At 42.7% G+C, this 144,179-nt stretch overlaps 2 protein-coding genes across 2 annotated transcripts in view; both read left to right on the plus strand.

The window, feature by feature from the left end:
* The window catches only part of CAV2 (caveolin 2), a 6,124-nt gene extending 1,061 nt beyond the window's left edge, over positions 1-5,063 (plus strand). Inside the window, exon 3 of the mRNA XM_069956046.1 lies at positions 3,877-5,063. Within this exon, the coding sequence (XP_069812147.1) occupies positions 3,877-4,027 (151 nt within the window). The 3' untranslated portion in view covers positions 4,028-5,063. The remainder of the gene's footprint in view (positions 1-3,876) is intronic.
* An 8,738-nt stretch (positions 5,064-13,801) lies between these two features.
* On the plus strand, positions 13,802-71,556 carry CAV1 (caveolin 1). The gene is made up of 3 exons (XM_069976378.1): positions 13,802-13,908; positions 26,526-26,687; positions 67,948-71,556. Exons 1-3 carry the CDS (start codon positions 13,879-13,881, stop codon positions 68,287-68,289), a joined length of 534 nt encoding a protein of 177 aa, XP_069832479.1. The 5' UTR covers positions 13,802-13,878; the 3' UTR covers positions 68,290-71,556.
* Positions 71,557-144,179: the final 72,623 nt, after the last annotated feature.

The raw sequence follows: 144,179 nt of genomic DNA on the forward strand, positions 1-144,179 counted from the left end.
ATGGTGATCAGCAGGGATAGGCAGATCCCTACTGTTAGAAGCAGAGGTATCAGGGATGGGCAGATCCCTACTGTTAAAGCAGAGGTGTCAGGGATGGGCAGATCCTTACTGTTAGAAGCAGAGGTATCAGGGATGGGCAGATCCCTACTGTTTGAAGCAGAGATGTCAGGGATGGGCAGATCCCTACTGTTACAAGCAGGGAGTGAGGGATGGGAAGACCCCTACAGTTATAAGCGGGGTGTTTGGAATGGCCGGGTACCAAGGGCTGTATTTGCCATTAGGCACTTGTAGTCCTGTGCTGAGTAGGGCAGCACTTCAGAAATTATATATATATCAGTGACGTAGCTACCATATAGGCAGGATAGGCAGCTGTTATGGAGCCCGTGCAGCAGGGGGGCCCATGGGAGAAAGGGGGAGAAGGTAAGAGCTGTCCTGTGTCCTATTGCTTAACCTCTTATGTACTGCAGTATGTAACTGACCCAATGTTTACTTACATGCTGTAACACAAAAAAGGGTTAAAAAGCTGAACACAAAGAGATCTCCTCTGATAACCTCTGTTCTCCAGTTGCAGAGGTCAGGGGTTATCAGTGCACCTGCAGTAAAGCAGATATCTCCTTGTCTTCTGAACCTTGGGTCACTTACACACTGCAGTACATAAGGGGTTAAGCAGAAGGTAGTCTACTCCTGCACCTATGGCTTCTAATGGGCCCTTATGGGTAAAAACAGTGGACTGTCATGGCAAGCAACCATTGGCTCTCTGCTCTGCCAGTCACTCTTGTGAGAGATTTTATTTCTTGGCCACATCACAGAGCGTATACTGTATATACACTCACCGGCCACTTTATTAGGTACACCATGCTAGTAACGGGTGGTCTTCTGCTGCTGTAGCCCATCTGCCTCAAAGTTGGCCGTACTGTGCGTTCAGAGATGCTCTTCTGCCTACCTTGGTTGTAACGGTTGGCTATTTGAGTCACTGTTGCCTTTCTATCAGCTGGAACCAGTCTGCCCATTCTCCTCTGACCTCTGGCATCAACAAGGCATTTCCGCCCACAGAACTGCCGCTCACTGGATGTTTTTTCTTTTTCGGACCATTCTCTGTAAACCCTAGAGGTGGTTGTGCGTGAAAATCCCAGTAGATCAGCAGTTTCTGAAATACTCAGACCAGCCCTTCTGGCACCAACAACCATGCCACGTCCAAAGGCCTCAAATCACCTTTCTTCCCCATACTGATGCTCGGTTTGAACTGCAGGAGATTGTCTTGACCATGTCTACATGCCTAAATGCAGTTGCCGCCATGTGATTGGCTGATTAGAAATTAAGTGGTAATGTGCAGTTGGACAGGTGTACCTAATAAAGTGGCCGGTGAGTGTATATATGCAGTGCTTTGTCTTGTGCGTAGGGGAGGGGGGCCCCTTACATTTTTTTGCTATGGGGCCCTGTGAATCCTAGCTACGCCCCTGCCCCTGACCCCTGTTCTCCAGAGCTCCAGCAGAGGTCAGGAGTTATCAGTGCACCAGCAGTAAAGCAGATATCTCCTTGTCTTCTGAATTTTAGGTCACTTACACACTGCAGTACGTGAGGGGTTAAGCAAAAGGTAGTCTGCCCTTGCACCTATGTATTTAACCATAGGGGCTCCTAATAGGCCCTTATAGTTAAAAACAGTGGACTGTCATAGCAAGCAGCCATTGGCTCTCTGCTCTGCCAGTCACTCTTGTAGCAGCAGGCTGGATTCTGCCTCTGGCCACAAGAGATTACATTTTTTTGTCCACATCACTGAGCATATAGATGCTTAGTGTTGTGCGTAGGGGAGGGGGGGGGGCCCTTACAGTTTTCTTGCTATGGGGCCCCATGAATCCTAGCAACGCCCATGATATATACTTACTTGAGGAATTGCCCTAATGGGGTGTATTCAGTCCGAATGCCAAGGGCAGCACTAGCTATAAGCATGGCCCTGCAGAAACCTACTGTTAGAAGCCGGGTGTGAGGGATGGGCAGATCTCTATTGCTATAAGCAGAGATATCATGGCTCTTACAAGCAGAAATATCAGGGATGGGCAGATCCCTACAGTTATTAGCTGGCTGTTAGGAATGGTCAGATCCCTACTGTTAGAAGCAGGGTGTGATGGATAGACAGATCACTATTGGTACAGTTTACACATAAGCAGCTAGTGTATTACACCATTTACTTGGTCTAGATGTAAAATAGATTCCTGGAGCAATGTCTCTTCTTTTTGCATTGTCCTGCAATGGTACTTAGCAGGTTTTATTGCAGTTACTTGCATATAATTTGCATAAGTTGTTTATATACTACATGCATCACACTAGCACATTGTGCTTAATACTTTTTAGATCCAAAAATATTCATGAATATAGCACCAAAACATTGCAAGTAAGACTGTCTGTATGGTTATAGTGTCCTATCTCAGGGTAGCATAAACTAGTGGCAGAATGATGTATCACCTATGTTATTTTGTGCAACTAATTTATAGCCATCTTTCAGAATAACATGGACAATAAGTAGTCCTCTCCATTATGTGCATGAGCCCAGTAGTCCTTAATATTTATGAGAAGCAGAAAACTCCGCCCACCAGCTGCTGATTGGCAGTTATCCATCCATGCTGTGTATAGGCATTAAGCTGTCAATCAGCAGCTGAAGGGCAGGGGGAGTGGTGTGGCAAGAATCCTATTCTCCTACATATTAGGAGAACAGCTGAACAGACTCATGTAAGTAATACACCGATCTGTTCAGCATTTCTGTCACTAGTCTATGCTGGCCTCATTTAAGGCAGCATAAACCTAGTGACAGATTCCCTTTAAGCCTCTTTTACACATGCCGATTATTGGGCTGGATTGTTGCTAGGAAAGCTCCTTCAGTAGATATTTGACCTTTGTAAAAGTGGCAGCAATCAGTCGAGGAGCTGGAAAACGCCCCATCCTCGACTGATTGCATCTTTAGAACAGCGGCAAAATTTCTTGCTATGGGCCGCACATTTTCCTTTTAGTGATGCTTAGCGACTCTCAGTCTGATACTTGAAGGAGTTATAATGTTTTTGGAAACAGCTGTCATAAATATTATCATCTGGATTGTCTACACATTTCAAAATGACCTTTAATAAACAAATGCAATAACCTATTGAGATGGTGGGGCAAAGATGAGCAGAAATCTCTGCCACATGTAAGCTAACCTTAACAGGTCACTCAGTTTTCTCAGCTGGGTGGGATCTACTACATTTCTCGAACTTCACTATAGTCCCAATTTGCTGTGAACCTGGAGCTCGGAGTGACACTATCCTGCATATTTAGACAAGATAGCAGGTAGGCGGTGACATTGTACAGTCCTTCAAACACTGCTTCATAAGGCTGTGTGCTGGAGTACTTTCAGGACTGCTTTAGAAGTCTCATGGCAGAGGCACTTTAACATTGACCCATGTTTGAACCTGAAAGGGATCACATTCCAGTTAAGAAGCAGTTGATTTATACCATATGCCCATGGCACAAAGTGGCAGTTGTTTAATTGTCTGCGCCTATTACATAGAATCAAAAGCGGGTAACTGAATCTGTATGCAGCACTGAACACACAACTCATCCGGGGGTGCAAGCTTACATGTAATGCTATTAGTCACAGTTATCCAAAAATGGATCTGTTTTCTAGAAGTACTTAAGCTTCTGTTCATGTTCTTCATGTCCTCATTTTTACCCGTCATGCTGTTTAGTATCTTAGCGAGCATTAGAAAGTGTTTATTGTTTATGGCTTGGTTGGTCAGTGGTTAAGAACCGTAAAGCATCCGATCTGTCTTGTACTCCAACCTGCATTGTGGTTTGACTTTACACTTTGTCATCTCCAATATGTAATTTGTCGATTTTTGTTTTCTTTAGGGTTGTGATGCCATTCGTGAGAACCTGTCTAATGATGCTACCATCTGTACAAGCAGTATGGAAGGGTATTACAGACAGCTTTGTAGCTCCGCTGTTTGCAAGTATGGGACGCTGCTTATCATCGATCAGCATACGCGTAGATCAGCCATGATGATACCATGAATGTGTGAAAGCGCCTAGTCATAAATACAATTTATCCTTCACTACAGGAAACTTTATATGTGCAGTTCACAGAGACATTTAAAGGGGGCCTGTTATGCTGAAAATGCTATATGATCTGTCCGTATCATAGAGCAGGGGAAGCTTAGCAGATTAAAACATAGTTTTGTGGGCTAAGATTTAGTATAACTGGATATCTATTCATTTAAGGATAATCTGTCATCTTTTTCATGCTGCCTGAACCAGAAATTAGGGTGATCTTGATGGATAGATATCTCTCTGTACCCAAGCAGGGAGTGATCCATTAAAGCTGATCGGACATGGAGAAGCTGCCAGGGACAACCCCAATTACTTGTAGTTCAGGCAGCATGAAAATGATGACAGGTTTCCTGGAAAAACCTGCTAATTCTTGGCTTAGGAGTCCAGAGGGCTGTCATAGTGAGACCGCCTACTAGACTCCAAACCAGCAATATATTTATCTGCTCAGCTCCTACTCTATAACATGCTGAGTAAACAGCATTTTCATGGTGACTGGTTCCCTTTAACACTTAATGTGTACATTCCAGATCTATTCCAACAACTAATGTGTCTTATTCTGTCTACTATACTTAGTCTTTCTATATATCCAGCACCCTACTGGAATAAAAGCAAATTAATGCCATGTAATAGAAGGTAGTAATCCCCTTTAGGAAGGGTTTCCAGGGTGCCAAGTGTTGACTAGAAAAAACAGTCTTAACAGCAGACAACATGTAATTGTCACTGGAGGTGCATAAATGATGCACGTGTAATCCATTCACCTTTTATGCAGCATTTTTGTATATAGAGGCAGCAGATATATGAGATATTTAATACTGTTTTGATAGCACAGCTTTACATGACAGAATCACTTATTCCTATATGCTTTGCATATTGATTTGCCAAGAACACTGTTTCTATGTACATTAATAAGAACAAATTTATTTTCATGTATATTAAGTGAATGCACTGAAACAATTGCGTGTATATTTTAAATAAATATATTGAAAGAACGTCTTTATAGTATTCTGGAGTCCCGCATGTTGTTTGTATACTTCCACCTGCCTCCACCTGGCAAATTTACTATGATTTATGCCTGCTAGGAACTCTGACCTGGTGTAGATTTCTGAGGGTGCCGCACAGCCAATTGTTTCAGAGCCCTAGGTTTAGAGTGTATGAAAGCTCCTGGCATCTCCAGAGCAGGAGAGGTTTTCTATGGGGATTTGCCAATGCTCTTGACAGTTCCTGTCTTGGGCAGAGGTGACAGCAGAGAGCACTGTGTCATACTGGAAAGAAAACACCACTTCCTAGAGGACATGCAGCAGCTGATAAGTAACAAAAGACGTGAGCTTTTTTAATAGATGTACAACTTTCTGACATCAGTTGATCTGAAAGCAATTTTCTTTCTTTGGCGTACTCCTTTATATGAGTGTCCCTTTGCACCCCCCACTAAAATGCAATGACATACCTTTTTGCAGCTGTTGAGAGCAGCAGACTGTGCTTTCCTATAGAGTGGGCCACAAAGATTAAGTTTTTTTCTTTAGGGTAAATTCACATGGGCGTCTCGCATAAGAAATCCGCAGCTAATCCGCAATACACATATTAATAATAAGAAGAATAATATGTGTATGGCGGATTAGCTGCGGATTTATTGTGCAAGACGCCCGTGTGAATTTACCCTTACAATGAGACCTTATTGATGACATATTCCTATACAGTATATCAGGTTGAATGTATGTACATGGTTGCTGTTATGTGGTGCAAGGTTTCCAGTTCTGGAGAGCATCTTGGTCTCTCCCAATTACCCTATTGTGCTTAATGTTTGAACATGTGCATACCAACACATCTTACAACATGTAAGAGCACGCTGTAATAAAAAAAAAAAAAAATCTGCTGTAATTACAAGTAAACATCTGAGTCTCTGCTCCAAGGGCAAAAACACAAATTCATCCACTAATATATGTAAAAAAAAAAAAAAAAAAAAAAAGTATGTGTAAGAGTAGCATGGAAGTAATTCTCTGTTCTGAAATTATACCCACAGTATTAGAAGTTAAGCATGCTACACATTAACCAAAGGCAACATTAGAAAAACACTTGCCTCTTACATCCCATTTAGAAATGACAAGTGAAGCTTTTTCTCAGATAAAATGTTCTGTTAGCTATCACACTGCACTTGTTCTGTGTTTTATAATATAAGTGGTCGAGCTAAAATTCCTTCTTGATCTTGAAGCGAATGTACCATTAGGACAAGTTTTGCACATGGATAAAACTGTGCTGACGGGGGGAAGTTGGTGCTGCAGTCCCTTTTTTGAACCGCGGCCAGGTTCCCGCGCATGGTGCCGGTCTATTGCCAAGCATCGGCCGGCGCCGTTCTATTCATGTGCAAAACTTAAAGCGAATGTACTGATGGTACATTCGCTTTAATATACCATCTCTGCTGGCTGTCCCAATGTGTTAAAGAGCATTGTGAGGGCATGTTCAGAAAAAGACCCTTGCAGGTAGAAACATTGCTGTATTGTACTTGGCTATGCAATAAATACTTAAAAAATTTTCTTTGCAAATATTTGGGTGCTGTACATCTAGTTATGCCATAAAGCTGGTATTCAGGATTGCCCACATTCTACCACCACTAGAGATGAGCGAACCGGGTTTGAGTCCATCCGATCCCGAACTTTTGGTATTTGATTAGCGGGGGCTGCTAAACTTGGATAAAGCTCTAAGGTTGTATGGAAAACATGGATACAGCCAATGACTATATCCATGTTTTCCACATAGTCTTAGGGCTTTATCAGCAGCCACCGCTAATCAAATGCCGAAAGTTCGGGTTCAGATCGACTCGAGCATGCTCAAGGTTGGCTCATCTCTAACCACCACACTACCTGCCAATTGAAATGAGATTTACAGTGTTGTTGAAGTTATTTTCTGTTTTCTGGTACGTCACGGCATCATGTAGAATGGTTTGATTGTTCGGGATTCCACTGATCAGGAAAATAAGCGGGTAGAAGCACGCAGTAGCACATTTCCCTTCCCAGCTCACAGCAGTTGCCATCTGGACACCTCCATTACAAGTCTATGGGCCGTTGCATAGAAATTATTGATGGAGGAAGTGAAGCACACATCTCCCTGAGGCTTCTAAGACACTCTTGGGATAGCCCTTTTAAATGTTGATCAGTAGAGTCCAACTGCTGACCAACTGATCCAGAGAACAAGTGTGCTAAAGTGGGTACAATTATGATGAGAACAGACTAAGACCAGTCCATTCTCAGTATCCGTGGGTGTCACAGTGAGCTGGAGACCACTGATAAATGTCTTTTGACCAACCCTTTTAGTGGTAAACTACACAGCATTCTACAATGTTTAGAATAATTGAAGAATAACATCTTAAATTGTTTTTCCAGTCTTAGAATATCAAGTATTCCCCCACCCAACACACAAGCCAACAGAATTATGAGCCAAATGGTTCACCTAGGTCATTAAATAGATCTGCAGATGCAAAAAAAACATTTTCCAGCTTATCCTGGTCATGGCCGCACCCGAACAGTTTTGTAGAAAGAGAACAAAATGAGCAAAGTGAAATGACTCTATAGCTGTAGTTGTGTAAGCAAAGTTTTATGAGATTTTTTTGTCCATAATGCTACTCCCCTACAGTATCATTTAGAAAAAATTTCCAGAAAATATCCCTCACAAGAAAGGATGGTGCTTACTGCACCTTCTCGATATACCAAACACCTTACAGCAAAATGGTGGCACCAAAGCAACACGGAAGAGCTCGGTGACACCATATTTTTTTTACCTGAATATAGTATAAGAAGAGTTACCTTCAGTGCAATATGTAAAGCTTCTGTTCAATCTGAACACTATCGTTCAGATTTACTTTTGCTCTCGTTCAGGGGCGTAACTAGATATGGCTGGGCCCCATACTGGGCAAACTTTTGATTGCCCCCCCCCCCCCCGACTGACCACTAAACGGTCAAGTGAAGTCATAACTACATAACTGCTAGCTGTGGTCAGGAGTGCTTGAAGTTAAAGGGACATTTGCAAAACCCAGGAGACCAGCAGGGCCACCTGGTGCTGCAAATGATGACGGCTCAGGGGGCCCAGTATATTGCAGGAGCAGGCCATGGGGCCCTCTGATGCGACGGGCCCCATAGCAGCAGTGTTCAAAAGGGGTGTGGCATCTAAAAAGGGGGGCGGCATTCAATGTTACACCTAAATTTTAAGGCCCATTTTACACACCTTTTCACAGCGGTCACTAATGGGCCTTATTCTAATACATAAGCTTTTTTACGGCATGATAAACAGAATAAACATATGACGTGCTCCTGTGCTGACATCGTGCTGGATCAGCTGTCAGTATGACACAACGAAGAATCCACTGCTCTGGGTAATTTAACCTGTTAAATGCCTCTGTCAAATCATGAGAGTGTCATGTAGCTTGTTCTAGCGATATACTTAGCGATTGGAAGTCCTGCGGCATGGTCTGGCTTCCAATCTGTTTCCATGACAGTCCTGGGGTGTTCTAAAGACCTCTGGGCCTGCCATAGATATGGCTCTACACATGCCATTTTTGTCCCCCAAAAAACAAAATGGGCAAAAATACAACAATGTTATGATTCTTGGAGGGCAGCAATGAAAAACGTAAGAAAACAGTTTGGTCATTAATAGAGATGAGCGAGTAGTGAAATATTCAACTTTGAAGAATTCGAATCGAATAGGCACCAATATTGGACTATTCAAACAAATATTCGATCCCATTATAGTCTATGGGAAAAAAATTCAAGGCACTTGGAAATCCAAATTCGACAACTTGGAGGTCACCAAGTACCCCATGAAACCTCCCTAAACGATGCCAACACCTCCGGAATGACACTGTGACATCAGGGGGAGCATGCCTGGGTGCACCCAACACCCCAAAGTCGCAGTATAATGCCACTCTCTACAGTTGCGAAGGAAAAATATTTGCAAACGCTTTACGAATGTTTACGGCAATGTTCACACATTTCCTTAGTATTTCGTGTGCAGTGTTACATACATAATTACGCTGTACAAACGCTAGGCCGCAGCAGAGCAGAGATTAGGCAACTGGCACTATAGGTATCACATGCCTTTTACTGGGCAACTGGCACAATATGGTATCACGTGCCTTTTACTGGGCAACTGGCACAATATGTATAACGTTTACGTGCCCTTAGTGGGCTAAACCAGGGACACTATAAGTCACTTGTACACACAGGGTACTGGAATGAATACAGCTTTTAATGCTGCTGCTGCTGTTATATCATTTATGTCTTAGCACTGAGAATTACTTTGGATTCAAAGATTACCTTTTTCGCTGGATCTTAGCCCTGAAAAGGACTTTTGGGTTCAGTAGTAATTCTGCCTTAACAAAACGCTACTAAAACCTATCTCTCCCTGCTTGAAGATCTCTCCCTGGCTAGGTTGAAAGCGCATCTGCGGTCGAGAGGAGGAAGTCAATTATTAAATATTCAAGGTCATGTGGTTCAGCCATCCAATGATGGTAGACGCAGTTTTCGTGCAGCGTGCGTACTCCCAGAGTCCCTCACGTCCTCCCTGCATGGTGATTGGATTAAAAAAAGCGCCAAGTGCGATGGGAGGGCTTTCGAATGTTTCCCGCGTATTCGTCACACTACTCGATTGAATTCGAATCTTCGATTGAATATTCGATCAAATACCATCTCGATTGAATTGTATTCGCTCATCTCTAGTCATTAAGGCCCAAAATAAGCTCTTCATTAGGGGTTAAAAATACCCTCGTTAGTGCACAGGTGCACAACTCTACATAAATCCCATGCACACCAGAGCAAATTTCACTTACAATTTACGCCATAAATTGTTGTAAATGTGACATGCAGAGAGTCCATGCCCAGTGTCCCACCCTCTCCCCACCTCAGTGGGAAAATATTTGCATAGTTTTTGCACAACATGGGGCTATTGTGCAAACAATAGGGGGGGAGATTTATCAAACATGGTGTAAAGTGAAACTAACGCAGTTGCCCCTAGCAACCAATCAGATTCCATCTTTCATTCCTCACAGACTCTTTGGAAAATGAAAGGTGGAATCTGATTGGCTGCTAGGGGCAACTGAGCCAGTTTCACTTTACACCATGCTTGATAAGTCTCCCCCTAGGCGTCTATTTGCTGTCTACGCTGCTTGAAGAGGATAATAAATCCCCTCCCCCATGTATGTCGCACACAAAGCTTCAAATGGTAAATCTCTCTATGTTTTTAAATAATATAAATAAAAAAATATTTATAGTAAAAAAATACAAAAATGTGTTCTTGTTGTGTGCCTTGCATACATTCTGTTATGGTGCCATGGCAACAAATGTAAGAAAATCATTCAAAGCATGTGGGAGAATGCTTCTGTGAAACATATGGAAGACAGATAGTACAGCTCATTATGGCTAGCATATGATATATATATATATATATATATATATATATATATATATGACGCCTTATGTTTTGAAGAGATGAAAAGTTGTGACAAGTGTTATGGAAAAGAACACAGATCGCTCACAAAACATGCCCCATCACGGTAAAAGAGAATAATGAACAAAAGTGACAGCATTGAAGAGCCCAATAGAAGTCAGTGTGCAGCAATGCAATAAATATACTGCAGATGGGGCAGGTATGGTGGGCTTTTTACCCAGCAACAGGTGAATACACCCTTATGTCTCCATAACCCCAGGGCTCAGTACTTAAGCTCAGCCCGCATAGTCACTTAGTAGTACAGTAATGTTAAGCTTTACACAGACCACAAGCATAATAAATCTCTTGCTGTTTTACAATCTTTTATCCCTCTGCCTTTTTTGGTAAGAATCAATTCAACATCTGTACTTAGTGAAAAGTGACTATTTTTAGTACACATTATCAAACAGTTCCAAAAAAAATGACCGAATGTTGAAGAGCTGCCCAGATTTATCTGGATCAGTCCTTTGCCCTGTAATATAGACAGTGTGCTATTATTTCACATGCTGAGTTATTCCACAATAATATACTATAAATCCATTTGATACAGTTATTCAGTAAGTGGTATCAAATCGAATGTACAGGGTAATACAGTCATATCTGCTTGAACAGAGTTACCCGTAAATTAATACATTACACACATTTATAAAGTCTACTTCTATGTATAAGGTGAGGGCAGTGCAAGCAATGTAGTAGCATTTATACTCTGGGACAATCCTAGGAAAAGGAATACCGGAAAATGTTTTCATGGAAACTTTTTCTGTTTATGGGAATGCTTAGCTGTAGTTGCCATGATTTCAAGAATTTTCCATGTGTGGATTTAAAATGATATTTCTGTTACAGACTTCGCTAACCCTTTCTTTGCCTCAGTGGTCTTAAAGGGGAACTATGAGAAGATTAGACAAATCTAACCTGCTTATATGTCTTACCTTCGTCCTCGGCGCTGTTCCAGTTCAGTTAGTCGTGTTCCCCATATTCATACAAGACTGTTAGGAGCACTGGGGGTGGGGGTGGGGGGGTTATTAGGATCAGCCTGATCGGCACTATGGAGGCGGGCAGTGCTCCTAATGGTCTCACTATGGGGAACACGACTACTGCATCGGAACCGCACTGAGGAGAAAGGTAAGAGACATACTGTCCTCCTTGGCATCTCCTGTGCAATGGGGACATATCAGCAGGTAAGATTCGGCTAACCTGCTGATAGTTTCCCTTTAAAGAATTACTGTCATTAATAAAAAAAAATTCTGCAATGAGACCCTCCTCCAGTCTCTAGAAATAGTTGGGAGAATCTCATGGCTGTGTACCTCTCTCCCTGATTCTTGAAGTAGATAAAGCGGCCGGAACTACCGACTAGGCTTCTAGGGGCATACCTAGAGATATAGGACTCAGGGTTGATATAGCAACAGCTGCTGACGGGCGCTCACTCTGATAACGACGGTCCACTCAAAATAAAAAATGTGACAAAAGAAAAAATATAGGGTCCTTTGCTTCTTCTTTATTCAACAAACAGCCTCCTTAAAACCTGCAGATATGCTGGAATGGTCGAGAATGCAAGACACTTCGTTACGTATGAAGTTCATGAATTGTCTAGCGTCTAACTCCCAAACAGGCCGACTGTCCAGCGTCTGTTAGGACACACCAACATGAGATAGTCTGAACCCTAGGAGCTGGCTGAAAGCTGCATATTGATGATTTCATTGTGGAGTAATGAAGTTTGCAAACTCAAACTTGGTGCAATATTTTTAACTCAAGGTAAGTACTATTGTGTGAGAACCATATATTTTCACATGTCAAAGGTGTTCATAGCCTTTAAAGGGGTTAGCTGGCCTTTCAGATTTGATTGGCCATTAATATTAGATTGGTCAGGTGCCATCACTCAGGACCTTTGCCGATCTGCAGTGTAAGGCCATGTTCCCACTATGTACAACACCGTCCGTTCTATGACAAGATCATCCTGGATGACGTTCATTTCTGCTAAATTCAGTTGCGGGCGCACACAATGCCACACGCTGCATTGTGTGAACTGACAGGTTCTCTGCAGCCGCTATTCAATGAATAGCGGCCACTGAAAACTGACAAGTCAGTTTTTTGCATGGCTGCTAGCCATGCACTCCGTATACACTCCGTCCGTGATTCCATAGAGGGCAGCACAATGTAAGTTTCAAATTAATCACGGCCGTTGTTGCAAATCGGCAACAACGGCCATAATTAATATAGAACTTTCGTAGTGTGAACATAGCCTAAAGCAGCATGCAGACTCTTTAGTGCTTACCTCAACTGTAAGCTGGTTCATACAGTACTTGCAAATGTCTTACTTTTAGTAGCAGTAGGGCAAAGCATTTGAGTGTTGTTCTGTTCACTTGTACATTACTTTACACTAAAATTATTCTAGGTTCAGAAGCATATGCTCAACTTTAAGATCTATGAACTCAGAGTATGTCATTTCCAAAGGTAGATTGAGTTCAGAAGCTGCATTATGCTCAAATCCTCTTGGTGGGTCAGAACACTGTTATCAGGGAGCCACAAATTATACCTCCAATTACACCTCATTCATTAATACCATGCAATGTTTTGTATGGAAGTACAACATGTATTCTGCTACAGAACACTGACAAACAATACTGGACCCTATAGTAAACCTATCTATACCACTGCAGATTTTTGTGATTTTTGATGCGGATCGAACATACTGGCGACATTTTTCCTAAATTTGTGAATAAGGGTTTACATTTTACTGTACTCTGCAACAGATTATGCCCAGAAAATTCACCCATTGGAAACATGTCCTAATGCAGAGGCTACTCAGTAGTCCTTCTCTTCTGCTCTATGGCTTATTGCCAGGCTGCATTTTTTTTTTTTTTACCATCCCTTCTTTTCACCTCCACTATTTCCTTTAATATAATAATTATAGTTTCCATTTTCTATCACAGCTGTACATTTGCAGCGTCCTGAAACACCCTGAATTAACAATGGACAATAGCAACTGTTCTGTTTAGGTGATGAAACATGTAGTATGTCAGCCAGATGAGCCTGTGTGTATGTAGGTACAGTATGTAGGAGAGTTTTCTTGAGGAGGGAAAAGTTTTGTGGCTCACAGCACCTTATTTCTTTTCTGGTCTTTCATGAGCCCTAGGGATGTGTCTGAGTTCAACAGGGCTGTCATCTAAGCCAAAACCAAGCAGAACAAACATTGGAAGTGGGCCAGCAATAATCATGCTCTCAGCCACCTCCTTCCCCTCCTTTTCTAGCTGTGCCTTTACACAATGCAGGATCTTCCTCCCTTAAATCATACCTCACTGAAATCTCAATCAGAACTCCTGGCAACTGAGGGACAGCATGTCTGGTGGCAAATACATAGATGAGGAGGTAGGACCGCTTGGTACATGTGGGAATGATGTGTCTTCTTTGGCTTGGCAATTACTGATAGCCTCCTTCTTTGTAAAACTCTTGGGATTTTTACATTTCTCTGCACCTGTCACATAATAAAGTAAAACATAATTTACAAGGCAGATGATGCCATAAAAGCATGTGCAGATTATCAGGGCTTTATGGTGAGAGCTGAAGCTTTTCTAGGTGGTACTGCCCTGTGCAGGATCATTTTCAGCTGATATGCCTGACACCGGCTTGTTGCCTCCTTGAAAATATATTTAAGTAATAATAACTTTGCTTGGAGGAGTAGAGAATGGAATGCAACCCTGGCTCTCTTGACAGAGTATTTATTCTGCATGAATCCAGCTTGGCATTCTTGTACCTATTGCTATAATGAAAAGGAGCCTGGGAGAAACAGTCCTTACGCACAGGTGTGCTGGTAGCTGCATAGTGAAGTCAGATACATGTAACAGATTCTATGCTGAGGGTAGCCTCAAACAGAAAAAAATATGTTTTCTTAGAAAAGAAAATTACAGGGTTTCACTGGCAATGCGGTTCTTCCCTGAAATTCAGTAGTTGTGCCTCTCTCTTTTCCACAGAGAGCAGAATGAGGTTGCTTAAGTTCATTGCAACAGATGAGAGGAATCTGGAAATGTGAAAGATTCATTAAAGATGTATATGTATGTTTCAGTTTTTGATCATGAACAGTGCCTAGAACGCATTCACTCCACAAGAATGAAATCCTTGCCTACCATTTATGGGCGAGGTTGTAATACATCCTCCAATGCCTCCGGTTAGTCATTTCTCTTGCTTGACTTAAAGGCACATGGTTTTGCATGCCAAGCCAAATTATATTTATCTAAAAACTTGCTCAATTCATGTCAGACACTATGTAATAGCTGGATGAAAGGTCCAAATAAAGTTTATTGAACAGTTATAGTGGGTAGCTGGTTGGACAACATGTGTAACCATTTGATTCCAGGTTGAAAATCATTATGGCTAAGGGGACAAGCTCTGATATGCTGAAATGACTACTTATATCCAGCATATAGCAGATGGGAAATGTGCACATAAAAGTCGATTGAGCACTTTTTCTTACATGATACAGGAACACAAGACATCTGTAGTGGTGGTCCTCAAGAGTTGATCTCTAACACATGCTCCATTCAGACCAATAAGCTGAATCAGTACAGCTCAAATGGATTGCTTAGTATTACAATAACCAATGTGTTTGTTTCCGAACCTTGATCATGCACCTCCTTAAATATGGGTGATCATATGTACCAAGTACCAAACAGACAACCTATATAGTACACAAAGGGCAGACCCAGTCCCAGATGACCTTGTAAATTAATCATCTGCATTGATGGATGACGTAGCTTATATGTCGTAAGGCAATGGTTGTTAAGCTAACTCATTTTGTGGGCCTCATATTCAGTTGTCAGCTTTTACCAGTGTCAGAGTGAAGAACCTTGGGCCTAACAGAAAAAAAAATATTCCTTATCTCTTGCACCAAGTTGCATAAAACGAGTACATGTCTGCTTTTATATACTTCCGAAACTCTGTTCTTTCACTCGTACAAACAATCCACATGATTTCTAAGAGCTAAAAGGTTAGATGAAATAATAGTAAAAAATTATAAACTGCAGGTGAGGTTACACATGGTGGGGCCCAAAGACCTTGGCCCATTGGATTGCATTCTAGGCCCTTGTAAAAACAACCTGACCCTAATACCAGTTCAACATCTCTTTCTCAGGGTGCCTTCACACACACCAGATCCGCAGCAGATTTGATGGAGCAGATTTGATGCTGTGTTCAGTTATTTAGTTAAAACCCACTGCGGATCTGTTGCGATACGGTGTGTGTGAAACTACCCTTACTGGTACAAATACAAACTATATTAATCTTATTTACTGCTATAGAGCTCAGAAGTGGATTTATTTTCCTCTGTTTAGATACATAAACATGAATAAGATATAAAACAACAATGACTGACTTCTGGCTATATGGGAAAGCTGTAATGTATTGTTTCTTGTACTTCCTTTCCCACTTCACCAGTGGGACTAGTTTTCCTGTGGAGGAGGATATGGATAGTATGAATTCATTTCTCACCTTCATGATGAATTTGTGTGTTTCTGTGTAATGCTATTTGAAGAAATAATAATTTTCCAGTATGGCAAGGTGTTACGCTAAATATGAACTTCAGGTTACAGATGGAATGTGGGAGAATTTGTTGAGCAGTGGTGTAAGTCAACCACATGTAGTTTAGAAAATGGCAGCACTCTTTCAAGTAAATGGTCAAGACCTTTGCACTTTGATGACAATCTTTCCACAGGACAGATAGCTGCAAAGAAAAACACAGCTGTCAGTAGAATTTACATAATATTTTTTTTTTTTACAAAAAACAGTGTATTGGAATATAAATAGGAATGCAAAACAATTCTAGTTACCATGACACCAAAACGCTGCACTTTATAAAGGAACTGTCACTTAAAAATGCTTTACCTGCAGCCATCACACACTACCGTGAGAAAAGGGGAATCTAGATCAAATGATATTGTTATAAGCCAAACATACATGTAAGAAGGTGATATTGGTAGAATCTGATTTTGAAATGCTGCTGGTTTCCATATCAAAAGATCCTTATTGATCGCTGTAATACCACTGAGTAAGGAAAGGATTTAGTGGGTTAGTCACCCTTTATTTAGAATGGTGAATGATATTTAGGACTGTCCATAGAATGCACAAGTATCCTAACACATACTATATTGAAAAAATACTTTCTTCTCTACCACTTCTACTAGTGTTACATAGATATTGATATGCTTTAGGACATTTACTGTAGACATAGTATAGCTGTAGACATTTACTGCAGACACAGTATAGCTGTTGGAAAAAAAATAAAATAAATATATATATTATATATATAGACCTCAACAAAAAAAAAAAGGCTCAGAAAGAGGACTTTCTCTGTTTGCAGAAGGAGAAATGGTGGCCACAGACACATCTACATAACAAAAACTTCGGGCAGGCGTGCTTAAAAGAGTTGCCACACAATCACGTGTACCACATATTTCTTTCTTCTCTCTCATGGATCTGATTACTTCCTGGTTTTCCCTCTGAACTGTGGCCAGGCTGTTGCTGTACAATGGTGAGCACACGTTCCCATAATTCCCTTTGATTACTTGCACTGTGGAGACCATATACCATGACTTTTAGGAGACCGAAGTTCAACTGAGCATGTGTAATGGTCCTAGTGGATTGTAATCATTGGCAGCAGGTCATTACCTTAAATAATGCTTTATATATATATATATATATATATATATATATATATATATATATATATATATACAGTGGTACCTTGGTTTAAGAGTAACTTGGATTAAGAGCGTTTTGCAAGAAGAGCTCACAGTTTTTTAAAATTGTGACTTGGTTTAAGAGCATTGCTTTGGTTTAAGAGCTCCCTGTACTGGGTGGGAGGCAGAGCAGGGGAGGGGCATGGTCTGCATAGTGGGGTCTACAGCCCTGTACTCTGACACAGGAAGTCTCTCTCACCTTCCAAATCATAGCAGATCCACTTCAGGCTTACATCAGGGGATAGGACTGTGGAGGTAATGTCTTCATAGCTGTAACCCAGCCCCCTCTCCCCCCGGACAGAGAGAGAGATGCATGTGTGCCCACATCTGCCCTGCTCATTCCTTCATATTCCCTGCAGTCTCTGTCAGCCCTTGTGTTTCCCATCCTCGCCATTATGAGGATCTGCAGTTCCATCCTGTATCTACAAATTGCTGCTGTGTTATCAGGCTTATGCACTTACTGTACATTATATTCCACATGCTCATTGCTTTACTGTACAGTAACTTATAATATGACATTCAGCTATTTCTAAATCTTTGTTTTATTAGTTTTACATGTTATTCAGAATTAAAAAAATCATTATTTTTGGGGTGTGGAACCAATTGTCTGCATTTCAGTGATTTCTTATGGGAAGTTTTGCTTTGGTTTAAGAGTGGATTTGGATTACAAGCTCATTCACGGAACCAATTATGCTCGTAATCCAAGGCACCACTGTGTATATATATATATATATATATATATATATATATTCCTTATTGCGACTCCCCTTTAAATATGATACACAAGAGGGGACAACATTACCATAGGCCTAGCAAGGCTTTGTTTCACTTGGTGCAAAGATTCAGATGTGCCGCCCTTGAGCTATTTATAAATTCTCTAGTGAGGGCAAAGTAGCTTGTTGGCCCCACCTGGGACTCATCACATCCACTGCCTCTCAAAACTATGCCCCCTATATAAACTTTCAGTCATACATTTGTATTACAGATGTAGCATAGTTACCTAAGGCATAGCTTGTTAACTAGATGTACTCACTCACTAAATCTGACTGGTAATCTCTGCCTGGGGTGAAACCTGGAATGCCCCCCCCCCCCCCCCCCCCAAAGCCAATTGAAAACCATAAGTAAGGAGTGTGTGCAGAAAACCTGCAGAAACCCCCTGTGTAGTTGTTCCCCCATACTGTATACTTCCCTACCCCCTCTGTAGTTGTTCCCCCATACTGTATACCTCCCTCCCCCCTCTGTAGTTGTTCCCCCATACTGTATACCTCCCTTCCCCCTCTGTAGTTGTTCCCCCATACTGTATACCTCCCTCCCCCCTCTGTAGTTGTTCCCCCATACTGTATGCCTCCCTTCCCCCTCTGTAGTTGTTCACCCATACTGTATACCTTCCTCTGCAGTTGTTTCCCCATACTGTATATCTCCCTCTGTATTTGTTCCCCCACACTGTGTACTTCCCTCCCCCTCTGTAGTTGTTACCCCATACTGTACACCTCCACCCACCTCTATATTTGTTCCCCTATACTGTATACCTCCCTCTGCAGTTGTTCCCCCATACTGTATACCTCCCCCCCCCCCCACCCCGCTCCAAAAGACAGCCAATAGCCCCCCATCCCTGGGGTTTCTGCTTACCAGAACGCAGGCCAGTCCCTTGTTCCCCAGGAATCTGTAGTCTTGCTGCATACCGTGGTGGAGGCAGGTCTATACCGCCCCTGCCATGACCGCAGAATCTGCTGCCTAAGGTGGAATACCTATCCGGCTCATGATAGAAGTGGCCCTGGGTAAGGTACATACTGATATAGCAGAGTTAACAGTCAGAGTCATATTTTGTTAACTAGGTGTGCTTACACGCTAAATCAGACTTAGCTCTGCTACATCTGTATAGACATTTACTCTTGTTGCAAAACTGTATACATACTGTTAACATCCTTGGGGCAAGTAATAAGAGGTACCTTGTATTTCCTACGATGCCCTCATTCTGGTAACTCACTTTTTTATAACCTAAAGCAAAGTCAGAAAGTACTGAAGAGGGTGGCTGCCAATGGTGGATAGTTTAATCTGCCAAGAATTTTCTACTTGTGAAAACATGAAAAGAGGATCTGCAAAATAATAAAACATTTACAGAGAATTGACATATCCTGTAAACACAGTGCTATTAGGAAGTACAAAGGAATTAGGTATTAAACATGTAAAAATATTAAACCATTTTTTATAAATTTAAAACACATTTAACTCTGTAATCTTGTACATTCATAGACGACATCCATGCTATTGTGGACTAAGAAGGGTATACTGGACTACAAATACAATGGTCCCTGACATGTCAATATTTATTGGTTCCAGGACGACCACTGTATGTTGATTTTATTGTATCTTGAGACCAAAACTCAATGGCAAACTGTTTTGAAGCCCTCAAAATGCTATCCCAAAATGAGAAAAAATGAAGATATAAAGCAAAATAATCAGATAACTAGTATGGATAAAGAAAGTTCCTACGACAGTCAGAAACAGCTGCTGGAGACTGTTTATTACTTTCTATATAGAGGACTGTAGCAATTTTAGGGTTCTGTACAGAGCACACAGAGTCCTGGAAAAATAACATGAAGCCGCTCTCACCTGGTGCCCGAAGGAGCAGCTCATCCTGGCACAGGTAAAGAACAGTGCAGAACATGTAGTATCACACTGTACTATAGAGAGGAGATACCAGACAGCAAACCAGTGCTTGCACTTCACTAAGTCTGGTCTCATGTTATGATGGTCTAAAAGGAACATTGTATTTTGAAGATATTGTGACCTGAGGGACCGCTGTAGTGATATTCCCATAAATACATACATACATATGCAGTATATCCATACTTCCACTTCACAGTTGGAAGAGATCTCATTATAAATTTGCAATAAAAATCCAACCACAACTCAGCTTTCATTTTAACAGAGCAACTTAAAAATTGAAAGCTGAGCTGTGATTGGTTGTTATAGGCAATTCAGACAGATTGATTGAGCCTCTTTGACAGTCACATAAACAGCCAGGAACCTAAATGGAGCCAGTAACTTTGCAATAAAGGCATTGATCAAACATGAATTGTGACTCCAACTTACCTAATGTAGTTTGTTAATAGGCTAGAAATTAAAATTTAGGTGGAAGTATTTCTTTAAAGCTACAATGTGGCCCAATGTAAAATCCGTAGCAGGATATCCCCCCAAAAGTGTCCAGGTAATAAACAGTTTTTCTCAGCTTAACACTGTGAGCTCAGGATCACCTACTGTAGCTTACATTAAGGCCCTACTTTGGACTAAGGTGGCACCCAGGGCCAGTTCTAGGTTATCTGCTACCTGTATTGGTGCCCCCCCCTCCTTTGCCCACACAGCTCCATCACCCCTCCTTAAAGCGACTCTGTACCCACAATCTGACCTCCCCAAACCACTTGTACCTTCGGATAGCTGCTTTTAATACAAGATCTGTCCTGGGGTCCATTCGGCAGGAGACGCAGTTATTGTTCTAAAAAAATACTTTTAAACTTGCCCAACGGCTGGGGCTTACAGTACCTGTGCCCTAACTTTGCACCACACCTCCGTCCCTCCTCCCTTTCCTCTTCATCATTAGGAATGCCACTGGAACATTTTCTCCTGTCTGAACATTGCACAGGTGCCTTAATGATCCAGCCCATGTTCAGTATTCATACAGCTGAGGAATAGGAGACAATCTGCCTGTAGCATTCCTAATGACGAGTAGGGCGGGGAGGAGGGACAGAGAGGTTGTGCCAGCCCAATGCATACACAATCTAAGCCCTAGCCATTGGGCACGGGGCTGCCAGTTTAAAAGTTGTTTTTTAGGACACTAACTGCATCACCTGCCGAACAGACCCTAGGACAGATCTTGGATTAAAAGCAGCTATCCGAAGGTACAAGCGGTTTGGGGGGCTCAGATTGTGGGTACAGAGTCGCTTTAAGCCTTTTGAAAATCATAAGTAAGGTGTGTGTGCAGAAAACCTGCAGCTTATGATAAGTGCATACACACAATCCAGCTCCACCATAAATCACCCTGTTTCAGCACTACCCTCCATCCTTGATAAGGACAAGATAGAAAAAGTTTTAAAGTTTCCAATTCCACGAGTGTGCAACCAATTCTTTAATCCTTATTGCTTTTTTAAGAATAAAAGCCCCTGACATATAGAAGAGTCAGTGCTTTGTGACTACTCCTGATGATCTTATTCATGGTCATTCTACCACTACACCTTGTGCTCCATATTGAGGTGTAGTGATCACTTGTAGTGTAGTGATGTCTGAAGCATATAACAATACCTGCAGAGTGTTTGCAGTCCTGACTTCCTTACATTCTGCATCTGTGTCCAGCTATCATCTGCAGGTCATGGGGTCAGTGGTGTCTGTGTACCAGACAGTATAATTTATGGCAACTGGATAAAATCTGTTGCCTGTGCAATAAACTCATTTTACCTCATAGCAGAGGTGGACTCCTAGTGGACCCCTTACTCACATGAGAAGCGTACATTTCAGAAATAGTAGATTTCTATATATGACATACAGATAGCCACTAAAAGGTGGGCATCTCTTAATAAATTTGTTGCCACTTACTTCAACTTATGCAGAAAATCTCCAGAGATTATACTGTATCTGCGCAGTAGGCTTTAACAATCTAAGGTGGAATGTGGCCTTTATGGCATATTGCTTTCATCTGCTTGCTGATGCTGGTGGAATGGTGCTGATTTTTAGGATATCTGATTACTAGAGATGAGCGAACCGGGTTCGGGTACCAGTCGATCCGAACTCGAACGTTTGGTATTTGATTAGCTGGGGCTGCTGAACTTGGATAAAGCTCTAAGGTTGTCTGGAAAACATGGATACAGCCAATGACTATATCCATGATTTCCACATAGCCTTAGGGCTTTATCCAAGTTCAGCAGCCACCGCTAATCAAATGCCGAAAGTTCGGGTTCGGATGGACTCGAGCATGCTCGAGGTTCGCTCATCTCTACTGATTTCCATTGATGAGCCTCTAAGCTTTTGGTAACTGAAATAAGAATAGTTTATTACACCAAATAAAAAAGCATTATATTGTTAGGACCATACTACAGATCTAGAGTTATAAAATTATTTCATGGTGAATAGAAATATTTACTCGTAGACAATCTGACATGCATTGTACGACAAAGAGAAGGGGTATGTACTAAATGTAAAATATATCAGCCAGACCACACCACATGCCAACCCTGTCAACCAACAAAAGGAGGAATCCAGCTATCTTCTATATTGAATTGTATTGGCACCCATAGGACCAGATCAAGTGCTTGTAGGAACAGGAAAGAGCATGACCTGCTGCTCTGCTTGTAAGCGCTTTCTGTGTGGTGCAGGTGGCATGCGTAGTGGAGACACTATGTATCTGTAAAATTAGTTTATCCACTACAAACATCACAGTGGCTTGACTTGGCAAGGGGTTCATTTGATTATTGAGATGATAATAGTTTTTCTCTGCATGCTATACTGCTTGAATCTAACACAAGCAAGTTGTGGAACTTTTCTAAATTGCCCTCAATATCTCATTCTAGCTATTTATTATTGCATTGTATAGTAAGAAGTCTAGAGATGGCTCATTGCCTGCCATAGAAGAGTGTTCCTCCTATGGGCTCTCTGCCCGAACAAACGCTCTCTGATCAGCCACCCTGTAGCCGTAACTAAAATGCTCATCCCTCTTCACTGGAGATCCACTGACCCCCCCCCCCTAATATCTCACTGAATTGAGAAAGTTGACGATAACTGGAGGCTGGAGGAAATCATTAGCTGGCAAACTCTGTCACATGAAACTTATTTGAAAATGTGGAACCCATGGATTACTTTGCTGCAAAGTAGCAAATCCTGAGTTTGCCTATCTTTCATAACCGTTTCTATTGTTTACTGTTGTGGTGTGTCAGACCTTACCCTATACCTTTCTTGTCCCTTTACCTTTCCCCCCTCCTTCTCCTGTTCCCTATGTTCTCCCACTCCCATTCAATTTCCCCCATTCTTGTCTAACCCACTCCCACATCCTACTTCCTTTATGTTACCCCTTCCTCTCCCTTTCCCTTCACTGTTAATCCTCTCTTGATAGGGCTGCAGTTGTGTAGGAGCTTAAGTCTTCTCTCATACCGAGTTGACAAGCTTGTTTTCTTCTCTCTCATTGTATTTGTATGCAGTTGTATGTTATGTTGGGGATTTTATCCCTCTCAGTTTTTTTTTTTTTTTTGTTTGTTTGTTTTATTTTCAATAAATAAAGATTTGAAAAGAAAAAAAGAAGAAGAGTGTTTAGGCATGTTCTGTGACCTGTGCAGAGGTCAGTGTGAAAAGAGGGAGAGGAGGTGAGCTGTGACCATCATCTATTGTAAATGGAGTTATTCTGTGTTATCTGTCACCAACTTATAACATATAAGAGAGATGTCATCTTACATTGTAATTCTGCTTGTTATCATAATAAGATGACTACGTACTGAGAAGTCATCTCTGCAGAACAAAAATTGTTGGCCTATCATCAAGCTTAAAGTGACTGTACCACCAGTGCTGAAGCACTGGAGGTGGGCCGACCCACCCTTAGTGGGAGGAAACCCCCGCCCCTCTATGATAGGGTTCCATTGATTCTAATGGAGTCACGTCAAGGAGGGGCTGGAGTTTCTTCCCACTGGAGGTGGGTCAGCCAGCCTCCAGTGCTTCAGCCTGGGCCTGGCGGTGCAGTCACTTTAAGCGAGCCATACACATATGATAGGTGTCTGCTAAATGCTAATTTCCCCAAGAGCTTCCATATCTTTCTCAATTCTTCTATACGCATAGGGGGAGATTTATCTAAGGATATAAAATATACACTGTTGTAAACTACGGAGCTGTGATTGGCTGCAGTGGGCAGTTTTACAACCTTTGATAAATCTCGGCCAAAATTTAATGAAATGAAAGCGGGGGGCGTCCCACACACCTTTGATGGTCATCCAACTCAGCTGACATTAGTGTGTTTGGTCTGTATGGTAAAGAAAATGTAGCAATTGTGTACCTGTATATTAGTAGTAAAGGATTAAGGCCCCATTTACATATCTTTTAATTCTGTTCACAATTGCTAGAATGTGGGCCCATTCATTTCTATGGCCCATACACACATCCATACATGTTACAGGCCTGTGTTAGGTTGGAGATCCCCTGTCGGTAATAAAGGAGTCTGCGCAGTCACGGACAAGTTGCAGACGGCTGTGGGTGCATATCCGTAGCCTTTCTATAACTGTGGGTCTGCAGCTATGGGCTATGCTTCGGATGTGTGATTGTGGTCTAATACTTTCAGTTTCAGACATATTTTTGTATATTTTTATCAATCAATAATTTTTTTCCTTAGAAAAATTATTGTCACATAATATTGCAAACAAAAGTGTTCTCTTTTGGGTTAGGGTCCTGTTAAAAGGGTACCTGTCATGATGATTCTCTCTGCAGATAGGTGCGCAGTTGCAGCTGATGCCGGAAGACAGAGGTGCTTTTAATACATCCCACAATGAACGAAGTCTATGCACACGCCCTATTCTAATTAATAGGTCTTGTGCATGAAACTCGCCGGGTGCCATCACTGTCATTTAATTTATGTTTTGTACAAGTAAAATTTGTGCAGCAAGCTGAGGCAGCATCACAGAAGTTGGCTACCAAGGACTTGTGTGTACTAACATAGTATAAATAATACTTACAGGGATTATCCAAGTAAAAAAATAAAAAATTCCTTTCCAATCCCTTATTAATCCAGTGTAGACGTTCCTGTTAGGTAAGTGACCAATGTAGCCGGTTCTATGCTATTGGCATAATTGATTCCAGAACTAAGAAGTAATGCTAGTAGTACAGCAGGTCATGGAAAGCAACAGAATAAGGACACATTTAAAGTGCACTTATATGTAATATATACATTTATTCATTCATGTAATAAATATATTTCTGACACCAACATGATTAAAACAATTAAAAACGACAACAGGTACACATGCTTACAAAGTAAAGGCTGAAATAATAAGCAGGATGAGTCCACTCAGGCTGGAGCTGTTAGGGTGCTCTGTGGTTTGCACTATTGGGAGATTCTTTGACTGGCCTAAGCTTGGACTGTTACAGGCAATGTAGATGGCTGTTTTGTGGGAGATTTCCATAGCATCATAGGAAAATACATTCACCTGAACAGTGTATGTTTTATGTTTATAAGTGATGTTGTAGTTTCGTAACCCTTTAATCCACTAGTCTTTTAATAAATCCCTTGTAAAACCCTTTAGTGCAGAAGTGTAGAAGTTCTCAACCTTTTGTTGTTAGCAACTTTCAAATACAGGTGGTTTTGAGCCACATTTATAATTAAAAAGGAAAAAATCCTACCGAAGATACGACTATGAGACATGTGGGTCTTACTCTAATTTTCAAGATTGGTACCAAGTTCTATTAATGTTATAGCATCAGTACTGCCAATGGTCTCTGCAGGTCTAAACACTGGTTTCTGAACATAATGTTGCAGATGTGGTCCCGCTAGAGCTTTATACAGGCACTTCATGCAAGATGGGTTTTTTTTATGTGGCCAAAGCATTGGTAGGGTTATCTACCCAAAAGAACAAGGAGTAAAAAAAAAGTTTCTGCTTCCTTAATTAAAAAAAAACTCACAACTAAACCTGATGGATCCTAAAGCAGTGAGGTCTGTCAGGTACCAGGGTATCAGTCGCACAATGGGTAAACAGAGCCTTATTTATACTCAGGTTGTTATAGCTATGTACCTGTGATCTGAAACCACTCAGAAGTTACTATGGTTTAATGGCTAAAATATAAGAAGAGAAGAGCTGAGTTCCTGCGTTTTCTTCACTGTATCGCTTGTCTTTGCAGCATATAAGCTGCCCACTTTTCCTGGGGGAAAACAAAGGTTAATAGCTGGAGATATGTATGAATTCCTGCTTCACATGGAAACTCTAAGGGTGTGACAGGCAGGGATTGCCTTTTTGGGAGGGGTAGGGGGGGGGGTTCGGAATCCCCGAGGAATGAGGAATATTCCTGATGTGATGACCCCTGCTGGAGAGAGACGGTGCTCTGGTACAGAGGGGTGTGGTGTTGTGCATGGAATCTCTTATATACCAAGCCTTACTTGTTACACTGCTGTAGATATTTCTCTGCTCTTACTGACAAGTGGCTGCTTCCTCCCATCCCTATTCATTTGTTAAAAGTCTCTTCTTTTCTTTTCTTCCTGTTTTCTCCCTCTCCTATCACTGCTTTGATACACTCCAGGGTGTCCTGTATACTACTCCCATCATCCGAGACCAAGGTAATATCTACAAGCCCAACAACAAGGTCATGGCGGATGACACTCTCAACGAGAATGATGTCCTCACCAAGGAGATCAACCTGGTGAACAGAGATCCGAAGCACCTGAATGACGAAGTGGTGAAGGTGGGTGGAGGCTGTGACTGCCACTTTGACTGACAGGTCCATCTATCCTCAGGATATGTGTGTGTATGTGTGACTGTGTGTAGATTTATATGCAATATAATTATACATTTGGCAGGTAGAATCTAGGTACATGTGAGTGCTGCGTGAAATATACTACTATATAAGATGCCACTGTTAAAATATTACCTGATTGTTCTAATGTACAATATATACTGTATATATAAAGAATATGCAAGCAGTGTACTAGACATGTGTATCACATATTATGTGCTGCTACGTCTATCACTACGTCTATTTTATCAGTTGCAGTACTATATCTCATGACGTTCAAGGCTACGTTACTAAATGTTACTACTATTTTTACTCTTATAACAGCAATGCAATCTGCTGGTCTGTAAAGAGGGTGCACACACATTTGCTGCTACTACTCCTATTTGCACAGCTTGTGACTTTACTGCAGATGTAGAACTACAAGTGCTAGACAGACATTCAGTGCATCACTTGCTATGATCTTACAATACCTTATGATTCCTCGCCTGTTTCCCCATAACCCATGTGTAGCAGGAGAGGAAAATTCCTCTGCTTATAGTGACAGCTCCCAACCCAGAGAACACACTCTGCAGCTGAGCTTGAAGTAGAAGAAACTGTTACTTAATATTGCCTTTAGTTTGCCTTGTTTTTCTGAACTGTCCACTTGTCATGGATGTGGTTAGAGTCAGTTTGGGCGAGGAAAGTCACCCATGGGGTAATCCAGGTGTCAGTTTATATTTCATTTGTGAACAAATTCCTTGACATAGATTATGTTGCAATATCCAGGACTTGTCCCTCCCAAATGTCCCCTTTTAACAGGAAGGCAATGTTGTTTTGGCTTTAGAACGTTAATATCTAAAAGTGTTAAAAAGACCTTTCCTTTTTTTCCTGTTTTCAGTCAGCTTTCTATACATGAATGGGGAAATCTGTTATTTTAGATGTCAGCCACTAGGGTCACTGGTGCCAAATAAAAACTCCCTTCATGTAACAGCACCAGCAAACTCCACCAAACTAAGAAGCCATGTACATAGCAATAGTTTCCATTCTGTGCAAAAATAAGTAAAATTATATTGTGTTGCAATCTATAAGACATAATTTTTTTTTCTTATGTAGTATGAACTTAAGGCCTTGAGGCCTAATTAGGGTATGTTCACATTAAGGAATAAGCAAGGAATTTTAAGCTGAATCTGTGCTTATTTTTATGTGTATTCTGCCTGAAATTCCTCCTGTAAAATATGTACAGAGCAATGTCCCATTGTGTTCAATGGGATTTTTCGTTCTGTTGTTCACCCAGTGGAATTTACACATGGAATGTTACGCTGTGGATCTGCTTTCCGCTCAAAGAATTGGCATGAATTAATTCCACTAGTGGAGTCCCATAGAAGTTATTGGGGCTTTGAATTTCTGCTTTCTGAACTTTTTGAATTTTGCGCCAATTCCGCCAGAGCTGAAGAAGAGGAAATTTCAAGCAGAAAACTTTCTTCTTCAATTCCTCACCTATTCCGTGGGAACATACCCTAATGATGCAGATGCTTGATAGCAGAACTTCTATTCTGGAATTGGATTGTGCATACGTTTCCTTCTTATGCCATGTTCATAAACTTTTTAAACAATTTTTGAGCTGTAAACAGAAGGGAAAAAAAGGACCAAAAGCTTACAGCTCAAAAAACAGTAAAAAAATACTGTATGTGAACATGGCCTAAGGCTGGTTTCACACTGTGTTAGCAGTGCCTTTGAGCTACTTTTAAAAACAAAGTATACTTTTTAATGTTTTCCAACTCATTGAAATAAAATGGAGGCCTGCGCAATTCAATCCAGCTAACCCTGATACGCTAAATGTCACACTTTTGGTCTCTGTCGGGTTTATGGAGTTTTTAAAATCTGTTTAATGCATGTGGCAGAAACTATACCACTGCGTATGTTAAACTCATTTGAATGTACACTTCTTAATGCAATGTAGGACCAGCCTTATGTGAATCCTTGGTGCAGCAGTGAGATTGGTGCCAGCTGTGTACCAGAGTACATGTACTTCATCCAATAGCCTCTGGCAAGTCATTACTAGGTAGGGACAGGGGCGTAGCTTGGATTCATGGGGCCCCATAGCAAAAAAACTGTCCCCCTACACACTAATATATATATATATATATATATATATATATATATATATATACTCGGTGATGTGGCCAAAAAAATACCTTTATTTACTGCAGTGTGTAAGTGACCCAGTGTTCTCTTACATGCTGCAACACAAAAAAGGGTTAATACAGAAGAGAATTAGCTCTGATAACCCCTGACCTCTGCAGGAACTCAGAGAACAGAGGTCAGAGGTTATCAGAGTAGTCAGGCAGAGAGCTAATTGTCTTCTATATTAACCCTTTTTTTGTTTTGCAGCATGTTAGAGAACACTGGGTCACTTACACACTGCAGTAAATAAAGGGTTAAGCAAAAGGACACAGGAGGTTCTTATCTTCCCTTGGCCTCCTCCCTCCACGGGCCCCATAGCAACCGCCTTCCCTGCCTCTATGGTAGCTACGCCACTGGGTAGGGAACATATAGTGAATGTCATCTGACAGTTACAAAGCAGGCTTCTATTACAGTCTCTTTAACTCTTATTTTCAGGAACCCAGGAAGCTGAGATATATGATACTGTTTGTTTGCCCTTAAAGTGAATGTACCATGAGGTACATTCACTTTAGGTGCTTTGTTTTTTTTTGAACCGCCGCCCTGTTCCCAAGCACAGCGTCGGTCTATTACTGAGTACCTGCCCGGGCTGAAGCACTTAAGGCAGGCCGGCCTACCTCCAGTGGGCTGAAATCCCGCCCCTCTGTGATGTCACAGAGGTGCTGGGGTTGCCTCCACTGGGGCCATGCCGGTACTCGGTAATAGACCGACGCCATACGCAGGAACCAGGACACAGTTCAAAAAAAGGACAATTGCACCATTCCATTCATATGCAGCACTTAAAGTGAATGTACCTAATGGTACATTCACTTTAAGGGGAACTTCACATGTACCGTATCGCAGTGGATTTTCTGCAGCGGATTCGCAGCAGATTTGACTAAATGAATGAACACAGCATCAAATCTGCACCATCAAATCTACTGGGGATTTGATGCTGTGTTCATTCATTTAGTTAAATCCGCTGCGGATCTGCTGCGGACCCACAGCAGAAAATCTATTGCTATACGGTATGTGTGAAGCTACCCTAAGGGGTTTTCCAGCCAAAATAGCAGGATGAATTATCCACAGGATAGCTTATCAGTCACAGATCGACGCAGTGTCGACATCCAGCTCCCATGCTGAGTTGCTGTTCAGTGCCAGCACCACACAGTGAACGCCGCTGGAAGCAGTTTGTCTCCAGTCACTGTGTAGCGGTCATGACCTATCGAGAGACAAACTGCTTCTGGCCCCATTCAGTGTGTAGTGCAGGCACACAGCTCAGCACAGGTTCCAGGTGTTGACACCCCATCGATCAGTTTGTATTGGTTAGGAAACCCCTTTAACCCAAAGAGATGTTAAAGCTCTGTGCAAAAGATATGGTGAGAGAGGCGGTAAATTGTTTTTTTTGTTTGTTTGTTTGTTTGTTTTACTTAAAAGTAATTGCAAAAATTATACTTAAGGCCTATTGTCATGACAGCTGTCTGCTTGTACACAGTATATATACACAATATAGACAGCTTCCCATTTAGGGGCCAGTGGGTAGAAGATGCTGGTGCTCATGAATACTGAGGACTACTGAGCACACACACATAATGGAGAGGACTATTGTGCAGTGCTCAGAGTTATTCAGGAGGATATCTTTGAATCAGCAGCACAGAACAGTGTAAAGGTCCTTTTACCTCTAGTGGGTGGCCACAAACGAGTGCTGAGCTGTGAGATTGGTGCTCGTTTGCAGTGCCTTTACATGGCATTACAAATCGAGCAGCTGGGCTGCACGAATGAACCCTGTAGCATTCATGCAGCACTGGAAACTGAGAGCATAGATATGTACAGTATATATTTTTGCTGTCAGTTTCCAGATCACAACCAGTGCATACTTACCATTTACACTGCTTTTGATCCAGCATCCAGGTCTTCCATCTTCCAGTTATATCTTCAGCCCCCCTCCCTCTCCTCTGCCTGTCAGTCATTCTGGAGGAGGCAGGGCCTGAAGTTGAGGCTGGAGGACTGGAGACCTGGATGCCAGATAACAAGCAGCGCGAATGCTAAGTAAACACTGCTTGTGATCTGGAAACTGACAGCACAAATATATACTTATCTGTGCTGTCAGTTTCCTTTTGTTGTTATGGGCCTTACCTGTTTACACAGGAAGATGTGTCTCCTATAAAGATAAATTTTAAAGCAGACTTAAAAGACCTGATCAGCCGAGGATGCCCTGTCCTTAGCTGATCCCTTTTACACCTGCCAATTATCGGCTGCAGGAGCGTTTTTAGCAATGCTCCTGGCTGATACTCAGCCCATGTAAAAGCCCCTTTAGTAATACAGAATTCTAGTCAGCTTCTCTGTTGCTAGTTAATGCTATCCTTAAAGTGACACTGTCACCCCCTATTTGCATTTTGACTGCTCTCCACAGGTGTAAAGGGTAAATGTTACAGCTTTCATTACTTATTTTATATCACACCTCATGGTTCTTGTCCTGGTAAAAAGTTGTTTTTATCACCTGTAGATTGGTATATGTGGGCGAGACCTCGTGGCCTATGTGTCACGTTACTCCGCCCCTAGCACCACTAAGCCCCACCCCATCCGTGACGTCATCGCCACAGAGGCCCCGCCCCCTCAGCGACCATTGGTGTGGGACAATCTAGGGGGTGGGGCCTAGAGCTTTAGGCTTGCCCTTCTGATGGCTGCTGAGGAGGCGAGGCCTATGTAACGATGACATCACAAATGGGGGCTGGGCTAAGTGACACTAGGGGCGGAGCGATGTGGCACATAAGCCGCGAGGACCCGCCCACATATACCAATCCACAGGTGATAAAAATGACTTTTTACCAGAACAAGCACCATGAGGTGTGATATAAAATAAGTAATGAAAGCTGTAATATTTACCCTTTACACCTGTGGAGAGTAGTCAAAATGTAAATAGGGGGTGACGGTATCACTTTAAATAGGGCAGCATAAACCTACTGACAGAGTCTTTTTATTGTAATCTTGTTCACTTAGACACAGAGAGCAGTATAGGCACAACAGATTGTATCTCTTACTGACTTATAAAAACTTTCTCTGTGACATGTCAAAAGTTTTTTTTTGTGAAAGGTGTGCTTTAAAGCGACTCTGTACCCACAATCTGTTCCCCCAAACCACTTGTACCTTGACATAGCTGCTTTTAATCTAAGATCTGTCCTGGGATTTGTTTGGCAGGTGATGCAGTTATTGTCCTAAAAAAACAACTTTTAAACTTGCAGCCCTGTGTCAAACTGCCATGGCCTAAAGTATCTGTGCCCTAACCTTGCACCACTCCTCCGTCCCTCCTCCCCACCCTCTTTATCATTAGGAATGACACTGGCAGGATTTTTCCTATTCCTCTGCAGTGAACACTGCACAGGTACCTTAACAATCCAGCCCATGTGCAGTGTTCACACAGCTGATGAATAGGAGAATACCTGCCTGGGGCATTCCTGATGATGAAGAGGGCGGGGAGGAGGGACAGAGAGGTTGTGCCAGCCTAATGCACAGACACTCTAGGCCATGTCAGTTTGGCACAGGGCTGCAAGTTTAAAAGTAGTTTTTTAGGACAATAACTGCATAACCTGCTGAACGGAACCCAGGACAGATCTTGGATTAAAAGCAGCTATCCGAAGGTACAAGCAACTTGTGGCGGGGGGGGGGGGGGGGGCAGATTGTGTTTTTAGGAATTGGGAAATTGGGAAATGGTAAATGTCATAGTAACATGCACATAAATGCTCTGCTGAATTCGGTGTTTCCTGGGTAAGCGATGCACATGCATCCGGCACGTGGTTCATCAGGCCATCTTTTTGTATTCCATTTCTGATGCTAACTTAAAAACCACTTGAAATATAGAGACACTTGCACTACTTGAGATAAAGTAGATACTCTGAGCAACTCTGAGTACGTTGTTATAAGATTAGAAGAAAGAAATGGTTTGGTTGCTAAGAATATTATTGACAAAATAACCATATATATATATATATATATATATATATATATATATATATATACTCACTTTATTAGGTACACCATGCTAGTAACGGGTGGTCTTCTGCTGCTGTAGCCCATCTGCCTCAAAGTTCGACGTACTGTGCGTTCAGAGATGCTCTTCTGCCTACCTTGGTTGTAACGGTTGGCTATTTGAGTCACTGTTGCCTTTCTATCAGCTCGAACCAGTCTGCCCATTCTCCTCTGACCTCTGGCATCAACAAGGCATTTCCGCCCACAGAACTGCCGCTCACTGGATGTTTTTTCTTTTTCGGACCATTCTCTGTAAACCCTAGAGATGGTTGTGCGTGAAAATCCTAGTAGATCAGCAGTTTCTGAAATACTCAGACCAGCCCTTCTGGCACCAACAACCATGCCACGTTCAAAGGCACTCAAATCACCTTTCTTCCCCATACTGTTGCTCGGTTTGAACTGCAGGAGATTGTCTTGACCATGTCTACATGCCTAAATGCACTGAGATGCCGCCATGTGATTGGCTGATTAGAAATTAAGTGGTAACGTGCAGTTGGACAGGTGTACCTAATAAAGTGGCCGGTGAGTGTATATATATATATATAGAGAGAGAGAGAGAGTGTTAGACAATTAACCATGTGCTGCTTGGCAAAATGTAGTATGATATAATATTGCTATTTGTAAGTGTTGGCACTGACACGTGGATCTTCATAAAACATTGCCTCAGAGGATAATTATCCCCTAACATTTCTGGTCATATACAAATATAAGCAGTGCAATAACCTCAACTATGTTCCTTTTATTAATATATATCATTTAAGGCTATCTCCCCAAAATGTACAGATAACGGCCATTGTTGTGATTATGAGCATTAATAATGGCCGTTATTTGCCCTTATTTTTACATTGTGGGAACATAGCCTTAAGGGTGCGTTCACACGTACAGAATCCGCAGAAGATTTGATGGGGCAGATTTGAATCTGCAGCAGATCCGAAACAGATCTGCAGCAGATTTGATGGCCCAGATTTGATTTGCTTTGAATCTGCAAATTTAAATCTGTGCCATCAATTGTGCTGTGGAGCCTGTACGTGTGAACGCACCCTTAGGCCATGTTCACAAAACCTGAGACAACGGCTGTTCCGTGACCCGGACGGGGTCAGAAAAGGTTAGGTCAACAAGGTAAGATGCTGCACATATGATATATACTTGCATAAAACTTGTCTGTGTTTTCTTCCTGCTCTAAATTCGCTTTATTTCATCGGTGGACAGTGGCAACTAGGCGGGCCTTCATGATAGTTGGGCCCTCTCCCTGGCCGGGAAGCTCCTTTTAGTCAGTCAACACTGTCTAGTAAGGGGAACGGGGGGAGAAAGGGGGGGGTATCACTTTAATTTTTCCTAGAGCAGACCTGTCACAACCCCTGACATGTCTGTTTTAGTAAATACCTGTAATTGCCATAAAATAACAATTGTGGAAAAAATATTCTTATAGCTCTGTCTTATGCTATACCTCTAAGCAGAAATGTATGACAAAATAGCCAATTGGGTGTTACCAGTTGCAGGTGTGTCCCTCCATTGTCTGATATTATCCAATCAAAGCTGATAGTGTGGGGACACGTCTCCAGAGAATGGCACAATACAGAGCTATAAGAAAAGATGCTCTAGAATTGTCATTTCATGGGAAATGTATGGGGAACATACTGAATGAGGGCCAAAATGATAACCAAAATACTATGGTCCAGATTTTAGATCTGTATGATTTTCACCCATAGCAACCAATCACAGCTCAGCTTTCATATCTCAACAAACTCTAGTAAAGTGTAAACTAAGCTGTGACTGGTTGCCATGGGTGCAAATCTGATAGATTGATACATGTGGGCCATAGTATTTTGATCCTCATTGTGTTCAGTATTTTCAATAAATGTAACCTCTACACACACACATGCATTTTTTTGTTGGATCTCTGTGTAATGAAAAACATGGTTGACTGTGTTTTAATGCAATTACACAGGTGTACCAGTGGGATATAGGGCATACTGTGAAACTCATTGCCATACTGTTTTCCTTCAGTGACAACATCCATGAGGTCATGAAATTCTCTGAAAAGAATCTGTATACTTTAATTCCTCATGGACCTTAGGTGTGCCAAGTTTTTCACTGCAGTTGAACATTAGGCGAATTACCTTGTTTATGTTCTTTATGCTGATACCTGTGTGCAACCTATGCATTTGGATCCAATAGGTAAAGTAACATTCTACCACTTTAGTAGCAGCACTCTGTTTTCTAATTGGTTGCAACTAAAAGCCCTATTATACCAAGCGATTATCTGCCATATTTGGTCAATTATTGTCTGTTACGGACGATAATCGCTCGGTGCAATAGCTAGTGTTAAAAGGCACCGATCAGCCAACAAGCACCATCGGCCGATCTTCGTCTTACAACATGTTGAAAAAACTAGGATAGTAGGAGTGCTGGCAGCAGACCGCCACTATCTCCTTCGGGCTCGCCTTTAGATTGTCCATGGAGCCTCCTAACCCCCCCCCCCCCCCCCCTCCGCACTTATTTGCTCGCTGTCGGAGCATGTAATAGCACCAGCAATGAGTGGGGATCGAGGAGCATACAAGGTTTGTGTAATCTGGAGAATGAGGCCTAAGTAAATCCTAACAGGACTTTTACGAAAGACAATAAGAGTCCTGTCTACCCTGTCCACTCACAGCAACATCCTTTTCCGTACATATGTTGATAAAGTGAAACATAAATCATCCCTTTTAGGGTCACTTAATGTACATTTTATGGGGTACAGATCCCCTTAAATACAGTGTATGAAGAATAAGAATTATTATTTGATGATATTTTGTTGAAAGGACTAAACCTTCCATGACACACATATTTTTGGCAGAATTTTATAATGCTTTTAAAACACTATTAATTTAAAGCATTTTTATTATTTAAAGTCTCTCTGTTGTTATAACTTTCAAAACCTAAATCAACAGTAAATGTGTTTACCATGCTGTAAAATAAAGCTATACTTACCAGAAATCCAGGTCCAGTCTCCTGAAGGCAGATTTTCTGACTTGTGCTCGTTGAGAAAAAGAGATTAAACACATGGGGGGAGATTTATCAAAGGGTGTAAAATTTTGACTGGTGCAAACTGCCCACAGCAACCAATCACAGCTCAGCTTTCCTTTCAGCACTGCCTAAAGCTGAGCTGTGATTGGTTGCTGTGGGTAGTTTGCACCAGTCTAAATTTTACACGCTTTGATAAATCTCCCCCATGAAGTCTGACCTGTACAGAGAGTCCCGGCTCAATGTGTCCATCAATCACATGACTACCTTCTCTCTGTGAGCGCTCAGATGGCCTGGTATACACGGGACTTCCCGTGTTTAGAATCTTTGGGGGAAAAAAAAGAGTCAGGACACAGGAGGTGCTGTGTTTTTCATGAAAACTAAAATAAAAATGAATGCAAATTGCAAACTTGCTTTATATCGCATCTACTGTTGTTTTAGGTTAGGGACACTTTAACTGTTTTTGAACCTCTTAGTTACTTTTACATAGTTACATAGTTGGTATGGTTGAAAAAAGTCACATGTCCATCCAGTTCAACCAAATATGGGGTGGGTGGATGAAGGGAAGGAGGGTGGATCGATAAATTCTATATTGTATACATAGGCATTTATGTTATTTTGGTCTAAGAACATGTCTAACCCTGTTTTGAAGCCCTCCACTGTTTTTGCTGTGACCAGACTCAATAGATAGATTGATAGATTCAATAGGGAGATATGAAACACAATGGTTTTTCAAGGTTTTTCTGCACTTTGATTCAACCGGCTGCACACTTGTTTTTTTCAAGAAATAATGGCCTATTCCCTACCATTGACTTTTATATGATGGAAAACACCAGAAAAAAATCTGTCTATATGCATTTGGTGTTTTTCAGGTGTTTTTCCCCCAATTGTTCAATAGAAATCCTAAAATCACCCAATAAAAGGGTCACATGCCTTATAATGAAAAAACAGAGAGGATAAAATGCCAGAAATAAAAATGTTAATATAGTAATTTACACTAAAAGGAGAAAATGATGGAAAACTAACATAAAAAACACCAAGAAGCAGTTTTTGGGAGTTTTTTCAGCCAAAAACACTAAATTCAAAAGTCTCAGAGATGCCTAAAGATGTTGCTGACCACAAATAGAACTGAATGGAATCTTCTCAAGTGGTTAAGAACTATTGCACCTTCATGTAGGAAGTAGAGGGGGTAATACCACTATTAGCATGCAGATCTAGGTATCCAATTCTGTTCTAATTCACAGGCAAATAGTAGCAGCTACACAGATTGTCTTGTTCATTAGATACATTCTTTCCAAGTGAGCTGTTACACAAGTGTGACATTGAGGGAAACTATTTGCTAAATAAGTAAACATGCCTGTGCCGAGACAATGGGCCCCGAATTCTGTATTGTCAGCTTCCCACTCTGCCATTCTGATGTTAAATTCCATGTCTGCCAACTACCAAGCTTGGCAGAACAAGCAAATTCAATCAAAAATATTCCTCATGGAGAACTGTAAAATATCTTTTAAGTTTATATTACATTTGTATTGCTTAATAATAAATTATTGCAATATAAGACTGGATTAGACATCAGACTGGATTATTACATTTATTAATAAGCCAATTTTCAGGTCCATTACCAAACCTGAAAAAAAATAACTGATTATGCTGATGTCACACACTGCGTTTTTGGAAAAGGGCCCCTGCAGTTCTTGATGCAGTCTTGTGAGCCAAAGCCGGTGGTGGATCTAGCAGAAGAAGGGTAAGTCCTTCCTTTATAGTTCACATTTCATTGGAATCCACTTCCGCCTTTTGCAGAAAATAAATAAATAAATAACTGTCAGAAAAGCTGCAGCCTTATTCCAAAAATGCTGTATGTGGGCACTTTTATTGAGCCAAAGCCAGAAATTGATCCCATAGGAGGGAAGTATATGTCCTACCTTAATCTTTCCTATTTAATTCCTATTAAATTCATCCCTGGCTTTGGCTCAAAATCTGTAATGGCAGTACTCACTATGCCATGCGTGACACCAGCCTAAATTGCAAAAATCTAAAAATCATTTTTTATCCCACTGAAAGATGTTTTCTGTAGTATCAAATGTTCATCATTTATTTGTTCCGTGCCTGAGGTTCTAGGTTCACATCTAACCAAGGACATACCTGTGTAGAGATTGTATGGTCTCCCACTGTTTTCATTGGTTTCCTCATGGTTCATAATAATTATTTGGTTATATGTAACACATTGCTATCATTAGCCTAGCTATACAGTAGTGTTAGTAGTGTTAATACGATGTAAAGAGGTTATCCAGCCTGTATCTTCTGGATAGGCCATGAATACTAGATCAACAAGGGTCCAACAACTGCTTATTTTTCCCATCTTCATGCAGATCATAGGCTGTCAATTTTTCCACCTTTAGGCTATGTTCACACTACGTAAAAAACACGGCCGTATTTCATAACACCGGACATATTTGCGCAAACAACGGTCGATATTTCTGAAATAATGCCCGGTGTTTGTTCAAATACGGCCGGTGTTATGCAATACGGCCGCGTTTTTTACATAGTGTGAACCAGGCCTTAACCTTAAAACAAAAATTATGATCACCAAATGCGGACAGATTTGACAGATGTTAAATTGTTGACCAAATTATAACTCACAGCCTGATGCTAAAGGCCTCCATACACCTTCAATAACTAACAGCTGAACGATTGCCCGGCTGTCAGTTATGTCGCCTGACTGTCGCCTTTCTTCCCCATACACAGGAACATTTGACACGCTTTAACGTTCCTGTGTTCTCTATGGTATGAGGAGGGGTAAGCTGCAGTGAAAGTGTCGCTGTGACTTATCTCTTTCTTAACCCCTAGACGACCCTGGACATACAGTTAAGCCATGGAAGTCCTGGGTGTTTCTACTGCTATGAAGCGTGCTCCGGAGCGGAGCGCGCTTCATAGGAGGTGGGGGCCGGCTGCAATGACCGCGGCGTTTAGGTGTAAGTGACAGGGAGAGTCTCCTGTCACTTACCGATCGGGACCCCCACTGTCACACAGGATCGCTGTATCGGACCGCCGGAGGTCTCTTACCTTCCTCCGTGCGGTCCAATCGGCAATCTGCTCACTGAGCCTATGCCTATGGCATAGCAGTGATCAGTGTGAATAATCACACAAGTGTGTGTAAAAGTCCCCCAAAGGGACTTCAAATGTGTAAGAAAAAAAAGTTAAAAACACCAATACACTACCCCAAAGCCCCTCCCCAAATAAAAGTTTAAATCACACCCCTTTCCCATTATATAAATAAAACATATAAAAATAAATAAATAAACATATAATATACCGTAGCGTGTGTAATTGTCCGATCTATTAAAATATAACAAGTGTCATGGCGAACGGCAAACGGCGTACACGAAAAGAGGGATAAAAGTGCGCGGATTACCGATTTGATGTTACATTATATATAAAAAAAAAATAATAAAAAGTGATCAAAACGTCCGATCTTCACAAATATGGTATTAAAAAAAACTAGAGATCATGGCAGAAAAAATGACACCCCATGCATCCCTGTAGGTGAAAAAAAAAACGTTATAAGCGTCACTATAGGCCCATTTTTATTAATAACTAATTGCCAAAAAAAAGGATTTCATAAAAAAATATATATAACATTAGAGAATCTGTGTAAACCTGCATATGGTTGTGTTCAGACTGACCTATAGAATAATGGTATCCCGTATCTTTTACCATATAGTGCATTATGTAGACACAGGAACCCCCTAAACGTTACCATATTGCATCCTTTTTTTACGATTTCACCTATTTATATCTTCATAAATAATAACTTTGGGATTCTGTCATACATGTTATGGTAAAATGAAAGACGCCATTACACAGTACAACTATTCCTGTAACAAACAAGCCATTACATGTCCCTGTAGATAGAAAACTGAAAGTGCTAGAGCTCTTAGAAGGGGAGGAGGGAAAAACGAAAACACTAAGATCAAAATTTGTGCGGTTCACTGGGTCATTTTGGGCCCAGTCCTCAAAGGGTTAACAAAGTGGTCGGGTGGTGATTTTCCATCACAGGTGACCAGGGGCGTAGCAAGGATTCACAGGGCCTCATAGCAAAAGATTTTAAGGGGCCGCCCTCCCCTACGCACAACACACACACACACGCATATTTATATATATATATATTGTAGGGATCTTCCCGGGGGATGGTGTGTTTGGACACAGTTCACAGCAGACTTGGACTTGTAAAACAACAGCTTGGCGTTTATTTTCAGCATAAACAGTCCATAACAGAAATATAGCAACACTGTGCTTTAAGAACAAAACAAAAAGGTCTTGCCCGTCTGGGCGCTAACTAACAACGCAGGTTACCTCTCTGGCACTTCAGTGGTCAGTTTTGCGGGGTGTGAACAGGCCCCAACAGCTGCTGTCTTCCCAGCTCTCACCAAACAGCATGCAGGCTGTTCACTCCTGGCTGAGAGAGAGAGACCTGTACACTGAGCACAGCTTTTGCCTTCTCAGGCTGATTGGGATCAGAGCTCACCTGATCCCAAAACCCACACTGGATCGAGGGGGAGGGAATGGCAAGTCCCACTACCAAAACCTACCTGCCATTCCATGTAAGTCCAGGCCCGGCAATAATAAATAATAGCTCAGCAGCATAACACTGCTGAGCACAGATGCCTCCTGGACTCACCATCTCACACTGTGTATCAACCTGGGTGAGATGTACATCCCCTCGAGCACTTTACCAGTGACATGTCCACATATCCCCCCCCTCTTCTTCAGACCGGAGGGCTGAGCGTATTGTCCCCACAGGCAGTGTACCCTTGATAGGGCGTCAGCATTTGCCTGTAATTTCCCTGGCCGGTGTTCCACAGCGAAATTAAAGTTTTGTAGGGACAGAAACCACCTAGTCACCCTTGCATTCTTCTCCTTGTTTATTTTCATCCATGTTAGGGGGGCATGGTCTGTCACTAACTTAAACCTCCTGCCTAGTAGGTAGTACCTCAGGGATTCTAGGGCCCACTTCACTGCCAGACATTCTCGCTCAACTATGGCGTAGTTTTTCTCGGCCGGGGATAGTTTCCTGCTTAAGTACATCACCGGGTGCTCCTCGCCATTCACGACCTGTGAGAGGACGGCACCTAACCCTGTGTTAGAGGCGTCTGTCTGTACCAAAAACTCTCGCCTAAAGTCAGGGGTAACTAGCACAGGCTGTTGGCACAGGGCAGACTTGAGGCTTTGAAAAGCCTTCTCGGCCTCTGGTGTCCATGTCACCATTGCGGACTTCGCACCCTTTGTCAGGTCAGTTAGTGGGGCTGCAACTGAGGCAAAATTTGGCACAAACCTACGGTAATAGCCCGTAATACCCAGGAAAGCTCTGACCTGTTTCTTTGTGAGGGGTTGAGGCCAATTCTGTATTGCCTCGATTTTATTTAGTTGTGGTTTCACTAACCCCCTCCCAATAATGTAACCCAAGTATTTGGCCTCCTCTAAGGCTAGTGCACACTTCTCTGCATTGATGGTTAACCCCGCATCACTTATGGCATCTAACACCGCCTGGACCTTACAGAGGTGACTTTCCCAATCCGGGCTAAAAATGACCACATCATCGAGGTAGGCAGCGGAGTAATCACGATGTGGTCGCAGAATCAAGTCCATCAACCTCTGAAAAGTGGCAGGGGCTCCATGTAACCCGAATGGCATCACTACATATTGGAAGAGCCCATCAGGGGTGGAGAATGCAGTCTTCTCTCTAGCCTTAGGAGTGAGTGGGATCTGCCAGTAGCCCTTAGTGAGATCGAGGGTAGTTATGTACCTGGCATTACCCATCCTTTCTATCAACTCATCTACCCTGGGCATGGGGTAGGCATCGAACTTGGAGATCTCATTTAACTTTCTAAAATCATTACAGAACCTCCAAGTTCCATTGGGCTTTGGGATTAACACAATCGGGCTGGACCACTCGCTCTGGGACACCTCAATGACTCCTAGGTCAAGCATACGTTTTACCTCGGATGATACCGCCTCCCTCCGTGCTTCTGGTATCCTATAGGGCTTAAGGTTTACTCTGCTTCTAGGCTCAGTTTCAATATGATGACTAATGAGATGCGTACGCCCTGGTAGGTCAGAAAACTTGTTTTTATTTTTCTGCAGGAACTCCTTAGCTTCCTGCTTCTGGGATACTGATAGGGTGTCACCAATCCTGACCGGAGGGATTGGTGGTGACAGATGACCAACAGGCTTTGTCGCCACCAAGGATTCCCTGTCTTTCCAGGGCTTGATCAAGTTTATGTGATAAACTTGGAAAGGCTTCCTTCTACCTGGTTGGTGTACCTTGTAGTTGACCTCACTGATCTTCTCTACAATTTCATAGGGACCCTGCCACTTTGCTAAGAATTTGCTTTCTACCGTGGGAACAAGTATGAGTACCCGGTCACCTGGGCTAAATGTCCTGATTCTTGCAGAACGATTGTAAATTCTGCTTTGGCCCTCTTGCGCCCTCTGGAGGTGTTCCCTTACTAGGGGCATTACAGTGGCTATACGGTCCTGCATTTGTGCTACATGCTCTATAACACTCTTGTATGGGGTGGACTCACTTTCCCATGTCTCTTTCGCTATATCCAATAAACCCCTAGGGTGACGACCATAGACTAATTCGAAGGGAGAGAACCCTGTGGACGCTTGGGGTACTTCCCTAATAGAAAACATCAGATAAGGTAGTAAGTGATCCCAATCACGACCATCCTTTTCCACCACTTTTTTTAACATATGTTTCAGGGTTTTATTAAACCTCTCCACTAACCCGTCTGTCTGGGGATGATATACAGAGGTACGTAGGTGTGAGATTTTAAACAGTTTGCATAGCTCTTTCATCACCTTTGACACAAATGGTGTACCTTGGTCAGTCAAGATTTCCTTGGGGATCCCCACCCTGGAAAACATATAAAACAATTCCCGTGCAATTGTTTTAGAGGCAGTGTTTCTTAGGGGTACAGCCTCAGGATAGCGGGTCGCGTAGTCCAACACCACTAGAATGTACTGGTGTCCCCTAGCCGACTTTACAATGGGACCCACCAAGTCCATTGCGATCCGGTCAAAAGGTACCTCTATGATGGGGAGTGGGACCAAAGGACTGCGAAAATGCGACACTGGAGCGCTAAGCTGACATGTGGGGCACGACTCACAGTATTTTTTTATGTCAGCATAAATCGCAGGCCAATAAAACCTCTGGAGGACTCTCTCCTGCGTTTTATCTGTCCCCAAGTGGCCCCCAAGGACATGATTATGGGCCATGTCGAGTACCTGACGCCGGTACGACTTAGGCACCAGAAGCTGTTCCACCACCTCATCATTAATTTTAGTGACTCTGTAGTAGAGATCATTAGTCATAGAAAAATGTGGAAATTTTTTCTCAGCTTCTGGTTCCTGAGGTACCCCATTCATAACAGTGACCTGTTCTCTCGCATTTTTGAGAGTGGGGTCCTGTAATTGTGCAGTACCAAAATTATCCCTAGACACCTCTAAGTCTGGAACATTTTGCGCAGTGGGAGGAGCCTCTTCCTCACCAGCCAGGACCTGCAAAGGAAAAGCATCATATTCCTCCTGTACATTTTTATCATTTACCGTGGGTAATGCAATAGGCTTAGGGGTCTCCTCACTCCTTTCAGGGGATTGTTGTTTTCCCCATAGAGCCCAGAACAAAGGAAAATCACGCCCCAATATAACATTATGCATAAGGTTTTTAACCACCCCCACTTCATATTGTACAGCGCCTAGTTCAGTCCCGACATTAGCCCGTACTATAGGGTAAACCTTTGTATCGCCATGTATGCATACCACACTCATATGTCTTGCTGGCACAAAGTCCCCAGTCACCAGGCTGGCATGCACCAGGGTGACAAGGCTTCCTGAGTCCAGCAACGCCTTAACAGGAAAGTCATTTACAGTAATGTTGCAGACTTGTGGTTCAGTCTCTAGTCCAGTGACTGCAACAAAAGACGGCTCCGCAAATAGCGACTGACGCCGGCTAGCGTCACACTCCATGGGCTCAGAGGTAAGAGGGCAATGGGCAGACATATGTCCCGTCTCGTGGCATCTCCAGCACTGGATAGGGCCTGGTCTCCTTGGCAGGGAGTCCTTTTTAGGGCCACTTAGCCACCGGGGTCCCCCACCAGTCTTTTGCCCCTGAGACACCTCCTGAGCGCTCTTCCCTCTATCAGCACCCCTCCACACTCCCCCAATAGATGGAAGTCTCTTACCAGATGATGGCACAGATCTGGCACTCCGGGGAGGTGACGGTGCTGCAGGAACATCACGGAGGTAGTCCTCGGTCGCCTGGAACCTCTCCACAAGGCTGACGAGTTCGTCGGCACTCCTAGGGTCGCCTTGTCCCACCAAGCGTTGCAGATCAGCAGGAAGTGCGCGGAGGTAGCGATCCATCACGACCCTCTCTAGGATCTGTGCAGGAGTAGAGGTGTCTGGCTCCAACCACTTTCTTGCCAAATGAATCAGGTCGTACATCTGGGACCTTGCTGACTTGTCCAGACTGTAGCTCCAGTTGCGGACCCTCCGGGCACGGACAGCAGCAGTAACTCCTAGTCGGGCGAGTATCTCTGCTTTTAGCCGAGGATAGTCCTTGACCTCTTGCTCACTGAGGTCATAATAGGCCTTTTGAGGTTCGCCTGTTAAATAGGGCGCAATCACTTCTGCCCACTCAGTGGAGGGTAGCTTTTCTCGCTCAGCCACACGCTCAAAGACAGTTAAGTAGGCCTCAACATCGTCATCAGCAGTCATCTTTTGCAGCGCACGCTGCACAGCTCTTCTTACAGACAAAGTCTCTGGCGCGGCTGCTGCCACCAGCTGGGGATTAGCACCTGCAGACGCCTCCTGCTTTGCTATCAGGTGCTCAATAAGTCTCTGTTGTTGAGCCATTGCTTGCTGATGTGCAGCCATTGTCTGTTCATGGCGCAGGTTAGCGTCTGCCAGAGCCTGTTGTTGCTGCCTATTAGCCTGCTCATGGCGAAGGTTAGCGGCCTCCTGATCCTGTTTAGCGGCTGCCTGAGCCTGTTGTTGTGCGGCCAATGCCTGTTGCTGTTGCAGACTCACTTGCATTAACTGCTTCATCATCTCCTCCATGTTGCTTGTCTGTTTTTGGAGTGAAGCAGCAGCCTTCACCCAGGACATATGCCGCTGTAGCCAAGTTGCTGCACACCGTTGCCCCTAGCAACCGTTTTGCCCGCATCCTCCACCAATTGTAGGGATCTTCCCGGGGGATGGTGTGTTTGGACACAGTTCACAGCAGACTTGGACTTGTAAAACAACAGCTTGGCGTTTATTTTCAGCATAAACAGTCCATAACAGAAATATAGCAACACTGTGCTTTAAGAACAAAACAAAAAGGTCTTGCCCGTCTGGGCGCTAACTAACAACGCAGGTTACCTCTCTGGCACTTCAGTGGTCAGTTTTGCGGGGTGTGAACAGGCCCCAACAGCTGCTGTCTTCCCAGCTCTCACCAAACAGCATGCAGGCTGTTCACTCCTGGCTGAGAGAGAGAGACCTGTACACTGAGCACAGCTTTTGCCTTCTCAGGCTGATTGGGATCAGAGCTCACCTGATCCCAAAACCCACACTGGATCGAGGGGGAGGGAATGGCAAGTCCCACTACCAAAACCTACCTGCCATTCCATGTAAGTCCAGGCCCGGCAATAATAAATAATAGCTCAGCAGCATAACACTGCTGAGCACAGATGCCTCCTGGACTCACCATCTCACACTGTGTATCAACCTGGGTGAGATGTACATCCCCTCGAGCACTTTACCAGTGACATGTCCACAATATATATATATATATATATATATATATTATAAAATTATGTAATGTGGCCAGCCAATGGCTGCTTGCTATGACAGTCCACTGTTTATACCTATATGGGCCCATCAGGAGCCGTTATCGTTAAATACATAGGTGCAGGAGCAGACTACCTGCTGCTTAACCCCTTATACTGTAGTGTGTAGGTGACCCAAAGTTCCGAAGACAAGGAGATATCTGCTTTACTGCTCATGCACTGATAACCTCTGACCTCTGCACGGAGCTTTGCACATTTTTCTACTTGATTGGCAGCTGGAGAACAGAGGTAAGGGGTTATCAGTGCAGTGAAGCAGAGATCTGTCTTCTGCTTGTTAACCCTTTTTTTTTTGTGTTGCAGCATGTAAGTAAACATTGGGTCACACTGCAGTACACAAGGGGTTAAGCAGAAGTACACACGCTCTTTCTATCTCCCCCGAGCCCCCCTCCTGCACGGGCCCCATAGCAGCTGCCTACCCTGCCTCTATGGTAGCTACGCCACTGCAGCTGACCCCTTTGACCACATCTTAAGTCGGTTTTTGATGGGGGGGAAGCCATACACCATAGACTGACGGCCGAATCCGCATCAAGTGACAGGTTTGACCAACATAAGTCTAAGGTATATGACCATTTTTAGAAGAAACTGAGTAACCTTTATAAGACCATTTAGAAATTTCTAGTAATAGGAAGTACTTTTAATACTAGTCAAATGAGGCCACTAAAATGGAGACATGTTTGCCTGTTTGCCTCTTCTACAGAAAGATGAATAGAAGAATGGAAGAGATCCCATTATTTCTAACCAGTGACAGAATGCTAATTACTTTGTGTCATGGAACTCTTTACCTTGCAGAATAACATGATGACTATACATTACAGCCAGTGGAATTATGATTTCACGGAGAAGGATTACATTGGACATACATGCATTTAAAACACTTACAATTAAAGGGAACCTGTCACCCCCCGTACCGGGGTGACAGGTTCCCGACCCCCCGTTAGAGCCCCCTATACTCACCTAATCCCGCCGGGTCCCGCTTCTGGATTCGGTCGGGTCCCGGAGATCTCAGCCGCTGCAGCCCGGCGCGCGCGCTGAGAGATGAGTCCAACACCCATAGAGAATGACAGGAGAGTCCAGCGCTCCGTCATTCTCTATGAGCGTTGGACTCATCTGTCAGCGCGCGCACCGGGCTGCAGCAGCTGAGATCTCCGGGACCCGACCGAATCCAGAAGCAGGACCCGGCGGGATGAGGTAAGTATAGGGGTCTCTAACGGGGGGTCGGGAGCCTGTCACCCCGGCACGGGGGGTGACAGGTTCCCTTTAAACAACTGTTGTAGTGATTCAGAATTTCCACAAAACTTGAATAATGCTCTCCAGAACTCCTAAATTGCTCACAGCTACGTGGCATAAGTTCCTTTGTATGAGAAATGATTGTGCGTCCAGACCATTCTTTTCCAATACTGGCAAACATTAGCATAGATCTCTCTTTATACGTTTTTTTTTGTTTTTTTTTGCATTTCATTAACTTGTATTGAATGTATTAAAGTGAAGTATAAAGTAGTATAACTATTATAAATATGTTTAACATAAAGATAGCACTGTGATCTAATGGTTACATTTATCTTATAGGAAGTACAAATATTTACATATTATTAAAACAAATCGAGGAATAAAAAGTTATCACATTACTTGTGCAGTAACTGTAGCTAGCAATTGTTTTTCTGCTTTGTTACTATATGTTTTCCGCATTGTGGCTGTCTATTCCCTGCTAGAACTCGAATCTTCCCAGTTTATACTGTTTATTAGATTGATTGCAGAGTTTTATTAAATGAATAATATTTTCCCATAGAGATAGATAAAAAGATAGAACTACTTTGCTTGGCTATACGTAGTTGTTCAAGCTCTATTTGTTCACACTACTTTGCTTTAACAGCTTCTTGGGAAATTTTCTCATGTGCTTGTAGAAGATCTTTCATGTATGTCAGGCTATATTTCAGCCTTCGGTTTCCTTTAAGATGACTCAGTTTCTATTTTTTTCTCCACTCACTTACACCTACTTGTTCCAATTTTCTGCAGTGCCTCATCTATGTGAGTCGACTTTTCCCAAACTGTTGTTAGGCAGCTGCAGGAAAGTGGATAGGATTTATTTACTTGAAAAATGAATCAACAGTAACGAAAGAATCCCCAAAAATGTAACTAATCTAATGAGCTTATAGAAATTTAGTAATAAAAAACAGGTTTGTTAAACAAAACAAAAGTTTCCATTAAAATAGCTCTAACACTGCAGCATATGCCCAAAATATTAGACCCTAGGGCTTGTTTTATACACAGGCCCAGATTTATCAACATGTCTGAAAAAAACGGTGTGATTTTGTCCGTAGCAACTAATAGCTGCTCAGCTTTTTACTAGAGTTGATTGGATTTTATGGGAATACCCAGACAGTTTTGGAATGTGTATCCTTTTGCTGACAGGGAATAATAGTAAAAGGGGTAGTGCGGCATTTATACTTTTTCTGCTTAATTAACACACATTACAAAGTTATATAACTTTCTAATGTGTGTAATAAGCAGTCTGGCCCCGTTCCCCAAAACACTGTCGACCCCATCCTCTTCTCCCGGGCGCCATCTAAGGTCGATGTCGTCACAGCAGGGGGCGAGCCTGGCCTCCTTCCTCTTTGCTGTCTTCCACAGCAATGAGTTGGAGAGGAAAAAGCTGCTGGTGCACATGCGCACCTGCAGCCTTTTCATTGGCTGAAGCGCATCACATGGCTTCCAGCTTGCTCAGCTCTAATTGACTGAGCTTGCTGGAAGCCATGTGATGCGCTCCAGCCAATGAAAAGGCTGCCGGTCGCATGCGCCGCAGCAGCCTTTTGTCTCCCATTCACTGCACCCGGACCCGGAAGTGTGGACAACGACCGAAAATGGCGGAGATGCGGCCGGCAGGAGATTTAAACGACGATCGTCACAGAGGGATGGCAAGTATATACAGTATATTCTGTGTGTGCCTGTGTTTTTTGTTTTTTTTTTTGGGGGGGGAGCGCCACACTAACCCTTTAAGAGGCCATACATGTTGTTTTATAATAAATGTGCTTTTAAAGAGCCATTTAAATGTTAAAGAGCTAAATAAGGTTTCGGAGGAACATACGTTTAGGCTAGGTTCACAAGTAGTAACAACAGCCGTCTATGCACACATTGTAAAAAGATATTTAGTGTTTTTTTTCTACAATGTAGGCACAGACTGGTGTCTTTCCATGGAATTTAGGACATTACTAGATTAAAAGTACTTCCTATTTTACTACTGTATTTGGCTTTTTATTTTACTGTGTGTGAACATAGCCTTAATACAAAACTAAACACAAGAACAATGGGGGAAATCTGAGGTTAGTTGGGGGGAAGATCAGAAACAATGTGAGAAAATATTACTCTACTGAAAGAGTAGTAGATACTTGGAAGAAACTTTCAACATATGTGGTTTATAATCCCAAAGTAAATGAATTTAAACATGCCTGGGATAAACCTATAGCTATTCTAAGGAAAACTAAGGACAGACTAGATCTTTTTCTGACAATAATCTTCTATGTTTCTATATGGCATATACAGTATATCAAGCATAGACTAATAAGGGTGTGGTCATCACTGTTGTCATGAAATCTGTGTGCTTTTCCCATTGAGAACTGATGCAGAGAGCTCCAGTTCAGTGGCAGCTATATGTAGAGCTGGCCAAACCTAATAAGCTGAGACTTCAGGTTCTGTAAATATTACTTTTTAGTAGTCTCCTCCTTATCATCACACACAAGATTACATTGAGAAGTGACAGCAATATAAAGATTACACAGTGTGAGACCACTCACAGGAGATGATGGCTGGATCTTAGCTTTCCCCCATTTCCGTAGAATGACCTTTACACAAGTCACAAATCATGGCTGAAAACTTTTCTATACAAGTAAATAGGGTCAGCTCCAGTATATTGTGCCTGTCTCCATTAACCCCTTAGTGACCGCCGATACGGCTTTTTACGGCGGTCACTAAGGGTCCTTATTCTGCTGCCATCAGCTTTTTACGGCGATGGCAGGTAGCGGAGAGCATGGGGCAGTCATCAGGGACCCCCCTGTGGGGTCCCGGTACAAGCGATCAGCGGTATATACTATATACCGCTGATCGCTTGTACCATGTGCCGCCGGTACTTTTTATCCCCTGTCACCATAAATGATTGGTGACAGGGGATAAAAAGTGATGTCCCCCCACCCCCCAAGTCGCCCCCCCCCCCCCCCGTCCCCCCCGTCCCCCAGTCACCCCCCCCTTCCCCATATACTCACCTGATCCTGGAGCTCCGTCCTCCTTGACGTCCTGGCTGGTTATGAAGTGCGCATGCGCTTCACAACCAGCCAACTCTGGAAAATTTAAAGTGACAGAGACCAATTTGGTCTCTGTCACTGAACTATGATTACTGTGATAGAAAATATCACAGTAATCATAGTAATACAGTGAAAATGAATGTGTAAAGTACAAAAAGTGACAAACATACAAAAAAATAAAACACACACTTTTTATTATAGTAATAATTGCAGTTTACTCCCAAATTACCCCTAACCGCCCCAGATTACCCGTAACCACCGCATGTTGCCCATAACTACCGCACGTTGCCCATAACCACCGCACGATGCCCGTAACCACCGCACTTTGCCCTTAACCACCGCACGTTGCCCGTAACCACCGCACGTTGCCCGTAACCACCGCACGTTGCCCGTAACCACCGCACGTTGCCCGTAACCACTGCACATTGCCTGTAACCACCCCAAATTGCCAGTGACCCCCTCCAGATTGCCCGTAACCACCCCAAATTACATTTACCAACCCCAGATTACCTATCGGCACTTCAGTTTAGCAGTAACAATCCCAGATTGTCTGTAACCCTTCCAGGTTGCACATAACCCCCCCAGGTTTCCCGTAATCACGCCAGATTACATGTAACCCCCCCCAGATTGCACGTAACCACTGCACGTTGCCTCTGACCACGCCACGATGCCTCTGACCACCGCACGTTGCCTCTGACCACCGCACGTTGCCTCTGACCACGCCACGTTGCCTCTGACCACCCCAAATTGCCAATGACCCCCTCCAGATTGCGGTGCCCATGCCAGATTACAGGTATCCACCCCAGATTGCCTATAAGAACTTCAGTTTATCCGTAACCACCCCACGTTGCCCGTATCCACCCCAGATTGTCTGTAAACACTGCAGGTTGCCCGTAACCACCCCAGATTGTCTGTAAACACTGCAGGTTGCCCGTAACCACCCCACGTTGCCTGTAACCACCCCACGTTGCCTCTGACCACCTCACGTCGCCTCTGACCACGCCACGTCGCCTCTGACCACCGCAGGTTGCCTCTGACCACCGCAGGTTTCCTCCGACCATCGCAGGTTGCCTCTGACCACTGCATGTTGCCTCTGACCACCCCAAATTGCCAATGACCCTCTCCAGATTGCGGTAACCATGCCAGATTACAGGTACCCACCCGAGATTACCTATAAGCACTTCAGTTTATCCGTAACCACCCCACATTGCCCGTAACCACCCCACGTTGCCCGTAACCACCCCAGATTGTCTGTAAGCACTGCAGGTTGCCCGTAACCACCCCAGGTTGCCGTAACCACAGCAGGTTGCCCGTGACCACCCCATGTTGTCCGTAACCACCCCAGATTACCTGTAACTACCTCAGGTTGCCCATAACCACCCCAGGTTGCCCGTAACCACCCCACATTACCTGTAATCTAATTTTTTTATTTTTTTATTTTAGTAACTGTGCTATTCTTATAACCATTACTAGCTGCGGTTTTGCTCCAGCAAATTGGCGCTCCTTCCCTTCTGAGCCCTGCTGTGTGCCCATACAGGGGTTTATGCCCACATATGATACCGTTTTACTCAGGAGAACCTGAGTTACAGATTTTGGGGTACGTTTTCTCTCCTGTTCCTAGTCAAATTGAGAAATTTCAAACTAAACCAACATATTATTGGAAAAATTCGAGTTTTTCATTTTTACTGGCCAATTTTGAATACTTTCCTCTAATACCTGTGGGGTAAAAATGGTCACCACACCCCAAAATGAATTCTCTGAGGGGTGCACTTTCCAAAATGGGGTGACTTATGGCGAGATTTTACTCCGCTGGCACTACAGGGGCGCTGCAAACGGACCTGGCGCTCAGAAACTTCTTCAGCAAAATCTGCATTGAAAAAGCTAATTGGCGCTACTTTCCTTCTGAGTCCTCCTGTGTGCCCATGCAGTGGTTTATGCCCACATATGAGGTACCTTTTCACTCAGGAGAACCTGCGTTACAAATTTTGGGGTACTTTTTTTCTCTTGTTCCTCATAAAATTGAGAAATTTCAAACTAAAAGAACATGATATTGGAAAAAATTTAGTTTTTCATTTTTACTGTCTAATTTTGAATACTTTCCTCTAATACCTATGGGGTCAAAATGCTTACCACACCCCAAAATGAATTCTTTGAGGGGTGCACTTTCCAAAATGGGGTGACTTATGGCGAGATTTTACTTTGATGGCACTACAGGGGCGCTGCAAACGCACCTGGCGCTCGGAAACTTCTGCAGCAAAATCTGCATTGAAAAAGCTAATTGGCGCTCCTTCCCTTCTGAGCCCTCCTGTGTGCCCATACAGTGGTTTACGCCCACATATGGGGTACCATTGTACTCAGGAGAACCTGCGTTACAAATTTTGGGGTACTTTTTTTCTCTTGTTCCTCGTGAAATTGAGAAATTTCAAACTAAACAAACATATTATTGGAAGAATTCGAGTTTTTCATTTTTACTGTCTTCTTTTAAATACTTTCCTGTAATACCTGTGGGGTCAAAATGCTCACCTCACACCAAGATGAATTCTTTGAGGGGTGCACTTTCCAAAATGGGGTGACTTATGGGGGTTTTTCTCTCTGCTGACACTACAGGGGCACTGCAAACGCACCTGGCGCTCAGAAACTTCTTCAGCAAAATCTGCATTGGAAAAGCTAATTGGCGCTCCCTTCCTTCTGAGCCCTGCTGTGTGCCCATACAGTGGTTTACGCCCACATATGGGGTACCGTTGTACTCAAGAGAACCTGCGTTACAAATTTTGGGGTGCTTTTTCTCTCATTTTCCTTTTAAAAATGAGAAACTTTAATCTAAACGTATATATTATTGGAAAATTTTAATTTTCCATTTTTTTACTGCCTAATTGTGAATACTTTCTTCCAGCCCCTGTAGGGTTAAAATGCTCATTATACCCCTAGATTAATTCTTTAAGGTGTGTAGTTTCCAAAATGGGGTCACTTATGTGGGTTTTCAGGATACCAGACTTCTAAATCCATTTAAAAAAAGAACTGGTCCCTAAAAAAATCAGTTTTGGAAACTTTCACGAAAATGTGATAATTTGCTGATGAAATTCTAAGCCCCGTAACACCCTAAAAAAGTAAAATATGTTTACCAAATTATGCCAGAATAAAGAAGAGATATTGGTAATGTGACTTAGTAACTAATTTATGTGCTACGACTTTCTTTTTTTAGAAGCAGAGAATTTCAAAGTTCATAAAATGCAAATTTTTAAAATTTTTCATGATATTTTGATGTTTTTCACAAAAAACACACAAAGTAGTGACCAAATTTTGCCACTAACATAAAGTGCCATATGTGACGAAAAAAACAATCTCAGAATCACTAGCATACGTTAAAGCATCACTGAGCTATAAGAGCATAAAGTGAGACAGGTCAGATTTTGAAAAATTAGCCTGGTCATTAAGGCCCAAACTAGCTGCAGCACGAAGGGGTTAAGCATGCTGTAAAGAACATCACTAAATGCTGTGGAAAAACAGCTCAGGCAAAATAGCTACCCCCATAACAATTTAATAAAAATGTAATGAAAAATTTATTAATAGAACATAGAAGAAGATTTGGGGGGGGGGGACTTCAGTAGCTTACTGTAAACAATAAAATAATCTAGATCAGGGGTGTCAAACTCAAATACACAGTGGGCCAAAAATTTTAAAACTGTACATAGTTGCGGGCCAATTGCTATGACATGAAAAGTGTAGGATAGGAAGGGAGAGGGACGGGTGAAATTTTAGGGATGGAAGTATCCACGTCAATGCTGCCTGTGCCATCATGGGGAAGGCTGGGCTATGGCCTAGTATGTTGTCTCCTCTGTGAAAGGAAGCATCCAGCATCATGAGCGATATGTACAGCAGTGACGTGGACTCCAGCGGAGCACACTTTTATAGCATCTCGTTCCCACCTATATACAAGCTCCCTATCCATAAAGGTAATAACGCCCCTTCTTGTAGCCCTTGCAGTATTAGTTTAATACAACCCTTTAATACTGCCCCATAAAGTAGACCCCACAAAATAGATACCCCATACAGTAAATTCCCCCAGTAGTGCTACAATACTGGCCCACAAGTGGTTAACTCATCCAATAGTGCCACAATACTGCCCCACAAGTAGTTAAATATGCCACTAGTGCCTCAATACTGCCCAACAAGTAGCTGGCTTCCCCCAATAGTGCTACAATACTGCCCCCCCAATAGTGCCACAATACTGACCCACAAGTAGTTAATTCCCCCAATAGTGCCACAATACTTGCTTCACAATTCACAATTTTCTTAAGGATGACTGAGAGAGGCAGAGCTGGTTAAGGCTGCGGTATGTCCTCAGAGCAGAGGCTGGCAGCGTGGCGATTTCAGAGCTTATGTCTCCTTCCTACGCAGTGTCAATAAAGGAAATATTAGTATGGGTGACAGTCACCAGAGGAAGCAGCGAGATCCTCAGCTCTTCACAAGTTATCGCGATGCTCCCACTTTACACTGGCAAAGAATGACAGTAGGCTGGGCATCTCTCCGGCTCCCCTGTAATCTGCAGACAAGAAGATTATAATATGGGCGATCCGGCCACCGTCAGGACCGCTCATATTATAATCCGCTGTGGCGTCCTGCTGGCCAGCTTAAGGAAATCTGGCCCCGCGGGCAGGAGTTTGACATGGCGGATTTAGATGAAGCATTCACTTTAAGTCTCTATTGTTGTAACTGGGACAAATATGGTTCTGTTACAGTACATGAGTTTGGGGAGTTTTTCAGTTGTTGTCTTACCTCCAAAAAGTTGTGACTCCCATTTTATTTGTGTGGCTCTTCTTGAAACATGTCTCAGAAACTTCTTATACTAGTTATTTACAGAAGACTTACTAAATACATTCTGCTTTTTTAAAACTCCAGTTCAGTAAACCTCTTCCAGTGTATTAGTTTATATTGCTTCATATTGTTGCTAAGAAAAATATTATTTATGAAAACACTGGAAGAATTTTTCTTCTGGGCTTGTCTACTGATAAACTTCTAATCTAGAATGGAAAAGATGAACATTCCATAACAGCTTAAGGTGAAAGAGTTTCATTCTGTATGGAGGACGATAAGAAATGAATTTGGCACTTGGCAAACATAATAAGCCATGTTTCAGCAGCACAGGGGAAGCTGACAGTAAGTTGTCTAACCTGGTAGAACAATAAATAACTGTTGTGTCAAGATTGGTAACCATCCATTAGGTTCTGCTTCAAGTGAACGTCTTTGCTTTCTTCCAGTCATTGTATTATCTAACGGTTAATTTAAATAAGGTTTACATTGCATTAAAGGGATTTTCCAGTGCTACAAAAACATGGCCCCTTTCTTTCAGAGACAACACGACTCTTGTCTCCCGTTTAGGTGGGGTTTGCAATTAAGCTCCATTTTCTACAATACAACTGAACAGCAAAAGCCCACCCAAGCTGGAGACAAGAGTGGGGCTGTCTCTGGAATAAAGTGGCCATGTTTTTGTAGTGCTGGATAATCCTTTTAACAGCTGGTAAAAACAAATCATGTTAGCATACATTTTCCATTGATTTACATTGTTAAAAAAAAAGGATTGCAATTAGGATGAGTAAATTTACAGTAATAAAGAAGGGAATCACTTTATCTCTGCAATTTGCTTATCAGCCTGCTGCCTTTTAACTGACTACCGCTCCATGCTGCTCCTCCTCACTTGCTGGAAAAAGCTGGATCCAGTCCTGGGAAACTTGGAGAAGGACTGAATCCAGCTTTTCCAAGCATCTGGGGAGGAGCGGCATGGAGCATCAGTGAGTTATAAGGCAGCAGGCTGATAAGCAGATTGTAGAGATAGGCTTATGTTAACACAAAGTCCAAAAAAGGAAAAAGGCATCCGCTTTTTGTGTTTAAAAAGACGTCCGTTATTGCATCAATTTAATTGGCTTTACTAATGCATTGTAGTCTATGGAATGACGGATGTCTTTTTCACACATTGTATTGAATGACAGACATCTTTTGAGGTGGACGCATTCAAATACAATGTTTGAAAAAAAAGTCCGTTATTCCATAGACTTCAATGCATTTTAGTCAAGCCAATTAAATTGATGCAATAACGGACGTCTTTTTAACCCTTTGAGGACCAGGCCCAAAATGACCCAGTGGACCGCGCAAATTTTGATCTTAGTGTTTCCGTTTTTCCCTCCTCCCCTTCTAAGAGCTCTAGCACTTTCAGTTTTTTATCTACAGGGCCATGTAAGGCCTTATTTGTTACAGGAATAGTTGTACTTTGTAATGGCGTCATTCATTTTACCATAACATGTATGATGGAATTCCAAATATATTATTTATGAAGATATAAATTGGTGAAATTGCAAAAAAGAATGCAATATGGTAACGTTTGGGGGGTTCCTGTGTCTACGTAATGCACTATATGGTAAAAGCGACATGATACTATTATTCTATAGGTCAGTCCGAACACAACCACATGCAGGTTTACACAGATTCTCTAATGTTATATATATTTTTTTTAAATGAAATCCTTTTTTTTGGCAATTAATTATAAATAAAATGGGCCTATTGTGACACTTATAACGGTTTTATTTTTTCACCTACAGAGCTGTATGGGGTGTCATTTTTTCCGCCATGATCTCTAGTTTTTATTAATACCATATTTGTGGAGATCGGACGTTTTGATCACTTTTTATTAATTTTTTTTATATATAATGTAACATAAAATTGGTAATCCGCACACTTTTTTCCCTCTTTTCGTGCACGCCGTTTACCGTTCGCAATGACGCTTGTTATCGGACAATTATGCACGCTACGGTATATTATATGTTTATTTGTTTATTTATTTTTATATGTTTTATTTATATAATGGGAAAGGGGGGTGATTTCAACTTTTATTGGGGGAGGGGCTTTGGGGTAGTGTATTGGTGTTTTTAACTTTTTTTTTTTTACACATTTGAAGTCCCTTTGGGGGACTTTTACATACATTAGTTTGATTTATACACTGATGAATGCTATGCCATAGGCATAGCATTGATCAGTGTTATCAGCGATCTGCTCATTGAGCCTGCCTGTGCAGGCTCAGTGTAGCAGATCGCCGATCGGACCGCACGGAGGCAGGTGAGAGACCTCCGGCGGTCCCGATCAGTAAGTGACAGGGGACTCCGGGCGCGCGGCGTTTAAGGAGTTAGTGACACGCGGCAGCGCGATCGCTGCAGCGTGTCATTACCGGTGAGGTCCCGGCTGCTGATTGCAGCCGGCCCCCACCTGCTATGAAGCGCGCTCCGCTCCGGAGCATGCTTCATAGCGGGAGAAACACCCAGGGCGTACAGTTACGCCCTAGGTCGTCTGGGGACAGACTTCCATGGCGTAACTATACGCCCTGGGTCGTCTAGGGGTTAAACACAAAAAGCGGTCGCTTTTTTTTTCTTTTTTGAACGTTGTGTGAACATAGCCATAAGGAAGCACTTTGTATTCTTTTTTATCTGTACTTGGAAATTAAACATACTGAAACATAAACAGTGAAACAAACACAAAATCATATTATGAATGCAGCCTAAGGCTATGTAGACACTGCGTTTTTTATGCTCCTTTTAAAATAACGTCCGCCGTTTTGAGTCTAAAATAACGGACGTCATTTAGCTGTCTGGCCTTCCCTTAGTGCAATGACTGGTGTTGGTCTAGTTTGGGGTTACTAATTGGCCTTTGGATGTGGCTTAATTGAAAAGTCCATTGAATTTAATAATAAAAATGGAGAAAGAACGGTGACAAAAGAAAAACTATGTGTGAACAACTAATAAAAAACGTCCGCTGTTTACAAAAGAAGTCCAAAAGTAATTGTCAGGATCATTATTTTAACCTCCGTGGCAATAACGTCCGTTATTCAATACATTGTGTGCATTGGACGTCCGTCTTTCTATTGACTTCAATGCATTGCATTGCAGTCAGTTAAATCGCTGCAAAAATGGACGTTACTTTAAATTGCAAAAGCGGACGCCTTTTCTCTATTTTTGTCATTGTGTGACCATAGCCTAATGCAGAAAAGATACATTATAGTCATAGTTATTTAGGGATAATTTTGAAGAAAGTATGTATTAAAAGTATCAAGATAAAAGTCAGCATAAATGACAGCGACTCTATTGAATGTGATTAACAAAAATTAACTATAATCGACACAATACCAAACCATCAAATTACCAAAATAAAATCTTTAATCTATAATATTGTTTCTGCACGGTGAACGGCGTGAACAAAAAGTGGTAAAAAAACCGCAGAGATTGCTTTTTTAAATTACATTTTATGTATAAAAAAATTGACAAAAAACGATCAATATGTTTAATCTAGAAAAAATATGTTACTAATAAAAATTAAAGATCATGGCACACAAAATGATGATCCCTTAGATGAAAAAATAAAAGCACTTTAACAGTCACAATAGGACCTTTTTAAATATACCTATTTGGGAAAAAAAAAGTTTTACTGCTATTAAAAATAATTAGAAAACCTAATAAACCTGCATAGCGCTGTGTTCAGACTGACCTATAGAATTAAGGAAAAATGCAATTTTTACTGTAAACATGCCCCCCCCCCCCCAAAAAAAAAAAAATTATTCATTTTATGGCAGATTGAAAGGAACCATTACAAAGTACACCTGTTCCTGAAATAAACAAGCCCTCACATGGCCCTGTAGGAAAAAAATTGAAAGAGTTATGGGTCTTAGAAGGCGAGGAGGAAAAAACTAAAACGCAAAAATTGACAATTGGCCCGGTCCTTAAAGCGACTCCGTACCCACAATCTGACCCCCCCCCCCGCCAAACCACTTGTACCTTCCGATAGCTGCTTTTAATCCAAGATCTGTCCTGGGGTCCGTTCGGCAGGGGATGCAGTTATTGTCATAAAAACAATTTGTAATCCGGCAGCGCTGTGTCTAACGGCCGGGGCTTACATTTGTATATGCATTAGGCTGGCACCACCTCTCCATCCTTCCTCCCCACCCTCCTCATCATTAGGAATGATCCAGGAACATTTACTGCTGTTTGAGCTTTGCACAGGTGTATTAATGATCCAGCCCATGTTCATTATACACACAGGTGGGGAATAGGAAGCAATCTGCCTGGAGTATTCCTAATGATGAGGAGGGTGGGGAGAAAGGACAGAGAAGGTGTGCCAGCCTAATGCATATACAAATGTAAGCCCCGGCCGTTAGACACAGCGCTGCCGGATTAAAAGTTGTTTTTATCACTATAACTACATCACCTGCCAAACGGAGCCCAGGACAGATCTTGAATTTAAAGCAGCTATCTGAAGGTACAAGTGGTTTGGGGGGGGTCAGATTGTGGGTACGGAGTCGCTTTAAGGGGTTAAAACAGATACTGAAACATACACTCTGTTACATTAAATATATAACTACATATAAAAATATATATAACTATATGCAAAGATAAAAAGTGTGTAGAACATGCCATACTAGTGAAAAGTGATAATGAAGTGAGAGTAAACAATAATGTGGAGTTAAAAATTTAGTGTATACATAAAGTGCTGTTATGAAGTGCTATCGAATGTGGCATGCACATTCAACCTTGTAGGGCCACATCACACTGATGTCTATAATGGTTCATGGGTCCTGAACAGTAGAACTAAATACAAAAATTGTGTTTTTATTTAATGTATCAATTGTGCAATAGAAGTACAGAAATAAGCTAATAAAATCCAGTTCTTAACAAAAAAAAACAAATTTAAAAACACAGCATAGATGTCACACCCATGATTCAGCCTCTGATGTTGGCTATAGTATAAGCAATGTTCTGTACCTCTAGTTGGGGGCATGCCTGAAATAAGCTCAGCCATGTAAATTGTTTCAACAAGAAGATCTAGGTTAAGTTTACACAACAATATTTTCAGTCTAATAATGCACAATAATGAGAAATTGCCCAGTAGTGCACACCTTATAAAATAACCGCTGTAATCGATTACAACCAATAAGATAGTGAACATGTTCATTACATTCTAATTACATTAGAACCTGTTATTGCAAAAAATTGTCATTTTATTTTTACTTTTTTACACATGTTCTATTTTCACTCAAAATTGCAGCTGTATTTTGGTATCATTTTACTGTGAGTGAACATAGCCTTAAAGGGGATATCCAGTTTTATAAAAACGTGTCCACTGTGTTCAAGAAACAACATGACATGTTTTCAGGTCAGGTGTGGTGTACAATTAAGTTCCATTCACTTCAATTCACTTCAATTCAAAACTCCACCGAAATTGGAGACGACAGTTGTGTTTTTTCTGGAAGAAAGTGGCCATGTTTTTCTTATGCTGGATAACCCCTTTAAAGGATGAGACTGGTCAACATGAAAAGGCAGGGGCAGGGGAGAACATAATAAAGAATCTTTACTTGTTTAGTGCCCTCACAGCACTGCCTTAACACTCCTGGACCCCCACCAGCTTTCTGGATCTCCTGCTCTAGTGACGTCATGACTGGGCTGAGTGAGCAGTCCTTTAGCAGGGTTGGGTACTTTCCCATGGGTTGCGACAACGAAATGGAAAATGAGTTCCAGCGGGGGTCCAGGAGTCGGTGACACGGTACTGCAGGGGCATGGGGAGAGGTAAGCGGAGCTTTTTTTATGTTTCCCCCAGCCTCTGGCTGCTGCCACATTTTTAAAATTTGGCTGAAGTTTTCCCTAAATATATACTGTGTACAATCAGAACATCATGCTATCTAGTTGCTAATAGTCAAGCTACCCCTCAGGAAAACGATTGCATGTGCATTTTTATTTCCAATAGTTGTAAGATATACCTAAACAGAGCTTATGCTGGAGGTCATAAGACAATAATAAAGCATCTCTGACAAATGCACGTCAGAGAAAATTCAAGTTACAAGTTCAGCAAACAGACTGGTGGCCATCTAGTACTAATATTTAGTTGTTATACGCATAAGCTCTGCTTTGCGTACACTGGCTGACAAAGCTTTGGATAGTTGGCATAAACTTTATCCTAGTTTGGAGTGAAAGATTTTTCTTTCCATATTAATTGTGATCCATTTCTTATTCGACTGTTTGCTTAATATGACATTTGCCATCAGAGTTTTAAATCTATTCCTTACAAGACCTTGGATGTCTTTTCATTTACCAAGCAGTGAGCTGCAAGACTAAAACAAGATGAAAGAAAAGAGAAGTAATGTAAGCACCTATACATCATTTTATCCCCACTGGTAAACAATATTTATGATGTATTGAGCTAAATATATCTCAGCATAACGCTAAGGTTTCGTGACAGTTTTCCCAGGACCTGGCATTTATTTTGGGATTCAGGCCAGATTTGTGAGTGGGAAGTATTATGGGATGAGAGAGTCAATGCTAAACTATGACTATGGGAAGGGTTCTCACTGATGTTTTGTGCTTGTTACAGACCAGATGGATTAACATCATAATGAAGAGACAATATTTCACACGTCATTAGCTTTTTACAAGGATGAGTGTGACACTGAGTGGAAGACATGTTTAAAAACAGACAAAAAGAGTCTATTTCTGTTTCAGTGTTCAACATTTTTTAGTAGAAACTTCATGTAACTGGAGAAATGCAATTCAGCCGAAGTATCACGGGCGTAGCTAAGATTTATGGGGCCCCATAACAAAAAACTGTATAGGGCCCCCCTCCCGTACACACTATACAATATATATACTCGGTGATGTGGCCAAAAAATAAAATCTCTGGTGGCCATAGGCAGAATCCTACATGCAGCCACAACAGTGACTGGCATAGCAGAGAGCCAATGGCTGCTTGTTCTGTTCGTCCACTGTATTTAACTATACATCAGAGCAGTGAAGCAGAGAGCTAATTGTCTTTAGCTTATTTACCCTTTTTTGTGTTGCAGCATGTAACAGAACACTGGGTCACTTATACACTGCAGTACATAAGGGGTTAAGCAGAAGGACACAGGAGGATCTTATCTTTCCTGTGCATCCCCGGGCCCCCCTCCCCCCAAGGGCCCCATAGCAACTGCCTTCCCTGCCTCTATGGTAGCTATGCCACTGCGAACTATCAAGTGGTCCTCTGACCCTTTTTTAGACACAAGCAAAATTGTAACTTATTGTGGTGAACAAGAGCAAGTATTATTTTTGTTAGAGTGGGCTGTACCCTCTCACAGTCATGTGCCATATTGATAAATTCAGTGCACACACCCTCAGAGCCACATACTGCACAGTTCATGTACAAGTCTTAATGCATAAGCATTATAACCTGCAGAAGATATTTACAAAGATCACTGTTGATATTGAGAGTGCACATGTCCATTATAGGGGTTTCTATATCCAGTATTTTCCCATTGTATTGAACATTGCATTTATACAGTATTTCTAATTATTTTTAGTCTAAAAAGGAAACTTACAGAGAAAGAGAAATCTTCTGCATTCACAGTTTTTCATAAACCAAGTCTAGAATTTACAAAACAATAAGTTTCCAGGACTACTTTCCAATTCTGGAACAATATGGAAAGGATGGCACTTACAAAGTGTGGTGTTCGAGGTAGTAGGTATCCAGAAAAAATAGTGGAGAAGACCCGGCACTCACCAAATAATTCTTGCTTACTTATTCTAGTGCAATAGGCATCAGGTGCACCTGATGCCTATTGCACTACAATAAGTTAGCAAGAATTATTTGGTGAGTGCCGGGTCTTCTCTACTATTTTTTCTACTTTCCAATCCTGGCCAGCCCTCCTCTAACAGGCAGATAAAATATTATGCTACTTTATTAATTGTGCATTGAAAAGCAAACAAAAATAACTTACAAAACATAGGGTGGGTCAAACTCAGTGTTTAAAAACAGCCAGGAATTAGCCCTTAGCCAACAGAGAAAAATTAAGGAAGAAATGTATGTACCTAAATCTCTCTGAATTGAGGTTTAGCTAAAAACCAAGGGATGGGTCCTAGACTTGGTTTATTAAAAAAAAAAACTGTCATTGCTGCACCAGAAGATTGAAGATTATGCTTGCTATTTTCTTCAGGCAATTTTTTTCTATTAAATTAAAAACCAATAAAAACACTGTATGCATGGCTTGTTCAATACATACAATATATATAGATGCATTTCTAGAAATGCATCTGTAGAAAAGACACTGCCAGTGATCCAACCAGCATATAATTTAAAAATAAATAAATTTTTGTTTTTTTGTTGGCATGATCATTCAAAAGAAAGTAAGACTTGTGGGTTTTACCTAAGATATATTTATGGCCGATCGTGGCAGTTAATGGCTTATTTAAAGGCAAAAGCTCTGTGAAGTTCCTTGGTATTTTCTAATAAACTGTGCCTCCAGCTGAGTGATTTATGCTAAGTAAGGATAGGCATTGCCAGGTCTTCTTTTTAATGTCTGCTTACAATGAGATTAGAATAAGATATGAAAAGGAACAACAAAGCTCTCACTTGTGCATATATAAACAGAGCAGGGAGGAAGTCATTGGTGACAGCAGTCATAGCTTTATAGTTTGTTTAATCATCAGCCAGCAATTGTCCACAACAGAAAAACAATTAGCTCCCAGTATGCCTATGTCTTCCTCATCCCTTGCTGCTTATATTCGGACAATTCCTGTTTTTGGCAGTTTGACAGCTGTCATTTTAAACCCAAATAATGGCTGTTATTTCAAAACAACAGCCATTATTCTACAAAGAGACATTGATTGGGTACAAAATGACGGTTTTCCCAAAAAATCACCCTCAAATGGCCAAAAACATACATTGTGCGTCCGTGGCCCAAAGCTAAAGACAAAAGTTTATGTATATAAAAACATAGCTATTAAATGTATTCAGGACCTTTGTATGGCTATGTTCACACAACGTTTTTTTCTAACTCTGTTTAAAATGATGCCTATCGTTTTCAGTCTAAAATCATGGACGTTATTTAGCAGCCTGGCCTCCCCTTAGTGCAATGAATGGTGTTTGTACATTATTCTAGTTTGGGGTTACTAATTGTACTTTGGGTGCGGCTTAATTAAAAAGTCCATTGAATTTCATAGTAAAAACGGAGAAAGAGAGATGAGAAAAGAAAAACTGTGTGTGAACAACTAATAAAAAACGTCCGCTGTTTGCATAAGATGCCTGAAAATAATGATCATGTTCATTATTTTGACGTCCGCAGTGAAAACGTCCGTTATTCCATACATTGTGTGCATTAGACGTCCGTCTTTCCATTGATTTTAATGCATTGCCACTGCAGTCAGTTAATTTGCGGATTTGGATTTTTGGATTTTTCTTCTGAATATATTTGTAAAAATGGTTACTCTTATCTTGCTCTCAATATTATAGCAAATCACACGGATATGCTATCACCTTATGAATATTGGGTTTGACCTCTGAGACATCCTGAGGATAATAAGGTTGCAGCATTATTTATTAGCAGTGGCACTGCCTTCCTTCCATCCTCAGGATTTCAGAGATTGAACCCTTATTGATCATAAAGTGATGGCATATCCTGCCAATATTCCATGACTTTATAAGATAGGAAAACCCCTTCCCATAAAGTACTAATTACACAATAAAGGAAATAATTACTTTCTAATTTTGCTTTTTTACTTAATATGTCCATCTGATTTAAAAGATATAAAGCAACCACTGAAGGGCACTGTGCTGGCTAGCAGCCAAACCAGCTTCACGCTATTGGGTGCATAGCCTCTGGGCAGCCAGGCTCAAGTCTCCACTCCAAGACAAAGATGAAGTACATGGCAATCCAATATAGTGATGAAATAAAGACTTTGTTTATTGACCCATCAATAGTGGATTCTCAAGTGGAATCAAAACATTGCAGGATTAATGGGTAAATAAACAAGCCTTTATTTGTGTCAATATGCAATTCATAAACAAAACAGGTGAGAATCTCAATGTCACCAATCCCCAATGACGAGAATTCCAAGTCTCGAGGGCAACCATTGTTGTCATGATTCAATAAAGTCTGTGCGATCTGTGAAGATGACTTGTGTGAAATACATATAATGTCCATAAAACAACAAAACTATTATGGTATTCCTACAATATTCTATTTATTTGCAGCTGTAGACATGATTAAATTGATCAAATACACTTTGAAGCCAAATGCAGATTTTTAGCATGTTCCACCATTTTTCTTGACTACTGTAGACGTTCCCAGATAAGAACATCTCTGCTGTCGGTTGAATGTACTATATAACCACTCATAAAGATATGGTGTTGAGTGGTCCTTTGAGTCAATGTATTTGATTGTCAACCTTGAATAATTCCAGAAAAATTGCCTTACTCCAAGCCTAAACTAATTTTAACAACGAGCACAAAGTCACTAAATATTCCATACAGATGGACTGAGTGGATAATTTGGAAATCGCTGCTAGAGTAAATATAAGTTTTTATTTATTTATTTTTAGAATTGAGTTACTCAACTCCATTAAGTGGATATTAAAATGCAGATGACATTTCGGATGGCTTGGCATGTCTGAATGTTATTAGGATTTTTTTTCCAATAAATTGAAAAATGTAAAACTTTGTTACTAATAAAATATCAGTGGCAATTCTGAGAAATAATTCATCTAAGAATCCCTTTGATGTCATTCCGAGGAAATGACAGCTCCCTTAACCAATATAGCAGCTTGTTTTATACTGTTCAGTTTCTCCATCAAACTTAAGTAATTTTAGTAAGATCCCTTGCATTGCTGATGGGCAAAACGCGTCGCCTTATTCTGATTACATATGACATACTACCTATGCTGATTGAGGTGAGGCCCTTAGACCATCTTCGTTAACTAACTGAAGGATACTCATTTCTGTAATTCATCATAAAAAATATTATCAAACTAAGGATTTGATGGGAGAAAAATATATATGTAAATTCTGGAGCGGTCTATCAGAGATATAGCTAAAAAATTGGATGAAAAGTCATTTGCTGGAGAAAGTCGTTCCCATGTGTAACAGCGGCTTATTTGCAATTTTATTTGCAATATAGATTTACTTATTTAATATCAGATGAAGCTAACTTTGCAGATTATTATGGCAATTTAATGATTTTCTGCTGTATAATTTTGATAGGCAATTCTGTAACCTTTGAAATAGTTCTCACTAGAGAAAAAATGTGAACACGATATGAATAGCTTGGATGTGTTAACATTATCAACGGATATTGTATTTACTCATCTGTCAAGATAAAATGTTACTTTCCTATAAGAACGCCGGAGTTGTGTAACTGGCAGTGAGACTAAACTTTCCGATTAAGATGTCTCCTAGAGCAAATAATGTCTTATAGTTACAGGTCTTCTTAAGCTCATGTAGAGGACTAAATGTACTTGTTTTATGAAGTACTGTCTACAAAATCTTATTGGAATAAGATGTATTATTTCTGCCTGACAGCTCCAAACCCTTTCATTGTGTATTGATAACCACTGGAAAAATTACTTCTTGACTAATTCCATCCACATCATTGTAACCAATGCCATTTTAATATCTTATTTTACAGCCATGTTGGATGGTAGCATGGAAAATATTGGTAGCATTTTCTGGTAACCTCAGCGTTGCCTATAATGATATGAATCTACAGGATTAACTTTTTATAATGTGCTCAATTAAAGTAAATAAATCTTTACATAAAATAGTTGTTCATATAAATTTAAATACTCTTGTTTAGAGGTTTTCTGCCATGTTGGGTATTCAGGTCCTAAACAGGCTTCTGTGGTTTTATAAAAGCCATACCCCACCATTTGGTCCATATTTTGCACCATCATTTGGAAGAGAAAACTAGGAGTGGGTCTAGAACATGGAAAGGGGCAATTTTCCACATGGTACTTTTTCTGATTATGTACACAATGCACAATACTGATCAAAATATTGATGTGTGAAAGTAGATTTTTAGTTTAGTATTATCCAGCTGCAATGTGTTCCACCCTTCTATTTGTCCCATCTTCTATTGTATGTAAAAGGAGGGCAGATGAAAGACACAAAATAACATATTTATGATCTTGCAAAGTTGCTTTCTTTTTTTGGCTTGAGTAATAATGAACTTGAGTAATACAAAATAAGCCTGTACCTAATAAATGGGACCTGTCACCACTCCTAGACTGTCTTTTTTAGCAAATACACACAACACCCATAAAATAACAATTCTGGAACATCTTTCCTTATAGGTTTGTATTGTGCCATTCCTCAGTTATTCTTACTAAAATGTATGACTGAATAACCAACAGGGTGTTACAAATTGGAAGTGTGTCCCTACATATCTGACACTATAGGGCCATGCCACCAACCAATAACACCCAGTTGGTTATTGAGTCATATATTTATAGTAAGAATAATAGAGGAACAGCACATCACAGAGCTATAAGAAAAGATGTTTGAGAATTATTATGTCATGGGCATTGCATGGCAAGAAGTCCACTTAAAAAACAACTGTTAACATTTGGTAGAGACAAGTCAAAAGGTTTGATCGGACAGGGTCTGGGTGTTCAGACCACTACAAAGAAGTAAGCACTAAGTGCATTCACTTTACATTTCTGCAAGCAACTGATACCAGTGGGAGATGAACACCCAGCCCAATAACGATCAAGACTGTTAACATGACATCAGTGTCGGACTGGGGTATCTGGGGCCCACCAGAGGAAATGATCCTTGGGGGCTACCAATGAAGAAACAGGGAGAAACAACATGTTAGTAAGTGTTTGTGCAGGTTCTAAAGCTGGGGCCCACCTCTGGATTCTCTGGTCCTCTGGTGGGCCAGTACAACACTGCATGACATGCGAAAAGTTATTTGGAACAGGTACACTTTAAGTAAAGTATAATCTATTGGAAACTTTAAAATATTGTATGGTATGATTTGCCATGTATTTCCGTATGTAATACCTTTTCTTTTCTATTATTTAGATTGATTTTGTAGATGTGATTGCTGAACCCGAGGGAACACACAGCTTTGATGGTATCTGGAAAGCAAGCTTCACCACCTTCACTGTGACAAAATACTGGTTCTATCGCCTGCTGTCTGCAATCTTTGGCATTCCATTGTCATTAATCTGGGGCATTTACTTTGCCATCTTGTCCTTCCTGCATATCTGGGCTGTTGTGCCATGCATAAAGGGCTACCTGATTGAAATTCAGTGCATCAGCCGGATCTACTCCATCTGCATCCACACATTCTGCGACCCATTGTTCGAAGCATTTGGCAAGATATTCAGCTTTGTTCGAATATCTCTACGCAAAGAAGTATAAGTGACACTCAGAAAAGTGCAGAATATATGGTAAAGAACCAAGTCAGAATATATGGTAAAGAATAAATATCAGAAAACATTTTATGTGCACTGATGTAAGATCAAAGAGTCACTAAAGTGTGTGCCCTGGGGCAAGTTTGTATCCTCGTAGAAGATTTTTGTCTAAACAAAGGTTTATCAGCTATGTGAGTCCTTTTACTGGCTCAGTGTGATATACTTTTATTTTTTTTATACTCATATTATATGACATGCTTACAACCAAAATGATGTTACAAAAGAGTTAGTTTATGGTAAATGTTATATTTGGTGAAAAAATTCTGCAGTATAGATGAATAACATTAGTAGATAGCACATTGAGGTTACGCTGAAAAAAAAATAGCAAAAAGGCAACAAATGTAAATATCTATATTTTGTTATGGAATTCTGTATACTCTTTTAAAGAGGGCTCCTTTATGATTTCTGTGCCAAGCTTTGAGTCATAACTGGTAAAGATTATCTGATCAACTTTGGTCAAGACTCAAATATACTTACATGGAATCTTCTTACAAGGTTATATATGACCTATCTTTCAGCATCACCAAAGAATGGATACATAAGCTAAAAAGTATACCTAACAGTGGTCCTGTGATACCTATGTAAAAATAATGCCAATGAAATGACTGCCTACTTATCAATGAAATTTCTATATCAGATATTTACCATATTTCACATAGTAAGGTCACTATTAGTTTCTAGCTATTTCTATGTAATGAATTACACTGGCTCCAGTCATCTATAATGTCAATTGTTAATGTATAACATGAGCAATCTATAAAATCTAGAAATATTTTTAGCTTTTTTCTTAGTTTTTTTTTTGTTTGTTTGTTTTTCTGCCAATCCTTATTCTGCCAATGTTCTAACTGACCAGTCTTCTTCTTAGATGGCTATTGCTGCAGATATTTTGTACTTTGTATTGTGAGATTTTGTGCAGGTTATAAAAAATGTATATTTTGCTATGACCATCATACACTGTAAAATCTAACCTGAAAAATGATTTCCCGGTGCAGAATATTTATGAATGAAGGTGCTTTAGGTAACATGCCAATGCTAACCCACATCTACCATCTACTATGCTTGATTTGTGAAAACTATAGTGGACACTTCTGATTCGTGATTTTAGATATTTGCTTTTATTCACGTTCAACACATTCAACACATTTACGTCTTCTATTATTTTACATCTTCTATTACCTATAATGCATGTGAATAATAAAGGCAGATTTATCAGAGCATTTTTATTTTTCCAGAGCAGTTTAAGAAATAAAAGCTGAGCTCTAATTGGTTGCTATGAGCAACAAAGACATTGTTTGGTGTGTTTTTTTGTTTTGTTTTTTTTGTTTTGTTTTTTGTACTTTTATGTTTTGGTAAATTCCCCTTTGTGCCTTCTTTATCTACTAAAAACTCTCTAATAGGGTCTAGTCAAGCATTTTTTGTATTACACTATACATTGAAGAAGTGAGGGGCCTTTTTTATTATGCCTATGATATATGCTGCTTTTGTTTAAGATGACTGTCATAATTTTGTTTCATTTATGTAACTGGTTTCTTTGCTTATACATTTTCACAAAATCAAACATATAGACCATACATATACATTGAGGATAGGCATTTCAGGTATGTATGATTTTCAGTAGTAGTGCTTTGGTCATACAGTGTATTTAGATAAATGATGCCTAAAATTGCCACCAATCATGCCAACATGATTATTTGTGAACTGCAGTAGTTACATACAAATGTGAAGTGCCTTCAATATTAGCTGCTCATACAAGAGTATTCATATAAGTACTACTTATAGATAATGTACATGGCAGTGATCTTTTGTACTCATCTGTTGCTATCAAAGACAGATTATAGGTAGAATTTACACAATGTGGTGTCCACAAAAAGTAGGGGTATTTCCCCACATCAACCAGATTAATACTGATCACGGGAAGGACGGCAATCAGATTGGACACTGTCATAAATGATGACTTGTGCTCCCTATATATATGAATATGTAATTATGCACTATTAGTTAGTTGGCTTTTTCACGCTAGAGAGAACTAAAATTTATTTAGCAATGTTAAACCTTTATAGAATAGTACACGCCTGCTAATAAATGCAGCTTCATTTTCCAGCTTCTCTCTTTATTTTTATACTATTGAGGTGTAGGTTCAGTCTTGCTGAGAATTGCTACTTCTTACAAAAGATCGACTAAACAAATAGCAAGGAGGAGTAAACTGTATTGGATTGGTAAGAAGCAACCGGGGAGCAATTGATGAAGTGTCTGCAGGACTGAATCTACTTTACATTTAGACCTTGGTATATATTTATTGTCCTATACCACGTATTTGTGTGCTCTCACATGGTGAATGTGCACTACATAGTATCAGTTGTCTGTTGCTTGATAGGCATACATGCCGCATACACATAAATACATTAACATGTCACAAACTCCAATTAGCTAATGGTTTCATGTAGAAGAGGGAATGCAGAACAAAGAGAACGTTCACCACATTTTAGTTTGCTGAGTATTAGAACTTCTGTTGCTACCCAGTCTCCAAGCCATATCATAGATCTGACATATATGTATGTGTGTTTTGCAATAATAATATACATACAGCATAGTGTATATAAAGATTCAGTGTAATACACAAAATATGGGCACCCATGAATATATTCTCACAAATCCTATAAGTGTGGTTTTCTGATCCCTCGTTGCGGACTAAATAGAAATAAGTGCAGTTTCACTTGAGAACCCTGTAAGGATGTTCTGTGACGTCATAAATCTATTTTTAAAGCATAGGCTGTTTCATGTCATTTTTTTGTCTAGTCATTCCTGATAGACATACTGGGGGAGATTTATCAAACATGGTGTAAAGTAAAACTGGCTCAGTTGCCCTTAGCAACCAATCAGATTCCACCTTTCATTCCTCACAGACTCTTTGGAAAATGAAAGGTGGAATCTGATTGGTTGCTAGGGGCAACTGAGCCAGTTTCACTTGTTTCACATGTTTGATAAATCTCCCCCACTGAGTAAAGCAAAGACACTAAGATGTGTTCTGCAACATAGATACCATATTATAAGTGACTCCTGGAATACTGTTTGTAATGTATGCTAATGTCATGTAATCTCTTTCCTTTCACTGTAAGGTCCTTGCTGATTGAAACCTAGTGATATTTAAAATGTAACACATAATGCATGTATTCAATGTACAAGGTTAGATGTGCACAATAAAAGGTTTAACGTGTTCAGAGTAAGTTATTTGATAAATGTGTGGAAACATGCTGTCATGTAAAAATGTTAGGACTATTTGTTCCCTGGGATGTGAGCTTCTCTCTTTAATAATTCACAGTGTACACAGACGACTACCTGATGGTTATGTTGGGATTGGTTGATGAGTTATGTTAACAAAAGGTTTAGTTTTAATAACCTTCCTTCCTAGTGTTAAGCACAGGAGAAAGCACAGAGTAAAATCTACATATATGGCAATGCTCGAAAGGCCTTTTAATTCACTTTGCAAGAGGAAACGTTTTTAATGTTCCTTTAAAACAGACTTTTAAAACAACAAATAACTGTTACAATATTTTAAGATTTATGCATTTGAAGTCAAACGTCCTCGTTCCACAACTGAAAATATCTCCTGACACAACAAATCACATTACTGCTAGAGTTGTAGTTGCTGTGCATAAACCTATACTGAAGTTTTCTGTCTGCCTCTGTAGACTAATTAAGGCTTTGTTTGTTTCATTTTTTCCTGTGTTAGAGTTATACAGTACATTGAGTAAATTCCTGTAAGGTATGTTGTTGCATACTGGCCACGTATATGACCTAAAGAAGACATTACAAAATGTTACTGATAGGTTTAATCACTTTATGGTGCTATACAGTATAACAATATTATTACAATAATAATTTTATACTGTATACTTTCAAAAGTAATTTTAGTGCACACCAGTTTTTTTTTTTACCTCTTGTTGGGATATGTTCACATCATGATTTGCCTTTCGTTTACATGAATACATCGACATGCTGTTAAAATGTGATGCCAATGTATTTGCGCAGACGTTAATGGCCAGAATATAGTCACCTAGTGACCAAGTTCTTGTCATTTTTCAACATATACATGTTTAGACTCAGACCCTGAAGCGCAGTAAACCATACATCCAAGTCCAAGACAAAACTTATATACACTCAGAAACTGACCCAAACATAGTTACTAGCTGACTATGTTTGGGCCATTTAGGGTATAGGGTCCATATCCCTCCAAGTTTAAATACTGTACATCATCATGGCATTTTAATACAATGCCTATGTACTAGATTTGTGTAACAGAGAAGCAAAAAAAGTAACTGCTTAACTGCCATGAATATTAGTTTTCCCATGTAATCATGGTTTAGTGATTTTATAATCCCTCCTGGTAGAACTAGGACACAATAGGACCTGCCTTTGCCAACAGCTAGAAAGCCATGTGCAGTGGGTAGACAGTCTCATGTAGCAACCAAGGATACATTAGTCTACGCTATTATCAGTTTAGTATTAAACAGTTGATTAAAAGAATGACCTAATCAAATATATTTTCTCATTTTAATTGCTCTACCTTACCACTAGGATATTGAAGGAAGGGGCATACCCCAGGGGAAGCTGATGGGATTGTTCTCTCAGATCCTGAGTGCCAATGAAACACCCTAAAGTGACTGTGTCTTGATCTATATTTTTAGACACAGGACTTTGATAGGAAAGTGAATCTTTGCCCCAGGTAAAAGAAGGAACAGCTATAACTTTAAGTAACCACTATGGAGATATGACTAACAATATTATATACTCTTGGGTAAAACAGTGTTGACAACAATTTATCCAGTACACTGACTTTTACAATGGAAGCAGTTTCAGTCTCTCACGGTTTCTGAGGGACTTGCAATGCCCCGCGGCACTGTAGTGACAAAGAGCTTCAAAGAGTTTCCCAGCTGCCGGCATGATATTGACACATCATACCAGGCGGGGAAACAGTCCATTGCATGCATTCACTGTCCATAGGTCAGAAAAATCTACGGACGTGTGAATGTAGAAGTGTTTTTAGAAAAAAATAAACTAAAGAACTATAGAACACAGTGAGAGGTTAGTTGGGAAAAAGAAGAAACATGAGAAAATATTACTTTACTGAAAGAGTAGTAGGTGCTTGGAACAAACTTCTAGCAGATGTGGTTGTTAAATCTACAATAAACGAATTTAAACATGCCTGGATAAACATATATCTATCCTAAGATAATAAGAATGGAAATACTAAAAGGGCAGACTAGATGGACCCAGTGGTCTTCTTCTGCCGACAATCTTCTATGTTTCTAAAAAAAAATATAGAGAGAGAAAAAGAAGAATCTGCAATATAGACAAGTAATTGATATATTATGACAAATAATTGATATAATATGTATTGTTATGGAAAAACGTTTTACCTGAATATGACAATATTTAGCCAAAAGAAAATAAAAAGAGCACCAGGGATACGCTACATATATAATGCCCAGTGGTAGGCTGTGTCTTAGAAGATTCAGAAATGCAATTGCTGGGATACTTATGGAGGGATAGCTATATATGTAAGACGCAACAGAAATTGAACTATATCAGACCAGGCAACCCTTCTTTTCCACAAAAATTCCAAGATTTTCTAGCTTGTTCCTACTGTAGACTTAGTTTCATGGTCTTACTGTAGACTTTACATGGGCATTAAAAAGGAATCACAGCAAAACAGTACTTATAAATAGAGATGAGTGGATTTAGAGTAAGAATGAAGCAAATTGCTTTGTTAGCTTGGCAGTCGGCTTATTAGCCAGCTGCCTTTGAAGTCTGCCTCAACGCGTTTACTCCCTCTAAATGGCCAAGAGGGGTTTATTAGCAGGTTATATCCTGATGGTATGAAGGTATGAATGATAACCCTAGCAATGGAACTATTTCTTCACTTAGCCTCTGTACTCTGTACCTGGAGGGAGCTGCTTTAGCCTAGAAGACGTCTTACTGTGAGTATCTACATGTCACCCCTTGTACACTAGTCTATTGCCCATATAAGGACAGTAAGATGCCGTTTTATGGCACAGATGTTATATTTTCTTGACACAGCTATAATTTTAATAGAGTTTATTAAAAATTATATTTTATAAGAATATTTTACAGTAATTTTTCATGGACATTAGTACAGCCAAGTCTAAACATTTCCCCAAAATAGACACAAATAGGACTGGAGGAGCCTTTCTTTTAGAAATGCTCTTCTGCATTTTGTTGTTGTAAGCCAGGGTCTTTTTAGTTACTGTCAGCTTGATACAAAATAGCCATTTTCCTCTGACCGCTCTCATTAACATGGCATTCTTGTTCACAGAATTCGGGTCAGTGGATATTTTACTTGTTTTCTTGTTTCCCTGTAAACCCTACATACTGTTGTACATTTAAATCCTGAGTGATCAGCAGTTTCTGAGAGACTCAAATGACCTTGTCTGGCACCAACAATTATTCCATGGGCACAGACATTGGATTTGTATCTGTTTCCCATTCTAGCTTTTTTATTTAAGCATCAACTGACCATATCTGCTTGCCTTTAAGAACAGAATAGTTGCCGTATGATTGTCTGACTACAGAGCCACATGACACATTATAGATTGGGGCTCCCATTACAGATTTTGGTACTGAATCTAGGTCACATTGGTCTATTTCCTCAATGGGCTTATAGTCTGAATTCCCTATCTCAAACACACACATGCACATAGATATAAATTAATAGGAAGTTGGTTAAAGAGGTTGTCCGGCCAGGACTCCCTTAAGCTCTATGCCCGGGTGGAGGGTGACTGGGAAAAAATAAGATACACTTAACCTCCCTGGCTCCCACGCTTCTACCTGTACTACCTGTCTGTGTATATTGTGCAGCTGGTCCTGGATTAAGAGATGTGACGTAGCAGGCCCATTCATCCATTCAGTGGTTGTGTGGGACATCGCTACAAGTGCTGTATGGCTGATCAGGCCTGCTATGTCACAACAGCATAGTACAGAGACCAGTGTATGAGCCAGGGAGGTAAGTGTTCGTTTTTTCTTCACTTACCACCTCAACGGGCATAGAGCCTAAAGGGAAACTAAAACTTTCTAAAAAGAAACAGGTTCTTACCCATGTTGTCTCCTCATGATCTCAAAAGATGATGGTGGTCTACACCAGACAAAGGAAGACAAGTGGATAACTCTGCCTATTAGGGAAAACCATACCTACAGAGGGACAAATCTATACCTTATAGGTGGCAACTACAGGGGGGGCAACCATGCCTACAGTGGGAAACACTATACTAACCAAGAGGCAACTATGGCTAAAGGAGGACAAAGCTATACCTACAGGGAGACTGTGGACAACACTCTAAATACTGGGGGAAACTTGTCCAACAGGGAGACTGTGGACAACACCCTCCTTACTCAAGGGGCACTATGGGGGGGATTTACGAAGATCGGCGTACAAGTAAGTCGGTCTTATATTAAGCTCCGCCAAATTTTTCCAGGCAGGAGTCCGGCCGGGCACACGAATATGCGTCTGGCGTACCAAATCTACACCTGCTTCCAGCAGGTTTAGATTTGCGTAATGTTTTACGCCTGCGAGCAGGCGTAAATCATGATAAATGAGGTGCGGCAGGAGACCAGACCTCCTTCCCGCCTTATCACACACCCCCAAGCTCCGCCAGCCCACCCATTTGACAAGCTGGGTGCACGGGAGGCGTAGGCCAGGGAGAAGGGGCGAATCTGCACCTTCTTTCTGGCGTACCTTTCATAAATGTCCCCCTATAAGTACAGAGGGAAAAAACTCTATATACTACGGAAACTACTGATAGCCTTGGTTTTCTTTTTTATAAAAAAAAACTTTCTAAAAAAAACAGGTTCTCACCCATGTTGTCTCCTGACACTGTACATTTTGTTTTCCCATTCTTCCGATCCTTTGGTGCATTTTGCTGCCAGCTCTGTATCCCCTCTTGCTCTTCTAACCCCATCTCCCTGCGGCTCAAAGTCTTGACGTCTTCCTTCATCCACCACGTAACCCCACCTGCTCCCTGGCTTCTCTCCACCCCTTGTGAAATATGTACCCAAAATCTGTGCTCAGCAAACATTGCTCTGGTTACTGATCACAGGTGCTCCAGTAACTCAAAATTGTAATAATAACACAAACACCTCACATTTATGTTGCCCCACTATTGGTTTGGTTTATGTGCAGGTGTCATGTGACTCGTTGATATCTAGAAAGGGGCCCGGCATACATCGATGATGCATGTAAAGGATTCATCCTTTACACCAAGCCAGTCCCACACAGTAGGACAGGGTGAGATCTTTCTGCTGTTTTACTGCCATGCAGTTGTGTCCTCCTCCTATGCTAACCACCTCTCCTTCCCCAGAAAAACAACATATTGTAAAAAAAATAAAAAAGTTAAACTTACTATGTTTCTACAGGATTCTCTTGTGTTCACCCACACCTTTAGAAGACATGCTGATTAAATGGGTTGTCCAGACAAAACTCCTGCAATTTAGGATATGGAAATGTACATGAAAAGCTATATAGATGTTTCTATAGAATGTATAACCTTATCTGCACCATTTTGCATTTCTTATAGTTTATTAATGAACCAGAAGTGCTGAAAACATCCCTGCATCTAATCCACTTCATTTCCTGGTCTCCTGCTATCCCCTCTGCAGGAGACAAGGTGGTTTAGACAGAGGGTAGTTAAAATTATACAATAAGGAGAAAAGAAAAATAAAGACCATCATTTCCATCAGGGAATTTGAACAAGAAAATAACCTGCTTGCAGGTCTCTAGACAGGTGAGTTACCCCTAGACCACAGCTACAACACATTTGAAGGCAGAGATGCAAATGTGAAAGTGTTTCTTTCAGACATAAGCTGTCTACAGAGGACTGATCTGCAATCAGAGACACTGGCTGACAGCTGAGCGAGCAGGGGGCCGCACAACATTGATTATTTATGAAGAATAGGGAGGAGGAAGGAATGGTGTGGCGTACCAGTGTGTGGCACAAAGAACTTCTCTTTGACTCTTTAATACAGAAGGCGACATGAGATTGTACATAATCCACTGCACAGGAAATTACCAAAAAGTACCATGCTTACTAGGGGACTGCCAGCTGCAGCACACCGTCAGCACCCTCAGGTAGGGCCCGGGAGCTGACAGATTCCCTTTTAAAGGAGTTTCAGTCAGACATGTTTTTTGAGGTGTGGGAGAACACAAGAGAATCCAGTAGAAAATTTGTAAGGTTTACTAAGCTTTGTGACACACACACACGCAAATAAAAGATAGAGGGGCTGCAGGGACTTCAGTTGCAGTAATGTCTCTGTACCACACTGCCTGCATCAGGAGATGAAAGGAGAATGTGCGCTGCCAGGAAAGGAGCTGAAGGGGAGTGGGTGACAGGTGAGCTGATGTATTTTCCCACAAGCTTGTTAAACGTCTGGATCAGACTTCATTAGGCCCCCTGCGTGTGTGGGTGGCCCCGCATACGAGTACGCCAGTCTTGATAAATTTCCCCAGTTGTGTATTTAGTGAGATGACTGTAATCACTAGGCTTTGAGAATGGAATACCAATGGCAAAATTGTTAGTGATTTTTTTTTTTTATTATGCATGACCTACTAAATTGTTCTTAACATATATTGGTTATATATAAATTTATTATTATTTATTATTATTATTTATATAGAAATATAGAAACTGTTCCAATTCTTATATTTAAATGTTTTATATATATATATATATATATATATATATATATATATATATATATATATATATAAATCCAATGACTAATTTATTATATATTATACATTTTTTCTTTTTTTCTTTAAATGCTTCTATTTTTGTATGATTATATTTTTACATTCCATAAACAACTAGCATGACATTGACTCTGTGCACTGCCCATTGATTTTCCTTGATGCTAGCTGAGCAAACAACACTAGAACAGCATATTTCATGTTAAATCTTTTTTAAGCGTGGAAATCTTCTCTGCATGAGACATCATACCGGGCTAGAAAATAATGTGGGAACAGTGAAGCGATCATATGTTAAAGCTCCTAAATCAATGGTACTCAGCCGTGTTCATGCCGTGTCTTCACCACAAGTGCAGGTTTAAAAGAAATCGTCAAAGGCAGAAACCTTCTGTTCTCTAAACACGTGTTCATGTCCGGATAAAACCTTAATGTTTATCCAGGCTTTAGGATTGTAGTATTGAAATATCATACAGGCATATTCAGTAACTCTTTCAAAAAGTCATACTTATATGGGTCAGATTCAAAGGAAACCTGGCCATGAATAACCAGAATTCTTTTGAAGTCAAAAAATCAGATCCTGACATAAAAGAGAATGATAATACTGGCCATTATTATTTTCTTCTAGATAACATCTTTACAAAGAATGACCTATATTTTTGAGGCAGTGTTATTCTGTGAGACATAAGCATGAAAGATTTTACAGAATTCCAATGAGCATGTATGATATTATTGATGGGGTTTAGACGAGTGTCAGTCTGATGCTGTAAGTATAATGTGTTATTTCTAATTCAGAAATATATATACAGTATCTGCTATTGTATGTAACCAGGTTTGCATTATCACTACTATGTTACAAAGATTTTTTTTATAAAGCCTTTCTCGATGTTTACTGACATTAAAGGGAACCTCCACCTTTAGAATCAATTTCTTGGATTCTACTTGAACCATGAGTCATTGGCATAGTCTGATGTGCCACATCCCCTGCCCCACCGGCCTAGGTCAATAGATCTATGCACTTAAAAAAACAGGGAGAGATCTATTAATCAAGGCTGGTGGGCTGAGGAAAAGCCACCAGGGGCCACCCAGATGATTTCAATCACCAAGAAAGTGATGACATGTTCCTTTTAAGTTATCTATTGCCTGCAGACTTTAGAACAAATGAATTATTCTATCTATCTATGGCTTAAGTTAATTTATCTAATGATGAACAGAGAAGATAACCATAAAACAAAGAAAGGGGCTTGACCGGGGGCTTAATAACTACTTATTCCTCCTGTGGCGAGGTTCACAATCTACCATTAAATCCTGCAAATTGAGACCAGAGAGAATGGTGCAATTAAAAATTTTTAAATCTAAGATGATATTTCTCCCTAAGTTACTTGGCTGGTGCTCTATTACCATATCCACCAGAGTTTTTACACATAGGACAACCAACCCATCCGGGTTCTAGAAGAGACCTCATATATGATTAGATATAGGGATTACAAAAGAAATAGAGTTTTAGAGGACCAAGTGTCCCCTTCAGTTTGGAATAAAAGTAAGAAACCCTCTAATGTCATAAAAGGTTTTGCAAGCCTCTATGTAAACCACAAAACTACATAGACCAGCTGACTAGTGAGGAAGTAACTGTATAAGTTAGGAAGAGACAGTCTTCCCTTTGAGACTGGGAGTTTTGAAGCACCTAAGGATAGTCTAGGTGCCCCACCCCTTCCCAGATGAAGGAGCAGATGTCCCTGTCCAAAGCAGGGAAGAGGGACATAGGGAACCAAGCTGGCTGCCAACTGAACATAAAAAAGTCACAGCGCCTGCACAGATACGCTCTGGTGAAAGGGGAGTATGGACAGGACTCGCCTGGTGGATCAGGGGGTCGTGGTGCTGCTCGCAATAGCCAAAGTTCATGCTATAACAACCATGATAAGAAGAAAAGGAACGCACTCACCCCGTAAAATTGAATGCTTCTTTATTCTTTTATCAAAGATTAAAAGCCATCCATGAGTACATCGGGTGGTAGGAACGCCAAAACACTTAAATCACTGAAGACGTGACAGCTGCTTCACGCCTGGCTGGCGCTTCTATCAGACGTCGCTACCCCATTCACGTACACAGGTGAAATATACGCCTGCTGAAGTAGATGGGGAGGCGTTACAGAGGTAATTAAAAACATGTGATTTACCCTGTGTTACAGAAACATACTGAGATCTATTCTGTCATTCAATCCACTTGCTCCTTGAGCATTGGTGGCTAGTATCCAACGTGCTTCTTTTTGTAAGAGTAACTTATTTACATCTTGCCCAAATTTTCCTTGCACTTTTTCTAAACCCATAAATTTAATTTGTTTGATGTCATTGTTATGTATGTCTTTCATATGCTTAATGAAGCGAGTGGCTCCTATACCTGTGCTGAGTGATCGTACGTGCTCGCTGAACCTGCGGTTAAGACATCTGATGGTTTTGCCTATGTAAAATAAGCCGCAGGCGCAGGTCATTGCATATACAACGTTTTTGCTACGGCAACATATTAGATCCTTTATTTTTTAGGTCACACCTCCCAGTGTAACTATTTTATTTTCCCCATAATAAGGGCACCACGAACATGTCCCACATTTAAAATTTCCTTTAGGGGTACTCTTTGTGAGCCAATTTTCTTTGTTTTTATCATCTTGCAATTTACTGTGCACCAAGAAATCTTTTAAGTTTTTACATCTTTTAAATGTGACCATTGGGATATCAGGTACTTGTGTTGCGAGAACAGGATCCTCTTTTACCAGGTACCAGTTTTCATTGATGGATTTTTTTATTACATTAGCTAATGGAGAATATTTGAATGTGAATGCAAAATGGGAATTCTTATTATTTTTATCAGTTTTTTTATTATTAGAGCTGTTACTATTTTTATACAATAGTTCTTTTCTGTCTTGGTAAAAGCCTCTATCTCTGCTTATTTGTAATTCATCAATAGGGTACCCTCTTCGGGAGAGTCTAGTCATTAGTTCATCAGCTTTATTTTGGAAGGTGTTATCATCACTATTTATACGGCGTAACCGTAAAAAATGCCCGTAAGGAACCGCTCGCTTGGTGTGGACGGGGTGATAGCTGCCATAGTGTAATAATGCATTTGTAGCGGTGGGTTTGCGGTAACTTGATGTGGTAATATGATTGTTTTTGATTGAAACCATTACGTCCAGAAATTCTATTTCTTCCTTATGTGTCTTCATAGTAAAATTCATATTGAACCTATTATTGTTTAGGTATGTAACAAAATCAAAGAAATCCTCCGAAGTACCTTTCCATAGGACGAATATGTCGTCTACAAAACGATGGTAACAAATTAATCTATTTAAAAATACATTATGTTCAGAAAAAATCATATCTTTCTCTAATATGGCTAGGTAAAGGTTTGCGAGGGTACATGCGATGGGTGTGCCCATTGCTGTACCCTCGCACTGCACATACCATTTATTTTGCAATTGAAAAGTATTATTTTGTAAGATAAATTCGAGTGATTCACATATGAAGTCTATGAATTCTTTGGTTTTATCGGTATATTGTAGGAGTGTCCTGATGGCTTGTACAGCTAAGTAATGGAGAATTTTAGTGTATAAACTTTCGTCATCTATCGTGCCCAGAATGGCGCCCTCTACCGAATCCACCGTATCCAGCATTTTAAGAAATTAATTTGTGTCTTTTATCAAAGCTGGCGCCCCTTTAAGAAGGTATCTTAGAAGCCAGTCTATGTATTTAGACAGTGGTTCGGTGAATAAAGGATCTAATATGTTGCCGTAGCAAAAACGTTGTATATGCAATGACCTGCGCCTGCGGTTTATTTTACATAGTCAAAACCATCAGATGTCTTAACCGCAGGTTCAGCGAGCAAGTACGATCACTCCGCACAGGTATAGGAGCCACTCGCTTCATTAAGCATATGAAAGACATACATAACAATGACATCAAACAAATTAAATTTATGGGTTTAGAAAAAGTACAAGGAAAATTTGGGCAAGATGTAAATAAGTTACTCTTACAAAAAGAAGCAAGTTGGATACTAGCCACCAATGCTCAAGGAGCAAGTGGATTGAATGACAGAATAGATCTCAGTATGTTTCTGTAACACAGGGTTAATCACATGTTTTTAATTACCTCTGTAACTCCTCCCCATCTATGTCAGCAGGCGTATATTTCACCTGTGTACGTGAATGGGGTAGCGACGTCTGATAGAAGCGCCAGCCAGGCGCGAAGCAGCTGTCACGTCTTCAGTGATTTAAGTGTTTTGGCGTTCCTACCACCCGATGTACTCATGGATGGCTTTTAATCTTTGATGAAAGAATAAAGAAGCTGGCTGCCAATACCTGAGATTTGGCCCAATAAACCCTCAAACGAGAAAAGTAAGCAAACCAATTAAATATAGCCAACACTACTTGAAGGGAGGGACCTCGGTCATTTAGGTACAGAAGGATATCATCAGTATACAAGGAGAAATGTTTCTTACTGCCTGCCCCCAATAAACCTTTAACTGATGGGGATACCCTTATTGCAATAGCCAGGGGCTCGATGGCTAGAGAAAGGAGGGTAAGGGGGGGCAGCTCTACCTCATACACCTGCCCAAAGAGTAAGAGGGGGATATTTGACAGTATGGACACTTGCGACAGGGCTAGAGTAGAGGAGTTGCACCCACATAAGTAAATTAGAGCCACACTTTAATTTATGCAGGATAGACCAGAAGAAAGGCCACACTATAGAATCGAAAGCCTTTTTAAGATCTAAGATGCCACAATTCTGAAACCAGCATTACAATGGCTCACAGAAAGGTTAGTGAAGAATCTGAGGGTGGGTTCACACATAATGGAATGGCAGAGGATTTCACCCTGTGATTGCCGACAGTTTCCATAGGATTACATGCTCACAGTGGAATTTTCTTTGCACTGTATGTAAATGCCATCCTCCTTAACCTGCTGTGGCCTGGTGGATACATTACACGTCCGGCCAATCAGTGGCTGCAGAGGGATAGCAAACTGATTGGCTGATTAGGATGTCAGGATGCCGCAAGTCCTAGAAGCAAGCCAGAAAGTGGACTGCTAAAGTATGCATTGGGCTGCCACAGGTGAAGGGGGACAGCGTTTACATACTGGCAGCAGGATGAAAATTCCGCTGCAAGTATATAATCCTATTGAAACTGACAGTGTGAGGAATGGCAGCTGATTTTGCTGAGAACTGGCAGCGTGAAATCCTCTGTGCTTCCGCTATGTGTGAAACTGACCTAAATTTATATCAGTTGCTTCCCTGGCAAAACACCAGATGGATTAGGTGTAGAATAAGTCAGTGTTGTATCAAGGCAAAAATTCTAGATTCTTGTTTTATTTTAAAATAAGAACAATCAAGGTTTCCCGCAGGTACAGATCTCTAAGCCTCAGTAAAGCCTAAGTAAAGGCTATCAGCATGCCTAGGGGTAGCAACAATGTGGCAGGACACAGAATGTAGGCAAGTAAGGAATAATAAATACATGTAGTGGCCGCTGACTATACGACTATATGGACCCATACAGGGGTCAACCCAAAACTCCCAGGGTCTATGTATAGTTTCCTGGACCAGCCTCTTGCCTTAAATCAGATGCAGATCAGTAGGTTGCAGTGATGGAGCTGCTTTAAGAAACAAGAGGCCTGTCAGAAGCCTTTCTACAGGGATCGAAGGCATCGAAAGACCAGGTTGGAAGATGGACACTTGAGAGTTTTAAGGGTCACCTACACTGTGAGCTAGTTGGACCAAAAATCAAGACTGCAAAGAGTAATCACACACCCCTGGATATGGTATTTTTGGGTTACAATATGCTTACAGACATTCTCTTCCTCTCCCTATTCACTTCAGACTTGCACACCATTCTATTTTCACATACAGCAAAAGAGGTGGTTTTGGATAAAGGTACACTTTTTTTTTATAAATTCTTGATTATAAAATCATAGGTGAAAAGGTGAACTTCACTGTAGACAAAGTGGTAGACAATAGAACAAGCAAATAAAGGTTGTATAAGCAACTCCTGTTTTTTTCTGAGGGCACAGCAGCAAATGTAAGAGATTTGCCCTCCAATTCCTTCCTTATTATTGTTCCGCTGCAATGTTTATTCTGCTACAATATCCTTTATCTGGAGAACTTTGTGCAGCGCTAGTGCTTACTAAGAGCCAAATCTGGATGCATTTCTCAACTTTAGTTATTAGTGAGTTCAATAGACCTGACCCTCCCCATTTGGCAAGAATATCCTAAATCCTACTTGAGTAGAAGTTGTCCAAAAATAGACATCTCTTAAACACACATTAAAAAGGCATTTGTAAAAATGAAAATTTAGATTCAGTTAAAAGACTTCATACACATATAATTTAGTATTACAGGATAACACCTACTATTTTCAGTGTTTTATTTACTTTAAATAAAAACTCACACTTTTTTTCAGTTTTGTTTTCTCCAGTGTTTTTTTTTCCCCAAGTCCTATAGAGAAGTCTATGGTGGAAAAATGGCACAAAAACAACACACCCATATCTGCCATTATTTTGAAAAAACACAAACTCAGAAAATCAACACAAATACTGTAGCTCTCAATCTTTTTTTTTTTTTTTTTTTTTTTAATTGACTTTAAAGTGTACCTGTTATAAGGGCTACTGCTGGATCAGCAGTTACATCCATTGGGTGGAAGTTTGGGTCTTCATGGTGACGAACACACATAAGGCCATAATGAACGCGACCCCCTTCTGTTCAATGGACTTCACCTCTGATCTGGCAGCAGCCCTCATGACAGGTACATTTTGAAAGGAATTCCAGGGAACAGAAGACAGCTGAAGCCTACTGCACCCTGGCACTCACTGCCAACGATTTCATGTCTCGGAAGTAAGCCTTTTTCAGATGGTGGAGGGGGTGGACATGTATTCTGGTTATCATGTATGGATTAAACTATGCACACATGTGCCAATAGCTGCAAAGAGTCAATGATGTTGCAGCGGCATTGCTCAGCTATTGGACATTGCATGGGGAGAAGAAAGCTTCAGCCAGCTTCTGTAGCACAGACAACCCTTTAAAACAGTGATTCTCAATTCCAGTCCTCATGGCTCACCAACAGGTCATGTTTTGAGGATATCCCATACAGATAACACCTGAGATAATACCTGATGCACCAAGTATAATTATATCCTCATATTAAGGAAAACCTCAAAACATGACCTGCTGGTGGACCATAAGGACTGGAATTGAGAATCACTGCTTTAAAGCATACCTGGTGATGATCACACTATGATGGTAATGTAAAACAACACATTATTGTCTCAGCATGATTGTCTCCGTAGGAACCCGAACTTCGGGAATGCACTGCAATCGGGTCAGCAGATGTGGTAACTGGTACACTTTGAAGTAACATCTTGTTGCAGCCTTTCTGACCAAATCTGGATTGTTTTTTCCTCACCCTACCCAGAAAAAACAAAATCCTTTGTCAAACAGTTATCATGGCAGCCAGCTGACCTCAGCTCATAAGACTCCTAGAAACCTTTGTGACTAGCTCTTTTCAGCAGGGGAAGTGCTATCTTCTGAACACATGCTCGGGTTCACAATATGGCGGCCCAGGCAAATGCAGAGTGTGGAGATCAACCTGACAGAGAGGAAGAGGGAGAAGACAGAGCTGTAAGTGCTGTGTCAGTCAGTCAGTAATGTGTGTTTGCAGGGGCGTAGCTAATGTCTCCTGGGCCCTGGTGCGAGAGGCCAACTTGGGCCCCCCCCCCCCCCTCCTTTCACGACCAAGTGATGCTATTGTTGTGTGTGTGTGTGTGTGTATATATATATATATATATATATATATATATATATATATATATATATATATATATATATACACACACACACACACACAGTGGTGCCTTGGATTATGAGCATAATTCGTTCCAGGACCGTGCTTGTAATCCAAATCCACTCTTAAACCAAAGCAAATTTTCCTATAACAAATCATGTAAATGCAGACAATTGGTTCCGCACCCCAAATATATTTATTATTCTGTACTGTACAGTAATGGAGAGGATGGGAAACACAAGGGCTGACAGAGACTGCAGGGAGCATGAAGGAATGAGCAGTACAGATGTGGGCACATACATGCAGCACTCTCTGTCCGGGGAGAGAGGGGTTACAGCTATGGAGAGATTACCCCCCCCCACAGTCCTGTCCCCTGATGTAAGCCCCAGCCTGAAGGGGATCTGCTATGATTTGGAAGGTGTTTAGAGTACAGTGCTGTAGACCCCGCTATGCAGGCCATGCCCCTTCTCCACTCGCGCTCCCACCCAATACAGGAAGTTCTTAAACCAAAGCAATGTTCTTAAACCAAGTCCAAGTTAAACCAAAACGCTCTTAAACGAAGTTACTCTTAAACCAAGGTACCACTGTATGTATATATATATATATATATATATATATATATATATATATATATATACACACACACACACCAAGACAGATATTACCTATTACCGCCATACTGTTACCGAACAAATCCTGTATACTGAGACCAATATTACCAGTAATACCAGTATATAGGGAGGAAACATTACCGCCACACCACAACCACTACCATCACCACCATATTGTTACTGACCAAATCCAGTATACTAAATCACCTCATCCAGTCATATAGAGGTGGCCCCAGCTCTACACAGGCTTTATACACCATATACATTACTGTGCAGTTATATCAGGTGACTCACAGGAGACGTCTTTTCTGATCGGAGTTCTTTCCTTTTCATCTTCTTCTCCATCCGTCCTAGGCCGTTATGAGAACTTCTCCGAGCCACGAATCCACAGAATCTGCCAGACAGACATATTAGGCTCCACACTCTGACACCATCTCCATCTCTCTACACACTGCACATCTGTACTGTCCCCTTTACACCCTCATTTAGTGGGTAGCCCTGACTCTGTGACCTCCTAATAATATATGCCCCCATCTGTGTATTCCCTCTCCCCCTATGTTGCCCCCCCAAATAGATGGCCCCCTCCCTTATAGATGGCCCCCTCTACCCCCTCCCTTATAGATGGCCCCCTATACCCCCTCCCTTATAGATGGCCCCCTCTCTCCTCACCCTCCCTTATGGATGGTCTCCTCTCCCCCCACCCTCCCTTATAGATGGCCCCCTCTCCCCCCACCCTCCCTTATAGATGGTCCCCTTCCCCCCCCCCTCCCTTATAGATGGTCCCCTTCCCCCCCCCCTCCCTTATAGATGGTCCCCTTCCCCCCCTCCCTTATAGATGGTCCCCTTCCCCCCCCTCCCTTATAGATGGTCCCCTTCCCCCCCCTCCCTTATAGATGGTCCCCTTCCCCCCCCTCCCTTATAGATGGTCCCCTTCCCCCCCTCCCTTATAGATGGTCCCCTTTCCCCCCCTTTATAGATGGTCCCCTTCCCCCCCTCCCTTATAGATGGTCCCCTTTCCCCCCCTTTATAGATGGTCCCCTTTCCCCCCCTTTATAGATGGTCCCCTTCCTCCCTCCCTTATAGATGGTCCCCTTCCCCCCCCCACCCTCATAGATGGCCCCCCTCTTTCCCCCCACCCTCATAGATGGCCCCTCTTTCCCCCCACCCTCATAGATTGCTCCTCTTTCCCCCCACCCTCATAGATGGCCCCCTCCTTCCCCCCACCCTCATAGATGGCCCCCTCCTTCCCCCCACCCTCATAGATGGCCCCCTCCTTCCCCCCACCCTTCCCCCCACCCTCATAGATGGCCCCCTCCTTCCCCCCACCCTCATAGATGGCCCCCTCCTTCCCCCCACCCTCATAGATGGCCCCCTCCTTCCCCCCACCCTCATAGATGGCCCCCTCCTTTCCCCCCACCCTCATAGATGGCCCCCTCCTTTCCCCCCACCCTCATAGATGGCCCCCTCCTTTCCCCCCACCCGTACAGGCTGATAAAAAAAAAAAAACTTAACTCACCTGACATCGCGCTCCCACGTTGATTCTCACTCCTCCTGGTCTGTCCTCGGCTGCTGCGCGGCTGCCGGGGGTGTCGCGTCTTATCCCCGGCAGCGCGCGCATCCCAGAACTCCCTGCGCGCCGGAAACCGGAAGTCAGGGCCCAAGGCGCGCAGGGAGTTCTGGAATACGCGCGCTGCCGGGGGTAAGACGCGACACCCCCGGCAGCCGCGCAGCAGCCGGGGGAAGACGGAGCCCGACTCTTGTGACCGCAAGCAAAACAATGCTTGCGGTCACAAGAGTGATTGATCGGGGGGCCCCGCGGGCCCCCCTTGTGGCGGGCCCGGTCGCGGCGGCGACCCCCGCGACCACGGTGGCTACGCCACTGTGTGTTTGTGTATGTTAGTGGTGTAGTGATTGTGCATAGTGGATGGATGGATGAGGGGCCCGCTGAGGCTCTGTCGCCCAAGGTCCGGCAAAAACCTGGAGCGGGACCTGCAGAGGAGGCCTATATAATGTATATGGAGGCACAGAGGAAGCCTATATAAAGTTTTCAAGGGCACCTATATAAAGTATATGGGGATGCAGAGGTGGCCTATAAAGCAGGTAGAGACACAAAAGAGGCCTATATAAAGTATATAAGGCCACTGATGGGGGCTTTTATAAACTATATGGGGGGTACAGAGGGGGGCTTATTTAAACTGTACTGGGCCACAAAGCAGGCTTATATAACCTGTATGGATGAGAGGCATGTATACCATATGGGGGAAGAGAGGGAGCATATATAATACATGGGTCCAGAGAGAGGTCTTTGTACTATATTTGAGTACAGGGGAGACCTGTATGCTATATGGAATCACAGAGGGGACTATATATACTATATGGAGGCACTGAGGGGGTCCATGTATACCATAGGTGGCACATGAGTCTAACTACTATGTGGGAGCACAGAGGAGGCCTAACTGCCATACTAGGGCAAAGACATTGCCTAACATATTATAGGGGCATACTATTATGAGTATTATCCTCTATGGAAGCTCAAAGGATGGCTAACTACTAAGAAGGGGCATAGAAGAGGCCTATTATATGAGTCACAAAGTCGTCGCAATTACTGCATGGGTCAATATAGAACCGTTTGTATAGAGGTGAGAAAGGTGATGATAGTGCTGAAGCAAAGAACCTAAAATGTTTGTCTGGCAGATTCTGTGGAGGCGAGTTGTTGCTGGAAAAAGTCCACATGATGGGCCGAGCCAGAAGGAGGAAAAAAGGAAAAGTAAACAACTCAAATCAGAGAAGCCATCACCTGTAAGTCCCCTGATGTAACTGTAGTGTAAGCAGTAATGTAGGGGAGGAGAGGGGGTTAGAATTAGGTTATGGGGCACCCAGACACATTATTTGTACATCAGGTTTCTGCTGTCTGTGTCCACTCCTACTGACAGCTACTCCTACTCACCCATGAAATAGTTAATACTATGTGACAAAGTATTAATATTATTAAGTATTAGTTGTGTGAGAAAGAGGCAGATCCCCAGGGACTGTGTGAAAGTCGGCAATGCAGCACCTGCCAATGTCACCATGGTTGTGCCACCTCTGTGTTACCTGTAACAGCTATCTCTATGCCTCGTGTGCCACTTGTTTGACTGTGCCTCCTTTTCTGACCTCTGTCTATGTAGCACTGAGTCCTTCCCCTTAAGCCAGTAATGTCTCATCTTCAGTCTCCTGGTCATGTGGAGTTTGTGGGCCACAGCTGCACTCATTGGTATGGTGACTAGAGATGAGCGAACCTGCCGGATTTCTGGTTCGTACGAACCAGAAATCTCGGCATCTGACTCCCGCTGTCTGCCGGCTCCGTGCAGCGGGTGGATACAGCGTAAGGAACGCCTAGAAAACTGGGATACAGCCTATGGCATAGGCTGTATCCCAGTTTTCCAGGCGTTCCTTAGGCGGTCCATCTTTATTTGAGAGATTTATACGTAGGCTGGTGGGGTTTGTGTACCAGGGCTGCTTTTTAGTACATTTGGCATTACATGCTTAGAGACCATGTAATTAATATTTATTACATGGTCTCGAAGAATTAGGAGTCACTCCAACACTTTTGCAGGTTTCCAAATAACCATAAAAACAACCCATGTGAGTGTAAAACAGCTTGAAACTGAATGGGGTTCTCCCTGATTAGGGACCCCTCTTAAGAGAATAGAACTCAAAAGCTTTAACAGAAAAAATACTATTCAGCAGTAAGTTCTGCAGCAGGGGCCCATTGAATTTAACCCTTTACATTTAGTTTTTGTTTGTAGATTTTTTATATTTTCACAACAAAGCAAATGTAAATATTCCATAATAAGCCTTTCAGTAGCTTCATAAAAAAGACTGCATGTGTCTCTTTGGTAGTCATTCTAAAGCGAAAAAAACAAAACCTCATTGTAACGTATCTACTGCCATCTACTGGAATGGCGTTATTTCATTTCCTTCAGTAACCCATACTACAGACTTCATGACATATAAAGTGATAAATGCAATAAAAATATTTACTAATTGTTTCACCGGTTGTAATTAACTATTATTAACAAATGTTATTTTGATGGGAACAATAATTTTTAGAGTTCTGGCTGCTGTGCATGCAGATCTCAGTGAATGAAGTCAGGGTAAGGCTATGTTCCCACAATGTAAAAATAGGGACAAATAAATGTTTTGGAACAAAGTCTGTTATTAAAGATCATGAGCATTAATAACAGTCATTGTTTTACATTGTGGGAACATAGCCTAAAACCTGATGTTTATGGGCTTTAGTGTTAAAGCTACAGCTGGATACTTAGCCAAATGACTTACCATCATCTTTTCCTATATATCACACTACAAAGGATGTACATACAGCAGACTAAGGCTAGGTACACACGCAGTAGTAATATAAAAGCTAGATTTTTACTGAAAATAAAACAATATGTGAAAAGATTGCCAGTCATAATCAATTATGGCCATTATACAGTGTGTGCACTGCCGGAAATTTCCCATCTAGAATATAGAAATGAATAACAGAATACATTTCTGAAGAAAACAAAAGATGACACAAAGTTTATCTACATTGTTGGAGTGTTTGAGCGAGGTATGGGTATGAGAGAGGCTATGTTCCCACATTGTATTTTTGCTCAGTATTTTCCAACCAAAACCAGGAGTGGATTGAAAACACAGAAAGGCTATGCGCACACACTGTCGAAATTGAGTGGATGGCCGCCATTTAATGGCAAATAATTGCTGTTATTTAAAAAAAACTGCCATTTTGAAATAATGGCCGTTATTTGCTATCTACTCAATTTTAACATTGTGTGATCATAGCCTTTCTGTGTTTTTTAATCAACTCCCGGTTTTGGTTGCAAAATACTGACCAAAATATTGAGCAGAAATACTGTGTGGGGACATGGCCTTAGAGGGCATTTAAATGTTCCATGCTCAGTCTGTAATTATGGACGATGTGCTACGGAACCGACTTCAGAACTCCAGGCATCAAGTTTAAATGTCTCAGAGTTCCAAAGTTTGTTCATCTGTAAATGTGGACCATGCACGCAATATGAATAACCCCTTACACTGGATTGTTGTGAAACTTATATAACAGGTCACCACTCCTGACAGCTGGTAGCTTGTATGTGTAATATGAAGGCAATTTTTCCCAAGAAATTCCTCTTTAATGCTATATTTGCACACAGTAAAATAAATGCAAACTACAGTCATAATTTTGAGGTATAGCATGGAATAACTGTCATAATTTATTACGACCATCAAAATTCTCATTATTTACTACCTACTTTGACAAAAAAAGTGCCTTTTTTCACTCGTTCACACATTTTTATTTATTTTTTTTTACTGTGTGTGAACATAGTCTAAGGGGTAACTAACAGGAGGTGCTGTTATGTTCCCATAGAGCAGAAGATGGAGAAGAAGGGATAGCTTCTTACCTTGATACTCTGTGCTGTTTTCCTGAAATCCTACATTTCATTAATATGTCCATTAGGCAGGTGCACTGGTGTCAGTACTACAGCCCATGGTGCACCTAAATAACGCACAGGGTTTCAGGGAAACAGCACTGAGGATGAAGGAAAGAAAAAAAAATGACTTTCCCAGCATCTCCTGCTCTATTAAAACCTACAGTAAGGGCCATTTCACACAGAGTAAATTAACTTTTGACATGTCCATAAGATGCAATGCAATGGGTCAGTTTAGACAGCCAGTCAGAGAGTTAAGAGAGTGCTGACACATGCATTACCCTGATTCCTGATATAATTAACAATCAGAGGGGAGCCCCCCCACACACACACACATCAATCCTAAATATGATGTGTCTAAGCTTGCTTCATATCACATGATCACAGCCAGGGCCGGCCTTTGGGGTGTGCAACCTGTGCACTCGCACAGGGTGCATCACTCCTGGCAAGTTAGGGGGCGCCTCAGCTTCCTGCTGTAGCTAAGGGCCCTATTCCACGGGAAGATTATCGTTCACATTATCGGTAAGTCTTTTGAATCTAAACGATAATCGTTTGTTTGAATAGCAGTTAACGATTAACGACCGAACGAGAAGTCGTTGATTGTTTTAAAAGACCTGGACCTATTTTTATCATTGCTTGTTCGCAAATCTTTCGCATTGAATAAGATGTCGTTTGGTCGTTTGCAGTAATGACAAATGCAATAGTGATGACAAGACAATCGCAAGAACGATCATAAGTAACGATTATCGTTCCATGTAAATGGGTGAACGATTTCAGGTCTTTCGCAATAGTGGTCGTTTGGATTGTTTATTGTTAACGATTATGCGAACGATAATCGTCCCGTGGAATAGGGCCCTAAGTGAAAGTGCTGATGGCCCGATGTCTGGGTAGTGAACTCTGTCACAAGAGAAGACAGGACTCCTCCCTGCCTGCAGGGGGCGACATTCTGATAACAGTGGCTCTCTGTCCAGGCCATAGATCTTCACCATGCTTATAGTCCTTGTATCCCGGCTCCTATAACAGGTCAGGTGCAGCAGTAGTCAGGGGAAGAGTAGGAGAAGGGAAAGCTTATCCATCTCTAGGGCAGACATAAAAAACAGGTTTAGGGCAATAAAAATCTGTAAGTTTCTGTGCCCATCCTCTCAGAAGACCCTCAATTCTTCCTTTACTGCTCTCCTGCACAGACCCCTCATCATGTATAGTCAGGGCCGCCATCAGGAATTTCGGGGCCCCATACAACCAAAGTGTCTGGGCCCCCCACATTAATAAAAAAAATTGTGTGTTCGACCCACGCCTTGCTGGGAGGTATAATTTGGTTCAGATCAATTCTAGAGAACTGGCTCATATACCCCATTTTCCCCAGTGGCTTAAAATGTAACCTCTGTTATACAGTTATAAAATTGTAGAAACTAAATGTGAACAAGGTGCAATTTAAATGTGACCATACAGACACTTACTTGTATAGCTGTCTCTTGTGCTCTGTATGCAGTGCATTATATTCATCCTTGCAACGTACAATTTATAGCGTGTCTACAAGCCCAGCGGGGCTCATTATGATGGAGACTAAAACTTATACAAGTATTCCTGCATGGGGTAGGGGTTCCCCTGTATTCAGAATGCTGTTGAGTACTAGGCAATGCCCCGTTTGGGGTTATTGAATTTCGAGGGTCTATGCAGAGCAAAATAAAGACACCTCTGCTGCACAAACAGGATCTCCTAGAAAGCATTCTCACCGCCATGTATTCGCTATCACCGTCTTGGGTGAGCTAAACTAGTCTGCCTGGGGGGCTGTATGATTTGTATATGTTCACCAAATTCCACCCCCCCCCCCCCCCGGGTATGCTCACTAGCATAGAATATGTTGATAAGGCTAATATAATGAGGCTGTTCCATGTTAGTGAGCATATACAAATCACACAACCCCCCCAGGCAGACTAGTTTAGCTCACCCAAGACAGTGATAGCGAATACATGGCGGTGAGAACGCTTTCTAGGAGATCCTGTTTGTGCCGCAGAGGTGTCTTTATCCTGCTCTGCATAGACTCTCGAAATTCAATAACCCCAAACGGGGCATTGCCTAGCACTCAACAGCATTCTGAATACAGGGGAACCCCTACCCCACTCTTGTATAAGTTGTAGTCTCCATCATAATGAGCCGCGCTGGGCTTGTAGACACGCTATAAATTGTACGTTGTAAGGGTGAATATAATGCACTGCATACAGAGCACAAGAGACAGCTATACAAGTAAGTGTCTATTTGAATTGCACCTTGTTCACATTTAGGTTCTACGATTTTATAACTGTATAACAGAGGTTACATTTTAAGCCACTGGGGAAAATGGGGTATATAAGCCAGTTCTCTAGAATTGATCTCACACACAGACATCAGCACACATGTATACAGACACCAGCACACATGTATACAGACACCAGCACACATGTATACACACATACAGACACCAGCACACATGTATACAGACACCAGCACACATGTATACACACATACAGACACCAGCACACATGTGTACACACATACAGACACCAGCACACATGTATACACACATACAGACAACAGCACACATGTATACAGACACCAGCACACATGTATACACACATACAGACACCAGCACGCATGTATACACACATACAGACACCAGCACACATGTATACACAGACACCAGCACACATGTATACACAGACACCAGCACACATGTATACACAGACACCAGCACATATGTATACACAGACACCAGCACACATGTATACAGACACCAGAACACATGAATACACACATACAGACACCAGCACACATGTATACAGACACCAGCACACATGTATACACACACCAGCACACATGTATATACACACACCAACACACATGTATACAGACACCAGCACACATGAATACACACATACAGACACCAGCACACATGTATACAGACACCAGCACACATGTATACACACACCAGCACACATGTATACACACACACCAACACACATGTATACAGACACCAGCACACATGAATACACACATACATCTTCATGTGTAAAAAAGAAGCTAGATGTACATAAGGGTCTATGTGATCTCTACAGCTCCCCCCATCCACTCTCTCCTCTCTGTACAGCTCTCTGCTACCCATTGCCCCTTAACATTTATATTCCCTCTTCTTATCTCTCTCCTATTGTTTCTAATGGCTAATTTCACATCTATCCCTTAATTTTCCCTTATTTCTATCTTCTCCCTGCCCTCGTCTTCTTCTCCCTATTTCTGATACCGCCAATTCCCTCTCTTTGATCTATCTATCTTAATAGGCCGCTCTGGCCGTTTATGTTGGCTTGTCCATTGTATGGGGCACAGAGCTCCCTGACTACTATTTGGAGGCATGTATTGGGCACACTGCTTATATGGGGGCACAGAGCTCCCTGACTACTATTTGGAGGCATGTATTGGGCACACTGCTTATATGGGGGCACAGAGCTGCCTGACTACTATTTGGGGGCATGTATTGGACATACTGCTTATATGGGGGCACAGAGCTGCCTGACTACTATTTGGGACATGTATTGGACACACTGCTTATGTGGGGGGCACAAAGCTGCCTGACTACTATTTGGGGGCATGTATTGGGCATACTGCTTATATGGGGGCACAGAGCAGCCTGACTACTATTTGGAGGCATGTATTGGGCATACTACTTATGTGGGGACACAGAGCGGTCTGACTACTATTTGGGGGCATGGATTGGGCATACTGCTTATATGGGGGTACAGAGCCGCCTGACTACTATTTGGAGTCATGTATTGGACATACTGCTTATATGGGGGCACAGAGCTGCCTGACTACTATTTGGGGGCATGTATTGGACATACTGCTTATATAGGGGCACAGAGCTGCCTGACTACTATTTGGGGGCATGTATTGGGCAAACTGCTTATATGGAGGCACAGAGGGGACCTGACTACTATTTGGAGGCATGTACAGGGCATACTTTAACCTCTCTTTTTCCGCAGATAGAAATGGCATTAGTTCTTTAAACATGTTTATCACAGAACTTGTGCGAAACTGGAAATATCAGCTACAGACTTACCTAAGGTAGATCTTTTGGCTGGGATGTATGAGGAGGCACAGAGACAGCCAGGGGAAGGGCCTTTTACTGATCTTTGACCTAAGAGCACCAGGGCGGCCCTTTAGATGATTCTGGACCCATAGATCTGTTTCTTCAGTTGTTTAAGGGTTTGGAGGCATTGGGTAGCTCTAAAAATACCACCTTCAATATGTCAAAGGAAGAAATTCAATCTTTACTCACCCTGGCGAACGATGACACGATTGTCATCAAACCCTCAGATAAGGGCAGCAATCTGATGATAATGGACCACCAACAGTATCAAGCCATATGCTCCACCATGTTGAATAACAGAGATTGCTTTCTAGGGATCCCACCAATATGTTTTTGAATGAGCTCAAAATGATTCAGGATGAAGCCTTACAGGAAAAACTAATTGACAATAATGAATAATCATTTGTTTTACCCATGCATCCACAGATTGCCATATTCTATGCTTTGCCCAAAGTGCACAAGGATCCGCATCCATTGCGGGGCAGACCAATAGTCTCTGGTTTTGACTTAGACTGTCAGTCATTATATCAACATAATATTATGTTGTCTTGTGGAGGGTTTACCATTATATACCATAGACAGTATGGATGTGCTCTGCAAAATTCAATGTCTGGATGTAGAATCATGTGTGTACTAGGCAGGCATAGACATGGAATAACTGTAAAGCTCCATGCCCCATGATTTTGGCTAAGAAGCAGCTGAATACCATTTGAAGAAACAGGGATCTGTGATTGAAAAACACAACCAATTTATCATCCAACTTATCCAGTTTGTCCTCACATGTAACTATTTTCTGTATGATAAAAAGTTCTCAGGAGGGACGGCAATGGGGAGTCCATGAGTCCCAACCTATACCAACCTCTTTCTGGACTGGTGGAAAGACACTCTAGTCTTCCCTGAAGAATAAATTTGGTGGACAGGGCTGATACACTTTTGGATGTGTTATATTGATGACATTCTACTGGTATGGACCGATACAAGGGATGAGTTTGCCAGGTTTGTGAGATGACTCAATGATAATCCTATTGGACTCTCTTTCACACATTCACAAAGGAGATTGGGACAAATGGATTCTATGCAAGGAATCTGAATTGAATTGTACACTCACCGGCCACTTTATTAGGTACACCATGCTAGTAACGGGTTGGACCCCCTTTTGCCTTCAGAACTGCCTCAATTCTTCATGGTATAGATTCAACAAGGTGCTGGAAGCATTCCTCAGAGATTTTGGTCCATATTGACATGATGGCATCACACAGTTGCCGCAGATTTGTCGGCTGCACATCCATGATGTGAATCTCCCATTCCACCACATCCCAAAGATGCTCTATTGGATTGAGATCTGGTGACTGTGGAGGCCATTTGAGTACAGTGAACTCATTGTCATGTTCAAGAAACCAGTCTGAGATGATTCTAGCTTTATGACATGGCGCATTATCCTGCTAAAAGTAGCCATCAGATGTTGGGTACATTGTGGTCATAAAGGGATGGACATGGTCAGCAACAATACTCAGGTAGGCTGTGGCGTTGCAACGATGCTCAATTGGTACCAAGGGGCCCAAAGAGTGCCAAGAAAATATTCCCCACACCATGACACCACCACCACCAGCCTGAACAGTTGATACAAGGCAGGATGGATCCATGCTTTCATGTTGTTGATGCCAAATTCTGACCCTACCATCCAAATGTTGCAGCAGAAATCGAGACTCATCAGACCAGGCAACGTTTTTCCAATCTTCTACTGTCCAATTTCGATGAGCTTGTGCAAATTGTAGCCTCAGTTTCCTGTTCTTAGCTGAAAGGAGTGGAACCTGGTGTGGTCTTCTGCTGCTGTAGCCCATCTGCCTCAAAGTTCGACGTACTGTGCGTTCAGAGATGCTCTTCTGCCTACCTTGGTTGTAACGGTTGGCTATTTGAGTCACTGTTGCCTTTCTATCAGCTCGAACCAGTCTGCCCATTCTCCTCTGACCTCTGGCATCAACAAGGCATTTCCGCCCACAGAACTGCCGCTCACTGGATGTTTTTTCTTTTTCGGACCATTCTCTGTAAACCCTAGAGATGGTTGTGCGTGAAAATCCCAGTAGATCAGCAGTTTCTGAAATACTCAGACCAGCCCTTCTGGCACCAACAACCATGCCACGTTCAAAGGCACTCAAATCACCTTTCTTCCCCATACTGATGCTCGGTTTGAACTGCAGGAGATTGTCTTGACCATGTCTACATGCCTAAATGCACTGAGTTGCCGCCATGTGATTGGCTGATTAGAAATTAAGTGGTAACGTGCAGTTGGACAGGTGTACCTAATAAAGTGGCCGGTGAGTGTAGATTAAAGTGTCAGAAACCCCTGGCCTCAATGACAAATTAAACTTCCCATGCTTTATATACTAACTTTGTTCTCATTCAATCTCCTTTATACCAATGAAATCTGACAAACAATTCCACAAGACAAAGATCTGCATGTGACAATGCAAACCCAAGTCTTATCTTTCCACATAATTGGTGCCTGTATCGTATACATCAGTATAGACCATGTATGTAATAAATAGGGTGACATGAAGAATCTTAGGGATAACAGGGATGGGTTTCGGACTGGGTTGCCCTTTTAAGGGTGAGTGCTCTGTATTTAGATAGACCTCAGATGTTTAATAGGGTATGAGTGGGGTCAGTTAGTTCTAGTCAGGTATGGAGAGCAATATAACATGTCCCCCTAGTGTAGTCTAATACCAACTTAACGTCACCACAGACGCCAGTATTATTTTATACCAAATTTACCCACATATACCGTAGGGTATCGCCACCACTGTCGATCATTCCAGGCCATTATGGGTAGAAATAGATGGTCTGCCATCAACAGCATGGCCTCTTATAAAATATAAATAAATCCATACATTTGTATAGTGACAGCTTTATGGATCAGAATGGGCACATCTATTATGACCATAGGTTTATATTTAGTGTCTCTACATGATTAACGATTTAAATGATTAAAGTTTAGCCATCAATACAATATGTGTTCCTGCCTAATAATCCAATACAATCTACCTGTGGTATATGATACAATTATTATTGTATTATAATGGCATATGACTTACCCATTGGCCAACTAAAAGGTATCAATCAAAATGGAACGCATCACGGTTTCACCACAATGCCACTGGTGGTTTCTTGTTCTCTCTCTCTCTCTCCCCCATGTTACACTCCTCATTGTCCTGTTATCCAAAGTGGATGAGGGTCTGCGCATTCCCAGATATATTGGCATTGGGACGTTGGATCCTGCTTTCAGAATGTGTCAGTTGTGGAACGCAATGTGTTCAAGCACCCACAATGAGAGTGCACCAGCGTACTATTGACATCATCTTAGAGGCACTGGATGTGTTGTCAAATTATTATATTATTGAATATCTATAACAGTAAATCAGAAACTATTGCATTCTTAAGGGCAGGGGCGTTGCTAGGGTCCCAAAACATCCGGGGCACGGGCCCCCTGAGTTGACTTCTGCAGTGACGTTACACACACACACACACACACTTTTTTTTTTAAACAGATGGTCATATAGGCTAGTATTTGATATAGTGACTTGTGACTCACAGTTGACATCTTCTCTGATCAGAGTCACCCACTTTTCTCTTTCTTTTCCATTCGGCCCAAGCCATAACTCTTCTCTTCAGAATCTGCCAGGAAAAACATTTTAGGCTCCTTGCTCCAGCACACACAGAAATTTTCCTAAATGCCCTGTGCTCACATAGTATAGGCCTTCTCTCTACCCCCACATAGTTGTAGCTCCCCCTTCCCTCTTTGTCTGCATTATATGCCTCAACTGTGCCTCCAAATAGTATAGGTCCCCATGCAGCAGTCCTCATGTAGTGTGCAACACACACTATAAAGTATATGCCCCCTCATGCATCAACCTCCACATAGTATATGCTTCCCTCTGCTGTGCAGCATCCCCATATAGAATACCCTCTGCTGTGCATTATTCCCGTATAGAATATCCCTTGCTGTGCAAATATAGTAATAATGCTCCCTGCTGTGCTATCCCACATTGTTAAATGCCCCCATATAGTAATAATGCTCCCTGCTGTGCTATCCCACATTGTTAAATGCCCCCATATAGTAATAATGCTCCCTGCTGTGCTATCCCACATTGTTAAATGTCCCCATATAGTAATAATGCTCCCTGTGCCCTCCATATAGTAATAATGTCTCCTGCTGTGCCCCATATAGTAATATCCCCTGCTGTGCCCTCCATATAGTAATAATGTCTCCTGCTGTGCCTCCATATAGTAATAATGTCCCCTGCTGTTCCCCCATACAGTAATAATGCCCCCTACTTTGCCTCCATACAGTAATAATGCCCCCTACTATGTCCTCACCTGCTATGTCCCCATAGTAAATGCCCCCTGCCCTGCTGTGCCCCCCATAATACTGCTCCCTAAGCCCCATAGCAAAGCCCACCATTCCACTTCCCCCACTCAAACACACAAAAAAAGTCATACTCACCTAATCGGTGCATGGAGCGGGTCTTCCTCCCTTCTCTAGCCTCTGAGCCACAGGAAAAATCACGTCCAAGCACGGCGCTGCAGATTGAGGTCAGAGGGGGGCAGAGAAGGAAAGAGGGGGAGAGAGGAGGTGAAGAGGGAGTAGGAAAGAGGAGGTAATGGGGGTAAGGAGGAGAGGGGGTAAGGGGGAGAGGAAGAGAGAGAAGGTAAAGGGGAGGAGGGGGGAGAGCAGGGAAAGAGGAAGTGATGGGGAGAGGACAAGAGAGAGGGTGAGGGGGAAAAGAGGTGGTAAAGGGGGGTTAGGGGAGAGAGGAGGTGATGGCAGAGAGGAGGTGATGGCAGAGAGGAGGTGATAGGAGAGAGGAGGTGATGGGGCAGAGAGAAGGTGATGGCAGAGAGGAGGTGGAGGGGGCAGAGAGGAGGTGATGGCAGAGAGGAGGTGGAGGGGGCAGAGAGGAGGTGATGGCAGAGAGGAGGTGGAGGGGGCAGAGAGGAGGTGATGGCAGAAAGGAGCTGATAGGAGAGAGGAGGTGGAGGGGGCAGAGAGGAGGTGATGGCAGAGAGGAGCTGATAGGAGAGAGGAGGTGGAGGGGGCAGAGAGGAGGTGATGGCAGAGAGGAGGTGATAGGAGAGAGGAGGTGGAGGGGGCAGAGAGGAGGTGATGGCAGAGAGGAGGTGATGGCAGAGAGGAGGTGGAGGGGTCAGAGAGTAGGTGGAGGGGGCAGAGAGGAGCTGATAGGAGAGAGGAGCTGATAGGAGAGAGGAGCTGATAGGAGAGAGGAGGTGGAGGGGGCAGAGAGGAGGTGATGGCAGAGAGTAGGTGGAGGGGGCAGAGAGGAGCTGATAGGAGAGAGGAGCTGATAGGAGAGAGGAGGTGGAGGGGGCAGAGAGGAGCTGATAGGAGAGAGGAGCTGATAGGAGAGAGGAGGTGGAGGGGGCAGAGAGGAGCTGATAGGAGAGGAGCTGATAGGAGAGAGGAGCTGATAGGAGAGAGGAGGGGGCAGAGAGGAGCTGATAGGAGAGAGGAGGTGATAGGAGAGAGGAGGTGGAGGGGGCAGAGAGTAGGTGATGGCGGAGAGTAGGTGGAGAGGGCAGAGAGGAGCTGATGGCGGAGAGTAGGTGGAGGGGGCAGAGAGGAGCTGATAGGAGAGAGGAGCTGATAGGAGAGAGGAGGTGGAGGGGGCAGAGAGGGAGTGGAGGTGGGAGAGAGCAGGCGATGGGGGTGGATTTGGTGTGGGGGAGAAGTGTGCTATTCGGGGAGGGGAGTGTGTCAGGGGTCTGGCCAGCTCCCGGTCAGGGAACCACATCAGCGAGGGGGTTGTGGTGCGCGGCGCTAACCCGCCTCCTGCAGCAGTGGACTGTGGACCGGGAGATTGGGCCCCCACGTCCACCAGCTACCGCCACCTCTTCTGTGGGATGCAGGGAGGCGTGGCACACAGCAGCAGCAGCAGCCTCCGGTGCACGCTCTTCCCCAGCGTGACCCGCGCAGGCAGAGAGGAGAAGCGGCGACGGCAGCTGGTGGACACGGGGGGTGCCCATCTACCGGTCCACAATCCACTGCTTCTGGAGCCCCGGGCGACCCTCGATGCTGACTGTCGGCCTCCTGAGGTGACATCAGCTGGCCGCCGCATCTCCTCTGTCTGCGTGGCTCACGCGGGGGAAGAGCGTGCACGGAAGGCTGTTGCTACTGCTTTGTGTCCTGTGACTCCTTCCTTCCCCCAGCAGCCTCACCCAGCCCGTTCCCCCCACAGAACGCTCTTGAGCAGCTGCTGGGAGAAGGAAGGAGAGAGCTGCCGCGGGGATTGGTCCAGGCACCAAAGGAAAAAGTTTAATCCCCCTCGGTTGAGAAACGCTGCGCTAGAGGACGCAGGGTAACGTCCCTGTAGCGCAGCAGAGGAGGCGGGGACGGAGAGTGCTGTGGTAGCGTCCACTGCGGCCCTCGGTCCAACGAAGAGCGGGGTGACGCCACTAGCGGCGTACGGACATACTTCGGGCAAGTCGTGCCGGCTGATCCAACTCTTGCGGCTGAAGTAACAGCAGCCGGGGCCTCTGATAATCAGAGGCCCCGGCTGCTGTTATTTCGGCGCTGGCAGAATCAAAAAAGCTTTCGGGGCTAGGCTAAAATCATTCGGGGCTTTGGCCCCGAATGATTATGCCTAGCGACGCCACTGCTTAAGGGTATACAGTATCTATTGGACTATATACATACCTGCTATTTTGATGTACAGACTAGACAGGTTGCGTGATTTGGTGCAGCTTGCTGTTTGACTGTATCTACCTGTGGGTGGATATTCAATTGTGCCATTGTATGCCCATCCTATAGATGGTTTTAATATAATCCATATAAAATTTTAACCATGATTCTGTGCGAAGGTCATTTTTGTAGGTATTTTGGTGCACTGGGGACGGAACTACCAACTCCAGTGCACCGATACACCCCGGCCGGTCACCCCTCCTAAACAATATCAGCAGTGCGGGTCAGACATGCGGAATGGTGCACTGGGGATGGTAGTCCCCTAATTGGCATAGGCACTATACTGCCAATGTCCCAAAACCAGCTCCAAGCATGAAGGTAAAAAGTTAATCCTTAGTGCCACATGCAGTATAGGGACATATCAGCAGGATAGATGCTTCTAACCTGCTGATGGTTTTCCTTTAATCTATCAAGACAGGCTTTAAAGGGGTTATCCCAACATTAAAATCAAATTAGTTATGACGCTATTGTCAGGGATGTATTAACAGCTGCTGCTGCCCTAGGCACTAAACCTGAAGACGCCCCATTTTTACTCACCAAATAGCATCAGGATTTTCTAGTTTCTGAGCATCATATTGATATCTAATCAGTCTTAGGCTGCGTTCCCACATTTACTGTACGTCACCACATGCAGATGAAACCAGACACTTATGCGGTATGCGTATAATCCTGGTAACAGCACATAGCTACTGGTGACCACGGGTTCCTAGTGGTAAATATGGCCCTGTTTATTACATGGTATGCCACCATCTTTTGTGCAAAGTGTATTACAGTGTGTCTGTCCACCTACTGAGCTGAAAGCCGGTGGACACATACTCAGTCACTAGAAACCTCCCTGGATATTTTTACATTGCTAGTAACAACATTTCAGGACTTTGCAGCAAACCTATAAGTATATGGCTATGTGCACACTACATATGAGACCGCCCGTTCCGTGACCCCGGCCGGGTCACGGAACGGCCGGTCTCTGGCCGGATTATCTCGGCCGGTACTTAAGTACCGTCCGGGTGATCTTTCCGCCCGCGGAGCTCTGATGTGGGCGCATCAGCTTGTGCCTGCATCAGAGCTTTCCATAGCACACAGTGTGAACTGACCGGTCTTTCTGCGGCCGGAATTCACTGAAGTTTGTTCCGGCGCCGCACAGATCCCGGACGGAGCGTATACGGTGTGTGTACACTCCGGCCGGGATCCAATTGCACACAAGGCTATGTTCAACTCCGCAAAACTACGGCCGTAGTTCTGCGGCAGGAACTACAGCCTTAGTTTTACGTAGTGTGAACATAGCCTATAAGTATGGGAATTATATTTACAATAGTTGCTTAATATACAGTACTACTGTTATAAAAACTACATTTTTACAAGCTAGGATATGTCTGGAATATATTGTTCAGTATTCAGTCAGCAACCAAGTGACAAAATCCACATGCAGATTTACAGCAAATTGCATTTATTCAGTTTAAGCCACAAAACAATTTAAAATAAGTGCTTTTTGCAGTAAACGTGCTTCAGTTTTTTGGACTTGATGGTAGTTTTGGTTCATATTACATTACAGTGCATGATATCTTTAATGTAATCACTTAACACTAATACACATTGCATCAAACTTAAGCCAAGTACCATAACATAACACTAGGTGTCACTGCAACCTTACAATGAGCAATGCATAACGCTTGCTACCCATTAGTAGTATGAAGCACATACAATAAGTCTACTGCATTCTGTTTTTTTGTTCAGTCTTCAGGTTTTAACCCATTAAGGATGAAGACAATTTTGACCTCCAGGATGCAACCCCATTTTTCAAATGTGATACTGTGTGATAATGTTTTATATAGTTTTCTGTGAGGTATCATACTTTTTATGGTGAATTTATATGCATGCTATTCATCTGCCATGGCCCCCAATGATGGTGCTATATAAACAAAGTTTAATACCCTGACTGATGAGTTCATCATAGCATGACACAATTTAATTTACCATAGAAAGAGACGTAAGACATAGAGAGACATATGAAGTAAAAATTACAACTCCACAGGTTAACGTTCACCACGTGTTTTTTTTTTTGTTATGTAAGACAAATATATTATAGTATATTAATAAATAAATACATAATAGCATGAGATTGTTTACTTAAAAACTATATCAATATAAACACTATTAGTAAAGGACATTTTAAATCCAGCATTAAGGTTACATTTGGGAAACATTTATACCATCCCCACAGTGTATCCATCATATTACAATTTATACACAGGTTTCACGTTGTAATTTTAACTTTTACCACTAGAGGTCTCTATTTGTCAATAACAACTTCAGCAATGCTTTCCAAGCTAATTTTTTTTTATACCACTAGATGTCCCCAAAACACTCAGGGGACCTAACTCAGTGGGCCTGATGGAGAACCTGGTTTGGGCTCAAAATGTGTTATAAATATTCCACAAATTAAGAAAATGCTGACCATTATTGGAACCTGCACCTGCGGAGGTCCCAATTTTATTATAAAAGATCAATGCTACTGTTTCTATAACAGATCCTCAACAGGTGAATGTGGAAGGGATAAAATGGCTGTAGCCCCAAAATTTTTGGGTGTTTTTACCAAGTTTTAGAAAGTATACCCGTCAAGGCACTCATCTTAGATGTATTGAACTTTTTGAATCCAAGGGTATTAATCCTTTTTTTTATCAACAATTTATTGGTAAGCTGCCCTAACACATCCCCACCCTCCCCCCGTCGAAAATGCTTGTACGTTTGTATAGCTGCTTTTAATCCAAGATCTGTCCTGGGGCCCGTTCGGCAGGTGATGCAGTTATTGTCCTAAAAGACAACTTTTAAACTTGCAGCCCTGTGCCAAACAGTCGTGTCTTTGCCCCAGGCTTGCACCGCCTCTCTGTCCCTTCTCCTCACCCTCCTCATCATTAGGAAAGCCCTGGGAAGTATTTTTCCTATACATCACCTGTATGAACAATGCACAGGTGCCTTAACGATCCAGCCCATGTGCAGTGTTCACACAGGTGATGAATAGGAAAAATACTGCCCAGGGCATTCCTAATGATGAGGAGGGTGGGGAGGAGGGACAAAGGGGTGGTGCAAGACTTTGGCGCACACACTCTAGGCCATGCCAATTTGACACAGGGCTGCAAGTTTAAAAGTTGTTTTTAGGACAAAAACTGCATCACCTGCTGAGCGGACCCCAGGACAGATCTTGGATTAAAAGCAGCTATCCAAAGGTACAAGTGGTTTGGGGGGGTCAGATTGTGGGTACAGAGTCGCTTTAAGCAGGTAAGAACTAATACAATAATGGCTCCAGAATCAAATACGATAATAAACAATGCACTCCTAGTAGAAGATGTATCATTAATCAACCATTAGAGTTATACAATTATATGTAAAGTATACAATAAGCCACAGTAATGGTTCTTATTTGTTTATTTAAGGGAATAAAACACTAGGCACATTATAGCATTAGTGTGTATAGATGAGTGTAAGTGCAGGCACATTATAGGGTGTGAGAGTACAGCGCTGTAAACCCCACTATGCAGACCATGCCCCTCCCCCACTCCCCCTGCAACCCAGTACAGGGAGCTCGTAAACCAAAGCAATGCTCCTAAACCAAGTTACAATTTAAAAAAAAATGTGAGCTGTTCTTGCAAAATGCTCTTAATCCAAGCTACTCTTAAACCAAGGCACCACTGTATATACATAAAAGAAAAAAGGAGCAGGGCCGTATTTACCACTAGGCACCTATGGTCCAGTGCCTAGGGCAGCACCTTGCAGGGGACAGCACCAGGGAGCAGGGGGAAGGAAACAACTTTTTTGGTGTTTTTATTTTTTTAGTCTCCAACCTCCCCAACAACAGACCACCTACAGACTTCCAAGTAAGGTGGTATTGGTCAGGTCTGGTATGGCGGTGTTATCCAGTCACAGTATGGCAGTATTGGTAAGGTCTGGTGTGGTGGTGTTATCCAGTCACAGTATGGCTGTATTGGTCAGGTCTGGTGTGGCAGGGTTATCCAGTCACAGTATGGTGGTATTGGTCAGGTCTGGTATGGCAGTGTTATCCAGTCACAGTGTGGCGGAATTGTTCAGGTCTTATGTGGCGGTGTTAAATTTGATGCCTGGAGCTATTAGCTACCAATCCTACACAACATATGACACCGGCCATTCTGTGACCTGGCCATGTTACAGAACGGCCGGTTTCAGTGATTACTATTGAATTGGGATGCGGGCGCATCAGTGTGTGACCGCATCCCAATTCACCATTGCACACAATGGAAAGTGCGGCCGGAGCCACACTCTCCATTGTGTGAACTGTCAGGGTTGTGCAGCCGCTATTCAATGTCAGTTTTCATTGCAGCTGCTAGGGATCCCAGCCGGAGTGTATACTATGGGGGAGATTTATCAAAGGGTGTAAAATTTAGACTGGTGCAAACTGCCCACAGCAACCAATCACAGCTCCTCTTTTCTTTCACCAAAGCTGGAAGCTGGGCTGTGATTGGCTGCTGTGGGCAGTTTACACCAGTCTAAAATTTACACCCTTTGATAAATCTCCCCCTATATGTATACACTCTGGACGTGATTACATAGCCTACAGCACAATGTAAATTTTCTATTAATCATGGCCGTTTTTGCAAATCGGCAACAACGGCCATGATTAAAAGAAGATTTATGTTGTGTGAACATGGCCTAAGACTGATCAGATATCAATATGATGTTCAGAAACTAGAAAATCATGATGCTAATTGGTAAGTGAAGATGGGGCGTCTTGGGGTTTAGTGTTTAGGGCAGCAGCAGCTGTTAATACTGCCTTGAAAAGGCGTCCAAATTATAATTGAAGTCAATTGAATGCATCCAATGCACATTCGTGCATCTTTACAACTAAATTCAATAGCTCTTCAAGAAAGAACCACACCCAAAAGGGCCTGAACTAGAATAGAGAAACATCATTTGAACATTGCCCATGGGGGAGACATAGCTCTTTCACTTTTTTTGGCAACATCAATTGTACTTTATAATAAGATTCTCAGTTTTTCTACAAAATTTGCAACCAAATCGAAAAGAAAGTTATTTGGGCGTTCAAATTAAAAAATTAAGGTATTGTTAAAATTTTGGGTGGGTTTTGTTTTTCTTTTATTTCACTACTTTTATTTAAAAAAAATTACTTGTTTCTTTTTATGAGTATGTTTAAAATTGATATATTCAGACTCCTATAACATTTTTATTTTTTTGGTCTACGGGGTTAAGTGAGCGCTCATTTTTTGTGCCATAATCTGTAGTTTTTGTCAGCACTACATTTGCATATTGGTGACGTTCTTATCACTTTGTGTTAATTTTTTCTGGGATGTGATTTAACCAAAAATCAACTGCTTTGTACTTTTTGCCATTTTTTTCACGCTTTTTTTTTTTGCTTATACTGTGCAAGAGCAGCAATAGATCATTTAATAGTTAAAGTGATTCTGCAAGCGGTAACAAATATATATTTTTTTTATTTGGCTATGTTCCCACAGTATTGTTTTTAAGACAGGAAGGGACGCTGATTGAAATAGTGTGTGGAAACAATAGCTGTTCACACATTGTAAAGTACAGCCGGCAGCCATACTTTACATTTTGATGAACAGTTAATTTATTTGTGGGCACACCCAAGGGAACCAAAATAGGAAGGGGGAGGGGCTGATTTAAATGAATTTATTAAAGAATAGATTTATCTATATATATTTTTTAAAAAACTTGTTTTAAACATTTTTTTACACACTTCTGCAGTCCCCCTAGGGGACTTCTATGAGCAGTACCTTGATTGCTCATAGACATCAAATGCATTGATTCATCATTTCTGCACTTCATTGCTTCAGCATGCAGGAGACAGCCTAAAAACAATCGCCAATTTCAAGGGGGGGGGGCCTTGGAAAGTCCTTATGATGCACTCATAACAGATAGGCCATTTAAATACCACTCTTGGTTTTGACAGTGGTATCTAAATGGTAAAATATCCAGCATGGAAAAGGATGGATAGCAGCCAGGAGCAGCCTGGTATATAAAGGGCTCAAGTTGTGATCCCTCTCTATACCATCTTACCCCAAAAATGGCGTACCCATATACCATAGGTCGCCTAGGGCTCAAACAGCTGCAAATTTCAGTTAGAAATTTAATTTTGACACTGTCTGATAAAAAGGTTTTCCACTTTAACATATCTGCTCACTTTTACGCCATAGTTGGATAATGAAGATGGACCATCTGAATGGCCAACGTAAACATCAAAGTCTATCAATGTCAACTATCATCCTTACATACTGAAGTAGAAAGGAAAGCAAAAATAAACTTCGCAGTTCCTTTAGCACTAGTGACTGATGCTGCCAGGGTATGCCAACAGTGTCCAGACCATAATGGGGATCCAAGCACACAATCCATTGAATACTGCATTTTAAAAAAAAAATGCATTTTCTATTGCTTTAAAAGTTCCAAACTCTTAATGAAATGCTGGTCCTACGTGTGCTGTACACATGTTTATTTGAGGGTTGATTTGCCTCCATTCTTGGGATTGGTGGTGGTTCCAGCAAAAAATAAAATAAAATTTAGCTTCAACAGGGACGGTTACCTGAAGGTTTGCATAAATCTATGTACTTATATGGAATTTATTTCAGTGACAAATCTACAATAATCTGTCACAATAAATCTACTGTACAGCTAAATTGCTCTGATTCAACTTTTTGAAGTCCATGCAAAATTGACTATTGACACATGACATTCCCAAGCCACACAATCTGTCATTCACAGACATTTGTAGTAACCATGTCATTATTTACACCAAGGCACCTTAATTTTTTTGTTCTCAGGCCCCACCAGGTAATCCATGTTGATACTGGGGCCTCTCCAACAAACGCATACTACTACGCAGTGCCAGAGACTGCGATGTAGTGCACATAATATCTCAGAACAGCGCCAAATCAACACCACAGTGCAGAAATACATACTGTTCCACCTGTAGTTACCCAATACCACAGTTCAGAAATAAATACTGCTTTATCTGCAATAAAGTAAGACTACAGGGCAGCAATAGTGATCTACCTTTAGTAAACTAACACAGCAGTGCAACAATACATACCACCTCAACTTTAGTAAACCAAACACAGACCAACATATAAATACTTATCCACCAGTGAGAAAATAAAACCACAGTGCAGCACAAAAAAACTAAAAATAAAATAACTACTCGCCCTACATCACTCTGCACAAATGCATACTGCTCCACCTGTAGTAACTCAACATTACACTGCACAATTACATACTGCTCCACCTGTATAACCCCAAAACATAATGCACCAATACATAGTACTTAACCTGTATAACCCAACACAACACTGTACTAATAAATACTGCTCCACTTATATAACCCAACATTACACTGTACCAATATATGCTGCTCTACCTGTGAACCAGATTCACAGTGCAGTACTCCTGTCTCAATAATCCACCCATCTACTTACCTGGCAGTTTTTAGACACACAGACAGGCAGAAACACAAACAGGCAGGCAGACACACACACACACACACACACACATACACAGACACACATACAAATACAAATACAAAGAGCAGCACTTGCTCCCTTCCTCTTCTCCTCTTCTACCTATGGCAGCTACACTCTCTTCTCCTTACCCCATTGCGCCCCCCCCCCCACCACACACACCACATTACCCTGAAATAGGTTCTTTAGCAGCTCTTCTGCGCTCCTTCTTACGTTAAACTGCCCTCTAGGTTAGGCACCTATGAAATCATGGTCATGTGACCATGATTATTACATCATCAAGGGTCCTTAATCTCTTGTGAGTACAGAGCCTACACTAATGATGCAGAGCTGTCATCATCAGGGTAGTCTCTGCTCTGGAGCTAAGGCACACCACGCAGCTCAAGAAGAACTGTTTTAGACTATGCATAAAAATTAGATGCCTATATAATAATCTGCCCACCTGCCACTGGTATAACCTTCCTTTGGTAGCTGAGAGATCCAACAATGTCCTACCCAGACCCTTCCCCCCCAACACATACACTACAAAGCAGGGGACTAATGGAGTAAGACACTGGTGGAAGAACATAAGAATGTTTGAATATACTTTTGGATCACTGTTCAAATATTTGTAAATGCAGAGAGAGAGAAAACAATGGTAAGTAAGGGGTGGCGCAAATTTTGGGAATAGAAAAAGGTCTACAGTGTACTTAATCCACCAATACTGAGGCCCTAAACCTGGGGGAACCCCTTTCTTTATAAGAGAACAACTGAACAGTGGCTCAACAATTGGACTCTTCATGGCAGTACTAGTAACCATAATAGTTTTATGTTGAAGTAATCACTCTTAAAGGATTTATCTCATTACAAAGATAACAATCAATTTGTCATTGAATTGATATAGATCTTATACAGCAATAATAAATGATAAGTTCCAAGAATAGTTTATGTAATGAGGCTTAGTAGCTTCAAGCTATTCTGATAACATAAAGTTACATGGATGAAGAACTAATAGGGACAACAAGCTGTGTGCCAGTATTTTCCCGAATTAAGTGTGCCCCTTACAGTGGATGAGCCAGGAATACTGGCGGTGTGTGCCCCATAGATGAGCCAGAAATACTGGCGGTGTGTGCCCCATAGATGAGCCAGAAATACTGGCGGTGTGTGCTCCATAGATGAGCCAAAAAATACTGGCGGTGTGTGCTCCATAGATGAGCCAGAAATACTGGCGGTGTGTGGTCCATAGATGAGCCAAAAAATACTGGCGGTGTGTGCTCCATAGATGAACCAGAAATACTGGCGGTGTGTGCCCCATAGATGAACCAGAAATACAGGCAGTGTGTGCCCCATAGATGAGGCAGAAATACTGGCGGTGTGTGCCCCATAGATGAGCCAGAAATACTGGTGGTGTGTGCCCCATAGATGAGCCAGAAATACTGGCGGTGTGTGCTCCATAGATGAGCCAGAAATACTGGCGGTGTGTGCTTCATAGATGAACCAGAAATACTGGCGGTGTGTGCCCCATAGATGAACCAGAAATACAGGCAGTGTGTGCCCCAGAGATGAGGCAGAAATACTGGCGGTGTGTGCCCCATAGATGAACCAGTAATACTGGCGGTGTGTGCCCCATAGATGAGCCAGAAATACTGGCGGTGTGTGCCCCATGGATGAGCCAGAAATACTAGCGGTGTGTGCCCCATAGATGAGCCAGAAATACTGGCGGTGTGTGCCCCATAGATGAGCCAGAAATACTGGCGGTGTGTGCCCCATAGATGAGCCAGAAATACTGGTGTGTGTGCCCCATAGATGAGCCAGAAATACTGGTGTGTGTGCCCCATAGATGAGCCAGAAATACTGTCGGTGTGTGCCCCATAGATAAGCCAGAAATACTGTCGGTGTGTGCCCCATAGATAAACCAGAAATGTTGGTGGTGTGTGCCTTATAGATGAGCCAGAAATACTGGCGGTGTGTGCCCCATAGATGAGCCAGAAATACTGGCGGTGTGTGCCCCATAGATGAATCAGAAATACTGGCAGTGTGCCCCATAGATGAGCCAGAAATACTGGCCATATGTGCCCCATAGATGAGCCAGAAATACTGGCGGTGTGTGCCCCATTGATGAGCCAGAAATACTAGCGGCGTGTGCCCCATAGATGAGCAAGTCTGAGGCACTGTCCACGTTACCTGACATTAGCTTTTTCATCAATCTATTGCACAAACCCATATAGTGTTTTTTTCATTCTTTTGAATAATTTATGATTCTACAATAAAATGAGTCATCCTATCAGAATGTCAGAATATGTTTAGAAAAGCACTATAGAAGAGCTTACCATCACTGGAATGGCTGCAGTATTTACTGGGCACATTAAAGGGGGCAGCTGAGGGCTGTTTTGTTCTGAACGCCCATTAAACCTATTTCGTTGCTTTACATTGAGCTACATTATCAGTACATTAAAAAGATGAAGAATCCAAAGGTTACTGACATATATCCCCAGCTATCTCTACATGTTTCATTCTAACTACATCTTTGGCATTTTACCTGAATATATGATCTAACGAGAAGTTTATAAAATGGTTTTTTAAAGGAGCAATTCTAAACCAGGATAGATAAATGCACTTCAATAATGTTTAATGAGCTCATTGGCAGAACATCAATGTCCCAGATGGGATGAACAACTATGTTCGAGAAGAAGCCATTCTGTCTTGGCTAGGAAGAGGTCAATATTAACTAGCAGTAAAAAATGGCAGAATCATGGAGTACAGAGGATGATTGATGTTTAAACTCTGGTGGATGAAAGAATGAAGAAGTGGTCCCTTACGCATCAGTAATAAGGACATTTAATTCTATGCATCAACCTGAGGCAATCAATAAAGGTTACAGATATTCTCCATTCTTTCTTTACTACATTACTGCACAAAATGCCAAATGTTTGGGATTTGGCCAAATTTAATAAAGTCAGCTGAAGGTATTCTTGATAGGCGTAAATCATGCATAGAATTCTAGTGTTAATAACTGCCTCCACTCATGTGCCTCACATTGGATAAGTCAGTAGAAAAGCCTGGGATGCGGGTCTTAAAGGGCATAGGGTAAAATCCATATATTGTGTTTGGAGTATAGAACTAGTTACATGGGTTAATGTAAAGTGAGCAATGTTATGTCATAAGAATGATGTATATGCTAGGTAAGGGCCTGCCGTCTATTAATATGACTTACATTAAGAAATACATAAATCTTTTAAAAAGGGACTTCTCCCTTTGTTGTATAATGTGCAACATTAAAGGCAAACCTCTAAAAAGATCTGTTTGGGATGCAACATGCCAAAGATAGAAGTAAAAAAAGATAGATATAATATACATGATGCATACAGTTGATAGTAGATAGATAGATAGATAGATAGATAGATAGATAGATAGATAGAGCTAGAGCTAGAAATAGGTATAAGCTCTGCACAGTGCTGCAAAAAATGTTGATGCTAGAATTGCAAGAGAGCTGAAAAACCCTTTCAAGATCCTAGAAAAGTTTATTTAAAGTCTCCCCCACTCAATATCAAACAGGAATCACTGTAGCACTCCACATTGGAGTGCTGCAGTGATTCCTGTTTGATAGATAGACAGGAAACAGGAAACAGTGAGAAAACAGGAAGTCCTGTGTATCCCGGGCCATCGGAGCGCTCACAGAGAAGGCAGTCATGTGACTGAGGGACACATTGAGCGGTGACTCTCTGTACTTGAAATTGCTGTGTTTAGTCTGTTTTTTTCAACCATCACAAGTCTGAATACCCAAGTAAAAAGAGAAGAAAAAGAGGGCCCGGCGCCTCGTGTAATACTATCAAACAAGGGACGATTATTGAAGAATGATAGGCTGCTCACCTTTTTGCCCCTTGGGCTTAATGCGTATAACCCCTCACTGTCCGTGGGGGTACCAATATTACAGTGGTCCATGGAGTGGCAGGAGGTTTCCAGTGGCTGGAGGGCAGAGGGCTGCTAAAGCTGATTGTACCACAAACGGGATGCTCCCAGATACGGGGCCCGTGGAAGACAAATAGTGAAAAAAAATAAAATAAAAAACAGGGTACTTCTTACTCAGCGCTGCCCAAGGAAGACATCCAAGAGTTGCAAGATAGAATAAAGATGCAATTTATTCATAAAAAGCACAGAAATTGACGCATTTCGGGAACAAGCAGGTCCCCTTTCTCAAAATAAGGTGCATAGCAATGACAATAAAAGAGCAGGTATAAATACACATAAAAAGGCACCAGTCCCGCCCCCTAATTAGCATATTGATCTATAAAACATGATAGAATATAAAAAAACACATAGAATATAACAGTACCGATAATAATAAATGTAAATGAAAGAATGTTCATCTGATTCAAATGAGAATTTGCATTTAGAAAGTCTATGGACAATGTAAACAAAAGTGACAGCTGCAAGGAAGAATCCCCATCATGCTGTGGCGTAGTACAGCCAGTGTTAGGAGATGCAGGGAGAGCCGTGCTGCTGTTTACAAGGCTCAGGAGTCACATGATCATCCTGGACCAATGAGAGGCGGGGGCGTGCTAGTTGTGGTCCAATCAGAGTGCTCTAATCTCGGAGTGAGCCTGAGTGAGTATTCCATGGTTTTATGCTTCAGACCATCCACCATTTTTGTAGCACATCTTTGGACCCTTTCTATTTTATCAATATCCTTTTTTAGGTGAGGTCTCCAAAACTGGACAAAGTATTCCAGATGTGGTCTCACCAGGGCTCTATAAAGCAGTAGTGTTGAGCTGATTTGTCAAAGTGTTCAAGTTTAGCAGCTGGAACACTCGGCAGTGGCGTAGCCACCGTGGTCGCGGGGGTCGCCGCCGCGACCGGGCCCGCCACAAGGGGGGCCCGCGGGGCCCCCCGATCAATCACTCTTGTGACCGCAAGCATTGTTTTGCTTGCGGTCACAAGAGTCTGGCTCCGTCTTTCCCACGGCTGCTGCGCGGCTGCTGGGGGTGTCGCGTCTTACCCCCGGCAGCGCGCGCATCCCAGAACTCCCTGCGCGCCTTGGGCCCTGACTTACGGTTTCCGGCACGCAGGGAGTTCTGGGATGCGCGTGCTGCCGGGGATAAGACGCGACACCCCCGGCAGCCGCGCAGCAGCCGGGGACAGATCGAAGGAGTGAGGATCAACGTGGGAGCGCGATGTCAGGTGAGTTAAGTTTTGTTTTTTATTAGCCTGTACGGGTGGGGGGAAAGGAGGGGGGCATCTATGAGGGTGGGGGGAAAGGAGGGGGGCATCTATGAGGGTGGGGGGAAAGGAGGGGGCCATCTATGAGGGTGGGGGGAAAGGAGGGGGGCATCTATGAGGGTGGGGGGGAAAGAGGGGGCCATCTATGAGGGTGGGGGGAAAGAGGGGGCCATCTATGAGGGTGGGGGGAAAGGAGGGGGGCATCTATGAGAGTGGGGGGGAAGGAGGGGGGCATCTATGAGGGTGGGGGGGAAGGAGGGGGGCATCTATGAGGGTGGGGGGGAAGGAGGGGGGCATCTATGAGGGTGGGGGGGAAGGAGGGGGGCATCTATGAGGGTGGGGGGAAAGAGGGGGGCCATCTATGAGGGTGGGGGGAAGGAGGGGGCCATCTATGAGGGTGGGGGGAAAGAGGAGCCATCTATGAGGGTGGGGGGAAAGAGGGGCCATCTATGAGGGTGGGGGGAAAGAGGGGCCATCTATGAGGGTGGGGGAAAAGAGGGGCCATCTATGAGGGTGGGGGGAAAGAGGGGCCATCTATGAGGGTGGGGGGGGGAAGGGGACCATCTATAAGGGAGGGAGGAAGGGGACCATCTATAAAGGGGGGGAAAGGGGACCATCTATAAGGGAGGGGGGGAAAGGGGACCATCTATAAGGGAGGGGGGGAAAGGGGACCATCTATAAGGGAGGGGGGGAAAGGGGACCATCTATAAGGGAGGGGGGGAAAGGGGACCATCTATAAGGGAGGGGGGAAGGGGACCATCTATAAGGGAGGGGGGAAGGGGACCATCTATAAGGGAGGGGGGGAGGGGACCATCTATAAGGGAGGGGGGGGGAAGGGGACCATCTATAAGGGAGGGGGGGAAGGGGACCATCTATAAGGGAGGGTGGGGGGAGAGGGGGCCATCTATAAGGGAGGGTGGGGGGAGAGGGGACCATCCATAAGGGAGGGTGAGGAGAGAGGGGGCCACCTATAAGGGAGGGGGTAGAGGGGGCCATCTATAAGGGAGGGGGTAGAGGGGGCCATCTATAAGGGAGGGGGTAGAGGGGGCCATCTATTTGGGGGGGGCAACATAGGGGGAGAGGGAATACACAGAGGGGGGCATATATTATTAGGAGGTCACATAGAGTCAGGGCTACCCACTAAATGAGGGTGTAAAGGGGACAGTACAGATGTGCAGTGTGTAGAGAGATGGAGATGGTGTCAGAGTGTGGAGCCTAATATGTCTGTCTGGCAGATTCTGTGGATTCGTGGCTTGGAGAAGTTCTCATAACGGCCCAGGACGGATGGAGAAGATGATGAAAAGGAAAGAACTCCGATCAGAAAAGACGTCTCCTGTGAGTCACCTGATATAACTGCACAGTAATGTATATGGTGTATAGAGCCTGTGTAGAGCTGGGGCCACCTCTATATGACTGGATGAGGTGATTTAGTATACTGGATTTGGTCAGTAACAATATGGTGGTGATGGTAGTGGTTGTGGTGTGGCGGTAATGTTTCCTTCCTATATACTGGTATTACTGGTAATATTGGTCTCAGTATACAGGATTTGGTCGGTAACAGTATGGCGGTAATAGGTAATATCTGTCTTGGTGTGTGTGTGTGTGTATATATATATATATATATATATATATATATATATATATATATATACATACAGTGGTACCTTGGTTTAAGAGTAACTTCGTTTAAGAGCGTTTTGGTTTAAGAGCTCACAGTTTTTCAAAATTGTGACTTGGTTTCAGAGCATTGCTTTGGTTTAAGAACTTCCTGTATTGGGTGGGAGCGCGAGTGGAGAATGGGCATGGTCTGCATAGCGGGGTCTACAGCACTGTACTCTAAACACCTTCCAAATCATAGCAGATCCCCTTCAGGCTGGGGCTTACATCAGGGGACAGGACTGTGGAGGTAATCTCTCCATAGCTGTAACCCCTCTCTCCCCGGACAAAGAGTGCTGCATGTATGTGCCCACATCTGCCCTGCTCATTCCTTAATGCTCCCTGCAGTCTCTGTCAGTCCTTGTGTTTCCCATCCTCTCCATTACTGTACAGTACAGAATAATAAATATATTTGGGGTGTGGAACCAATTGTCTGCATTTACATGAATTCTTATAGGAAAATTTGCTTTGGTTTAAGAGTGGATTTGGATTACAAGCACGGTCCTGGAACAAATTATGCTCATAATCCAAGGCACCACTGTGTATATATATATATATATATATATATATATATATATATATATATTATATATATATATATATACACACACACACACACACAACAATAGCATCACTTGGTCGTGAAAGGAGGGGGGGGGGCCCAAGTTGGCCTCTCGCACCAGGGCCCAGGAGACATTAGCTATGCCCCTGACACTCGGTATTTGATAACCCTTAGCTGCGGAAACTGGATGCTGCCCTAGGGTTGCCAAGAAAACATGGATACAGCCTATGGTAATGTCCATGTTTTCCTGGCAGCCCTAGGGCGGCATTCAGTTTCTGCAGTCACAGGTAATCAAATACCGAGTGTTCCAGCTGCTAAACTTGAATACTTTGACAGATTAGCTCAACACTATACAGCAGCCAACAACAAATTCACTGAACTATCCAGAGATTAAGTCCAGTTTTCTCTAACTTCTCTATCAGCTCTTTATGGGGAACTGTATCAAAGGCTTTGCTAAAGTCCAGATAGGCAATATCCACAGCATCACCTTCATCCAGCACTTTTGTGACAAATCAATGAGATTATTCTGACATGATCGGCAGTAAAGCCATGCTGGTTTGGATCCATGTTGATCTTTAGGTGTATATATTTTTAATTATAATATATTTTAATTATAAATGTTAACTTATAATTTTTTAACATAATGTTATTATGAAAGCCTCCTTCTAAGAACACTGAGCAGAAGTAGCTATTCAAATAGTCAGCGACCGCCTTATCTCCATCAATATAGGTTTTCTCCCCATTACTTTTTATTTTAGTAATGCTGCAGTTTTTTCCTCTTCTTCCTGTCACTTAGGTTTTTTCCCCCACCTTAACAGATTTAGCTATTTCTTCCTTTTTTGAGGTTTTAGCAGCATTCGTAATCTGTTCATTGCTATGGCTGACCAGCTGCATGCAGGCTTTACATCACCAAGCACAATGCCAAGCATCAGATGCGGTAGTGTAATGCACACTGCCACTAGACCGTAAAGCAGTGGAAACATGTTCTGAGGAGTGATGAATCAAACATCTCTGGCAGTCTGATGGATGAGCCTGTAATTGGTGAATGCCAGGAGAACATTACCTGCCTTATTACTTTAAGCCAACTGTAAAGTTTGGTGGGAGAGGGATAATGGTATGGAGATGGTTTTCTGGGGTTGGCCTCGGCACCTTAGTTCCAATGAAGGGCATATCAAGACATTAGACTGTATCCTTCCAACTTTCTGTTCCTACATGATTCATAAAGGCTTAGTTGGGGGAGTCTCATGTCAAAGGAATTTACTTTTATACACAATGAATGTGAAGGAAAGTGATTTTCTCACCACGTAGCCGCAATCTTCGGGTAATGAAACCCACTTGGCTCCAACACTACGGAGCAATATACTCACAGAATCGGCTTGACTTCAGAATTCTTTTTTATTTTCTTGTGTTAGATAGATGCAGCATACAAAACATAACTTGCTCACAGCTGATGTGACTCTCAAATTCGGACGCCCAGCTACTTCCTCCTCGTGGACGTTTCGGAGGATCAGACTCCTCCTTCCTCATGCGCAAAGATGTAAGAGACAGGGCGGGATTATAAAGAATCAGCATTTAACCCTCTAAGTGCAACTCATAAGCATTGTACATATAAATAGATAAATTTACATAATGCCACAAATTCATTATAATACGCATGATAATTTGGTGAGATAGAAGGTAAAGACATCACGTGCTTAATATTCACAAAAATGCACTAAAACTGCACACTTCATTGAGTCCATTACGACTCAATGTTTCTAATTTATCTTTAGCCGAAGCTAATGTCAGTCCAGCAGATGTTGCTTGGCTGAGAATGTTAGCACAATCACTCTCCGAAAATGAGAACACATCAGCTTTACTATCTGTTAGCTTAGCAATTTCATCAAAAGACATAGTTCACATTGAACAATAGTCCAAGCTATAAGGGTGAGAAAATTACTTTCCTTCATATTCATTGTGTATAATTGTTTACTTTACCGGACTGGTGGAGTTCGGGAGTGTGGAGGGTGCACATAAGTATTGCAGTGCGTGGTTACCTGGCTGAACTGTCTGATTTCCACCTGTTTTTGAAAAAACGCACTTGGACTATTGTTCAATGTGAACTATGTCTTTTGATGAAATTGCTAAGCTCACAGATAGTAAAGCTGATGTGTTCTCATTTTCGGAGAGTGATTGTGCTAACATTCGCAGCCAAGCAACATCTGCTGGACTGACATTAGCTTCGGCTAAAGATAAATTAGAAACATTGGGGGAGATTTATCAAAGGGTGTAAAATTTAGACTGGTGCAAACTGGCCACAGCAACCAATCACAGCTCAGCTTTCCTTTCAGCACTGCCTAAAGCTGAGCTGTGATTGGTTGCTGTGGGTAGTTTGCACCAGTCTAAATTTTACACCCTTTGATAAATCTCCCCCATTGAGTCCTAATGGACTCAATGAAGTGTGCAGTTTTAGTGCATTTTTGTGAATATTAAGCACGTGATGTCTTTACCTTCTATCTCACCCAATTATCATGCGTATTATAATGAATTTGTAGCATTATGTAAATTTATTTATTTATATGTACAATGCCTATGAGTTGCACTTAGAGGGTTAAATGCTGATTCTTTATAATCCCGCCCTGTCTCTTATGTCCTCGCGCATGAGGAAGGAGGAGTCTGATCCTCCGAAACGTCCGCGAGGAGGACGTACCTGGGCGTCCGAATGTGAGTCACATCAGCTGTGAGCAAGTTATGTTTTGTATGCTGCATCTATCTAACACAAGAAAATAAAAAAGAATTCTGAAGTCAAGCTGACTCTGTGAGTATATTGCTCCGTAGTGTTGGAGCCAAGTGGGTTTCATTACCTGAAGATTGCGGCTACGTGGTGAGAAAATCACTTTCCTTCACATTCATTGTTTATAATTGTTTACTTTACCGGACTGGTGGAGTTCGGGAGTGTGGAGGGTGCACATAAGTATTGCAGTGCGTGGTTACCTGGCTGAACATTCAGGAATTGACTCATCCACACAAAACCTTGACCTCAACTGATTGAACACCTTTGGGCAGAACTAAAATGGAGATTGTGAGACGGTTGTCTGTACCAGCATCAGTGTTCCACCTCACCAATGATCTTCTTGTACATGGTACAAGTCATGCACAGACAGAGACCCTCTGGACAGCTGTAGTTAGTTTGTTTGCGCCATGTTCACACATAGTATTTCCATCAGTCTCTTGGTCAGTCTTTTTTCAACCAAAACCAGGAGTGGATTGAAAACACAGAAACTGTGCAAATCTTTCCACTATAATTTTGCCCTGTCAGCTCCACTACTGATTTTGGTTGAAAAAAGACTGATGGAAATACTATACTATACTGCAGAGATATTCTCCATTATAATGAAATCTCTAAAAGGTTTTGTAAGGAATCAGAATTAAACAGGGGTACAGTATAACCCTATAGAGTGCTATGTGTGGCACATAAAGACTCTGCAACTCTAAGGTGGTAAAGAAACATAATACACCCATGTGAAAAGGCTCACACAGGGCTGAGCATCACCTCTATTTCATGTATAAAGGATATGTCCTTCAACTCTGCAGGTATTCTACTTCTCCTTTTTCTTGGATCTACTGGTAGGCCAATCGATTTGACCTTGTGTACTGCTGAGAACTGCTGTACCAGTTTACAATACTACAGTGCTGCTCTTCCATTGCCTACTCACAATCCTTTTTCAGCTGGTTCGGGCATTCCCTTAACAAGGCGATATACGTAATACTACCTGAATATCAAAGCATTTGTGACAATATACATCTCCGTAATATTGAGTACAATTCAATGGATTAGACGAAATGAAACTGAATAATGGATTTCTACTCTAGGCATTAAGTGAATGCTAACAAAAATGCTTAAATGGCCCAGGCAATTAGATGAACAATCATTTGTAGATGCCAGAATAAGAATTTAGCAATTTAGAATTCAATTTAAAATTAGAAAAGGTCCTTTGATAATGTCTTCTTGTTAATGAGTGCACTGCAGTTATGCTGTCTGAAGAAATAGCAAAGAAAGTAATAAACCTGAAGAATTATGGGGCAGAAGCGCCTTTAAAATATTTTTCATTATTTAATTAAATGCTCTATTCTGATTGCTGATGGGGGCTATTTATCAAAATCTAACAGCGTAGAGAACCTTTAAGAGGCTCAAGGTTGGTAATGGTGCAGTAAATAATAAACAGAAGATGAAGACCTGTTTAATGCCCTGTGAATGCCACATTTACACTGATATATGTATGCTTACAATTATTTTTTAAACAATATCAAACAGCTCATATTATTATTATTATTATTATTATATTATAGCCATGTCAAATTATTACAGCAAGTAATTACTGCATCTTAATGGTGCCTTTCTTTGCAGTTCTCTGAAAAGACACTTAAAAGAGATAACCACCAGGGCCGGACTGGGGCTGAAAAGCAGCCCTGGCACACAAACCCCACCAGCCCACATATATATTCCCCACACACCTATTGCACTATGTTGAGCAGAAATTTTTTTAGCTTTACTACTGTCACATTATTTTCTTACATATGTGAAGTATTACTCCCTGCAGACTATAGAAGAGTATACAGCAGTGATATCCCATAGCAGATGTACACAGATGCTGAGAGTATACAGCAGTGGTCAGACAGTCACAGGTAGAATACAGAGCCATTACAGAGGATCTTTCCCCACTCCTGTCATTGTGCTGTTCCCCTATCCGACGCCTAAATAAATTATCTCAGACTGCTGACTAAATGGAATTCACAGACGCTGAAATAAATTCATAACCTGGACCCCCAAAAAATATATGACACAGGCCTAAAATGCATACCCCAACATGTAACTTCAGACCCCAGGCCACATTAACTTATACTGCAAACTCCAAAGGAAACACATATCCAAGACTGCCTCTCCCCACACAGCTCAATCCCCTCAAACTCCAATCTCTCGAGTGCACCTCCTCCGTACTCCTCCATTCTCTATAGTGTGCACCACCTCCGTACTCCTCCATTCTCTATAGTGTGCACCACCTCCGTACTCCTCCATTCTCTATAGTGTGCACCCCCTCTGTACTCCTCCATTCTCTATAGTGTGCACCCCCTCGTACTCCTCCATTCTCTATAGTGTGCACCCCCTCCGTACTCCTCCATTCTCTATAGTGTGCACCCCCTCCGTACTCCTCCATTCTCTATAGTGTGCACCCCCTCCGTACTCCTCCATTCTCTATAGTGTGCACCACCTCCGTACTCCTCCATTCTCTAGAGTGTGCACCACCTCCGTACTCCTCCATTCTCTATAGTGTGCACCACCTCCGTACTCCTCCATTCTCTATAGTGTGCACCACCTCCGTACTCCTCCATTCTCTAGAGTGTGCACCACCTCCGTACTCCTCCATTCTCTAGAGTGTGCACCACCTCCGTACTCCTCCATTCTCTATAGTGTGCACCACCTCCGTACTCCTCCATTCTCTATAGTGTGCACCACCTCCGTACTCCTCCATTCTCTATAGTGTGCACCACCTCCGTACTCCTCCATTCTCTATAGTGTGCACCCCCTCCGTACTCCTCCATTCTCTATAGTGTGCACCACCTCCGTACTCCTCCATTCTCTATAGTGTGCACCACCTCCGTACTCCTCCATTCTCTATAGTGTGCACCACCTCCGTACTCCTCCATTCTCTATAGTGTGCACCACCTCCGTACTCCTCCATTCTCTATAGTGTGCACCACCTCCGTACTCCTCCATTCTCTATAGTGTGCACCCCCTCTGTACTCCTCCATTCTCTATAGTGTGCACCCCCTCCGTACTCCTCCATTCTCTATAGTGTGCATCTCCTCCAGGTAACACAGAGGGGACACAACCAGAGTGACACTGCCAGGAGCCACACTGTGTGACAATGTGAGTGCGATGTGCTGCATCACCGGCTCTCACACACACCTGTCCTAGCTGATCTGCCTCTTTCTTGCACAATAAATGCTTAGGGGAAGATTTATGAAAGGGTGTAAATATACACCTGGTGTAAACTGCCCACAGCAACCAATCACAGCTCAGCTTCCAGCTCTGGTAAAATATAAGAGGAGCTGTGATTGGTTGCTGTGGGCAGTTTACACCACGTGTATATTTATATCCTTCTTCTATGCCCCATATTTTTCACTTCAAGTCCGATCTGTGCCCCATATATTTGATTAAAGCCCCTCTATGCTCCAATTACTAGTGTCCCCCCCACAGTGCCCCCACCAGAGAAAAAAACAAACAAACAACAACTCTCCTGTGACCCGTTCCTGCAGCTCCTCTCCCAGCAGCGCGTGTCTTTTCTCTATAAGGCATCAGTGTGACTTCTGGTGCTGCATGGTTTTGCTGATGGCTTTGTAGTCCTAGTCCTACACACTACTTACCCCACCTGACCCCCCCCCCCTACACACACACTACCCCACCTTTACCCCCCATAGCCATAGGCTGTATCCCAGTTTTCCAGACAGTCCTCCGGCTGTATCCACCCTCTCCACGGAGCGGCCAGACAGCGGGAATCAGAAACCGATAATTCAGGTTCTTACAAACCCGAACCTCAGCCGGTTTGCTCATCTCTACAGTAAAGTTAGTAGGTATGTGGGTTGCCCCCTGTATATAGAATCCCCTGCTGTGCTTCCATATAATAATAAGGCCACCTGTGCAGTGCCCCAATAGTAATAATCCCCCCTGTGCTGTCCCCATAGTAATAAGCCCCCCCGTGCTCTGTCCCATAGTAGTTATCCCCCTGTGCTGTCCCCATAGTACTCCCCCTGTTCTGCACCCCCATAGTAATCCCCCCGTGCTGCACACCCATAGTAATCCCACCGTGCTGCACCCCCACAGTAATCCACCTGTGCTCTGCTCCATAATACAGCCCCCATTCCCCCCCCCCCCCCGCATTGCCAAATACAAACAAAAACATTATACTCACCTTATTCTGAAATACAGCGGGTCCTTCTCTCTTCTGATCTCCTCGCAGGCCGTATCCTCCCAATAAACTTGCGGTCCCGTGGGCTGTGGGTGGGCGGCACTATCGTCAGTCTGAGCATGATGTTTCAGAGGGGCGGCCGCTGACAGGGGCACACTAATTAAGATCCCCCCCCCCCCCCCCACACTCACACGCTTGCCAGATTACCAGTCCGGGCCTGATAACCACCACCCTTCTCTGATCGATCCTCTCCTCGTGGCATACAGAGAATATCAGAATATCAGGAACCTGTGCTAAAGAAATACCAGCAGAACTGCAAAGTAAGGTGATTGGCAACTTTACCAAGTAACTTTTATCAGCCTCTAATAAAGTACACATTAGTATTTTACAAATCAGTATAAGGCTGGGTTCACACTACGTATATTTCAGTCAGTATTGTGGTCCTCATATTGCAACCAAAACTAGGAGTGGATTAAAAACACAGAAAGGCTCTGTCCACACAATGTTGAAATTGAGTGGATGGTCGCCATATAAAAGTAAATAACTGCCATTAGGCTGGGTTCACACTACGTATATTTCAGTCAGTATTGCGGTTCTCATATTGCAACCAAAACCAGGAGTGGATTGAAAACACAGAAAGGATCTGTTCACACAATGTTGAAATTGAGTGGATGGCCGCCATTTAATGGAAAATATTTGCTGTTATTTTAAAACAACAGCTCTTATATTGAAATAATGGCAGTTATTTACTGTTATATGGCGGCCATCCACTCAATTTCAACATTGTGTGAACAGATCCTTTCTGTGTTTTTAATCCACTCCTGGTTTTGGCTGCAATATGAGGACCACAATACTGACTGAAATATACATAGTGTGAACCCAGCCTCAAACTTTAATATGACTTTTTGGTGGGAAGTGGTGTCTTTTAACCTCTTAAGGACCCATGACGTACCTGTACGTCATGGATCACTGTCACTTAAGGACCCATGACGTACCGGTATGCCGGCCCTTTAAACGGGCGCCGCGTGAAATCGCGCGGCGCTCCGGGTAAAGATGGCTGCTGATTCTATCAGCAGCCATCTTCATGTGTCACATAGGGGGCAATTTCCCTGCCCCCCGTGACGATGATCGCTGTGATTGGCAGATGACTTGTCATCTGCCAATCACAGCGATTTGCTGTATTTCCGGGACCGGACCCCGGCACAGAGCTGTGATTGGTGCTGTCCGAGACAGCACCAACCACAGCAGTGCCTGGGCATCACCTGCCCTTAGATCCGCCCCCCGATCGCCCGTGATTGGCCGCCTGCCGCCAGCCGGCCAATTACGGGCGATCCACACTACTACCCCCATCATCACCTTCTCTGCTTGCTAAGAATGTGCAGCAGAGAAGGTGATGATGGGGGTGGTGAGTCCTGTGCCCGGCGCCCAGTGCGGTCCTGGAGTTTGCCGGGCGCCGGGTGCCTCCTGCCCCCGTGCTGCCTCCTCCTCCGGTAACAGGGAGATGATAATCTATCTCCCTGTTACCGGAGGAGGAGGCAGCTCGGGGGGAGGAGGCACCCGGCACACTCCAGGACCACACCGGGTGCTTCCTCCTTCCCCTGTGCTGCATGCCTCCCCCAATCCCCCTCCGCAGCCCCCCCCCCCGGATACCTCCTCCTCCTCGGATACCTCCTCCAGTGTCCTCTGCCAGCTCCCCCCTGTCCAGCTCCAGACTCCCCCCCCCCTGTCCAGCTCCAGGCTCCCCCCCCTGTCCAGGCAGCCCCCCCCCCTGTCCAGGCAGCCCCCCCCCTTTCCTGCCAGCACCCCCCCTGTCCTGCAAGCCCCCCTGTCCTGCCAGCACCCCCCTGTCCTGCAAGCCCCCCCTGTCCTTTCAGCAACCCCCCCTCTGTCCTGCCAGCACCCCCTCCTCTGTCCTGCCAGCCCCCCTTAGTCCTGCCACCCCCCGCCGTACTGCCAGCCCCCCCTCCGTCCTGACACCCCCCCTCCGTCCTGCCACCCCCTCAATCCTGCCAGCCCCCCCTCAGTCCTGCCAGCCCCCCTGTCAGTCCTGCCAGCCCCCCTCAGTCCTGCCACCCCCCTCCGTACTGTCAGCCCCCCCTCCGTCCTGTCACCCCCTCCATCCTTCCAGCCCCCCTCAGTCCTGCCACCCCCCTCCGTACTGTCAGCCCCCCCTCCGTCCTGCCACCCCCCTCCATCCTTCCAGCCCCCCTCTATCCTGCCAGCCCCGTCCGTACTGTCAGCCCCCCCTCCATCCTGCCACCCCCCTCCGTCCTGCCAGCCCCCCCTCTGTCCTGCCAGCCCACCCCCCCTCCGTCCTGCCACCCCCTCTCTCCTCCCACCCTCTCCTCTTACCCTCTCCCCTCCGTCCTGCCACCCTCCCCTCTTACCCTCTCTCCCCTGCCACCCTCTCCTCTTACCTTCTCTCCTCCGTCCTGCTGCCCCTCTTACCCTCTCCGCTGCCACCCTCCCCTCTTACCCGCTCTCCCCTGCCACCCTCTCCTCCTACCCTCTCTGCTCTCCCCTCCGTCCTGCCGCCCCTCACCCCTCCCCTGCCACCCTCTCCTCTTACCCTCTCTGCTGCCACCCTCCCCTCTTACCCTCTCTCCCCTGCCGCCCCTCTCCTCTTACCCTCTCCCCTCTGTCCTGCCGCCCCTATACTCTTACCCTCTCCCCTCTGTCCTGCCGCCCCTCTACTCTTACCCTCTCCCCTCTGTCCTGCCGCCCCTCTACTCTTACCCTCTCCCCTCTGTCCTGCCGCCCCTCCCCTGCCACCCTCTCCTCCTACCCTCTCCCCTGCCACTCTCTCCTCTTACCCTCTTACCCTCTCCACTGCCACCCTCCCCTCTTACCCTTTCTCCCCTGCCACCCTCTCCTCCTACCCTCTCTGCTTTCCCCTCCGTCCTGCCGCCCCTCTCCCCTCCCCTGCCACCCTCTCCTCTTACCTTCTTCGCTGCCACCCTCCCCTCTTAAAAAACACATGACTAAAATGTAAAAACAGTACATAAAACACTAACACTTACACGTGTAAAAGCATAACACTTACACACCCCTCTAAGGATGCCTTCACACACACCGGATCCGCAGGGGATTTCACGCTGCAGATTCGCAGCGAAATCCGCTGCAGATCCAGCGCCAGTGCATCCCTATGAGAATACATACACGCAGCAGGAATGACATCCCACTGCGTGTATGTAAGTTAACCCCCCGATGGCCGGAGCATACATCACCTCCTCCCCAATCTGGTTTGCTTCGGGGGTTCTCAGCAGGACATCCCGCTCAGCCAATCAGTGGCTGCGGCGGGGCAGCTCACTGATTGGCTGCGCGGGATGAGCAGACGCCTGGAGCCCCGAAGCAAGCCGGAGCGGGGAGGAGGCAAAGTATGCTCCGGCCAGCGGGCGTTAACTTACATATAGGCAGAGGGATGTCAATCATAGGGATGCACTGACGCTGGATCCGCAGTGTGCGTATCCGGTGTGTGTGAAGACATCCTAAAGAAAAAAAACTAAATGGCCCACAGGTTGTTCTCGGCTGAGGAGGCATTCGCCTGGATTGCCTCCGATACTGAGACAACCAGTGAGTGAAAAGAGGAAGATCCCTCGTTCCCTCTTCCTTCCTCTTCTACCTCATCGTCATCACCATTTAATGATGACAAGCCCCCAAGGCACTGCCCCAGGACTAGGCCCCAGGATGCCCCACAAGCCCCCCCAAGTGACCCCACCCCGTACGAACCACAGATTCCTGAGTTCGTTAGGGTCACTTGTGGGGGGGGTTCCTCTGTTTTGGCAGCACGGGGGCTCTGAGAGCCCTTCGTCCTCCATTCTAGCCAAATCCAGCTTCCAAAATCCAAATTGCGCTCCTTCCCTTTGGAGGCTTTCCGTGCGGTTACTTTGCACTTTGTGTCCCCATGTGGGGTACTCTTATAATCAGGGGAAATTGCGCTACGTATTAAGGTGTTTATTTTTTTTCTTTTAACCCCTTGTTAACATGAAAAATTCAAAGTTACACCAACGTTTTAGTGTAAAAAATTTGTGCCTGTCACCAGTGGGGTCCATATGCTCACTATACCCCTTGTTACATTCCTTGAGGGGTGTAGTTTCCATAATGGGGTCACTTGTGGGGGGTTTCCAATGTTTTGGCAGCACGGGCACTCTGCGAATCCGACATGGCCTTCGTCCTCCATTCCAGCCTCTAAATGGCGCTCTGTCCCTTTGGTGGCTTGCCCTGTGCCCATATGGCACATTATATCCACATGTGGGGTATTTTCGTACTCAGGGGAAATTACCCTACACGTTTTGTGTTAATTTTCTCTTTTAACCCCTTGTGGAAATGAAAAAAATCAAGGCTAGACCAACATTTAGTGTAAAAAAAAAATTTAATTTTTACAGTAAATCATTGATCTAGTCTTTATTTTTTCATTTTCACAAGGGGTTAAAAGATTTAAAAAAAAACACGAAATGTGTAGAACAATTTTCCCTGAGTACGTAAATACCCCACATGTGGACTTAAAGCGCCATGCGGGTGCAGGGTAAGCCTCCGAAGGGAAGGAGCGCCATTTGGCTAGAATGGATGGTGAATGCCATGTCGCATTTACAAAGGCCCTGTGTTGCCAAAACATTGAAAACCCCCCAGAAGTGACCCCATTCTGGAAACTACACCCCTCAAGGAATCTAATAAGGGGTGCAGTGAGGATATGGACTCCTCGATGACGGGCACATTTGTGCTGTGAAAATGAAAAAATGAAATTTTTCACTTTCACGTCACATTGTTCCACATTTCTGCCCGTCACCAGTGGGGTCCATATGCTCTTTGCACCCCTTATTAGATTCCTTGAGGGGTGCAGTTTCCAGAATGGGGTCACTTGTGGGGGTTTCTACTGTCCTGGCAGCATAGGGTCTTTGTAAATGCGACATTGCCCTTGAAATCTATTCCAGCCAAATCCAGCCTCCAAAAGCCAAATGGCGCTCCTTCCCTTTAGAGGCCCGTCTTTCTAACACTGTGTGGGGTTCTGTCCTCTGTTCAGTTTTTCAGGTTGATAGGGTTATTATTTGTACACAATGCTGCCAATCTTAAAGGGTTTAATGTTTTCCAATACAGAAATGTATCTGGAAAAGTAAGTACCTTGAGTTGAACCAAACCCATATACCACCCTCAGACACATCAGCCTCAACTACAAAAGGATTTGTTTAGTGTGGTTAAATGAGTACTGGAGCCCTGCTATACACCATTTTCAGAACTCTGTACAATACTTTTCTGTTGACCTAGCTACCTACCACCCTGACACACAAAAACAAGCTGAATTTATGCATATGCAACTCTATTGGCATTATCATAATAAAGGGGCATTTTACTTAAACATAACTTTTAACATGTCTCTGCCCATGGCAAGACTAACAATTCATCCCATACTTGTCCCTCATGCCGCCCTCCCCCCCCCCCCCCCCCTCTGCCGCTTCATCAGCTGCTCAGTCGCGATTGGCTGAGCATAACTTCGCCTCCCGAAGATGACATTGTTCGACCCAAGATGGCGGCCGGGGTTGACAGTAATCTGGTGAGTATACTGCACAACACTTCCAGCAGTTTTTTTTTTTTTTAATTTTCCATTTATAGTAAACTATAAAATAATCCTCAAGTCTTGACTTTTTAATTCTGGCTATTAGGACTTCTATTAAACATGACCTCTCACCACACCTATCTGTTTGTTTTAGAAAATACATGAGATGCCCATGAAATATTAATCATGTAAAACATTTTCAGTAATAGAAACCTCTGAGTGGCACCAAAGCTATTTAGGAGCACAAGGAGCCCACCAGTGTAGTTTTTTTTTTTTTAACTTGATGTATCTTCAATGATAATCAGACTTAAAGTATGTCTGTAATGGCAGCTAGGGAAGCAAATGACCCAGATACTTAGGTAAACAAATAGCATTGAAATCAAAATCAGCTGAAGTCCTGTAAAAAGTGATATTTTCATTCCAGTCTGACAAAGTGCTCCCTGCTGCCTCCTCTGTCCATGTCATGAACTGTTCAAAACAGAAGCAAATCCACATAGAAAACCTCTCCTGCTCTGGACAGTTCCTGTCACAGACAGAGGTGGCAGCAGAGAGCACTGTGTCAGACTGGTAAGAATACACCACTTCTGGCAGAACATACGGTAGCTGATAAGTACTGAAATGCTTGGGATTTTTATATAAAAGTCGTTTAAAAATCTGTATAGCTTTCCGACATAAGTTGACTTTTTTATTTATTTATTTATTTTTTAAAGTACCCCTTTAAACTTAAAGAGGACCAATCACCTAAAAATCACTGTCCCTATTATCAAAGGAAATCTCTCCCTTTACCCAATTCTCTTGATTGCTGAACGATGGCCGGGCGCCGCCATCTTGATGACGTCACTTTGCGTTTCACCGCTGGAACGCAAGTGATGTATTCAAGATGGCGTCGCCCGGCCTTCCAGCACCGAACAAGAGGATCAGGTAAAGTATAAGCTACAGACTGTAAAGGCAGTCTATTTATGAAGATACAGATTGCCTTTGCAGTCTGTATCTTATACTTTACCTGTTCCTCTTGTTTGCTGCAGCAAGGCCGGCGCCGTCATCTTGATTACGTCGCTTGCGTTCCACCGCTGGAACGCAAGTGACGTATTCAAGATGGCGGCGCCCGGCATCAGACTGCAACGGACAAGAGGATCAGGTAAATTATAAGATACAGACTGCAAAGGCAATCTGTATCTTCATAAATAGACAAAATGAAGATACAGACTGCTGTTGCAGTCTGTATCTTATACTATACCTGTTCCTCTTGTTCGGCCCGGCCGCCGGCATCTAGATTACGTTACTTGCGTTCCACCACTGGAACGCAAATGACGTAATCAAGATGGCGGCGGCTGGCCTTGCTGCCGCTGTGGATGACGGGAGCTTCCTGTCTCGAGCCGGCTCTTTTGAAAAGAGCCGGCGCGAGACAGTGAATTGAAAAGTGAATAAAACAAAAACGCGGCCGAAAAAATAAATAAAATTATTTACAAATGTTAATTAAATAATTACATTGAATTAGAAAATACATTTTTTTTAAATTTCTTCCGTGATTGGTTCTCTTTAAGATGGGAGAAATTCATCCTTAACCCCTTAGGGACCAGGCTAATTTTTGTTTTTGCGTTTTAGTTTTTTCCTCCTTGTGCTTAAAATGCCAAAGCACTTGCATTTTTACACCTACAGACCCACATGAGCCCTTATTTTTTGCGTCACTAATTGTATTTTGCAATGACAGGCTGAACTTTTGCATAAAATATGCTACGAAACCATAAAGAAATTATATGCGCAGCGAAATTAAAAAAAAAACACAATTCTTTTTCTTTGGGGGGATTGTGGTTTTAGGCCGTGTGTCCCATGGAAAAACTGACATGTTTTATATGTTCCTCAAGTCGTTATGATTAAAACGATATGTAACATGTATAACTTTTCTTTTATCTGATGGCCTGTAAAAAATTCAAACCATTGTTAACAAATATACGTTCCTTAAAATCGCTCCATTCCCATACTTATAGCGCTTTTATCCTTTGGTCTATGAGGCTGTGTGAGGTGTCATTTTTTGCGGCATGATGTGTACTTTCTATCGGTACCTTGATTGCGCATATGCGACTTTTTGATCGCTTTTATTACATTTTTTCTGGATTTGATGCGTCAAAAAAGGCTCATCTTTGCACTTTGGGATATTTTTGCGCTTACGCCGTTTGCCGTGTAAGATCAGGAATGTGATTAATTAATAGTTCGGGCGATTCCGCACGCGGCGATAGCAAACATGTTTATTTATTTATTTACTTATTTATTTATTTTTATTTATAACCTGGGAAAAGGGGGGTGATTCAGACTTTTATTAGGGGAGGGGATTTTTATTGACAACAACACTTTATTTATTTTTTTTACACATATACTACAAGCCCCCCTAGGGGACTTCTAGAATATACACTTTGATCTCTTATTGAGATCTTTGCTGTATAGTTATACAGCAAAGATCAATGAGGTAGGCACTCGTTTGCTTTCGGCTGCTGCAGCCGAAAGCAAATGAGTGCCGAGCCGGGGACGCTGCCATCTTGGAGCGGTCCCCAGCCAGCTTCAGTAACGGAGATCTCCCCCACTAGACACCAGGGAACGGCTGCATCCGGTAATCGGAGGCAGCTGTCATCTTTGACAGCTGCCTCCGATTATCTAATTAGCGGGCACGGCGATCGGACCGTGCCCACTAATAGCCACGATCCCGAGCCACATGAGGCACCTGGGATCGCGGCGGTTCAGATCAGGGCGCTGCGCGGCCAGCTCTGAACGCCTGCAACCGCAAGAGGACGTACAGTTACGTTCTCGTGCGGGAAAGGGTTAAAACACTATCATTAGAAATACATTTTAAATAAAATATACACTACCATTCAAAAGTTTGGGGTCACCCAAACAATTTTTTGTTTTCCATGAAAAGTCACACTTATTCACCACCATACGTTGTATACGTTTGTATTTGAAATAACATTGTTTTTACATCAAACTTTGCCTTCGTCAAAGAATCCTCCTTTTGCAGCAATTACAGCATTGCACACCTTTGGCATTCTAGCTATTAATCTGTTGAGGTAAGCTGGAGAAATTGCACCCCACGCTTCTCGAAGCAGCTCCCACAAGTTGGATTGGTTGGATGGACACTTCTGGCGTACCATACGGTCAAGCTGCTCCCACAACAGCTCAATGGGGTTCAGATCTGGTGACTGTGCTGGCCACTCCATTACCGATAGAATACCAGCTGCCTGCTTCTGCTGTAAATATTTCTCGCACAATTTGGAGGTGTGTTTAGGGTCATTGTCCTGTTGTAGGATGAAATTGGCCCCAATCAAGCGCTGTCCACTGGGTATGGCATGGCGTTGCAAAATTAAGTGATAGCCTTCCTTATTCAGAATCCCTTTTACCCTGTACAAATCTCCCACCTTACCAGCACCAAAGCAACCCCAGGCCATCACATTACCTCCACCATGCTTAACAGATGGCGTCAGGCATTCTTCCAGCATCTTTTCATTTGTTCTGCGTCTCATAAACGTTCTTTTTTGTGATCCAAACACCACAAACTTGGATTCATCCGTCCACAACACTTTTTTCCAGTCTTCCTCTGTCCAATGTCTGTTTTCTTTTGCCCTTCTTAATCTATCTCTTTTATTGGCCAGTCTCAGATATGGCTTTTTCTTTGCCACTCTGCCCTGAAGCCCAAAATCCCGCAGCCACCTCTTCACTGTAGATGTTGACACTGGTTTTTTTGCGGGTACTATTTAATGAAAATGCCAGTTGGGGACCTGTGAGGCATCTGTTTCTCAAACTAGAGACTATAATGTGCTTATCTTCTTGCTTAGTTGTGCAACGCGGCCTCCCACTTCTTTTTCTACTCTGGTTAGAGCCTTTTTGTGCTGTCCTCTGAAGGGAGTATTACACACCGTTGTAGGAAATCTTCAATTTCTTAGCAATTTCTGGCATGGAATAGCCTTCATTTCTAAGAACAAGAATAGACTGTCGAGTTTCAGATGAAAGTTCTCTTTTTCTGGCCATTTTGAGCATTTAATTGACCTCACAAATGTTCCAGAAACACAATCTGCTCAAAGGAAGGTCAGTTTTGTAGCTTCTGTAACGAGCTAGACTGTTTTCAGATGTGTGAACATGATTGCACAATGGTTTTTTAATCATCAATTAGCCTTCTGAGCCAATGAGCAAACACATTGTACCATTAGAACACTGGAGTGATAGTTGCTGGAAATGGGCCGCTATACACCCATGTAGATATTGCACCAAAAACCAGACATTTGAAGCTAGAATGGTCATTTACCACATTAGCAATGTATAGAGTGTATTTCTTTAAAGTTAGGACTAGTTTAAAGTTATCTTCATTGAAAAGTACAGTGCTTTTCCTTCAAAAATAAGGACATTTCAATGTGACCCCAAACTTTTGAACAGTAGTGTGTGTGTATATATATATATATATATATATATATATATATATATAGCCCTTTTTTTAAGATATTCTGCTATACACCTGCACCAGGTATTTTTGTCTCTTAGGATAAGACAGATGTGGTTTACACACTATCAATCAGAAGGGTCCAAGTATAGAAATTGTGTATATATATAGCACTTTTTTAAGATATAATGCTATACACCTGCACCAGGTATTTTTTGTCTCTCAGGATAAGACGGATGTGATATACAGTATATTTTTTATATTCTTTCCGTTCATCATCCTTTAGTTTATGCCTTTTATAAACTCTATGGGGGAGATTTTAAGGGTGTAAAATTTAGACTGGTGCAAACTCCCCACAGCAACCAATCACAGCTCAGTCTTTATTTTACCAGAAGCTGAGCTGTGATTGTTTGCTGTGGGCAGTTTGCACCAGTCTAAATTTTATACCCTTTGATAAATCTTCCCCTATGACTTGCCACAACAAGCTACTATATAAAATCCCCAACATAGACATGAGTTTAGCATTGTATAATTAAAGATTGTAGTCATGAACTTCCTCTGACTGTTCACCAGCTTGACTACCAACTGGCTCCCACTTATGACTTTTATAAAATAAAAAATAAAAATCTTGTCATTTATGGTGGCTGCTGGGAAAAGATCAATACCATTTTGCTCTCAAACTGCTTCATCTACATTCGTAGAGACAAGAGTTGAAGATGTTACAAAACAAATGCTGCGTATCAGCAGAAATAAATTAGAAGCAATTACGTTATGATTTCATAATAGCTGAGCTGACACTATGTTAATTTACTGACGTGTCATAATAAAGGTACAAATGTGTTTGTTTTACTGTTACCATGCTTAAACTTTTCCATATGTCAGGTAAATTGCACTTCTTGCTGACTTTCAATTTGTGTGATTGAGGGCAAGATGTTCTGTGTCTTAAGTGGATATATATATATTCACATATAAAGCATGTAATTGGGCTTGACTGGTTTAAGAGTTAAGTGTCATTACATTTAGGAAACGATTCAGCTTAACTTTATGTGTGCTTTCATTAATTGTATGAGTGCTGAAGGTAGCTGGCTATGTGACATGTTATATGGTGATCTATGTCATAATCCTCATGCAGGGGCTAATGCATTTCTTGAATAATGAACGTTAAGCTACATTCAAAATGAAGACGATTAGATTTTATTTGTCGTATATGTTTATAACTTTAGTATAATACAAACCTATATCACAAAACATATTTCTAATCTAAAGATATTAATAGTATTCTTCTGTGATTGTATTTTCCCTATTATCAGGACCGTACTACCAGCTGCTGCTGCCCTAGGCACTAAACCTGAAGCCACCCCCATCTTCACTAACCAATTAGCATCGGGATTTTTTAGTTTCTGAACATCATATTGATATCTGATCAGTCTTAGGCTACGTTCACACTACGTAAAAGTACGGCCGTTGTTGCCATCGGCCATCGGTGTGGAACACTGCCTTTACTGCTATGGGATCCCGGCCGGAGCGTATACACATCGTATACGCTCCGGCCGGGTTCCCATATGGCGCAGCAAAGAGCTGACATGTCAGTTTTCTGCGGCCGCAATTCAGTGAATTGCGGCCGTAGAAAGACCTGTCAATTCACATAATGAAATGAGCGTCTCCGGCCGCTTGCTTCATTGTGTGCATCAGAACACTGTGGCTGGAAAGATCTTTGCAGAGACCGGCCGTTCCGTGACCCGGCCAGGTCACGGAACGGCCGGTCATATACGTAGTGGGAACATAGCCTTAGGCTGCGTTCCCACATTTAGGCTATGTTTACACTACATAAGTTCTGTGGAAATCCTACGTAGAAATCTTCCATGGAAAACTTACGTAGTGCTGCAAGCTGAAGGGATCCCAGCCATAGTGTATACATATGGTATACACTCCGTGAATAGTGGCCACAGAAAACCCTGTCAGTGCACACTATGGAGCAAGCAGCTCCATCCGCACACTTCATAGTCTGCTGTGGGGAGTTCTGATGTGGGCCGGCCAGGTCACGGAACTGCCGGTCTCTTACATATTGTGAACATAGCCTTACTGTATGTCACCACAACCAGCGCTTCATGCGGTAGCCAATAGGCGTATGGCCAATAATCCTGGTGACAGCACATGACTTACTGGGGAAGAAATGGGAGCATAGTTTCAGCCACATGCATTTATCTACATGTAGAAACATTGTCTGAATTGGGTTTTTCATGGTTTTTAACTGCTTAAAACATACAAAAAATTTCCACATTGAATCAATGATTAGTGCATATTGTCTGAAGGACCGCCATACTGTCACTGGATAACACTGCCACACCAGACCTGACCAATACCGCCATACTGTGACTGGATAACACTGCCACATCAGACCTAAACAATACCACCATACTGTGACTGAATAACACTACCACACCAGACCTGACCAATACCATCATACTGTGACAGGATAACACTGCCACACCAGACCTGACCAATACACCAATACCACCATACTGTGACTGGATAACACTGCCACACCAGACCTGAACAATACCACCATACTGTAACTGGATAACACCACCATACCAGACCTGACCAATACAGCCATACTGTGAATGGATAACACTGCCACACCAGACCTGAACAATACCACCATACTGTAACTGGATAACCTTGCCACACCAGACCTGAATAATACCGCCATACTGTGAATGGATAACACTGCCACATCAGACCTGACCAATACACCAATACCACCATGCTGTGACTGGATAACACCGCCACACCAGACCTAAACAATACCACCATACTGTGACTGAATAACACAGCCACACCAGACCTGACCAATACTGCTATACTGTGACTAGATAACACTGCCACACCAGACCTGAACAATACCGCCATACTGTGACTGAATAACACTGCCACATCAGACCTGACCAATACACCAATACCACCATACTGTGACTGGATAACACCGCCACACCAGTCCTGACCAATACACCAATACCACCATACTGTGACTGGATAATACTACCATGCAAGACCTGAACAATACTGCCATACTGTGACAGCTCAACACAGCCATACCAGACAGGGGCGTAGCTAGGATTCATGGGGCCCCATAGCAAAAAAACTGTATGGCCCTCCCCTACACACACACATATATATATATATATATATATATATTGTAGGGATCTTCCCGGGGGATGGTGTGTTTGGACACAGTTCAGGCAGCAAACTTGGGCTCATAAAACAGCTTTGGGTGTTTATTTGTAGCATAAACGGTCCAGCAACATAAATACAGCAACACCGTGCAGTGAGAATAAACAAAACAAAAAGTCCTGCCCGTCTGGGCGCTTACTAATACAGCAGGTTACCTCTCTGACACTTCACTTGGCAGGTAATATTGCAGGGTGTGCATAAGCCCCAGCTCCCAGCGAACACACCATGCAGGCTGTTCACTCCTGTCTGAGAGCAAACCAAGGATCCTCTGCAGGGCTTTTCTCTGTCAGGCTGATTAGGGCCAGAGACACCTGACCCCAAAACCTGACCTGGATCGGGGGGAGGGAATGGCAAATCCCACTACCAAAACCTATCTGCCATTCCATGTAAGTCCAGGCCCGGCAATAATAAATAATAGCTCAGCAGCATAACACTGCTGAGCACAGATGCCTCCTGGACTTACCATCTCACACTCCGTATTAACCTGGGTGAGATGTACACCCCCTCGAGCACTTTTCCCGTGACATGTCCACAATATATATATATATATATATATATATATATATACACATACTTGGTGATGTGGCCAAAAAAAATTCTCTTGTGGCCAGAGGCAGAATCCTATGGTTATATACATAGGTGCAGGAGCAAACTACCTTTTGCTTATCCCTTTATTTACTGCAGTGTGTAAGTGACCCAGTGTTCTCTTACATGCTGCAACACAAAAATTGGTTAATACAGAAGGCAATTAGCTCTCTCCTTCTACTCCTGCACTGATAACCCCTGACCTCTGCAGGAACTTAGAAAACAGAGGTCAGAGGTTATCAAAGTAGTCAGGAAGAGAACAATAGGTCACTTACACACTGCAGTAAATAAGGGGTTAAGCAAAAGGACACAGGAGTCTCTTATCTTCTCTTGGCCCCCTCCCTCCACGGGCCCCATAGCAACTGCCTTCCCTGCCACTATGGTAGCTACACCACTGATACCAGACCTGACCAATACCACAATGACACCCGCCCACCCCCCACCCCACCCCCCACACACACATACACACACCCTTCTAAAAGACACCAGAATTACTGGCAAGTCTGAACAGGAGGTGGGAGACTAAAAAATAAAAAAAAACTTTCCTTTCCCCTGCTCTCTAATGTTGCCCCCTGCAAGGTGCTCACCACAGGTGCCTAGTGGTTAATATGGCCCTGCATATTATTTCAACTGGCTGAAAAGTCCGGTGGGTTCATGGGGTATATAGTGATCCGTTTTGACCAAGTCTCCTAAAGATTCTGGATCCAAGTCAAGCCATTATTTGCTTATCCATATGACCTTTAAAAACACATCTGTAATAGACTCAAGTGCAGTACAAACGTAGTCTACATGTTGGCTGAATGAAGTCATTATAAGCATGCTGATAAGTATCTTTCCCCTGAAATCTGCTCACAGTTCATGTCCCATATTAAATGTATTTCCTTGTTCAAATTTTGCCCAAAAGGACATCTAACTATATTTTATCCAAATTCATGTTCAGGCATGGGTAAAGCATTCCTGCATTATGTTGTCTTTCTCCAAGTCTAGGACATCGGGCACGTATCTCTCCACTGCGGTGAATCACAAGCAAGTATAGGCTTGAAAGAAAGGATTCATGAATAGGTGCATTGTACAAGACATCTCATAAATCCAACAGAAATCATATGCATGTACTCCTTGATGAAACAAGCAGAAGAGCGTGTTAATCATGCCAATTCTAATCATGAATTAAAATATGGAAACAAATTAGTTAAGTCATTGCCAGAATAATATATCACGTATAATGAACATTGTGCCGTAAAATAAAAATTCATGAAGGTGTCCTGTTAATGAGATCAACATTTATCTTTATTACATAAAACATTTATTAGAAAATTGTATCATTTACCAATGAATGTAAAGGGTAATGAATTATTTTCTTCTTTTTTTAGCATTTAAATATCAGTGAAATGTATACCTTCAAATATCGTAGCTACTGTATGTTTGTAAATCTGTCATTGTTTGTATGACTTATGACATGTGTTACTACTTCCAGATTATCTTACATGTTAAACATATGAGGCTTTTTGGCCAAAGTTTTATCGTCCACAGCAGGAAAATATGTGATTACTTGTACAAGTAGAAGTCAAATTATTCATAGCCATTAATAGAGATGATACTGTACTTACATGAAGTCCTTTCCTTTAAAGTCTATGAAAGTTACACCCCTTTCCATGGACTTTCAGAGGTAAGACTAGCACCAATAAGTCATCTATGGTCTTCTTCTCTATGCTATAAATGTCTAAAATAATATTAGTCGTTTAAGTGCATTTTAATGGGAACTCCACCCAAATATGGGCAGGGGTTTGGGGGGAACATAATAAAGAATCTATACTTGCCGTCACTATGCCTTGACAGCGCTGCGTCACCAGCTGACTCACAGCCACTGGTCTCCTGCAGCTCCTACAACGTCACGGAAAGCTGAGGGAAACAGAAGAACAAGGCTGTGAGGAAGCTGGTAATTCTGCACTGTGAGGGCATGGGGACGGGCAAGTATAAATTCTCTATTATGTTTATTATGGCGCTTTACATACTCGCAGCGGAATTTTCATTCCACTACTCAAACTGATAGTGGTGGGAATTACAGAAGATCTTGTTGCAGAACTCCCAGCATGAAATCTGCTGCAATTCCGGTACGTGTGAACCCACCCTTAAACTATGAATATGATTTTCACTATCAGTAGACATTTACTTGCCTGAGTGCATATGTAACACAAATAATACAAAATGTAACAAATGGCTACTTAAATAGAAATGAAAGAAACTGTAGCACAGAACATAATTCTCTTAGATACCTTTACCTCAGACGGAAACTGTTAAAAGTCTTACATGATTTCATGTTGGCACCTGCTGTGTTTGTATGGCACAAGAGAAATAATAAAGTGATTCTCCCCACCGTGCCCTTAGCTGATTTCATTATATTTTCGTTAAGTAAAAAAATCCTCTACCACCAAAAATTCTTTCTCATTAACCCCTCTCTCCATGTGTTTAAGTTGATAGTACCGTAGAGTATCCCCCTTACTAAGGCCCCATTCTGCTGACAAGACTTCCAAGGATTTTAAATTACCCATTGGATCAAACATATGTTCTATCTTTATAGCCCCCCGTTTTGCCCAAAATAACCAGTCATGGAATTTGTTAAACGGGGCCAAGTGCACATTGAACCACAAAGGCGTGAATTGATTACTCTTATCCACACCCACTATCTTTTTACAGTGTGACCATACTTTATTATATAAGTCATTTAGGGGGTCATTTTTTATCATGATCCTCCCTGCTTCTAACAATGCCGGTAAATCTGGACCACATATATCGGTCAAAGCTTGCCACTTGCCCCAAAAGTCATACTCCTTCCACTTCACAATGTACAACAATTGTGCCGCAAGAAAGTATAATTCAAAATTAGGAAGATTAAAGCCCCCTTCCTCCCATTTTTTCGTTAGGAACTCGTATTTTATCCTCGGGATTTTCCTTCTCCAGATTAGCTCATTACATAGACCCCTTATCTCTCTAAAAGCTTTCTTCCCCAGCCATACTGGACTATTGGCCAGGACATACAGGGCCTGTGGCAACACTATCATTTTTACTAGACCCACTCTGTCGGCCATACTAAGAGGAAACCGCTCCCATAGTCTAATTTTCCCCTGTATCTTCCTAATTAGAGGGAGCCAATTATGTCTATTATAGTCATATAGATCAGGTGAGATTGCTATACCTAGGTACTTTATGGAAGCCCCCGGGGCACAAACCCTCACCTGCCCATAGTCCCCCCCATCACTGGCCCCCAGCATCATAAGTGAGGACTTACTCCAATTTATGGCGAACCCCGAGTAACTCCCATAAATCTTAATTACCTTCATTACCTCTCTTAGTGAGGACCTAGCACTCCCCAGGAACAGCATCACATCATCCGCAAATAATGCCATCTTTTCCGTTCCCGACGAGTGCTCAAAGCCCCGAACGTTCCTAGAACATCTAATGTACTCGGCGAGCGGCTCCATTGCTATGGCGAACAAGAGGGGGGACAGGGGACACCCCTGTCTCGTACCTCTAGATAGCTGAAAAGGGTCAGATACCTGCCCATTAACCATTACCCTAGCCCTGGGTTCCGAATAGAATAGTCTAACACAACTAATGAATCTTTCTCCTATTCCCATTTTCCTCATGACTCTCCATAAATAAGGCCATTCCACCCTATCGAAGGCTTTTGATGCGTCGAGGGTGAGAATAGCCTTACCCCCCGGGTCCTTCCTCCCCTCCTGAATATTACTAAAAGCTCTCCTGATGTTGTAGTAAACCCCCCTACCAGGGATAAATCCTGACTGATCTCTGTTTATAAGTTTCCCTATCACAACTTTCAGTCTATTAGTTAATATTTTAGTAGCCAGTTTCGCGTCCACATTGATGAGGGAGATGGGTCTGTATGACTCCGGGCCCCTAGATTCCTTCCCATCTTTTGGTAATACAATAATTACAGCCTCTTTCATGGAGTCTGGCAGTCTCCCACTCTGCCATGCCCCATTTAGAACATCCAGAAGCTCAGCCAACAACCTCTCTCCTGCCACTTTATAGACTTCTGCTGGCAAACCATCCGAGCCCGGAGCCCTACCGACCCCCATCTCCCCCAATGCCTTATTCAGTTCTTCCAACGTGAATGGTGCATCCAGCACCTCCCTCTCATCCACTTCAAGACTAGGTAAAGAGATGTTCCCCAAATACTCCTCCAACTCCTCTGGCCTATAACTCCCCTCTGAGGTATAGATAGACTCATAATACTGTACAAAAATATCTAAGATCTCCCTAGTTGTAGAGGCTTGCTGTCCCTGCCACTCCAGTGAGGCTATCCTTGTCGATCCCCTATTACTCTCCACTAATCTCGCCAACATTCTCCCTGGACGTTCCCCTTCCACTCCTCCTCTAGCTTTTATAAACATCTGTCTGGCGGCATTCTTTTCCAGGAGGACTTTCTCTAGTTGTTCCTGCTCCTTTACCCAAGTACTCCAGTTCTCCTGGGAGGTATTCTCCTTATAAATTCTTTCCGCTGTTTCTATAGCTACATACTGTCTCCTTTCTTTCTCCCTTACTTCTCTTTTCTTATATACTATTTTCTGGAATAGAAGCCCCCTCAACGTTGCCTTCATGGCATCCCACACTACTATACTCTCTGCTGTCCCTTTATTAAAATGAAAGAATTCCTCTATGCTGCCTAACCACTCTAGATCTATAACTTTCAACCAGGAAGCATTAAGCCTAAACGGCCTACCCGGACCCACTTCTTTATTCCCTAGCTCTATCATCATCGGGGTATGATCAGAAAAACCCCTACGCCCAAACTTAACTCTCTTGGTAAGCTCTAGCATCCGTTCATCGCCCAATGCCAGATCTATCCTGGACATACATTTATGTGATTTGTTTACACATGAATACTCCTCTCTATCCCCATTTTTGATCCGCCAAATATCGTACCAATTTAATTCTGTGCAAATCTTAGCCAGCTGTGAACTTCCCCTTCTAATTGGTCTTTCTCCCACATAACTTCTATCCCTTTCACCATCTAATATTTCATTAAAGTCCCCCAGCCATAACTTCGGACACTCCGCCATTTTGTCCATTATCCCGTCTATTTCCAAAAACAGTTTCCTTGAAAATGGTGGGGGAAAATAGACGGCACAAAGGAGAAGCTCAACATCCTCACAAACCAAATGTATGATAACATATCTCCCAGACTCCTCCACCTTTTTCTGCAGCACATTTACCTTTAAACCCTTATGAATAAGCACACTCACACCTCTAGAGTAATTAGAGAACACTGAATGAAAGCTAGAGTCAACCCACTTTCTATGTGTGCTGTTCAGGGACTCATGTGTCAGATGGGTCTCCTGGAGGCAAACAATAGCTGGCAAATATCCATTTATAGCATTAAAAATGGCCACTCTCTTTTCTCTACTCGCCAACCCCCGCACATTCCACGTCACAATTCTAAACCGCCCCATCCAACAACCTTTCTTTCTTCATACCTCACACCTATGAAGCGAATGTACCCAGGCAGAAAAAAACAAAAAAGAAGAAAAAAAAAAAAAAAAAAGGAAAGAAGAGAAAAAAAAAACTAAAGATTGACCCCCCACTAAACAAACACCCCCCTCCCCCCTTCCCCCCCCCCCTCTCCCCC

Source organism: Dendropsophus ebraccatus, chromosome 1, assembly GCF_027789765.1.
Source record: "Dendropsophus ebraccatus isolate aDenEbr1 chromosome 1, aDenEbr1.pat, whole genome shotgun sequence".
NCBI lineage: Eukaryota > Metazoa > Chordata > Amphibia > Anura > Hylidae > Dendropsophus > Dendropsophus ebraccatus.

Bases quoted from the DNA above. Each gene is read 5' to 3' on its own strand.
- CAV1 (XM_069976378.1), top strand. From the start codon at position 13,879: ATGTCTGGTGGCAAATACATAGATGAGGAG. The intron at 13,909-26,525 runs GTAGGACCGCTT...GATACACTCCAG, and splicing joins GCAAATACATAGATGAGGAG to GGTGTCCTGTATACTACTCC. The intron at 26,688-67,947 runs GTGGGTGGAGGC...TCTATTATTTAG, and splicing joins TGAATGACGAAGTGGTGAAG to ATTGATTTTGTAGATGTGAT.